Below are 132009 nucleotides of genomic sequence, written 5' to 3' on the forward strand. Positions count from 1 at the left end.
TCTTACGTTGAAATTCAGTTCAGTTCAGTTCAGTTCAGCTCAGTTCAGTTCAGCTCTTAATTTCCTTCTCTTATAAAATATTCAGTTCAGTTCAGATCAGTTCAGTTCAACTCAGTTCAGTTCAGTTCAGTTCAGCTGAGTTCAGTCAATGAGAACATGCCCTATCTACTGAAGGCTCTAAGGCTAATGTGACGATTAAATTAAGTTGAATAAAGCACTAACGCAAAAATTATACCAACTTTAACTATGATTAATATGATATTTGTATGTGAAAAAAAAGGTAATTACATAATTATATGCCACGTGTAAGTCACGAGGAGGTTACTCAATCATGAATTATGACTTTTATGATTAACAAATCATAATGGCACAAAACAAAAGAGGTGAAGTATCCAATGAGGCCGGCCAACTAATTGGCAAAAAGGCAACAAATTTACCATTCCCTAGGCCAACTTAAAAATAAAAATATTAAATATTTAAAAAAAAAAAAAAAAAAACTTGGTATTAATTAGTACAATTAAAAATGCATTAGTACTAATTAAATAAGTAGTTTAATACTTTAATGTGTAAGATTTCCCTCTTTATTATTGATACAATTTTAGTTAAATAGAGTTTGTTTAGGGTTGTATAGAAATGCTATATACCTTGATTAGCTATCTAGTTGGACCATGTTCATGTGTCTCAAACTTCAATGAAGTAAGTCAATAAATTTGTTATCCAATATTACTATATACATGCATGTTGGAGTAACACTAAGCATCGGTTCATGCAAATTAATCTGTTGTTTTGACTACAATGGTTTAAAATTGTTTTCCCAATGGTGCATATAGTAAGTTTTGAATTTGTTACTGTAGTCACGGAACGGATACCATACGTTTATGTTTTATTTGATGGTTATATAGTCGAGTCTTAAGTTTGTACTTTTAAGTGATTATTAATAATTCGACTAGTTTGAGCAGGTGATAAATAATCCAACTTATTAGGGCCTGTTTACATTTACTGAACTGAACTGAACTGATTGTAGCTGAACTAAACTGCACTGAATTGATTGGAGCTTAACTGAACTGAATTGAATTGAAATGAATATTTTATGAGAGAGGGAAATTAGGAATTGAATTGATTGGAGCTGAACTGAACTGAAATTAAGTAAAAGTGAACAAACCCTTAGCAATCTCTGCATTGAATTTTTCTACAATTATGTTTATACTTTATATGTTTCTTTTTGTTGTTTTTATTTGTAATTTTTAAAGGTATTGATGTAAATCAAATCTAATAATTTATTGACAAACCAAACCTTAATAAATAATGTGGAATAATCTGTAGATTCCACATATTAATTTTTTGAATGTTTAGTTATTCATATCTAAAGATGACATTAGTTTAAATACGTGCATTGAAAGCTATGCAAAAAGTGAAACAAACACAACGAAAAGAAATTGATGGAATTATAAGAATGATGTTTCAAAGTTTAAGTTCAGATTATTAGCTAGATTAAGAGTCTGTTCACTTCATCTTAATTTCAGTTTAGTTCACTTTTAGTTCAGCTCTAATTAGTTCAATTTACTTCAGTTTAGTTCAGCTTGTAATTTCCTTCTCTCATAAAATATTCATTTCAGTTCAGCTCCAATCAGTTCAATTCAGCTCCACTTCAATCAGTTCAGTTCAGTTAATGTGAACAGGCCCTAATTTAGTCATTGTCAAATACTTCCTCTGCTCCTAAATAATTGACACATTTAACCTTTTTTTTTCACCATTCTTATACAGAGTATTAACTTTGACCATCATGTTTTAGTAACGTAACAAAAAAAACCAATTTTAACAAGAAATTTATTGTTAAATAGGTATTAATATAAAGTTTTATTAATTTTTACATATTTTTTACTAACAATTAACCACATATTGCATCTATTTAAGGTCAAACTTATGCATTGATAAGTGTGTCAAATTTAACTGTGTCAATTACTTAGAAACTGGGTAAGTAAAAGAGTACTCCGAAACAGATGTATTTTGTAGTATATCATAAAAGGTCATAGTATACTATGGTAGAAAATTTAAAATAAAATACAAATTCAAACTGGAATTCATTTTATCAAAATATTAATTGCATGAAGAACAATTTGCAGAAACACCAATGAATTTCTAAGTCCTACAAATTAAAGACACCTTTATATTAACAAATGAGGGTAAAAAATTCTCTTTTACAACTGTCATCATCTTTCCTTACTTCACCATTAAAAACTTCAAATTCTTCGTTTACACCCAATTATAAGTAGCCTCATAAATTGTATACTATTACTATGTCTACAAACTACAAAGTGCAGTAACTTTTTTTTGGTACCTTTTTTACTGTCACCAATTGGAACACATACATAGCTCCTTAAGGTAACCTGCCTTGAACACTATGACAATTAAATGGTTATTCTTTTTTCAATTTATGTTTGATCTCGTAAACATTAAGGTTTGACATAATAAATTATTGAACCACGAAAGTGGCCAATACAATGCATGGTACAAATCAGAGCAAAGATAGATTTCACCCTTTCACATTTAATTACAAGAAAACCATAAATTTATGGCCTACCTCTTTTGAAAATAAAAAGAAGGAAAAAAATATACTTACAAAGTATGTAACTATTGATTAAAGCTAATCATCCTCGGACCAACCTAATTTTGCACTAAGGAGCAAGGATAAAAATATAGGTATTAACTATCGATTAAAGCTAACTAGGTTGGACCGGCCGAATAATTTGCATTAGGGATGAGTTTAGATAGAACTATTTGACACAGTTTTTGAGTTGGTTTGACCTGGTCATGATAATCTGTTAATGTGACTTTATCAGTCACATAAAAATATGATTCGACAAGTTTTTACGGTTAATGAATTTAGTGATCATTAAAGTATCTATCAATCGTACATATGATCTGTACTCTAACCCTACATCTCATCTCCATGACCTCAAATCTAAATAAATGATCTACCAAAATTTGAAGTTATTAGAACGAAGGAGCTACTAGCCTAAATTTTACATCGAAGATGCCAAACTACATCATAGAAGGATAGAACGATAAAGCCTTACATTATTGATTATTTACTCGTTTAATCATTTAACAAGACAATACTATGGTCTATGAATATAAAGGTCATCACTCTTGTGACCCCCCCAAATAAAATTAAAAAAAAGACTGCTCATCAATCATTTTCCTAAGAACATCACCTCCACTAAAACGTTGAATCCGGCTACCACATGCAACAATCTCTTGTCGCATATATATAAACATATACTAATGCAATTTAAGGAAGCATCAATTAAAAATGCATTATTTGCTCAAAGTTTTAGAACACAACTTGAAGATTGGTTTTATTCTTTATTGGAAAAAATATAAATCAAGAGAAAAAGAACCTAACATTCTAGTTACCATGTAAAGTATAAAGCCATGAAGGTGAATGTGGCCTTAATTTGAGAACCTTAATGCTAAAATTGTCATATATAACATATAATACATTGTACTAAAATACATCACTTATGTGCCCTATTTTCTTCACCTTTTATAAATAATATTAGGTAAAAATAATTTCAGTTCAATAAAATTAATTTTATTTAAGCAAAAATAAAGTTTAATAAATTTTCGTAAAAATAAGATGAAGAGAACAAATGTTATCCACCTTTTTGCCTACATTGCTTTCTTTAAAATATTTTATTACGCTGACACATTTTCACTTGGTTTTAATTACAAACTTGCCATCCCGATTTACTAGATTTGTTTATCTACTAGATAAAAGATAAATGGGGATTGAAGAGTACCTTTTAGGGCCTGTTCACATATACTGAATTGAGCTGAAGTGAACTGAATTGATTGGAGCTTAACTGAACTGAAATGATTGGAGCTGAACTGAACTGGGCTGAAATAAATCTTTTATGAGAGAAGAAAATTAGAAGCTGAACTGAACTGAAATTAAGCTGAAGTGAACAGGTCCTTAATTAACTATTCAAAAATGTATATGTCCTTATTTATAATTTAATAAATTCCTTCATTCCCCGTTTGAGAATAGCTTGTATCGTCCACTCTTGTTAATTTCTAACTTGAAAAAATAGTTAGGTAGATAAAACATTCTATATCCCACACTAACGAAATATATGCATCCACTTTAATCACTTCGTATTTGACGGAGATATTTTACTTCTACAAGTTAAAACCCTTTTTATGCAAAAATTTAATCCTAACTAATTTTTTTTCCTTGTTTAATATAGAATTGATAGACCATATTGATGAGTGATTTGTCTGTACAACATCATACAACGTGATACCACTGATTTACGTTGAGTAAAGACAGCTACTGTCCCACTATAATTCTCTAAGTAGTAAACTACTAAAAATGTTTCGAGTCTCAATTATATCTTTAGCATATTTTAAAAAGAAAAAGTTAAATTTGAATGATTTTTAGTACAGAGAGAATGTGTTTTATACTACTCTCTTATTTTATATTAGTTGACGTGTTTTGACTTAGACACTATTCATATATGTCACTTTAAATTCGTTTACAATTACATAACTTATGAAAAAAGTCTATGTCTATTTTCTAATTTTTTTATTATTGATATTGAAGAGATTAATATTTAAAACGGATCATGTATTTGGCAAATGAGCATAATAACATGTGTCATTTTAAAATGAAATGAGAGAATTACAGTTTCATTTGAAAGTATATTTTAAAATAAGGAAGTATTTAATTATAATTAAAATTGACTAAACAAATAGGTTTATACTTCATTTGCCCTTAAGTTTACTCCATATGTCTTTTTGAGAGTATGAGTTTAAAAACTTTGGCCACATGATGTCCCATTAATTTATAAGAGAAAAACTATTTCGATGGATTTTGTTAAATTTATTTGTTTTAGCATAATGTAGTTTTATAATTCATCTAACTTTCTTTTAAATAAATTTTAATAACTTTTAGTTTAAGTTTTAAAGCTCAAACGTGTTATTTAACGACCGTGAAAAAGTAAATGAGTCAAACAATTTGGGTTAAAAAGAAGAGACAATCAAAAGTCTTAAATGAACAATGAGGAAACAATTATGAAGGAATGAATTGAAGTACGTTTAAGATAAGATTAATTCAAATCACAATATTACCCATTACTTTACTAACTAATTAGATAGAGAAAGACTACTAACAAGAGTATGACAAAACTTGTCCGCTCTAAATATATATTCTAGACTTAAACTAACCCTAATTGAAATATGATCAACAACCAAATTTTAATAGAATAAGAAATTTGATCCGACTTAGGGCCTGTTCTCTTCAGCTTAATTTCAGTTCAGTTCCTCTCATAAAATATTCAGTTCAGTTCAGTCAATCAGAACATGCCCTTATTCCTATACACTAATTTGCAATAAATATAGTGATATACTCGAATTAGATCTAATCCAAAATTATTGACTTGACCCAATCAAATTGAATCTATCACGCTAATACGATCCTAACCAATGTTAGCCAACTCTTAATAATACTTAAAACATATTTACAATTTCAATCAAAAAAATAAGTATATATAGTCTACTAATTAATTATTAATACTAGTAATTATACTACTCTCCTATGTAATTAGAAAGTCCCAAAATTGTCGGCATGAGCAAAGAGTAGATACTAATTAAGTGGCAACATTAAATTAAATAAAGAGTGAAAAGAAAACACAGCTAGTAGCGACGTGCTAACTGTAGATTTATAAAACAACAACGAATTGAAGAACCAAGAAAGAAAGAAAGGCATCTATCTAATGTAATGGTCTAATCAATCGACCCACTTGCTCTTATAATATTGTTCGCATGTGATTTTGATGCATCCACCCCACTGCCTTTGCTTACCATTTTTTAGCTGTCATTTTATTTATGTTATATATTTCCAATCCCCCTTTGCATTTTATTTTCCACTATATTTGGTCAACATGTTTTTGCTATCATTTTTTATTTTACACGGTATGATTAACTTGGGCCCCAACCGGAAGCTCCTATCACAGAAAACCTAACTGACAATGCCCGAATGGAGTAGGAGGATGGAATTTATGCCTGATGAGAATTGAACCTCACATCTTAAGCATGCGAGACGACCTCTAAGCCACTGCTCCAAGAGGTCTTTTTTTTTTTTTTTTTTTTTTTTTTTTTTTGGCTATCATATTGTGTGTGGTTAAAGAGAAATTTTCATTTGGCATGCATGCCAGGCTTTCGGATAATTTTCGTCTTCCTATTTTGACTTTTTTATCCCTCGCAAAGATTTTAAATAGGATATAAAAGAAGGATATATGTAAAGATTTGTGTAGATAGAGCAACTAATTTTTGAGTTGTAACTTAAGTTCTTTACCTTTTCATGTTTACCTAATTAAAATTTTGCACATTAATTAATAACTCTAGTTATTTATTTGCTAAATTTTTTAAAAAATTAGTATTTCAAAAATATATCACGAGACAAATTTAATCAGAGCCCACATGAACATATTTCTCTTAGATCTAATTATCAAATAATAGTCGTATTGGAGTCTGTATATATTAATAAAACAAAAGAAGTAACTTTGAACTCTGAACTAATTTTTTTTATAAGGCAATGTTGAATTTATAACAATAATAATTTGTATTATCATAATAACTAATTAAAAATTCTATATTTTGATCTCCGTAGGGTTTGTCATTGTTACTATGTGCTTAAATTAATATTAAAATAAATTACGAGTTATTTCAGGTCCACCTCATACAAAATTTCACTGAATTCATTAACAAGAAGCTACACATCCATCTATGTTGCTATCACTCTCTATAAAGTAGGTACCAATGATATATATGCACCACATAGCCAAAAGGAGGGGTTGGTACTTTGCCTCTGTCGGTGCTCTATAGTCTCCAAAAAATAAACTCAACATGTCTATTTCAATTATTTAATTCTCACAATGATTTTTCTACTCAAATTCCTCTTTATTAAATTGGATTTTAGTTATAAAATAGTTGAAGACCTCACTTCTTTAGTGTCTACCGACGATAATTAGTTAATCAATCTATTAATGCATGCATCATTATTAATTATTGAATAAAGAAAGCAGTCAAATCCTTAAAGATATCATAATAGAAAGAAATTAAGCCCTCAATTATTTTTATTTATTATTATATATTAGTGGGGAATCATATAAGTTATGCAAATCGATCTCATGGGTTAGAATATATATATAATGTTGGTAGGTTTTTAACAAAATTATCTAGGAATAATTATTAAATAGTCATTTTGGGATATTCTTCTTGGGTGGCAAAATAATAAATGTTGGTTCGATGTTAAACTTTGTGCCTCTAACTTCTTGTTGTCATAAGTTAATAAATATGTACATTTATATCTCATTATGGTTTGGATGGCTTTGTAATATAGAGGACAATGACTATCGATCATTTATTCACTCTATTCTAAATTTGAGTTGAAATTTACATTTTGCATAGACTAAGGACGGGAAAGAGGTATAGAGAAAAGAGTAAAAAGATGGATAGTGACTATGGTGCGTGCAGTCGTCCTACACGCCTCATTGCCTCAAATAAATTTAACATCGTAGAGAAGATAGAGGGAGGAAAACTTAATACTAAGTATTGTGAATATGAAAATTTTATTACTCGTAATACTTTTATAATCAATTAAATAAATAATTTATAATCTAGAAAATTAAGATAAGGTGATGTGATTTAAAATAAATAAGGTGAAAGAGTAAGGCCGAATTTACGAGTAGTTTTTTTTTTAATTTTTTTTAACGGTACGAATAGTTTGTTTAAACCAAAGAAAAATCATAAGGGAAGAGAGAGAACTTTACTAAATAACATAAATAGTGAGAACAATTGACTAGTTTTTTTTTTTTTTTAAATGCAGACATGAACCTTCAATTTTAAAAGGTTGAATCAATTATTTAGAAAATTATGACTAAACTTATAAATTTTGGAAAAATACATCATTCACATCAGGGACGATTAATTAGCGAGCTACATCTTGAAAATTTACCTTCAATTCAAACAAAATTGAATGAACATATAACTATAATCAAATGAACTATTGGTTCAAATTTAAAAAGCTAAGGCTAACATGAATTATTAATACTCCATATATAATTCATAACAATTGAACTTGTAGCTCAAACTTCAATCCTTGATTTAGCCCATACATATTTTAAGCTGATGTTCACTTTTTTCAAAATAAATGATACCTATCAATGGATCAAAACTCAAAATTATAAAAATCAAAAATTATATGTATAGTAATGTATGTATATTAAATTATGAATTTATACTACCAAATCAATCAATTATTATAAATCTTTATGTGTCCACCTTTAAAAGATAATTTGTTTCAAATAAGAGTCAATAAGTCCAAATTATTGTAGATTATTTTCATCAAAGACTACTCATTTCGTCATGTTCACCTCATCACAAGAGAAAATTTTTATAATTAGTTTGATGAGCTAAGTTTAATTTTATTTTATTTTACTATAAATAAGTAATGAATTAATGATAGGCTAAACAAGCCATACTATAAGTAAGTGAATGTCAAGTAACAAAGACATGGTTTATTGTAAACTTCATATATACAAATTTTTCTTTAACTTTCAAGGTTTGATATTCTATAATAACGATTCGGTCGAACAATAAATTAGTCCGTCTAAAAGTATGTTTTGTGATATTGACACACTTCATTTTTTTTTTTTTAAAAAAAAGATAAATATAGTTATTAAACTCAAGAGTGTTTTGGAGAAAACGGTTTAGCCTTTGCATTGATAATAATCACATATATATATATATATATATATATACACAATACAATACTTGCCTAAAACTCCTAACAAGATAAACTTAACATATATACAGTATTAACATAATTAACCCAACCAAACTCTAATACTCCCCCTCAAGTTGGAGCATGTAAATCACGAATGCCCAACTTGCGTAAGAAAAAAAACCAAACTGTTGACGTCTAAAAGCCTTGGTGAGAATATCTGCCAACTGATGACCTGTCGAAACATATGAGGTAGAAATATTACCGTTTATCAACTCATCACGAACAAAATGACAGTCTACCTCTATATGTTTCGTACGTTTGTGGAACACCAGATTCTTAGCTTTATGCAAAGCCGACTAATTATCATAAAACAACTGCATAGGTTTTGAATACTTAATACCAAGAACAAACAACAACATTTTCAACCATTTCAACTCACGAGAAGTGAGAGCCACAGACCTGTATTCGGCTTCAGATGAGGATGTGGCTACAGTAGGCTGTTTCTTAATCTTCTAAGAAACAGGGGAACGACCTAAGAAAACAAAATAGCCTGACAAGGAACGCCGACTCAACGGACACGCCGCCCAATCACTATCACAAAACGCCGTCAAGCGTAAATCCGTCGTAGGTCGCAACAAAATACCTTGTCCCGGATTACCCTTAAGATAGCGCAACACACAAATGGCCGCATCCCAATGAGAAACATGTGGAACACTCAAAAACTGTGCCAAAACATGCACTGAATAACTCAACTCCGGTCGAGTGACCGACAAGTCACATCTGTTACAACTGTCCACTTTATACGACCAATGAGGTTCCACCTCAAAACCATGTGGCAATGAGGGGAGTAGCCCCTTTGCCTTATAAAGTGGACACAACTTTCTTATTTCTTCAATGTGGGAACACATCCCAATGCAATACAAACTCAAACTTATAAACTCAACCAATGTGGGACAACATATCACTCACATGTGGATTTACTCATGGGCTCAACACTCCCCCTCACATGTGAGTTGTCCATAATATTGGCCCACATCACAACACAACTTAAACCTGGCTCTGATACCATGTTAAACTCAAGAATATTGTGGAGAAAACGGCTTAGTCTTTGCATTGATAATAATCACATATATATACACAATACAATACTTGCCTAAAACTCCTAACAAGATAAACTTAACATAAATACAATATTAACATAATTAACCCAACCAAACTCTAATAATAGTTGTATATATTTGCCATAACATGCATGACAAAATCGTGTTTGAATTTACAAATAAATTTAACATTAATTGCATGCTCCTTTGGCTTTACCATATGTAGGGGGTGAGACAGTGAGTACTTGCTTTCGTATGTGCGATGATGATTGTAAGATTTGTGGGATTTCCAAAACCCACAAACGACCAACAAATGCCTATCATATGTCCAATTTAGATAACGCACAATATTTCTTAGTCACAAAAAAATAAATACATAAATAAAAAATGAAGTTTAATGTTTTTTTAAAAAAAAAGGTATTTCTTCGAAAATCAAGAACCAAATTGTGGAGGCTGCCAGCTTGCGCATACTTGTACTTTGGCCCATACGGCCATACTCGTATTCAAGTTGCCCCTTTTATTACTCTTCATTCATAATATTCCGTATTTTGTAAGTTTTTTTTTTTTTTTTTTTTTTTTTTTTTTTGGTTATGTACATAATTAATAACAACAATACAAAGTAATAACGTTAAAAACAATTAGCTCTGATCTTTTAAACTTTAAATTGTTTATTAATGTTCGGTGAGAATTTGATGCTATCATACGAAGTATTTTGTATTTGGTAACAAGGAGCTTAGTGAATCAATTAAATCTCTCACAAGTGAGGCATCTCAAGTTAACATTTAATGAGACTTGACGAAAAATAAGAGAATCCTCTAATCCTAAGCATATGTAAATTGTAGGGCTCGAACTTGTGACTTCATAGTCCACAAAGTGAGTTATTCTCCACTGTCTTAATCAAGTTAAGCATTTTTGGCTAATCATTTAAACATTTTCAACCCTAAATGACGCTTTTTTCATTAACTAATATGCTAATTGGCGATGAGTTGAAATGATAGAACTCATAGAGTGTGAGGATGAGCTAATGTTTGATCATAAGAACTTTGAGGTTCTAGTGTTTAAATAACTTTAGTGGACCAATCCAATAATACATTAGTAAGACACAACTTGAAGGCTTGGATGCTTAGAAATAAATATCGTTACAAGTACTTATGACCTCTTTAGGTAAATGTACGAGTAACTACTGGCAAAATACAAAAACAAAAAAGAAGTACCATGACTTTAAAAACTTAAAATGAAAGACAAAATGGGCAGAAGAATTATGAAAGACGTTCGTACATACTATTGGCTATTTGGCTAATATAATACCTACACTTTTTTCATTGGAGTTTTAGCTAGGGTGTTTTTGTAATGATGTTGCATGAAGATTTATTTATAGTATGGTTTTGATTTTTAATTTTTATGCATGCTTGTGACTTGTGAGCACTTGACACTAGTGTTCCTTTTAATCAACTTAATGATTAAGTGTTAGTACATGTGTTTAGTGATTACGACCCAAAAATGATGACTCGAAAAGTTCAACCAACGCCCATGAATAAATAATCAAACAGTAATAACTTAGCATAAATCCATAAGATCTGATAATGACCTGACTTAAATTTCATTCGTGTTATATATAATGATTCAAACATTAATGACCGAGTTGCGTTGAACTTAACACTAATATAATATGACGATATACCTGTTTCAAAAAAAAAAGAAAAAAAAAGGGACATATACGCGAATCTATTGATCCAAAATTTGTTTTCTTTTTCTTAAGATCATATTATTTTCTTTAAATTTAACTTAAAGAAAATAATGTATTAATAGTTAAAGTAATAAAGTTTTAAGATCATATTATGTCTTTAAATTTAAATTAAAGAAAATAATGTATTAATGGTTAAAGTAATATAGTTAAACGGGTTTTATATACCTACTGTGATAATTAAAAAAATACTTCGATCCGTATATAAAACCAATATATTAATCTATATATCGATCCTTAGTCGTTAGTACGGAGTATTACTATTCGAAATTCCAAACTCATTTGTAGAAGACTCATGATTGTTCAGATTAAAGTTTGTGGAGATATAAAGATACCTAACTTACCAAATAGTGAGTGGAACCACATGGATCATCAACATAAAATAGTAAAATACTCAACTTTACCTTAGTCTTTTTTTTTTCCCCATTAAATATTTTAAAAGTCCGTATAAGGTAATCAATCAAATATACTCCGTATTAAAATATTTTTACTCCATTTTTTTTTTTTTTTGAATAGCATTTTTATATTATTTTTTTACTAGTTGATATATTGTAATTTTTTTATACTATTTTTTTTAAAAAAAATAAATTGTTTCATTAATAAATATTACTTGAATAGCGAGATTTAAATTTAATAAAACCATAACAATTGAATCAAACAAAAACATTATTTTAATAAAGTTACAATCGTTGTTGCAAATTGTATGTTTTCCATACCACCTTTTATATCGCTGTAATGATTTACAACCTTAGCTTATTCGGTGAGAGGGTCTATCGATATGTTGTAATTGTGAAAAAAAATTCTTGTCTGCTTCATTTGTTTTAATTTAATCGAAATACTAACTTCTATAATCTGTCCCACATGAATCTTTACTCATAAAATAGCTTATATTATATTAAACTCAAACAATTGAATTCGAATAAAACACACCATAGAGACACTTACTACGCTCAAACTAACAATGTATATTTATTATAAATAATACATACTAACAAAAACATGATGAAAATAAAGAGAAAAGGTCAAACATAGCCAAACTTTTTAATTTCTAAAGAAAGTTGGATGTTTTCAGCCCAGAAAACACTAATTTTGAAGAACTTTATTTAGAGAGAAAAGGGAGAGATGGAGTAGAAGGGGTGGCTAGGTTTGTTTTTGTGATTTTTGATACTATTTAGGGCCTGTTCTCATATGTTTATTTTCATTTTAGTTCAGTTCAGCTCTAATCAATTCAGTTCATCTCTAATCAGTTCAGTTTATGTCTAATGATATTGATAATGATTCAAAGCCAAGTTTCATTCTTTTAAGCTCTTATTACAACGACTACAACAACAATAATAATAATAATAATAACAACAACAACAACAATAATAATAATAATAATGATAAAGATAATAATCAATAAATAATAATAATAATAATAATAAAAATATTGATACAATTCATTGTTCAAATGGTTATATTTTTTTGATACACATTTCTACTGTTCAACTCATTGACAAAATGAGAGTACTACATATAAATATTATAGTTTTGGGGTTTCATGTTTTTAATATATTTTCCATAAATATTATAATTATATAGTATATTTTTCTTAAATATTTTAATATGTATATTTGTATATACACATATGTATAATAATAAATAATCAATAATCACTAATCCGTAATTAAAAGTCACTAATTAATAAGTTCAGTTCAGTTCATTTCAGCTCAATTTAGTTTAGTTCAGTTCAATTCAGTTCAGCTGAAGGGCCTGTTCACATTTACTTAATTTCAGTTCAGTTCAGCTCCAATCAGTTTAGTTCAATTCAGCTCCAATCAGTTCAGTTCATCTCTTAATTTTCCTCTCACATAAAATATTCATTTCAGCTCAATTTAGTTCAGTTCAGCTCCAATCAGTTCAGTTCAGTACAGTTCAGCTCCAATCAGTTCAGTTCAGTTTAGTTCAGTAAATGTGAACAGGCCCGAAGTCAGTCAATGAGAACAGGTCATTACAAAATCTATTTTGATCATCTTTCAAGTTTTGTTGAAAGCTTCTCAATGTATATTTCTAAATAATAATAATTTTGATTTGTTGTTAGTATTAATAATTATAAATATTAGAAATCATTAAAAATAAGCATGTCAATTACTCAAAGTACTGTATAAAAGAAAAGAGGAAGTAAAACATAAAGTTTTACAAAAAATGGAGTAAAAAATTTAGTTTAAAATTCTTGCACCTGTGTTTGCCAACTATTATTGTCAATATTTTAATTGGATGTGATGGATTTTCAATTGTTCATCTTGCTTAACTAAATAAATTAAAATTAATAAAAGTCATTTTCATTAAATTATTACCTCAAAATAAAATAAAAAGAAGAAAAAAACAAAGTCAATTAATTAGCTCAGCCGTCGGACGCATGTTGTTTACTTTACATGGCACCGACACTTTTGTATTCACCTGTCAATTTATTATTTTATCCAAACTACTGTATATTAATACGAGAATATGAGTACTTTTTTTTTTTTACAGTCAGTAAAAACTAATTTCTCTGGAAAATGAAGTAAATTCATACGGATATTCTGGTAATTTTCGACGCTTTTCCAAAATATCATGAGATTTTCACGTGGTTTTTTTGCTTTTGTTGTCCAACCGTAGTTATTTTTGTTTGATTATTCCTTTTAAATCCTTAAAACAATGATAGGAAATTAGGGATCATATGATATGTCTTCTTCGAAATTCCAATCACCTAATAAGGGGTAGACTGTAAGTTTGTAACAACATATCTTAGGTCCGGTTTTAATAATTTTAATAATATAATGTCAAGTATGAATTATTTCAATAAATATTTATTTAATTTCTTCTTTTAGTGATGATCAAGTAGGAGCTTTTTTTGACGTTTGATTGTCGCTTAGGGCCTGTTCACATTTACTGAAATGATTGAACTGAATTGGTTGGAGCTGAACTGAACTGAACTGATTGAAGGCTGAACTGAGCTGAAATGAATATTTTATGAGAGAAGGACATTAGGAACTAAACTGAAATTAAGCTGCAGTGAATAGACTCTTAATATCCTTAATTTCTTTTAATAAAAAAATACATAAAATAATACTAATATTTGAAAATACTACACATCTACTCCGTATAAGGATAAATTCAAGTCAAATTTATGAATCTGAAAATTCCAAATCAAATCAAAAGGTGATTCAATGTAAACGTACTTTAAAAAGATCGAGTTATATGTAATAATGTAATCATACGTTTTTCATTCGATAAAAAAAAATACTCACGTAATAGAAATCTAATTACTCCGTAATATTTCTCCAAAATTTCATACCTACTTGTAACTTTAGTTACATTTCATATATACAAAGTACGAAATATGTGTGTTTTTGAGCAATAAATTGATTAATTTAAAAAAAAAAAAAAAAAACTCATTAGTTGGTGGTGCTTTCTCTTCATCATCTAATCAAATTTAAATTTATGTAAACTTAGGGTTTGTTCATATTTACTTAATTTCAATTCAGTTTAGTTCAGTTCAGCTCCAATCAGTTCAGTTTAGTTCAGTTCAGCTCTAATCAGTTCAGTTCAGCTCCTAATTTCCTTCTCTCATAAAATGTTAGTTTCAGCTCAGTTCAGTTCAGTTCAGCTCCAATCAGTTCAGTTCTAATCAGTTCAGTTCTAATCAGTTCAGTTCAGTTCTAATCAGTTCAGTTCAGTTCAGTAAATGTGAACAGGCCCTTAATGGAACTTATGACTTAAATAAAACTTATTAGACCTAATTGAAATGCATTGATCTGATTGAAATAGAATAAACTCGTGTAAGTAAATTAATCAGAGCTTATTAGAACTTATATCATAATAAACTTATAATTAAGTCATACAAGTAACTTATTTTTCTAAAGGTGAAAACAATGCACCTTATTAACAAAATAGTGATTTTCTAAATTGTTACTCTGATTTTTAAAATGAAGCAAGTTTGTGAGTGCTAAATGGCTATAAGTATATTATTATTCCTTGTTACGTACTTTATTGCTATTTTTGGTGACATAGCGTATTTTGGGTAATGGATTAAAAGGCTGGATACTTGTCTTGATGGAAAGAGATAATTGTAGAAACATTACATGTATTCTTTCTTTATTTAAGCTGTTTTACCAATTTGTAATCTTATGTTTGTTTGTTTGTATCTGAGTTAAGACTAGAATTGTTCCACTGGGTTGGATAGAGTTGCTAGCTGTACCTTAAATGTATGTTATATTAATTAGCTGTTTGTTAGATAATTTTGATAATACTCCATCCATTTCTATTTTATGTTGGTACTTAGATTCTTACAATTTATTCACGATTAGAATTACCAGTTAAAATAATTTCAATTTATATACATAGGCTTATAGGAGTCTTGTTGATATCTCTTAACGAGTAATTTTTTTTCACACACATTTGAAACCTTCGTTTAAATTTATTTTTTTTAAAAAAAAAAATATGTGCAAGTAATTTTTCTTCTATGAGTCTTGAATTATTGTACAACAGTATAAGACATAAATACTTATATATTTTTTTATATATTAATTTGACTATACAATCTTTATTATCAATAAGTAAAATCAATAACCAGTTTTTTTTAAAGATACTACGTACTCTTATTTCAAAATAAATGTCCCAATTTAACCGATATATTATTTGTCAGCACAAAATTAAATTGCAATAATAAGTTGATATTAAAAAATTATACATTGAAATGATTCTATTAAGTAGCCACATATTAAGACTATATCATTTAATCTTATGTACAAAATACAAACGAAGATCAAGTCAACTCATGAGTGATGTAGTGCTCACCTATAATATATAATGTCATTGATTTTTTGTATTTTTTTTTTAATAAAAGCAGGGTGCATTTAGATCTAGTACTCCGTAATAAGTTGGTAGAAGGTGAAAAGAACATATAGTCAGTTGCATGTTGAATACATGCAAGACTTATTATGAGTCTTGTGGAATGTATGCATGTGTGAATGTGTGTGTGCAATGGTAGTGTGCATACTTGATCTAAAAGGCAGAAGTGCAGAACTAATGTGCATTTCGAAAACTATTTAATGATTACAAATGAATGTTTGCACACAATGGTAAGTATTTGCATAAGATTCGTGACAGTATATTTTTGTTACCAATGCATGTTTGTGTTGCAAGAAATAAACTCACTTCTGATCTTCTTCACATTACATGAAGACATTTTTAAAAGAAAAAAATTTAATATAATATTGACATCACAAAATTTAATTGAAAGAATAGGCAATGTGTTAGTTGTGTAGTTATGGCCTAGTGGGTGGTCAATGCCCACTTACTTCCGATCTAGTTCTCCATATCCTAGCACAAATTAATTCTCACTACACTTCAATTTGTCAAATTCTTAGGAATAAAACTTTCGAGATAAAATTCAATTTTCTATGTTTTTCATTCTAGCTTAATATCTATACATTTCTTAGTTTTATGAATTTATGCGTTTTACACTAAGAATGAAGCATATGCTACTAGCTTAGTACGAATTCCTACATATAGATCGAAACACAATCTTTATAGTTTCCTAAACTTATTGGTGTTGTTAGACATCTTGTATCAATGGGGGAGTGTGTGGGTATTTGAAATAAATATATGCATATGTATGTACTTCCTAAGTTTAAGCTGATGATTGAAACCCAATATTGATTTATATATACTCATGCCCCTCTCACATGAGAACCTATTGACTTGAAGTGTGTATGAAACATTGTCCTTATAATACCCAACACTTAATATACCACTTTGAAAGGAGGGGTAAATTAAAAGACCAATTTAACTAAAATCTTAGGGCCTGTTCTCTTACGTTGAAATTCAGTTCAGTTCAGTTCACTTGAGTTCAATCAATGAGAACAAACCCTTAAATAGAAGGTTAAAGTATACGATCAGTTTATATACTTTATCATTAACTTTAATTCCTTTATAAAAAAAATATAATAAAACGATATATTTGTAAATTACACATTAATATGAATCGAATAATACCATATTTGATTTTTTTTTCTTGTAGATTAAATCTAAGTCATTCAAATAAAATAAGCTGAGATTAGATTGTATAAGCAAAAATAAGGTGAGCTAATTTAAGACTTTGTTCTCTTTACCTTATTCAGATAATATTTAGCAAATTTAATTCCAGTTCAATAATAATAAGTTAATTTTAGCAAAAATAAGTTCAGTTGAGCAAAAAAAATATGTTTTACTCCGTAAAATAAAGTAATTTTAAAAGGCAAATATTATAGAGGACACAAACTATTGGATCAGTCAAGCCTGACCAAACATTTCATGCGGCGGAGGAGATGACGATGACGATAAAGACGACAATGACAACAATGGTGGATCTACTTCTCTCCTTATAGACGACGATGACGATGACAACAGGATAGAAGTGTGGTCCTTTATGGCGGAAGAGAGAGAAAGTCTAATTATCGCATTTTTCGAAAAATGCCCAAAAAATCGAATTGGGGCTTTTCTTATGTAATGTATAATTGTTGAAATTGTTTGTCCTATATGATTGTAAGTTTAATTGTGAGCATTTTGATGACAAATGCATGTATTTTGGTTGAGAAATGAGCAAGTTATGTTATACCCATGACCTTTAGTACGAGCTCTTTAATGGAGGTTCCGTTATTGTTATACATAAAATCAAACAAATTATACATATCCTATTATCCTCAAACAAGTTATACATATCCTCCATCAAGTAATTTATATCCTCCAATCATTTATACGTATCATCTACTGGATGGATGATATGCTCTATTGGCTAGATGATATCCTCTATTGCCTAGATGATATCATTTATGATTGTGTCTATGATATCCTTTATTAGCTGGATGATATTCTCTATTGGTTGGATGATATCCTATACTGGCTGGATGATATCCTCTATTGGCTATAAAATATCATGGCTGGATGATATTCTCTATTGACTATATGATATCATTTATGATTGTGTCTATGATATCTTTTATTGGCCTCAATTGGCTATATGATATCATGGCTGGATGATATCCTCTATTGGCAATATGATATTATCCAGCCATGACATCATATAGCCAATAGAGGATATCATCTAGCCAATAGAGTATATCATCAAGCCAATATAAGATATCAAAAATCCGCTGGATTGACAAAACATTTCATCAGTCCGGACTAACGCAATACCTTCTCTAACAATTTAAGTTGAATAAAATAAATTTTGTCATAAAGATGAGTATAAAACATTATATGAAGTGTATGACAAAGCAAAAATGCTAATTTTTGCAATAAAATGGACCAAAAATACGAAGTTGGGCTAACAAGTTTTTGCACGAGCAGGTAAAGTGAAGAGTTAAAACAATCTTAACCCTTACTACACTTCTTCTTCATCTTCATCTTCATCTTCAACTAAACTCTCTCTTTCACTTTCTAACTTTCTCTCTCCTTTGACAACACAACTTAACTTTCAGACAGTCAGACATAATCCGCTGGTCCCCACACTTACTACCGTGAATACAGCTGCCTTTTTTTAGTTTTAGAGAGAGAAACTAAATATTTTCAATTATATTCACTTTTTTTTGTTAAAATAAAATACCCACTTTTTTGTTTTAACCCATTTCCCTAACATGGGTCGGGTCCCATTTTACCAGGGTTTTAATGAGAAAAACATTGATGTAAATTACTATTTTACCCCTTGTTTATTTTTACTACCACCGACGCCTCCCTCCTTCTTCCGGTGGGGTATAAGTGGCCCCCACCATTTTCCTCCACCAACCTCCGCCTTTAGGTCCCACCCTAGTAAAAAATATTAATTTAACGCATATAATTTTATTGTTTTTTCATTTTTTCCATTTACCAACAAACTACTACTCCCTCCGTTCCACAATGATGTTCCTGTTTTGAATCTTTGACTTTTTTAAGAAAGAGAGAATCTTCTAAATTTCTCTTAATTTATAAGAGCAAATATAGTCATGTGGGATCTAGTTTGATTCATTTTGGTGAGTAGATTATTAATATCTAACTTTTATAATTTTTGCTAGTGTGAGATTAAAGATATTTGCGGTCAAAGATTGGTAAAATTTTGCATCGATTTGCGAAACAGGAACATCTTTATGAAACGGAGGGAGTAACTCCCTAGTATTTTATTTGGTCTTCCACGGTCAATATGTTACTTATTTTTGATTTTTTTTTTTTTGTTAATATATAATTTCAATTTCCTTGAGTTATTTTTCTTTTTTCGTAATTTTACACATTTTTTATTACTTTGTACAATTGTAACTTTTTCTAGATATTTTTTTAATGATGAATTAATAATTACGTGTATATATACTGTAACTGTTGAACAAGTTGGTTGGATCAAATTTGGCTCAGCCAACTTAAATTTTCAAGTTTTGACTTTTTTTTTAACTGTACGAGTACCAGTTTATGATGGATATTCAAATTTGAGGTTAAATTTATTCATTTGGCCTAAGAAGTGTTGATTTAAGTGATGAAATTGAGAACATTAGGATGATTTTATAATTGTATGACATCTCAAGTTTAGGTAATTCCAGCTTACATAATGAGTGTGAAATGTATTATCAATGCTGTCATAATCTTTCAAGATTTCAGTTCCTTCCAAATTGAGTAAGTTTTTAACCAACCTAATAAACACATATCAAAATTTGACTTAAAAAAATAAATAAAAAAACTCACATGGTTGTATAATATCTTAAGTTTAGGTAATTTCAGATTTCCAGCTTACATAAAGAGTCAGAAATGTATTATTAATATTGTCATAATCATTCATAAGATTTTATGGTTTTATTTCTAACCAGATCAAATAAGTTTTTAACCAGCTTAATAATTATATTTCTCAAAAATTAAATTTTATTTTATTTTTTAAAAAAATAAAATAAATCAAACTCACATGTTTCAACTTTTTACTTTTCATTTTTACCAAGAAAATTCATTTCACCAACAATCAATTTTTTCACACAACATTAAAAAAAAAACATTAAAAAAAAAAATAATATTCATCCTAGTTGAAAGTGGAATATAATGATTGACAAGTGAGTATAAAAATAAACCCAATAATAATAATATTGAATAATCAAACACAGTGATAGACAGTGTTAGATCTTACACAAGCCCACTTCACTTTCCTTTCACTTTCTCTCTCTAAAAAAATAATTAATTTTAATTTTAAATTATGTTGCACATGGAAATGAAAGAAGAAAAACAACCAAAACCCCAACTTTCTCTCTCCTTTAATCTGTCTGTCGGTCGCTCTTTCTCTCTCTAACTTCTGGCTTACGCGTTGAATTATCAAACCCTTTTCTTCTTCTTACATTTTCATTTTTATTTTTACCTTAATTCACTCACTTTCTCTCTCTAAACCCCTTCTTTTTCTCTCTCTAAAACCCCATTAATCCTCCTTTTTCCTTCATTTTTATTTTTACAGGTGGGTTAAATCAAATTAATTAAACCAAAAAATACCCACTTTTTTATTTTTGTTTTTTTAATTTGTTAGGTATAATTATTTATTTTTTTTGTTGATATTATATTGTGGGCATTTCTTGTTTTTCTGTATTATTTCTCCATCTCACATCTTTCACTCACTTTCTCTCTCCTCACTTTCTCTCTCTACACTCTTCTCTTCTTCTTCCCTTACTTTAATGTGGAGTTGTTGTTGTGTTGTTGCTTGTGAATAATTATTGAGAGATAGAAAAAAAAAGAAAGAGTGAGAAGAAGAGTAGTGTTGTGTTGTTTTGTTTGTGTGGTCGGTACACAAACGAAGAACAACAACAACAACAAACTCACAAACCGAATCTCGTATATATATATATAGTTTCACGTAATTTGTTAATTCGTCTCGTTAATTTTAATGGGGTTCGACTGAATCTGGGTTTTCATTGTTCTTGACCCCCTGATTGATTCATTTCTCGGATTTTCGGGGGTCTGAGACTTAAAATGGCTACCAATGGACGGCTGGTTGCTGGTTCTCACAATCGGAACGAGTTCGTTCTTATCAATGCCGATGATATTGGCAGAGTAAGTGGTTTTCTACAATTGTTTCGCAAATCCGATTTGATTTAGAATAATGGGTGTTGCTTGTAATAATGGAATAAGGTTTGTTTATATTTTTAATTCGGCTGCATTTGATGTTAATTGAGCTGGTTCTAGCTCATGACTGTAACTCTTGAGTGGTAATTTTGTGGGTTAGGTTAATTGGACACTATTGCAAGCTGTTTTTGGCTGTTTTTTTCTGAATTTTTTTTGCCATTTAGCTTGTAGATTTGTTATTTTTTGATAAAAAAGGATTGGTTATTGAGCTTGTAACAATTTTTGACCCAGAAATTGTGGGAAATTTAGCTTGGTTTTGCTGGATTTTGTTGGGTAACTAGATCTATGAGTTAATATTTGTTTGATTGAATTTTGGTCTGATTGTGTAAAAAAAACATGATTACAGGTGACTTCTGTGAAAGAATTGAGTGGGCAACTTTGTCAGATTTGTGGAGATGAGATAGAATGTGATGGAAATAGTGAACCATTTGTTGCTTGCAATGAGTGTGCTTTTCCAGTTTGTAGAGCTTGCTACGAGTATGAGCGAGGCGAAGGGAATCAATCTTGTCCTCAATGCAAAACCCGCTACAAGCGAATCAAAGGTAGCTAATTTCGCGTTTTGTTGTTGTTGTGATTCGTAATTCAGTTGATTGGATTCGATTTCGTGATGTCTTAAATGTCGGTTGTTAGATGTGCTGATGGAATTGTAAAATTTGTAATAGGGAGTGCACGAGTTGAGGGTGATGAAGATGAGGATGATCTTGATGATATTGAGAATGAACTTAGATACGCGCACAAGGACAACGACCCTCAGCACATTGCTGAAGCTATTTTTTCTTCCCGGCTTAATGTTGGCCGAGCTCCATCCAATGCTTCCGGGCTTTCAACTCCGGCGGAGTTGGATCCAGCTGCTCATTCTAATGAACAGCTTCTCTTAACTTTTGGGCAAGAGGTATAATTGATCTTACAATTCTGAATTTTCTTGCAATTAGATATGATCTGTGTGTAATTTAAGTTCAATTGCTATCGGTGTTGACTGTGATTTCTCTTTTGTAATGAAGGATCCTGGGATTTCGCCGGATAGGCATGCTTTGATTGTCCCACCGTTTATGAGCCGTGGGAAGAAGGTCCATCCTGTACCATTTCCTGATTCTGCAATGTCCTGTAAGTTCCTCCTGGTTTTGAAAAGTTGTGTATTACAATGTATTACTGAATCAAAATCTATATTGAATAATTTGCTGATCATCCGTTTTTTCCGATGAAATTCAGTACCGCCTAGACCAATGGACCCCAAGAAAGATCTAGCTGTTTATGGATATGGAAGTGTTGCTTGGAAAGATAGGATGGAAGAGTGGAAAAGAAGGCAGAATGACAAGCTTCAAATGGTTAAGCACCAAGGAGAGGATGGAAGCTATGATGGAGGGGAACCTGAGGACCCCGATTTGCCTAAGTAGGTTTTCGCCGCTTGATTTGAAACTTTAGTGGATTTAAGAAAGTGATTTTAAAAGTTGATCTAGAATTCAAAGCTTTTGAATTATGGCATTAACTGTCGGAAATTGCTTTGGTGTTTGCTTTGAACAATTACTAGTATCTGTTCCTGAAGTCCTGATTTTCATTTAGTATGCTGCATTCAGCTAGCTATAGGTGATCGTTTTCCTGCTTCCATTACTAACTTGAAAGAGCATTGTTTTTGATGAAAATATTTTTTAACGGTCATAAAAGCGTCACAAGTTAATTAATTTAATGCTTATAAACAGTGAAAGACTGAAGAGTACTTTTTTAGTGAGTTAGAAAATTCAGAACTTAACGGATCTAGGGTGTTAACATCTGTCCTATTCAGCAATGTGGGAGTGACCTCACTTTTTTTTCCCCCCCCTTTTGCAACAGAATTGATTTTGCATTTTTGCAAATTAATACAATATGATTAGTTTTTTTTTTTTAAATTGCTTTTCGTCTGTGAAATATTCACTAATGAAGAATGGATGATTTCGAGTCCATTGCCCAAATTTTTAATAAGTGTTTGTTGACTAGTGTGTCTTTGAGATGTACTTTTTTCCAAGTTGCCGTTTTTGTTTTAGTGGGATTTACGTGTGTAATTTGATCTCCTTCGTGTGCCATTCATATTTATAACATTGCCTGACCCAATTAGACATGCAAGATGTACTGCTAGCTTATTATACATGGAAGTTGGAAAGTGCATTATGCATGCATATGCAGATATTTCACATTAGCTCATGGCCTCTACAAGTTCTAACAATGGTCTTCTTTGTTTCTGTTTCTGAAGGATGGATGAAGGAAGGCAGCCACTGTCAAGAAAACTACCAATTTCATCAAGCAGGATCAATCCCTACAGGATAGTTATTGTTCTTCGTATGGTTGTTCTTGGGCTCTTCTTTCACTATAGAATTCTGCACCCTGTGCATGATGCATTTGCCCTGTGGCTGTTATCAGTCATTTGTGAGATTTGGTTTGCTGTGTCGTGGATTTTGGATCAGTTTCCGAAATGGCAGCCCATTGAACGAGAAACTTATCTTGACAGGCTTTCACTAAGGTAATCTTCTTTCCTTCATCCCGTCATTTCTCCTATTGTGCAACCAATTTTGTACTGAACTAAAAAATGAAAATGTAAATCAGGTATGAGAAGGAAGGCAAACCATCTGAGCTAGCTCCAGTTGATATATTTGTGTCAACTGTCGACCCTTTGAAGGAACCTCCGCTGATCACAGCAAACACTGTTCTTTCTATCCTTGCTGCCGATTACCCAGTGGACAAGGTTTCTTGCTATGTCTCTGATGATGGTGCAGCCATGCTTACCTTTGAAGCCCTTTCTGAGACCTCTGAGTTTGCAAGAAAATGGGTCCCCTTTTGCAAGAAGTACCAAATTGAACCTCGTGCTCCTGAATGGTATTTCTCTCAGAAGGTTGATTACCTGAAAGATAAAGTGCACCCTGCCTTTGTCAGGGAACGTCGTGCCATGAAGGTTGGTAGATTGAGGCATAGCGTGCTTAATATATGAGTGCATTACCATCTATTCTTATCTGTCAGTACGCATGAGATTTATTTTGTATGCTGAATTTTTTCAGAGAGACTATGAAGAGTTCAAAATCCGGATAAATGGGCTGGTTTCCATGGCACAGAAGGTTCCCGAGGAGGGTTGGACCATGCAAGATGGAACCCCATGGCCTGGAAACAATGTTAGGGATCATCCTGGAATGATACAGGTAATTGGACATGGTTGCTTGAAGTGTTCCTTTTTCCCCCTTTTGTTTTGCACTATTGAGCATCCTTTCTCATTCTTGACTTATCTTTTATGTCTATCAGGTGTTCCTTGGCCAAAACGGTGTCCGTGACTTGGATGGTAACGAGCTGCCTAAACTTGTTTATGTTTCTCGTGAGAAGAGGCCTGGATTTGATCATCACAAAAAAGCTGGTGCTATGAATTCTTTGGTGAGTCCCTCTCTCATTCTGAAATTGATTTGGTTCCAAAATTAGGATTATGTATTTTACCTAATCATCTACTATCTATTACAGATAAGAGTTTCAGCAGTTCTGTCAAATGCACCATACCTACTTAATGTCGATTGTGATCACTACATCAACAACAGTAAGGCTCTCCGTGAAGCCATGTGCTTCTTGATGGACCCCATATCAGGAAAGAAAATATGTTATGTCCAGTTTCCTCAGAGATTTGATGGTATTGATAGACACGATCGATACTCCAATCGTAATGTTGTCTTCTTTGATGTAAGTAACATCCTCACCTGAAAAAAATGGTTGCCAATCATGATTTTTGTTTTAAAGAAAATGATGACTGATCCCTTATTCTTATTTTTAACAGATCAATATGAAAGGTTTGGATGGTATTCAAGGACCAATTTACGTCGGAACAGGTTGTGTTTTCAGAAGGCAAGCACTTTATGGGTATGATGCCCCAAAACAAAAGAAGGCCCCAGGAAAGACCTGTAATTGTTGGCCAAAATGGTGCTTCTGCTGCTGCTGCTTTGGATCCCGAAAGAAGAACAGAAAATCAAAGAACAAGGGTAATGACAAGCAGAAGGACAGTAAAAAGAAGTCCAAGAACAAGGATTCATCCACACAAATACACGCTCTTGAAAACATCGAGGAGGGAATTGAAGGTATGCAAACATTTACCTTACTTCTGTATTATATGTTATTCATCTATGCACTTCTAAATATTTGCAAGGTTTCTGTTCAAAAAGCAAACTTCATATTGAAAAATTGTTTAATTTTCAATGAAAATTGATTGTAGTGATACTATAATTTATTCACTTCTTTTTGCTTAGTTTAGGATGGAGGAAGTATTTCACAAGCTTAAGCAATTAACTCTGATAAAATCTTCCGATACTTTGCAGTTACTTTTTTTTTTTTTTTTTCTTTCATTCTAGATCTCACTGTTCTGAGTCCGACTATGCATTTGCAGGAATCGATAATGAGAAGTCTGCTCTTATGCCCCAAGTAAAATTCGAGAAGAAGTTTGGTCAGTCACCAGTCTTTATAGCTTCAACACTCATGGAGGAAGGTGGAATGCCTCATGGTGTAAGTGAAGCGTCACTATTGAAGGAAGCTATCCATGTCATCAGCTGTGGGTACGAGGATAAAACCGAATGGGGAAAAGAGGTAAAACTGTATTTTAAATTTCTATTTCTCGGGAAATGTTTGCATAAGTTTGTCTCTGACCGCGCTTTCTTGAAATCAGGTTGGTTGGATTTATGGTTCAGTTACAGAAGATATCTTGACTGGATTTAAAATGCATTGCCATGGTTGGAGATCAGTTTACTGCATGCCGAAACGACCTGCATTCAAAGGGTCTGCTCCCATTAATCTTTCTGATCGTCTCCATCAAGTTCTTCGGTGGGCTTTGGGATCCGTTGAGATTTTGTTGAGTAGACATTGCCCCATTTGGTATGGTTATAACAGTGGACTGAAACCGTTGGAGCGATTTTCTTATATTGCCTCTGTTGTGTACCCATTGACATCAATCCCACTGCTTGTCTACTGTACTCTTCCTGCTGTCTGTCTGCTCACCGGAAAATTTATTGTCCCTGAGGTAATTTCTACGCTTGCTTTGGTTCGAGTAATTTGTATTTTGTGTCTCAAAAAGACTGGCATACCTCGTTATTTTGTGCTGGATCTTTGATTTTGCTAGTCTAATGTTTGATTGTTACTTTGTGATCTACAGATCAGCAGTTACGCCAGTATTCTGTTTATGGGGCTCTTTATTTCCATTGCGGTAACAAGTGTCCTCGAAATGCAATGGGGACACGTACAAATCGACGACTGGTGGAGGAATGAACAGTTTTGGGTTATTGGAGGTGTATCTTCCCATCTATTTGCCCTCTTCCAAGGTCTGCTAAAGGTTCTTGCTGGTGTGAACACCAACTTTACTGTCACGTCAAAAGCAGCAGATGATGGAGAATTCTCCGACCTTTACTTGTTCAAGTGGACTTCCCTCTTGATCCCACCCATGACTTTGCTCATCATTAACATCATCGGAGTTATAGTGGGGATTTCAGATGCCATTAACAACGGGTACGAGTCATGGGGTCCCCTATTCGGTAGGCTCTTCTTCGCAATGTGGGTGATCATGCATCTTTACCCCTTCCTCAAGGGTATGATGGGAAAACAAGACCGTCTCCCCACCATTATCATCGTCTGGTCCATTCTGCTCGCGTCCATTTTCTCCCTACTGTGGGTCAGAATAAACCCGTTCACAGCCAAAGGCGGTATTGTGCTCGAAGTCTGTGGGTTGGATTGTGATTAGTACAGCAAACATTTTTGATGGGTTTATGAAGAATTTTGTGTAGAAAACGAAACCAAGGTATTTAAGCCGTGAAATTTATCAAGCCAGAGCTTCTACAACTACGTTGAGGGCTCGAACGCGATCATCGGATAAAAATTATCACAGTTGGGTTTGTGTTGTGTAGATAAAGTTGGCTGCTGACACATTGAAAAAAATTTGTTGTCAGGAAAAAAATGTTTATTCATTCTTTTGATACACGTCGTTAATTGTGCGTCAATGCCGTCAAAGTTAGGGGATTATGGAATTCAGGGCATTTCTGTAAATCCCCATGAACATAAAGGAGTTGTTTTTTTTTTAAAAATTTTAAATTTTTTTTCTAAGTTGGTATTCATAATTTATAAGGGCCCCCCTTAGTAATAAGGGACTTCAAATGTTGTGTCACTCTGTAGTTTTGTGGTTACTTAAGGAACAATTTTTTTGGTTCTTTTAGACTGTGAAGTTGGAAAAGCATATTACTCTTATTCTTATTTTTGGATTAGTATATCAATAAAGTGGTTCTAGTGTTCTTACTTAATGTCTAAGCTACATTACTATTGCTATATTTCTTGTCTCTTTTATCGATACTCCTTCCGTTCCTTAAAGTTTGATTTTCAGTTGTTAGCGATCCTAGAATACGGTGAAAAATACAATGGATTGTACATTTTATAAGCCCTTCCGTTCCTTAAAGTTTGATTTTCAGGTGTTAGCGATCCTAGAATATGGTTAAAAATACAATGGATTGTACATTTTATAGGCCCTTTCTTTCTTATTCTATATATTCGGTTTTTATCAATTTTATAAGATGGCGAGTTATTAAGCGATCCTATGGATTGTGCATTTTCGAGTCATTCCCGAAAATACTTAAAATATCGCGCTCCCTCTATTAAGAATTTACAGTCACATACTCACATTAATGGTAATTAAAACGAGAAATGTGACTATTATATTCAGACGGAGGGAATATCCTTGACGAAGTGATGCTAAGTTGGGCAAAGAAATCAAGTAATGGTCCAGCCTCTTTAATCAAGTCTACTGTAAGCAAGCAAGAGTTGTACGTAACTTGTAAAGATGTTTTAATGCAAATACATTAAACGAAAACATGTGTTGCAATTGTAGACTATGCAATATGGTATAATTGATGATGGTTAATCCCGAAAATTGTAGCTATAAATGTAATTGATTATTTTTGCTCAATTCTATAAACAAAATCTTGGTACTATATTTAATCTCTCCATTTTATCCCCTTTCAATTATTAACCAACAATCTCAACTAATATTTTACTTGTTTATCTTAACTACAACATGCATTGATGTATACAAGAATATTTCTAAATTAAGGACCTTCAATCTTTATACTAATTGTCTTATGTTATTCTCTCTTGTTTAATTAAGAAATGGCACAATTTAGGACCTATGAATCTATTTTAACACATATTAAAATAGAGTAGTAGTTTATGTTAATTTAAGTTGGTCCACTTCGACTTGCATTTTCACCAACACATAATTTTGACCATTATTGTTTTATAGTTATCTCTGAATACACACATTGAGACAAACCCGATAGTAGATTTCAGTTAAATTATGTTTTAAATGAAATTTGTGATTAGTGTCAAAAGTCATAGTTATACGACTAATAAATTAACCCAAGGGAGTATATGGACGGAATCGATTACTTGATGCAATTTGGCGTGGCAACTACTGCTTTAAAACCTATCTTTACCAATTTAAGACATTGTCCAAGTCTAGTGTATAAAGTCAGCATTGAAGGACATATTGTTTTCTCAACTACCAAGAAACTGGTGCTATCAAATTTTTTGAATTTAATGAATTAAGATATGGTCAGTAATCTGTTTCAAAGGACAGATGGACAAGATATCAGATATTCAGCTTAACTTGCTGTGTTCTGTATCCTCATCATACATTTTGGTAATTAAACTTTTGCTATAGTGATTAATGCTTAGTGATTGATTAGTCATGCATTTAATAAATCAATGATGAATCTTCCTAACAAGAAATATAATCAACTGTCCAAGTATCAATTATCATGTGCTAATAGTATGCTTTGACGCGAAAATCACACATTTAATTAAGAAAACAACTGAAGTCACAAGTTCATCTTTGAAATTTGTTTATCTACAAGTTTGCAAACAAAAATTACAACCCAGAAACCACTATTCAGCAACAAGTTTTAGCATAGGATGATATGACAAGTATGTTCTTCATCCCATTCCAAACGATTACAAACCATAAATTGCATTCACGAGTAATGCTTCGTCAAATGACTAACTAAATAGCTTCAATTTACAAACTAGTAATATGCACGAGCGATGCAAAAGTACTATCCAAACAGGAGTATATGTTTACTTGCTAAGTTACCAATCCTCCACATGCCATACTCTAAAAACATTGATAGCATGCAGGAAATCTGAAGCTACTTGCTGACGTCTCCCAAGGCCTTCCTTCGAGGTTTAACAGCCGTTGCACCAACCATTTGAAGCCTTTTGGGAGCTGCTGCATTCTCCTTCATGTCATGTACAAAAGGGGGCGGCTTTTTGGGAGTTCCATGTATCAGTATGCTTCGGGTGTTCTTTCTCCTGATCATAGAATTCTCATTTTCCTGGGCATTTATGCAGTTCTGCTCATCACCAACTTGGTCAGCACGATCATCCCTTTCTTCTCTCTCGTTAACTTCCTGGAGTTTCTGTTCACCAGGATCACTGTCAACCCCAACAGCAGGCTGATCTTTTTCTACATTTGCAGCCTCGTACTCGTTCACAGAGAATGTGACATCTAAAACTTCTTCCTGAAGTTTCTGTTCAGCAGGATCACTGTCAACTCCTACAGCAGGCTGATATTTTTGAACATTTACAGCCTCATACTCGTTCACAGAGATTGTGACATCTGAAACTTCTGTTTGCAGCCTGCTGGCCTCTTCTTTTTCTATCTCATTCCAGAACATATCAATTTCTGTATCGGTGAACACAAATGATTCATTTCTGGACTTCATACTTTCAGTTTCTGCATTATCCAAAAGAACAAATTCAGATAAGTTAATCAAATGTATCCCACATTGGTATAATGCCTCTGCATCCACAACCTATGAGTGTTTGAGAGTCTTCGGATATTTCTTAGAAATGTGACTCATAATTGCGAATTTGCGAGTAATTTACATCTTTTTAATTTACCTTCTTCTAAATTTGGCTCAGAATATCCTCTGTCAAACCCTCTGTCCTTTTCTTGATTGAGCAGTGTAAATGTGTTCAGAACATCCTGCGCCATCTCATATAAATAATAATCATTGACAAACCTTTGGTTGCTGGTGCTTTCAAGGACTTCATGCCTAGCAATCAGAGACGCTGAATTTGTTGTGTTAATCAATGGTGGTGTATGACAAGTTATGTTAGCCTCCCTATCCACTAAGTAACCTGTTTCAATGTGCAAAACAGTAGACAGATAATTATAGATGAGAACTTATATTATCCATACAATTACGTTCATAAGTTGACATTTTAGCATCACATGCCTAAAGTGAAACTTTTCAAGGGACAAACCTCTATCATCTAGAACATCTCTAACTTCTGAAAATTTTGTGGAATCCAGTTCTTGAGCAGCATCATTGTAAGCTGCAAAAACAATCAAAATTAGAACTACTAAAAGTGTAAAATTTAAGTCTAGGCATTTTCTTAGTTTACAGTATTAAAGAGTTGAGGAAAGAGAATTGTTGAGACTTTTAAGGTCACCTGGACTAGTATTTTCTCTATGGACGTTGTGCTCTTGATCAGAATTTGTCACATAAATGCCACAAGGCGAGCTTTCTGAATTGGCCGACACTTCCAATTCTATATGATCCATATTAATCGTGCATGCCTCTCTATGTATGGAATCCATACCCACATGCTCTTGACTAATAACTTCCTGTCCAAACAAGCAATTTCCTGCACCATGAATACACTAACTATCATAAACAAGCAATTTCCTGCAAGAGAACACATTTTATTTGGTAGTACTTCATTTCGATTTCTCATCCCATCCCCCCTCGCTCCTTTCTTTTCTGTTGCTGCACTAAGCATTTTGATAGTAACTCATAAACATAATTTATCCATACAAAATTGACAACTGAAAATGGACAGCTGATCAAACCTTGCAACTCCCTTTCTGTTGTACTAGCATATTCAACCAGATCTTTTCCAGCTATGCTTTCTGGCCCATCATGCATCTCAGTAGTCAAAGCAAGTGATGATATTTTAGCAGGTGTTGCCAATTTGGATGGCAAGGCATCTGAATTCTCTACATCAGTCTCCATTTTGTCACTTGAATTTACTGTGTATGTCGAAGAACAGCATGAGACAAAAGACAAAAAGAGCTGAAAGATCGTTTATGTAAAGAAAAGCTGAATGCAACTGACCTGTATTATCGTGATCATCTTTACAAAGCATGGGTTCACTTGAATGCAATTCTTCCATATCGTTAACACAAGCTGCAATAAGAACAACTATTATTAAAAGAATGTCTAGAATATTCAAGACTGCTCAAAAGTTCAATATAAGATTGTTAGTTTGCCATGTGCCGTATTATTCTATAAGACGAGTTTGAGCAAAAGAAGAAGCTGCCTTCAAAGACTGACCATCTTGAAGAGAGTTGTTGCATTTGTTCTGTGATGATTGCAATAAATATGATGCAGTTTCACTTGTTGCTGCATAAGCATCAGAAGAATGACATGTACTCTTTTTGTTCAAAGGAGTGCAAGACACCATTGTTGTTCCTGCATCATTGTCCAACACTGAAGCTGCATCTGTCAATGAAAAAGTCTCAGGCTTTCTCTTTGGGCTACAACTTTTTTCAGCCATCTCAAGATATCCACTACAACTTCTGGCATCCTCCCCATTCCCAACATTGTGTACTGATGTTTTGCAAGACTTTTGTGTTTCTTCCTCAACCATTGAGCAAACCTCCATCATTTCTTCCCCAACATCACTTTTGACTTCCTCTGACATTTCCAAACTGTTTTGCATGGCAATTCCTCTTTCGACAGCTTCAACAAATTCAGTTTCATTGTTATTTTTCAAACATTCCTTTTCACTGATGTTTTCACATTCTTTTGCTGCTTCCTCAAAAGATCCTGATTCTTGAGAAAAATGCTCAAAATTCTTCTTGATTGAACCAACAGACATAGCTACATTGATTAAGGGAAAATTTCAGAATAAAAATAAGTTAGAGCCTTCTTAAATGAAGACAACAAGGTCAAAGGTTAAAGAAAATGTATGCTGCCAATTACTTTGTTGATCAAGAGCTTCATCAAGCTTTTCCCGAATAGTAGTTCCTGGAGTCTCAATTCCACTTCTGCTCAAACCTTCTGCTTCCTTAATACATCCTGTTTCATAAGCCATAGCCACCACTTCCTTTTCAACTGAACCTAAGGAATTGGCTGAAAAAAAAGGATCAATGATCACTCGTATATAATACAGCATTAAGTTCACAATGGAATAACACAGCAAACAGAAAAATTCATTCCACAGGTACTACAAATATACTATAGTGAAAATTATATTAATAGTAGATGCCTTGTAAATAGGTTGTGATACTCCAATGTTAATTCTGGAAGCTACCATAGTATTGGGAAAACAACTGATATACAAGTGGTAGAAGTCATAAAGCAAAATAAGAGAATGCAAGGAATATATTGTAATTCTAGTTTTCTCACATGTTTGAGCAGTAAACTCGTCAACATTGAATTTGAGGTTGGTTTTCTCTTGTGTGGCAAAATGGCTGGAATTTTGGGCAAGGTAAACTTCAGGTGTTTGAATTTCCATTGGCTTCACCGTATTACTGCAATGGTTACTTTTCAAATCAGCACTTGATACATTGTCTCTTACATGGAGCGCACTCACAAAATCAGCTCTCTCTTTAACCGGACTATTCTCAGAGATTTCATTGCTGATACTTTTCAAGTCACCACTAAATGTAGCAATTTCATTATTTGATGTCTCTGGAGGCTCACCATTGGTATCACCATAAAGATTAATATCATCACCTGTGTTTTCGGCATCCTTAGCAACCATAAGCTCTAAATCTTTGGTTGTGTCAGATACAGAATTTTCTACTGCACCGTTGTTCTCCCCATAGAGTGTAGCATCAACTTCATTTTTGTCTTCGGCACCCTCAACAGCAATAAGCTCCAAATCCTTGGTTGGGTCAGATACCAGTTCTTCTACTTCACCACCCAAAGCCAGCAAATTTTCTGTATTCCAAGCAGCACACTCAGACTCCCGGTCCTTGCTGTATGTATCCTTGGTAATAGTGTCTGAATCATGCCCAGAAAACAAGTGTTGTAGCTTAGGCTCATTAGAGAAGCTGGCCCCTTCTATTTGTTTAGCAGACGAGTACCTGTCGTATTCATTAACATCGATATTCCTATCAGTAGTAAAGCATGTTAAATCCCTGCTTGGTGTCTCTTCTACCTTTGAACCTGAAGGACTGGTGAGGTCGCCTGTGCAGAATGAAGACAGGCACTAGTAAGAAACTAATGATTATTCAACATACAAAATTGAACAAATGGAAAAAGTAGATACAAAAATCAAGAGTTCGAGAATTCTCACTTAATGGAAAAAAATAATTATCACATAGCTTTTCCAATCGGAATAGAATATCCTTCTGTGGGGTACTATTCAAAACAGCACTTTTATCATCATGTTTCAAGTGAAATTCATGCTCGTCAACAACGGCAATAGTTTCAACTTCTGAGTTGTGCTCACACTGCTCAGACACCTCAGTGCAGACACTTCCAGCATCAAAGCATGATAAAACATTTCTGGTACATGATGTCTCGGACAATTCTTGTTCTCTATCCTCTACAATCAAAGGATTTACACTGCTATTCTTGTTTTCCTCGTCACCAGTGTCTCTGTCTTCAGCAGCATCTGCAGAACTTTGTTTTAAGCACTTAGTTTTGCCAGATACTGATATGCATTCAGATGCATTATTACTGGTGCTGCCAAAAGCATCAGAGCATAAGTTTCCTTCATGTGCTACCTGAAACCACTTCCTCTCATGGGTAGAAACAGGAGTTTCTTCTTCATTGTACGAAAAAATAGTAGCCTGTTTTGTAGCACTAACAGCCTTCTCAGACTTCAGCTCCTTGCTATCATTGGGGTTGGTCATATTGTCATCCTTAACAGCTTCTAACCCAACATTCATCTCATCTACCTGTTCAACAATTACAGCCTTGTCTTCTTTAGCTAAGTTGTTTGCCTTGATGCTGCTTTCTAAACAACCAATATCGCCTCTTGATGTCTCATTGCAGCTCTCTTCTCCCTTTTTCATTGAGCTAGAAAAATGTCCGACATCACCTGTAAAGCATGAAACAGCTACCTTCAACACATATGATATAACACGTAAAAAGTGAAATTTAACTAAGAATCAGCATACCATCAGTCTGTGATTGCAAGAACAATGAAGAAATGTTTGTAGTTGAAGATGAATATGTCCTAGCCTCACTGTAATCTTTTAATACTGACTGATTCAGGGGTGAATCTTCAGCAGTACTGCTACTGCAATGTATCCCCCGCTTCCACAATGGTGTGACTGTTTTAGTACCTTCGCCTTCTTCCATAGCTTTGTTATGCATTGCAGCTGAAGCATTTGAAGAAAGTGCCAGCCCTTCCACACCATTGGGAGACTGGGCATTGGCTTCAATGCCGGCTTCTGGACCCAATATAACCTTTTCTTCTGAAACAAGATGGCTAGATTGCTGCTGGTCACCATAAACTTCAGGCATTGTCGGTTCAACCTCAGTTATCTCTTGCTCTGTAGGTTCAACATCTGACTCTTTCAGAATCACAGTGGCATAGTCAGCCACTTCATCTTCTACTGCATTTTCATTCTGAGATGGGGACTCTTCAAACTCGTGTTCCTGTTTCTTCAGTATCACTGCAGCATTGTTTACCACTTCATTTTCTACTGCATTTTCATTCTCAAATGGGAACTCTTCACACTCGTTTTCCTGTTCCTTCAGAATTATTGCAGCATGGTCAACAACTTCATCTTCTACTGCATTTTCATTCTCAGACAGAAATTCTTCACTGTGTTCACACTCATTTTCTTGTTCCTTCAGATTCATTGTGACACGGTCAACCATTTCATCTTCCACTGCATTTTCAATCTCAGATGGCAGCTCTTTAAACAAATGATCACTCCTATCTTGATTAAAACATTCAAGTCTGTCACAACTTTCAGAAAAGTTACTGTCCCTTCTAGCTATTAATTCACCAAAGGGGCTTGACTGTTGCTCTCCATCAGTATCACTGCCTCCACTACCACTTGGCAAATTAGACTCCACGGCACTGTAACAATCAGGTTCACCTACACAAGTACACCACATAAAACATTAACAACATGAAACCACATGTTATGGCAGTAGGAGCAGAGGAATATTTGATGTATAAGGCCTCAATTTCAAATAAGTCAAATGAAAGCATTAAGTATGCAAACAACGTACCACTAAACTGTCTTTTGAGATTGCTAGGTGTTGTAGATGAAGTTTCTTCATAAGAATACTTGTCAACAACAGAAATCATATTTAAAGAATTTTCCACCACTTTGTCAACTTGCATAGAACTTTTAATTCCACCTTCACCACTATCTTGCAAAATTAAATTTTCATTGTTTGCAGGAGTCTGATCTGATCCTACTGCATTTTCAAGGGCCTTGTCTATAATGTTGGTCTCTTCTGGGCAGTCATCTAACTTTGAACTTTCAGCTCCATCTTTGCCACTATTTTGCAACATTGGACTTTCATCATTTGCAGGAGTCTGATCAGCTGCTACTGCATTTTCAAGGGCCTTGTCTATGATGTATGTTTCTTCTGGGCAGTCCTCTAACTTTGGACTTTCAACTCCACCTTCACCACAGATTTGCAACATTGAACTTTCGTCGTTTGCAGGAATCTGATCAGCTGCTACTGAACTTTCAAGGGCCTTGTCTATGATGTATGTTTCTTCCGGGCAGTCTTCTAACTTTGGACTTTCAACGCCGCCTTTGACACTGTTTTGTAACATTGAACTTTCGTTGTTTACTACTACATCTTCATGGACCTTGTTTATGATGTCTGTGTCTTCTGGGCAGTCCTCTAACTGCATTAAATTATTTTCTACATACAGCTTTTCTGAGCCATTTGGAGAAAATCCAGTAGTTTCCTCGGAATTCTCCGCTTTCTTCTCCACAGAAGTAGTGTTTCCAGTTGCATGACGTAGCTCTAGAACAGCACATAAGATGTTAAGAAACAAACAAGAAATATATTGACAAGCAATACACTGTTCAGATTATCATAAGATTACAAGCATAATTTTCACTTTTTCATTTGTTATAGTTTCACATCCTGAATTATGGAAAATTTATACATATAAACATAACATTTACATTCTATTATGCTAATAGAGTAATAGATAAAAATGTCCATTTACATTCAATTACACTAAAATATTAAGTTCACTGAATAACTGATTAGATGAATTAGATGATGAATTGATGGGCAAATCTAAAACTATATCAAATGCTTTACTGTGATCAAGTCTCTGAATAAAATTCTACACGTGCTGCCATTGATGTTAACATAGTTTTACATTGCTTGAACAAAGATGAAAGAATTTCACAAGCAAAATAAAAGTAAGCATGATGTTCAATGTGCCAAAGCTTTTTTATAGCATCATAAATTACAATCTCATTGACATTAATTAAAAGATGATGAAGGCCAGAATTACCATCTATTTTGTGCTCCCTATTTTCTGAAAGGCTTTGTACAGGAGCTAAATTCCCTGGTATAGTCTCCTCTTTTTGGACATATTCAGTCCCATCAGTAGCAGGCGCGCTGCAGCCTGTTGCTTCAGATTGATTTGTATACTGAGCTTCGATTTCATTCACTTTTTCATCTTCTAGCACTAGGCCACTAGCTGAAGCATCAACCTTGGGCATTCCGGCTTGACTACTTGATCTCCTCACTACTTTTATTTCTTTAGAACCAACATCCTTATCAACAGTATCGTTTTTTCTTCTCAAACCTTTCCGCTTCAAACCTCTAATTTCTGAATTCTTATCATTCTCAACATTTTCTTTGATTGTATCCTCAACTAGTCCTTCTCTGCCACCCTTTGGCTTTACAGTTGCAGTTGGCTTCTGTACCCTCTTGCCTTTCTTGACATCTGCCATCATCTCAGGAGACTTTTGTTGCACATTCTCCACAACAGCTTGATCCATTACTTCAGCATTCTTCTGCTCCTTCAAAGCTGTTTTCTGACCTTTAGTCTCAACCTTCTGCACTTGTCTCACTGACCTCCTTACCTGACCTCTCTCAACCAAATTGTTCCCATCAACTACTGCAACAGGCTTCACCGCAACAGACTTTCTCCTCGAAATCCTTTCAGCAGGTTTGCCAACATTATCATCAACAATTCTAGTGTCTAAAACCACATCAGGTTTCACCACAACAGACTTTCTCCTCGAAATCCTTGTAACAGGTTTTCCAACATTATCATCAACAGTTTCAGTGTCTAAAACCACATCAGGTTTCACCACAACAGACTTTCTACTCGAAACCCTTCTACCCGGTTTCTCCTCACTATCATCAACAGTTCCAGTGTCTAAAACCACATCAGGTTTCACCACAACAGACTTTCTTCTTGAAACCCTTCCAACCGGTTTCTCCACATTATTATCAATAGTTTCACTGTCTAAAATCACATCAGGTTTCACCACAACAGACCTCCTCGAAACCCTTCCAACAGGTTTCTCCACATTATCAGTCACAACTCCAGGGTCTAACACCGAGTCAGGCTTCACCATAACAGACATTCTCCTCGATACCCTTCCAACCGGTTTCACCACATTATCATCAACTCCGGCGCCTGACACCGAGTCAGGCTTCACCACAACAGACCTCCTCCTCAAAACCCTTCCAACAGGTTTCTCCACAACTTCAGGTTCTAAAACTGCATCAGACTCGCCCACAACAGACCTCCTCCTCAAATTCCTTCCAACAAATTTCTCCCCATCATCAACATTTTCCCATTCACTCACATTCCCAGCTATTGAACTAGGATTTTCCTCGATTTCGGGTTTTTGAAAAACCCTCCTCTTCCTAGCCATTAACCTCAATTCTCTAGGATCAGTTTTCTCAAAAACAAATGTTTCATTCTGAGGACTAAATTTTACCCTCTTTGGTTCTTTACTATCAGCCAATTCCTCATCACCTTCATCAATTACACTTAAATTCTTTAAGCAAGACCTCCCCCTTTTTGTGGGTTTTTCCTCCTGCACTCAAAAACCCCACCAAAATCATTCAAATTTCAGTTCAATACACAAAATTACAACCCCAAAAAAAAACCCAAAAATCACATGAACAGTGGAAAAAAATCATAAACATAACCAAAATTCAGTAAATTAACATATTACACATACAAAAAAAAATCAAGAAATTAAATTTCAAAAAAGTGATGAAATTTACCTTAAGAAGTGCAGAAAGACGGTCAGCCATTTCAACATTCTTCAAATTTGCTGGAATCCCATGTTGCTTGCACAATGATTGAAGTTCTTTCCTCTTCAACCCATGAAAATCCATATCTTTTTCCATAAATTTGACTAAAAAAAAAGAAAATCTTGAAATTTAAAGAAGAAATTCGAAGTGGGTATCAACAATCATTGTAAATTTGAGGAAGAAAAACTGCGAATTCTGGTTTTAAATTTGTAAAAGTTTGAATCTTGAATTTGAAGGGTTTTTATAAAAAGAAAAGGGAGAAGTAAAAAGGATATGAATTTGAAAATTTTTGAACAGAGAAATGAGTTATATTCTCCCGCTATTTTCTTTTTTTTTAAAAAAAAATTATTTGATGTAGAAGATGATCTGACGGTTGAGATACTCTGGATTGAAGGTGGAGGTTGTCAGATTTGACCACGTGGATAGTGTATAACTGCTTTGGTCATTTTCCTGGGTTTTGATTGGTCTTCACATTTCACGAGTCAATTTTTGTACTTTTACGAGAGCGGACAGCGGAAGGCCAGAGGGGATGATCAACTTTCTTCCTCGTTTCAAAATAAAAATAAATGTAAAATATTACTCCCTCCGTCCCTGAAAAAACGACCCATTTGGCCTAATTTTAGTCCTGACTCATTTATTTTTCTCAACATCTATTTAAATCACAAAATTACCAATATATCCTCAAATATTTGTCATGTAGCTCCTCCCTATTTTACCCTGTATTTTTTCGGATCTTTGTGCCATCTCTTCTCTAAATTTCTAAACTTTTTTTCTCTCTCCTACCACCGTTAATTTTTCTTGTCTTTTCTTATACATTTGTACTTGCAAATTATTGTTGACTTGTGTTTTCCCATACACTTATATCTATCTATATCTATACTAATTTATTAAAAGACGTTACTAAAAACATCTATGCGCCACGTAGACTCCCTTATTTCGCCACGTCACTTACTCAATTTCTTAGTATGTCACACCATAGTCGCCATCCACTCAACACCTTAAATCCTTAATATGCCACGTCATCCACTCAACACCTTAAATCCTTAATACTCCATGTTGTTTCAACTATATTGAAAAAAATATATATATGAGAAGGTTTGAACACATGACCTCTTAAAAAAAAAGGTTATTGTTCAACCATCTAAACTAATTGTCAATTATGTTTTAACCTTGCACAATAAATAATATTTTACTATAAAGTATTGAAGACACATAAACACTATTAGATGCTCTTAAAATTAACAGTTGCACAACTATAAAAGTAGTAACCCGGGGCAACGCCCGAGCTACTCACTAGTTTGCTTCTTAATACCCGCGAAATCAACCCAAATGGATCGTTCTTTCGAAGACGGAAGTACATGATTTACAATTTTGCTTTTACATTTTTATTGTACTCCTTTCATTTCAAACTACTTCGTAATTCTTATCAATATTTATATTACTGTAATGTACTCGTACAAATTTGACCATTAATATATCTAACTATATTTTGTTCACTCTTAGGGCCTGTTCACATTTACTGAACTGAGCTGAACTGAACTGAGATGAGCTTAAATGAATAATTTATGAGAGAGGGAAATTAGGAGCTGAAGTGAAATGAACTGAATTGATTGGAGCTGAACTTAACTGAACTGAATTGATTAGAGCTGAACTGAAATTAAGTAAATGTGAACAGACCCTTAAAAAGGGTTACTTTTGTCATTTTAGGTGTTCTATTTTAATGTTTACGTTCAGAGGCGGACCTAGGAAGGCACAAGGGGTAGCACATGCTACTTCTAGAGGAGGAGAAAAAAAAAGATTTTTTTTTTGAATGAGTAACTTATTATTCTTAAAAACTCCTCTATCTGATGAAATTCTTCCCATTTTATTACACGTTCTTTTATTCAATACATATGTGTAAGTAATTTATTTACTATTTAGTTATATTGTTTCAAAAAAAAAAAAAATTACTATATATATATATATATATATATATATATATATATATATATATATATATATATATATATATATAAGGCTCATGTAAGAACCCTCCTCTATATAAGAACCCAATTTTATATAAGAATCAATCTCAGCCCTTTATTAATTTTGATCTAACCATCTAAAATGATCCTTTAGTAATGGCATTTCTGTAATTTTGAGAATTTCGTATTTAGAACATATTAAAAATATTTAGAACATGGAAAAAAAAATTTAGAACATAGGTAAAATTTTAGAACATAAGCTGAAAAAATTTAGAACATAAGCAGAAAATTTTAGAGCATAAGAAAAATAATTTCGAAGCAAAATTTAGAACATAAGCAACAAAAAATGTTGGAACATAAGAAAAATTTAGAACATAGGTAAAATTTTAAAACATAAGCTGAAAAAATTTACAACATAAGAAACATAATTTCGAAGATAGCAAAATTTAGAACATAAGCAACCAAAAATGTTAGAACATAAGTTGAAAAAACGATTTATAGCATAGGTAATAATTTATAACATAGCTGAAAAATAATTTAGAACATAAGCTGAAAAATTATTTTAGAACATAGGAACAAATTTAGAGCATAATCTAAAAAACAATTTAGAACACTGAAAATAATTTGGAACATAAGTAGAAATTTTTTTGAACATAAGCTGAAAAAAATAATTTAGAACAGAACATTGGAAAAAAATTTGGAACATATATAGAAAACTTTTAGAATATATGAAAAAAATTTAGAACATAAGCAGAAAAAAATTTTGAACATAAGAAATAGTTTAGAATATAAGATGTTCTTACATAAGAAAGGGTTCTTATATAAGGAGGGGGTCTTACCGGATCCCTCCTATATATATATATATATATATATATATATATATATAGGAGTAAAGCAATTAAGAAACTTTATAGTATATACTAGTACAAATTACCATATACATACAAATTAAAGTATAACTAGAATATAAATTATGTCAAAAAGGAAAAAAAGAATTTAAATTATTTCATATTTGTAAAATATAAATTTATCTACCAAAATAAATGTTTAATATATAAAGGCTAATTAACGATAATATATATAATAACTCATGCTAACCCTTTTTCTCATATTATTCAATGGCTCAACGCTACCCCTAGTTAGAAATCCTGGATCCGCCATTGTTTACGTGTCAATTGTTTTTAAGATAATAGTAACTAGTTTAAGTCTCGTCCAACGCACGGTTTTTACTTAATTGAATTACAATATTAATTTAACAATAATTTTTATAAAAAAAAAGATCAAAATTTTTATTTGAAACAAATACTTGATTTTCTTTTCACAAAAAAAAAATTAACTTCAATTTTATAATACAGTATATTGATATCAAAAGTTATTGATTATCAAAATTTAAAAAAAAATAAAATAAAATAAATGAATATAAAGTTGAGAATGAAATTTATGTTAATTATGATCCTTACAATGTAATTATGTACCCCCATATGTCCCTATCTTGTTGGCATATTTTGACTGGCACAATATTTTTATAGCATACTATAACTGGCGCATTGTTTCATATAAATATAATTGACTTATTGTGTATAACAATTTAATAATCAATGTTTTTTCTTGTTTTATATTTATATTTATAGTTATTGAATTGTAGTGTTATTATTATAAATAAAACAATAAATCCCTACCTCCCTACCTTATCCCTACCTTATAAAAAGTAGAAACATTCTCTTAGGAATAGTGTACTACCAATCATACCCTCAAAACTATGTACAAAGTTATGTACAAAATGTGTATTTACTTTAATACCCTCATTAATATGTTTACTATCATTAATATATTTAATGTTTTTTTTATCATTAAATTATCATCAATTAATTTTGTTTTTGTTAACAAATAATTTGTAATGATTTTTTTTAAAATAAATTTTTTTTAATGCTTTACACTTATATGATATTATTATTATTATTATTATTTAAAAAGAAAAAATTTGTATGTACAATGAAACGGTTTATTATCAAGTGACTGTTTATTTTTACTTTTTCATAGTTGTTCTTCTTATTTCCGCAAATCTCTTGACTCTTGCGAACTTTGATTTGGAATAAAATCCTACTAACTTATTATCCCCCGCCCCTCCCCCCCCCAAAAAAAAAAAAAAAAAAAAATCTTGTCGTTTTTTAATTACAACTATTGTTAAGGTTTATTAGCTTTGTTTTGGTGTTTAGAGAGCCACAAAGGCGAATGATGAGAATCGATCCAAAGATCTCTTGGACCGGGAGGGGAGCTCTAACCACTTGAGTTATCCCTCACTATGTGGTTTATTAGCTTTTTAAGTCTACATATAAACAACATCCATCATAGAATTTGAATGGGATTCATATATTAAATAGTTTGGTGATATTTGAGCAGGCGTATGTTATCAAGAGGTATAAAGAACTAAATATCCTAAAATCAAGGGAAATCGGTGGTAGAAAAAAATGGTATTAATTATGAAGAGAATTTAAGATGAAAAATATAACTAATTGGCTATTGCGTTAGTATTGATATAGATATTAGATGGTCGTCGTAGAACATTAAAAAACTTGTTTACATATTATTACTCCACATGACCAAAGCTCACAAAAAAATTCATTTGAAGAAAAACACGATAGAAATATTATACTAAGTACTATTGAAACGTGCACAACAATTAAGAGTTCTAAACTAACAATGGCCGCTTAAAATATGAAAGGATGGAAAACAATCAAATATTATATAATAATAATAATTTTGATATAACACTATCAAACTTTTGAGGATTTAAAAAATAATTGTCTTAAAAGATTTTGGTGGCTTTCTTATAATTCTACAAATTCACCACATATGCACATAAATCAAATAGTCAGTATTAAAATTACTAGGTCTACCACCCTAACCAAAGGTGTAAATACACGCCAATACAACTTCTCCGCAAGAGCTAGCCCCTCTGCTCGCATCGCGCGCGTAGGATACCCTAGTATATAATAAAAGCTAAATTGTCAATTCTGGTTGGAGCAAAAAACTTTCAAAGAAAAATTACAATGTAGAATGATACAGAGTACAGAACTTGTACATTATTCTAATACATTACCTTACATGTTTGTTTATTATTTAAAAGTACTTATTATAAAATATATGAAAGATTTGTAAAATATTTCATTGAATGCATATAGAATATATTTCGTATATAGTTGCCAAATTGAAAGTTAAATGTAATAGTGTATATAAAAATTATTTTTAATGAAGATTTAGTACAAAAAATAACAATACTTGTGATCACTTATAAAACAACAAAGTAACCCGTAAAATACTGATTGAGTAACCCCTATTATACTGACTGAATAACCCCTATAACACTAACCGAGTAACCCTATAACACCGACGAAGTAACACCTTTAACACTAATCAAGTAACCCCTATTACACTACGAAGTAACTTTGCCACACGGTATGGCTAGCCACATATAAGACTTTGTGAAAAAAGGGAAAAGAAAAATTAAAGCGCGCGGGAAGTTTTTTAATCAGAACATGATCTGACAAGTGTCATGTCAGATTCGCTTTTAGTATTATGTAATTGATTACTAATTACATGTTTTTTTTACACATTTCTCTCCTACGAAGTACTTACATGTTTTCCATGCAATCATTCCTATTTACCAAGATACTTGCATAATTCCAAATTTTCAATGCACTTAGGGCATGTTCTTTTCAATTTAAGTTCAGTTCAATTCAGTTTAGTTCAGGTCAGCTCTAATCAGTTTAGTTTAGTTCTGTTCAGTTTATCTTTATGTCTAATGATATTGACAATGATAATTTAGCCACATTTTATACTGTTTAGCATATATTACAAATACGATAATAATAATAATAATTATTATTATTATTATTATTATTATTATTATTATTTCATACAACCTACAATAATTAGTGGGAAGCCGAGATACAATCCGGGGCTCCTCTAGCTATAGCAAAGCCTACCCTAGTAAATATATGAGCTGCAACACGTGCTCCAATGTCTTGCGTCGTCGAGGAGCTCTGAACTCACTTCAGCAACACAACAACCTCCTTCTCTAATTATTATTATCATTGTTATTAAAAAATTGTTTAGAAAACCCTTTTAGTTGAACATTTTGTTCAGAAAAACCTTTTAAAATTTTTTTTGGCTAGGAGAAACCTGTTTATAAAAATCTTTTGTTTGGGACAACCAAATGGGACTTTCCGACGTTGACTCGCGTTTTTTCAGCGTTGACCACCTTTTTTCCCACATGTGCATGTCATGTGCCTCTTATTTTTCTAATTACACCCCTTTTTCCTGATTCCACTCTATTTTCCCTCCAATTAAGCACCCTCTAGCTCTCCTTTCCTCTCTCTCATCTCTCTATGAACAAGCATTAAGGCAATTAATCTCTTCTCTGCCATGGCTGCAATATCATCAATGAAGATGTGAACCTAAATTCAATTTACAACCACCCAAAAACAGTAAGTTTAATTTAAAATCGATTCTTTCTTTTGTTTATTATGTAAACATAGCGTCGATAGTTCGATACTTTACTCTTCTGCTTTGTCATGGCTATGGATAGAGCGAAGCGGACTACGTCATCTTCAAGTAAGCGGAAGCCACAACCACACCTTAAATCACCTACCACATCGAGCCATAATTGTTGCAAAATTGATAACTTTTAAAAGGGGGAACCCTAATTTTTTTTATTAACTATCGAAAATATGAGAAATTGATAAATTAGGCACTTACCTTTGGTCGAAACTTGTTTGGATAGCCTTCAATTGCTTCAAATTGACTAAACTCCAACAATGGTTGGTTGACAAAGAGGAAAGACTGAAGAGAAAGAGACCAAGAGAGGAGAGGAAAAAGAGTGTTTAATTGGAGGAAAATAGAGTGGAATTAGGAAAAAGGGGGTGTGATTAGAAAAATAGGAGGCATATGACATGCACATGTGGGAAAAAGGAGGGTCAACGTCGGAATAAGGCTGGTCCATGACCTAAAGTGCCATTTGGTTGTCTTGAACAAAAAAAATAAAATTTATAAACAGGTTTCTCCTGGCCAAAATTTTTTTTTAAAGGTTTTGCTGAACAAAAAGTTCACTTTAAAAGGTTTTTCTCAACAAATTTTCCTTTTTTTTTTGGTGAAAGAATCTATCATTTTTCTTTTTTTTTTTTGTTGAAAGAATCTATCCTTTATTTTTTTTTTTGGTGAAAGAATCTATCTTTTTTTTTTCTTTTAACTTTTAATACATAGACCTAAAGACTATAATTAATTATCAATCTATCTATACTAATATATTAAAAGGCGTTTATAAGAACGTACACGTGTCACGTAGACTCCCCTTATTACGCCACGTCACCAACTCAACTAATCGTTACGCCATGTCATGCACAAGGTGTTCTTAAGAATGTCCATGTGTCACGTAAACTAATCATTATGCCACGTCATGCACTTATAATAAAAAATGCTCTCCACAAGATTTGAACATGCAACCTCAAAATCTAAAACTAAGTGTTTTACCACCAAACTAAGTTATTTTTTTTTATGTATCATACAAAATATTAATATATAACAAATGACAATTTAATATAAACAATAAATTTAATTACAAAAAAAATGAGTTATAAATTACAATCATCAATACTTATATACTAAAAGACACACCAACAATGGCACGTGTCATCTCCTGGTGTGTCCTTAGTTATTTTTTTCTTTTTACTAAAAAAATATTTCAATTAAGGAAACAAATCATTTACAAAAATCATATTATTATTATTATTGTTATTATTTTACATATTCCATATTAACATGTAGTAATTATTATATTTAAAATAATAGATTTATTCACAAATCTTTCTAAAAAAAATAATCAATTATATACCAAAAATCAAAATTTTAAAATAATCAAGATTTTTTGTCTACTTTTGTTTTAGTTGTGTATTGGACGAAGCTACAATTAAAATTGCAAATACCAAATTAACATATTTCATACTTTTATTATTTCTCGACTAATTCATGATTATACTGAGTACAGTAATACTTCTCAATCAATACTATATAACTATATATATAACTAAAGATCACCGTGCATGGCATGGGATCTAACCTAGTGTATATTAATGATCAACCCTATGTAATAACCCGGGGCATCGCCCGGGCTCAAAAACTAGTATATTTTATTATTATTAAAACTCAAATTCAAGGAGTTACAATCTGCCACGTGTCAATTTCCCCCCTAATTAAGCCAAGTCAGCAAAATTACTTATCATCTACTGTCACATCATCAAACCTTTTCACCTTATTCACCCTAGTAAATTAGCAATATTTATTCACCCTATTAAAATAGCAATATCTATGATTTTGAGAAGTATTCTAAGTGATATTTGGGTTTTAATTGTCTTGATTGTGAAATAAAATCTTTTAATTGCCTTGATGGTATAATCAATATTATTAAATCGAATAATTGAGATGATTATAAATGAGTTGGATAAGTAATCGTTATGAAGATTTGTGACTACAATATTATCAATTTTTTACTCACTAAAGTATTGAATCATTTAAAGAGTAATTAGAATTGCCGAAAAAAAAATTAAGACTAAGCTATTGAATTGCCTTATATTCTAACAATTAACAGATAAATTTTTTCTGGATAAATTTGTGGAATTACTGGCTGAATTAACATGTGTGACATTAGTACTACTACTCAACCTTTCACTATAAAACCGAGTGCATCTAGGCGCATAGCACCTATATGTTTAGCATGCATATAGGAGGGTAGTATGGGGTTTTTATTATATTTTTTCATTTGATATTTTTCTACAGTGGTACATTTTTGTGTATTATAATGTACCATTAAGGTATTAATTGTATTAATAGTACTTTTTCTGTACTATTATACATGTGGTGGTACTTTTTGTTATCTTATGTCGTTGATTATTTTCTCCTAAAATACCTACCACCTATCACTTATTAGGCTGTAGTGGTACATTTTGTCATCCTATATATTTCTAAAACATATAGGTGATATGCGCCAATACTTAACCCTATAAAACTAACCATATTATACTACAAAGTTGTCATGGAGTGATAAAAACGCGGGGCATCGCCCGGGTCACTAACTAGTTTCCTTTTTAAAAATCGGATGTACAATTATAATATCGGAACGATCCTTTACCTCAAGTCCTCAAGGATGGGAAAAGGGCCGGATCAAGCCACATTACTACATTAGTCAAGTGACACAATTACTAACCCGATAAGCCCTGGGATTCACCAGGCACATTTTATATACTCCAAACTCAACATTTCATCACACATTTTCACACACTCCCCAAATTCCACTTTCTTCTGTATTTTGTGGCTGAAAACTCGACCACATTCATACGACAGAGAACTTCACTCAAGCTTTACCAGTCACCAACAATGGCGGCTACAAGAGTCATCACTGCTGCAACCAATTCCACTTCTTCGTTACTCCTCAAACGCCCAATTTCTTCCCAATTTCTCAAGAAATCTCCTCATTTTCTCTCTCTTTCCTTCAATCCTACTCTCTCCAAACGCCTTTTCACTTGTCGCGCTATTTATCAACCTCAGGATGTTGTTTCTAAGGAACAAGGAGAGCCTGAAACCCTAGATTATCGTGTTTTCTTCCTCGATAATTCTGGAAAAAAGGTTGTTTCTCATTTTGTTTCTATATCAGTGATTTATTTTTTGAATTTGGATTATGAAATGCTGTTAATTAGTTTATCGCATTGTTCGTAATATTTTGTTTTGAATTGCTTTTTTTAGTTTTGTTTGTGTTGTGAATTGTTGAACTTTCATTGTGGTTTATGATTGAAATATTTGGATTATGTAATGTAATCAATTAGGTTTAATAATGTTCGGAATTTTGTCATTTTATTTTGTTAAATTTGCAAATGTTTTACGGAGAATGTAATTTATTATGTGTCTGGTTTTGGGGTTTTTTTTAAAAAATGATTGGTTGTGATTTTATTTTTTATATGATTAATCTTGTTGATTGTGTTGTGAATTGTTCAATGTTTACTGGATAAATCGAATTGATGTTTTGAAGCTATGATAGGAGGCATTTATGTCTGTTTTAGAGCTAACTTTGGTACATTGATTAGTACTTAAGCACCAGATTAAAATTGTTGAACTTGAATGATAAACAATATAAAGTGTGTTCTCGCATTGAGGAATTCAGAAATATCACATTGTAGAACAAGTAAAATGATTAGACATTCAGTTGGATAAGGAGATTCCTGTTGTTTACACAAACTCATATTTTGTTTATTACAATGCTCGAAAGATATGTTTTCGACATTTTTTATATGATATAGAACAAAATGTTTTTCTTGGGTGAGCACATAATCTAGGTCCATCCAAGTATATGTTAGAACTTCTACACTACTTGTTATACGATACAGGTCAAAATGTTTCCCTTGGGCGAGCTCCGAATCTAGGTCCATTTGAGTGATGTTAGAACATGTACAATTTAAGTTTTCCTCTGCTGCCTTGTATCTTCGCTTTTCTGAGTTCCATATGTTTATTGTCCCTTTTCAAATCTCTATCCTTCGTTATTATTCCTTCCCACTCAGTTCTTATCTGCATTTTACATCACTTAAAGATCCGATTTTCTTACCACAATTTGATTGTCTCATTGAACTTACTTATTGTGAGAACTTTTTTGACTCTTAGATATTTGTGTTGGAGGCTCTCCTTCATACATATGAAATACCAAAGAAGACAATCAATGTAATATAGATGAAGTATTCTTTATTCCATTTTCGTTTGTGTTTATTTCTTTTTGAGAAATGCTTATTTAACTTTCTTGTTATTTACGTTAATGAAAAAGTGTGTCGGGTTGCATGAGCTTATATGTTGGTATTGAGTTTTATGTGTACTTATTGCTGATTTTTAATGCTTATCTCCTCTATTTTTATTATTAATTATTAAAGTTTATGCTCTCTGCTTGAAGAAAATTACCTGTGTTTTTTTAATGACACATGTATTCATTGGCATGTTTTTCTTATTAATAGATTTCCCCTTGGCATGATATCCCCTTGCATTTGGGAGATGGAGCTTTTAATTTTGTGGTTGAAATACCAAAAGAATCAAGTGCTAAGATGGAGGTTGCCACTGATGAGCTTTACACTCCCATCAAACAGGATACCAAGAAGGGAAAACTTCGATATTACCCGTAAGATATCCCTTAGACTGTTGATTGTGAATCTTTGGAGCTATTATTAACTAATATGTTTATATTGGTGCTTGCCTCATGTTTCTCTCTTTTGTGTCTTTATCTTGCACACATATGATTATCTATGCTGTTTGTATGCCAATTTGAGTGGTGAATTTATTGTTGTTTCTCATGAAGAAATGAAAGGCTAGGATTGGTACAAACGAGGAAAGCAAAAATTGGTTAAGGTTTATTGTCTATTTGTGAAAAAGCCATGCTTGGTACCTTGCATTTCCATATCCAAAACCATTTGAAACCCATTAACTTCAGAATCTGATCAAATTATGGTCATCTATATTACAAACAGTTTCCAAAAGAGCACCCTGTGTTGAATATCATATTTTAGGTTTGGATATGTATACTTTGGAAATCTAAAATTCAAAATATGTGATAGTTAAATTTCTTGTAATTTCTTTGTATCCTGATCCCTAGGTTGAGCCCCTATGTTGGAAAGTTTTCTTCCATTTTGTTTTGTATTTTTTGGTTGTTATTTTTTAGGTTTTTAGCATTAAAAAAAAAGGTAGCTCACAACTCAGTGAACAAAAAACTAGTTTAATTTAGATAACAGCCTTATATATCCTCTTCTCTCCAATACTTCATTTGGCATTATCACATGTAGTCTTGCTGCAAGAGAGGTCCACCTCGATTCTTCTTTAACTCTTTATGCTCTCTCAATCTCTTTACTTTGATTTTTTCATATTTGAGGTTTGTGAAGCATGCAATCCAAATGTGCCAATCCAAAATCCCTTGTCATTTCTCTCCCACCAACTGTATTATCACTCTGTCTTCTAAAATGCAAGACTTGCTTTAACGCTGTTGCTTGTAGTGTTGTGTTATTTTAAAAGCACAAGGCCTTTCGAGGTGCAAAGGATAACCAAATCCTAGTCGCAAGGCCTATGCACACCTTTCCTAAGCGAGGCCCTCCTTAAGTGATGAAAACCTTAGAAATCATTTCTTATGCATTAAAGACTTAAGTCAATTAAAAAAGTAAATAGCTAAAGAAAAGAACAGTAGTTCTTCAACCTTGTTAGGTAGCCTCATAAGCACTAGATATCTATGTATCATCATACCCATCCTCATCTTCTAGATAGTCTTTATCTCCGTCTTTGCCAATGTCCTCTTCCATCTCATTGTCATCATCATTCCAGGATCCCCCTAAAACAGAATTGGAAAAAAAAAAGGTGAAGAAGACGAAAGAACTAAGAAGAAATGGAAATTATAAGGGAAAAGAGAGAAGACAGGGGAAGAAGAAAGAACTGAGAAAAAGGGCAAAGAAAAAAGATAGGATAAGAATAAAAAATTGAGATAAAGAACTGGAAATGAAGGGAAAAGCAAGAAGACATAAGAACTTTGGCGGCAACCAGCCTTGACTTTTGGGATTATTTTTTTCACTACGGGGAAGCCATCTCGCTCCACTCACTCCCTAAAGCAATTTTTAAATCTAGGGTGGCAGGGTCACACTTTGGATTATTATCCCAAAGTCTAAGAGTTGCTGCAGTCTTTGCTGGTGATCCGTTCTTTCACTTCAAATGCCATCAACATTTTGTACCCAGATATTGAAATTGCATCTTACTTTCTCAAGTCTCCGTTGAGCCCTTACGGCTCCATTTCTAATATCATCACGAAAAGTATTTAATGTATCAGAATGTCCTTGTTAATTAATGGCTAGAGAGAGGATTTTAATTCTTCTTCAGACATTAGGCTTAGTGTTCTGCTTTTAGGTGACCATTGAAATTGGAGAGTTAGGTTATGTTTCATTAACACTAGCTATAAAATGACCAACGTAACAAGTTTGTTTTAAAGGCCTCTGAAAAAGAAAAGCACTTAAAGCAAATTGGGCTAGATTGCTTATTAGTTTAGGAGGTTCCTGAACTTTCAGACACCCAAAAGTTTGGGTACCTGATTTATTTTGGATTGGTTACATATGGCAATTTTTTTTGGATTTTTATTATTTGACATTCAGATGGTGTACCCTACCTACCCTTGCACAACCCTTTAACTGACTCTGATAACAGTAATAGTGTAATACCACTATAACAATGAGTCTAATCTTGATTCTTCATTTGTGAGGTCGAATTGTCAAATCGATAATTTATTTAAATTTCTTGTTTTTTGAGAACTGCTTAGCTTTAAGCTTCCTAAACTTTTTGTGGGTACTTGTGTGTTGATTGAATTCTGTTTTTGTCCTTGCCTTCCCAGGTACAATATTAATTGGAATTATGGCCTATTGCCACAAACATGGGAAGACCCAACACTTGCTAACTCTGAAGTTGAAGGTGCTTTTGGAGACAATGATCCTGGTAAAGTCTCCTAGGCGCTTGAGTTCATCTAAGTACCTGCAGTTTACATTTATTAAATGAGAAATTTTGTAGTTTGTTTCCAATTTCATTTCTCTATATACTTTCAGTTGATGTCGTTGAAATCGGTGAAAAGCAGCGGAAGATCGGAGAGATTTTGAAAGTCAAACCTTTAGGTGCTTTGGCTATGATTGATGAGGGTGAACTTGACTGGAAAATCATTGCAATTGCGCTAGATGATCCCAAAGCTTCCCTCGTGAATGATGTTGAGGACGTGGAGAAACATTTTCCTGTATGTGATATTTTGTTTTTTTAGTTCTTTAAGTCCATCTTTTTGAATTTGATGTATTATTTAAGGAGCATATGTCCCCAACTAGGAAGACCTTTATCACCGTGCCCGCTTCTAGTAGCGACCGATTCACTCTGCGTAGATTGACTGAATGCAGAATTATTTTTCAACTTGTTTGATATAGCTGTAGATCATATTATGAACTTAATACTGAATTGGTGGTACTGTAGAAGTATGTTGTTTTCTTCATTCATTTTGTAGCCTAAATGAAATTTACTGTTTTTAATTTTTTTGTCCTCTGATTTATATCAGTAAACTTGCACAATATTTTATTAGTTTAAAGGTAATTTTAGATTGATGGAATTCTTTCATTAGATGTATTTTGCCAGTTCTTTTCAAGCCTTACAGCTGGTGAGATAAATCAAAGAGATCAGGAGCAGGAGGAATTTTTTTATTGGGCTTGTGGTGACTTTTTAATAGTAAAAAATTATATATCTATATAATTCAATGACAAAATTTGATGCAATATAGAACTGCATAAACTCAATGTTTTGATTAGGCTTGATGATTTTGACAAATTGTGCAATATGCTGTACTGAGTGATACTTATAGCTGGTACAGAACATTTATGGATTGGAAAAATTTATTTCTTGTGATCATTAATTTCTACATGCATATTATTTTGCCCAATTCGCCACAAGGTATACATATATATATATATATATCTGTAGTATATATATATATATATATATATATATATATATATATATATATATATATGTATATATATATATATATGTATATATATATATATATGTATATATATATGTATATATATATATATATATGTATATATATATATATATATATGTATGTATATATATATATATGAGCCAAACGTATTGCGAATTGCTAACCATGCTACCCATTGTAGTGGATATAGAACATATAGTCCTTGGGCTCTTAGCTAAGTGGTGATTGTAGGAAGTAAGTATTGCTTTGATGCTAGACAGCTAGAGATGAGTATATTTTAGGATATGGTTTGTGGTGCTTAACTAGATGACACTATCTTTTTAGGTGTAACAAACGATCTACCTAGTCCACTTAGTTTTCAAGTAATCCTTTCCCTATTATATGATTGTGTTGGAGATTTTGTTGTGTTGGCCTTGATGGCTTAGTTGATGGTCTTTTGGTATTACTGAGTTAATGAAACATCATATATTTCAAGTTTCCCAATTTTATCCTGCTTAAGATATCAGTGATGCAATTACTTATCCCGTAGTCCATGATTGAGTCTAATTCAAAGGTCTTCTACAGGGAACTCTAACGGCAATCAGGGACTGGTTTAGAGATTACAAGATCCCAGATGGAAAACCAGCTAACAAGTTTGGTCTTGGAAACAAGGCAGCTAACAAGGTACTTTCTTTTCCTATGTCTGCTAGACAGCTAGAAAAGAGGTTTATGTTAAATAATGTAAACAGAGGTTTATGTTAGAAAAGAGCTAGAAGTGAGGTTTATGTTAAATAATCAACTAGGACACAGATATATGAACAAGCGTTTCTATATCTGTGTCCTAGTTGATTAATAAACGAGTTTAAAGATTGTTTAACCTTGGTCGGTCTATTTGTGAAACTAATAGAATAATGAGTCTTAATTGAGCTCGAGTCCAGCTTTTGCATTGACGTTGAAGGGTATCATTTGCCTACACCCTAGTGGGAAAGAATATTCACCAACTTATAAGCTTGAGGAGTCAATCTTCCAATCGCCAAATGACCCCTCTTAGCCTCATAAGTGGTCCAAACTTCCTAGGGCCATAGGGGAATCTGTATCATTTTCAAGAGGATCTTAATTAATTTTATGATTGTTCTGAATTTATTGTGAGAACACATCATTATTATTTTCTGTTAGATGCAAGGTTCAATCTAAGTGTCCAGGTAACTGGAATTTAAGATAAAGTCTAAAAGGATTCTAGGGCAACCTACTAGTTTAAATTATCTTGGACATGTATCAGATATTGACTGTGTTGCTTAATATGCAGGATTATGCCCTCAAGGTCATCACTGAGACTAATGAATCTTGGGCTAAACTTGTCAAGCGTAATATTGCTGCTGGGGAGCTTTCCCTGGTTTGAGACAGTCATATTCGTGAAGTCGCATTTTTTGCTTGTACTCTATAGAGTGTTAAGCTCTGCCCGGGTCCTTGCTGCTATTAACTTTAAACATTATTTAGATTTTTGTGGGATTGAAGTTTTTATTTCCTTGTATGCTTCTCTCTCTATGAAATTAATATGTTCATGTATACTATCTTGAATAATTGAAAGCGGAATGGAAAGAAGATTTCACTTAATTAATCTTTTAGTGAAGTGCAGTTGTTCGCTTGAATTGTGATCATGCACTTGTAAATTTCATCAATTTTGTGGGAGGAGGGGTTTTTAACTTTCAATGTGCTTTTGGTAATCATTTTTACTCTTTGGTATGAATCAATTCATGCTTGCGATCGACCCTCCAGCTTACAAGCTATCTAGCTATGTACACTCCCAGCACTCCTATACTCCTACACAAGCGCTAGTTTGCTACACAACCAGCAAACATAACAGGCCACAAAACACTAAATAAAAACATTACTCCCCGTTTACAATCTGCCCTACTCCTTTCACGAAATATCATTTGCTGAGCTCAGCCACACATTTTCACTCTAATAGTGCGCACCAAAACAGCAGGACGAATAACAGCCTTCATTCAGAAAGCATGATTTCTGGCCATGCAAATGTGGTAAGTGATAGCAGCAAGGAAAGCTAATGCAAATCTCTGCTGCACCTTACTCTTCATGCATCGATCGTCTCCATCTTTTCCAGGCATCAGCAATACTGAACCGTTGACCATGAATCCCCAACCAGGCACCGATGTCCTGCACACATTGCTTGCTGTACTGCACTCGTAAAATAAATGCATATTCGATTCTTTCTCATCTTCACGTATTAGTTTCACAAACTCCATAACTGCACAATTTATCTCTAGTTTTCAACCTCTGATGCATAGCTAACAAGTGATCAGGGTTTAATTAGGCACAGTTTACTCATAGTTTTCCACATCAGAATTTTGGTATGTGAACTTTCTTTATCCTAGCAATGAAATAAAAAAAAAAAAATTTAGGGCTGATTGATGCCCTGAATTGCATAAATTCCATGATTGATATTCTTATTTATATATTTTTTGATATAATGATATGTAATATGGTGATAGCTTAGTGGCTAATACTTCAACTTTTAAACTGAATGTCTTGAGTTCAAATCTTGTACAATCTATATTTTTAAGCGCGTGCTCAGTTTAGTACTCAACATTTCTATCAAATTATGCAAGTAGTATAATTTAAAGGAAAAATTCACTTTAAAATTTGAATTTTGGGCTAAAACTCTAAATAATATCAACTTTAGTGTTTTTTTTTTTTTTTTTAATTTAATTTTTTTTTTTTAAAATAATACCACATTTAACATCAGTTTGTCTATTTTACATTGTATAATCATATCACAAGGCTGTCTTGTAAGTAAATAAAAACAGAGAGTATAAAATAGGTTAATTATCTGACTTATAGCCATTTGTTTTGAAATCTATTTAAGCATGTGCCTATTTTTAATATATATGTCAACCACACAAGCACATTATTTTTCCTTGTAGTTTAAAAATTTGACTAAGTCACAATTAAAAATTTAGGTATAATCACAAAACCATGTCTTTTGCTCGATGATTATTTTCTAGAGCTCTTGGAGTGGTCATTGATGAACGAAAACCCAAGTAGTTTAACCCGCTCTTCAGTTTACTTCAACACACACATTTGCTAAACTAGTAGAATCATCAATTACTACTCCGTACTATGAGTAAAAAGAATCTTCACGAATAAATGCACTAAGTATTTATAATTACCACATGTCAAGTCTATTTGGCCTCCAAATTTTGCTATATTTATTTACATTGGTATCTATTTCCGTAAAAGTTTTATAACACATTCCTATTTAATCTTTTTCATATACAATATGTCAATCATATAAGCACTTTTTTTTTTAGAATGTCTATTATACCGTGCTAATCACTATAGAATCGCGATCGACGTAGGTAGATAAGACCATACACAATCTACCGCACGGCCCAACTACACGGGCTACATCGTAAGCTCTTAAAGTAGTTTAGGGCAATCCTGTCTTCAATTCTCTCTCTCTCTCTCTCCCCCTTTCTTCTCCGACTTCTCTTTGATCTTTTCTTTCACTTCTCTGACACCTTAGTTTTCTGTAAGTATCGCTTTCGCTTCATTTTCAGTGCAGATTTTCTCTCTCTTTTATTTCCTTTAATTGCTAAAAATCTTGCAATTTTTTGGGTGATTTCCTGTTATTAAAGAAACTAACTTTGATTTCTAAGTTTTTGAGCTCTTTAGTTGTATTAATTGTTAAACTAATTTATGACATGGGTTTTAAATTTATGATCAATTGGGTCTGTTTTTCAGGGTATTTTTTTGTTGAAAAATGGCTGAACCATCCAAAGTTATCCATGTTCGTAATGTGGGTCATGAAATTTCTGAGGTACTGATTTTACCCTTTTACAGTTTTCGATTTTATTGCTGTTTTTTGATGCCCACAGTTCTTATTATCTTTAAATTTTGAGAATTATGATTTTTTTTTTTTTCAATTTTCTGTTTACTCTACTTTCATCTTCTCTTGTTGGGATAGACTTTAAACTTGCTTCTTATAGAACAATGGTATTGGACAATCCTTTTGATTCTTGAGTTGTTGTTGTTGTCTGTTTTCGTTTTCGCTTTCGAGGGAAGGTGAGGGATACCTCTTGTCTTTGATGGTATTGGACAGTGTGAATGCCAGTATGCAAATTCTTGTATCAAGTGATCAAGACATCAAGTGAATGTATTAAGTCATCCCTGAGTGATGGTTGATTTCTCACTTTCTTGTCAAATGCATGGCCAAGATAATCATTTTCTGAGAGTCTGAAAGACATTAACAATTATGAGGATTTGATTTGTCTTTTGTGTTTGGTACTGATAGACTAAGAATTAAAACATGCGTAAATCTATTGTGCTTGCGAAATAGTGAATATAATTGGCTCTAGCAGCTTCATGGTTTTTTTTTTTTTTTTTTTTTGGGAATGGTTAAATAGTTCATCTTTAGGTTCCAGTGGCTTTTCTTCATTCAATTGCATTTTGATTGGACAAAAGGCCATCTTTGTTGATCAATTTGTATTATAAGGAGGGAAAGTTGGGCACTTTTAGCTTAGCATAAACCAAGCTTAGGTTGCTTTTTATTCATTTTTTTAAATCGCACGTGTGTATTCATTCAGTTTGCCTGTAACAATATTGGATTCATTGAAGGTGTAGGAGCTGGGCCAAGTAGTAGCAATATTAAGTGGTGTTGTTAGTGTGCCCTGATATTAATAGCCCCATTAACTGAAATTCGACTAAAGCAATCCTAAATAGACCATTTCAACCTACAATGAGGAATGACTGTTTTGGAGGGATTTAGACATCTGCCTTAGTAAGAACCAGTTCAGTTAAAGAAGTGTGTGTGCAGTAGGCTGCGCAAGCTGATCATCAATTGTCTTAACGAAAAACCATGGGCTTCCTCTTTTACTTGCTTATGCAAATCCACCATAAGTTGCTCAAGAGTCTTTGACGAATATTTTTTTCCTTGGTTGTTTGTTCTTAGTTTCCTGCCCTTAGTTATTTTGTTGTATATTATCTTGAATATGGAAATCTCTAGTGATGTAAGCTAGTAGCTGATTATAACCCAAATCTTTGACGTTTGTCAATTTGTGAGATCCTGTTTATTTATTTATTTATGGGTGGGAATAGAGTTGCTAGTGATCTCTCTGTCTATAGTTTGGACTATGTAGTATAGCAGTGATCCTAGGCATTTTGTAAATTTTTGCATTTTGTTTGCTTTATTTTACCTTATCAGCTACTTTTTCTTGATCTTCCAGAATGATTTACTCCAGCTGTTCCAGCCATTTGGAGTTATCACAAAACTTGTAATGTTGCGAGCAAAGAATCAGGTTTGTTCAATGTGTATAATCTAGAGTGGGCAGTTGCCGCAGTTCTGAACTTCGACAAGTTCGCTTTTGATTAATTGTCTTTTGGAAAAACTTTCCAGGCTCTTGTTCAAATGCAAGATGTTCCCTCTGCCGTCAATGTTTTGCAGTACTACACAAACACACAGCCAACTATAAGGTGTGTTGATGAAGTAACAACTTTTGTCATAAGCTTTAATGCTTTATTATCGACGACTGATTCAAAAATAAATTTATAAGTGTGGACTCTTTTCTTGATAAGCTTTGGTCTATGAAATCATTGTCAAAAGAGAGTAGGACCTAGCTCATTTCCGTGTCCTCATAGGCCTCAAAGCTTAATTTTGATTACTAAATGAATTTCCTCAATTAGTTCTGCCACATTTGATGTGGGATTATATTTACTTAATTCTTTTCTGTTCCCTATTATGTGTTTTCAAGCATATGACAATTCTGTAATTGGGGTGAATAGTGTTCTACTGAAAGAAGTTAAAGCTGCTACGCTGGATGGTATTCAGTTATTTTAATTCCCCATGTTGTCTAGCTTAATATGTTCTTTTTGGCTTGGTCATTGCTACCATATGTATTCACATTGCATTCTGAGTTCTTCAAGGGTTTAATTCTTTTAGAATTGATAGATTGCTTGCTTCTGGCCTAGTTATGGAAACATAACATTTGGCAAGCTGGTGCAGGGATGCATAAATACCACTAAAACATTATCTTATTTGATATCCTTACATCATGCGGAGTACCTTTTAGAACATAAGTTGATCTTCACTTCATATCTGTTTGAAGATTGCTATCTTATAGTGCCGAAGTGTTTTGCTTGTTTATCCAGCCTCTACTGCTATACAATCCTAGTTATGACTCTTTGTTGTTGGTGGAATTATTTTGGATTTACTATTTAAAACTCATTATGACTTCATCATAGGGCAGCATATGTTATTTTGAGGATTGTTGGAGTACTAATTGGACCCTTAGGAAGCTTATGATTGAATAATTGCGGAAATGGATTGAGGGATAAATTAGAAGGCTTTTTGTCCTATGTAAGAGATTGATTTTTGTTTTTCTTGCTTAGGGCCTGAGTTGGTTATATTGCATTTGTGTCAACCAGTTTTACAAAAGCATTTGTGATATAGTTAATTTGTCAAAATAGAAATCTTGTAGTTAATCTATCAAAATGAAAATCTTATGTGACATAGGGCTGTGAGAAAATCATTCCTCTTAAGAATGTTGCTGAGTGTGGGCAATTGTTATTAGCTGAACACATTACCTTGAGCATCTTCAACCCTTTTGGGGGGGGGGGGGGGGGGGGCGTAGGCTTACAGCACAAGTATGGGGCGTTACTCCCGCGAAACATTCAGGCGCTCCTTCTAACTATGTTACTTGGACTTGGGTACCCATGTCCGACACGGGTACGTGTCCGACTCGGCTATTTTGTGAAAAAATTCTATAATTTTCAACTAAAATGAAGTGTCCATGTGTCATACCCATGTCCGAGGGTCGAGGGTCCGACACGGGTACTTGAGATAAAATGAAGAGTCCGAGTAACATAGCCTTCTAACTCCATGTTAAAAATCGTCCTCCTAGTCGTGAGAATCTGTTCTGCTCAGCAGACTCCTCCCTCGGTTCTCTGTCGAGAGTCTATCAACCCTACAATAATCTTGTGCTATTGGATTCCTTTTCTTAAAATTGGGAAAATACATATGCTTTTTCAGTCTTCATCTAGATAACCATGATGATATGATAGCCTAGCCTGGTGGTGAAGGTGTGTAGAAAAGGATCTTGGCTCACTTCAACAGATAGGAGTGAAGAGGATGCATGGTCCATGAATGTTATTGGATTGAAATTTGGGGAAGTATGTGCTGATGCAGTTTTCATGAAGTCATACACGCTGGTGGCCAAGCCTAGGCGTGAAATGTGGAGAAAAGGGATGTTGATTTGCTTTGATGGTTAGTAGGAGAGGGCTCATAGTTCTAGTACCCTTGGCATTTAGAGGAAATTTATTTGGCTGTGGAAGAACTTTGAATGAGGCTTTAATCATAACACTTTTATTAATATGCAGACAGTGACCTTGGCTGTCTTTGTTTCTTGTTAGTCTGGCTTTGGCAGTCCTCCCAAATGCGAATCTCACAATTAGAGTTAAACTACTTGCACATCACTAAGTCTCACACTTCACGAAGTCTGCACAAAAGTTTATAATGTTTAAGATTAAAAATTAGAGGGCAAGCTCTAGGAGGATAATGCAGTTAAAACTGGAGCTAGGTTGAGAATGCCTAAGATATGTACATATGAAGATGTCACTTTTTCAGTGGTGCTTACCCCAATGATAGGCATAATGATGTCCTTTGACTTACAAGGTATTCAGGAGATCGTTGAAGCACTAATAATGCGTATTGTTGTATGGATTGTTAATAAGGAGTGACTCTTGGAGTTCATGTAGCAGAGGGAAAGTTGTAGTGAGATTACCTGTATGCAGATTTTCCTGTTTCAGTATGGATGTTTTGCTCAATGAATTTCCTGGAAACTTGTGTCGTCATTCTTTCTACCTAAGTAGAGCTTCAATAGGTAGGTGGTTTAAAAAGGATGCACTAGTGCACTACTATAAGTCATTGTATCAAATTTTGACACACGGCTGTATCATCAAGTATCGCTCTATTTGTAACAAAATATAGGTTAAAGGTACCACCAAAAATCAATACCAATCTTGGTTTTAAAAAGCGCGTAGGCGCGCCTTGCTCCCGGGCTCTGGGAAATGGGCTTTAGCTAGGCAAGGCTCGGTCACCTACGAAAGGCGCGTGCCTCAAAGCGCCTTTGGTAAGGTGCGCCTTTGCGCCTCAAGGAAAATAACTAAGATTTAATTTATAAATTGAAGAATGGTGGACATTTTTTCAAATTCAGACTACCTTAGCTTTACATATATCATTATTTAATTTATTATAAATCTTTTAAATAGGTATTAAGTACAATCAAAGGAAAAAATAAATTGAAATAAATTTATAAATACATGCGCCTTGCATACAAAAGGCGCGCGCCTTCGCCTTGCGCCTCGCGCCTTCACCTTGCGCCTCGCGCCTAGGCTGCAAGGACCATTTGCGCCTTGGTGCGCCTTGCGCCTTTTAAAACTAGGATACCAATGCGATATACTGACATGAGGTGTTGAAATCTTGAAACTCTTGAAGTTACTGTATGTCGGACGAAACTTATCTAACTTTTCCAAATAGCAGCATAGAACTCCCTTACTGACTTAACTTACAGATTCCCTTGCCCCCACAACACGATAGGGAGAGAAACAGAAGGTTGTGGCCATATTCTCTGTGAGGCAGTGTGAGGCTGTGAGACAGTGTGAGGTCGGGTAGAGTAGGTCAGGTTGTTGTTTATTTTTTTGATTGATTCTCAGATTTTACAATTGGTGGAGCTTGGTCTTTGGCCAAAGGGTGGGGTTGGGTGGTTCAAATGAGTTTCTTATTACAGTGGTAGTCAGTTGGGTAGTGTAGTGCCATATTGGGTGTAGTTGAAATTGTTTTAATATATATGTATGAACTTTCTTTGTTTTAAGTTGCAATGTTTTGTCTTTTGCACTATTCATCTACCCTGATTATCTAGGTTAATTTATACTTACAATTATTTTAAACACATCTGCTCTGATTATTTGGACAAATTAAAACTAATCATTCAAGAAGGGCTAATTGGTTGAATGTCTTCTTACTTCCTCTCATTATATGTCTTTTTTGAGGGATATTTAGCATGCTTGCACTTATTTTTTTTGTCTCTTTGTTTAATGTGAAATTTCTGATTACTTACTAATCTATCGTCTCGTGGTGTAATTGATGAAAATTATGAAATGACTAGTTTGTTCTTTGACTGCTCACTCACAATCTTTGGTCATTGATTTATGGAGGATTGGGATTCTTCATTCCGAAAGTCTTGTCCTTCCTTCTTTTTCTCTTAAAATATCCTGTCAGAAGAAAGCATGTATTCTGACACTTTTTTGTGTTTTCTAGGATGAATGCTCCTTTCTATTTTGTATATAAATGGGACATAAAATGTTTATATGATGATAAAGTGTAGTTGGATGCAATAATATACTACCACGCTTGTATTTTTTAAATAATATAGCCTCAGTATGAACCTTGTTTGTTTGTATGCTATGGTCTTTATCATTGACTTCGTTTTGTGTTTGCTATGCTTTTATTTTTTTGGTAGGGGAAGAAATGTTTATATTCAATTCTCGTCACATCAAGAATTAACAACAATGGATCAGAACACTCATGGACGAGGAGATGAGGTTGGTATATGTACCATTTATAATTATAGGAAGTTTCCTATAAAGCCATTTATGTTCCCTCAAAAAAGAATAAAAAAAAAAAATCATGTTGTGTAATTGGATTGTTTAAAAGAAATGGAAACAGACTCATGAATTTCATTCACTATCACTTGATATACATGTGTATCTCTTCTCATATATGCTTTTGGCTGGACATAAATCATTTATGCTGAGTGTAGTTTGATTCAGATCTTATATGTGGGAGCATAAGAATCTGTATTGCATCTTTTACTGAGCTGATGTACTTGCAAAGCTGTCTGCCGGTGATGTTTTCTAAATTATCGTGTATTTCTGCAATTAATAACCAGAAGTAACAAAATGTTTGATTCCATGTATCATTCAATGCATTCATTTTGTTTGTATTCTTTACTCAGACATTAAAAAAAATAATTGTCCTACAAGTAGTCAGAAAGTTGAAAACTTTGACAGAGTTGCTTGTTCTGAAATATTCATAATGATGTGGCCTTATTCTGTAGTTTGGATTACTGTCTCAGCCAAAGCATGAAAGTATTAATTTTGAGTTCATATAATATGTTTTTGTAATGTATATGTATCACAGCTGGAACTGGGATGTGGAGGTGGTACATGAAAATTAGGACTTAGTGATTAGTTTTTTATGAGAGTAGATGCATTTAAGAGTATATAGGGTCTTTGGTATGCAGAAATATGCCAATAGTGTCCTAATATTTCTTCTGCAGGGAAAGGGCAATAAGTTTTACTGGTGAGTTCTGTGTCACATTTTGAAATTGGAAAATTTTGCATCTTTCTCTGTTGGCTCTAGTAAGAGTAGGGAATTGTTGTGTCTGACACTGCTCTTAGTTATATTTAAGTTATTAAAGTTGAATAAGCTGTTATAGCATATTCTATAAATAGCTAAACTTATTAACTGTGTCTGTCATGAGGCTAGCTTCGCATTAGGAGAGGAATGTAGAGTGCTTTATTGTCTTACTTGAGTAAATGCTTTTAAGATGCAATTAGGAACCTCAGGCCTATTTCCTGTCCAGTCTCCAATATGGTAAGACTGCTTCTAGTGGATTCTGATTTGATTGTACGCTAATCTTAGCACTTGTAAGGGGATTTACACAGTTCATGCAGTAAATTAGCTGCAGAGCTGTTTTAAGTAGCATGATTTATGATGTTCGTTTTTTTATTGGCCTTTTGCCTATGTGCTTTTAGTTCACTTCATGCTTTCTTTTTAAATTGTGGTGGTCTTATTTATTTATGTGATTTTTTTTCTATTACATGTATTGTTTCTTTAAGTTCTCTCTTCATCTCTCTATATATTCTTCTCTATTTATTCTCCTCTCTCTCCCCCTTTTCTGTCTCTATGCTGGTCTGCTGTGGGGCATCTCTGGGAACTCAGCCTAACCGAATTCTGTTAGTTACAATCCATCAAGCGGTCTATCCAATAACTGTGGACGTTCTGCATCAAGTTTTTTCTCCTCATGGATTTGTAGAGAAGATTGTTACGTTTCAGAAGACAGCTGGTCAGCTTATTCAAGTTTTTCTCTCATTTCTGTTTTCTTTTCTTTTCTCTCCGATTCTATTTCTGTCTAGAATTGTTTCTTGATATAAAGTTTTAATGTCACATATGCATATGTTAACATGTCATGTTTGTGATTGAATTTTTCCGGTTGGCAAACAGATTTTCTGAAACATGTATCTGATTTTTTTCTTCGAAAAGTACATTATACTTCAAAGACCAGTTTCTTCTGAGTACTTTTGTTTTGTAGGTTTTCAAGCTCTTATCCAGTATCAATCACGCCATAGTGCGGTCACTGCACGAACTTCACTTCAGGTTTGAGTACAATCAAATATATTCCTATTTGCTTCCGACAATTGCTTTGGGAATGACCTAATCTCATTTAATCTTCTTTAGGGGCGGAATATTTATGATGGTTGCTGCCAACTAGATATTCAGTATTCAAAGTATGTCTGAGCTCTGAATTACTGGCTTTGGTGACTTGCATTTTATTCTATGTGATCCATGTATTCATTTCGGTGATTATGTGCAATGTTCACTTATCTTTAGCAAATAGCCAACTGTGTAACATGCGAACATCTATTTTGTTAATTCGTTTTATTATCTTGATGCAGTCTTGAAGAACTGCAAGTCAATTATAATAATGAGCGGACAAGGTATGCTACATACTGCAAGCTTCCATTAATTTGTTTAAGAATGCGAAAGGATTCTTGTTGACGCGGCATTATTGAATCGATGCATAATAATAATTTTTTATGCAGGGATTTCACCAATCCATCCTTGCCGGCAGAACCGAAAGGCAGATCTTCTCAGGTATGCCAGAACACGACCTTGGAAATTGTTCACTTTTGTCAGCATAAAATTAACAGAGAGTTTTGTAACAGCTTGGCTATGCAGATGGTGGTGGTATGTACCCACTTCCAACAGGTGGAGCTCCAGGTAATCAGTTGTGTTTTAAATGTCCTAAATTTCTAGTATTTACATTCCAATATTAAGTGTCTAATTGACTCTTTTTGTTTTTTTCCCTTCATTTGGGGTGTTTCAGTTGCATTTCCACAGGTACTTTTCTCTAAGTGAAGTGATGAAGGTTCTTTTTGACTGGAGATGCTGATGCTTCCATCCGTTATTTTTTTCCCTCTTTTCTTTTCATGCTCTATAAATACCTGTCCTTTTTCAAGCAAGTACTTAGACATCATTTTTTGCATTTTACATTTTCGCTAAGAGAATCAATGGGCATGGTTTTTTAGATGGCGAACCATGCAGCTATCGCAGCTGCTTTTGGTGGTGTTTTTCCTCCTGGAATCACAGGAATGAATGACAGGTGCACAATACTTGTATCTAGCCTAAATCCTGATGTAAGTCTACCATCCTATTCTCTTCCTTTGTCTCTTATGCCACAATGTTGATACGTAATTAGAATGGACCTTGTTTCAATGTCCTGTGGTCATTTGTGCTTTTTGGCTTGTGTTACAGAGAATTGACGAGGACAAACTTTTCAATTTATTCTCTCTATATGGGAACATAGTGAGAATTAAACTTCTTCGTAATAAACCAGATCATGCCCTAGTACAGATGGGTGATGGCTTCCAAGCTGAATTGGCTGTTCATTTTCTGAAGGTGTGTTCTTGGAATGTCTCTGACTATTGTCTCTTTTAGTTTCTTGGGGATACATAAATGCAAAGTATATAAATAATTTTTTTTTTTTGAAAGCAAGTATATAAATAATTTAATTCTGTTTTAATTCAGTAGTAAGTAAACATCTTTATTGTGTGGGAAGCTGATCTTTTTAGGAACAGCTTTTGTGTTCTTGTAAAGCACACCACTCTTGTTGTATCATGTCTCTTTTCTTATCTGCTGAACAGCCACTAAGTGAGCTTTGTTATAGGAAGTTGTATATCATGTCTCATTCCTTCTAATTGGTGTTTATCGAGTTAAAGCTGAATTGCTGTTTATCATTTGAATTGCAGGGGATTACACTCTTTGGAAAGCGATTAGATGTTAACTTTTCCAGGTACCCTCAAATCACCTCAGGCACCGACACCCATGAATACCTCAACTCAAACCTTAACCGGTTCAACCGTAACGCGGCCAAAAATTACCGCTACTGCTGCTCTCCAACGAAAATGATTCACTTGTCCACCATCCCCCAGGATATTACTGAGGAAGAGATAGTGAGTCATCTGGAGGAGCATGGGACTATTATTAACACGAAAGTGTTCGAGACTAATGGCAAGAAGCAAGCCCTTGTTTTGTTTGAGAACGAAGAGCAGGCTACTGAAGCTCTTGTGTGCAAGAATGCAACCACCCTTGACGGCTGTGTCATTCGCATATCCTTCTCTCAGTCACAGGCCATATGATCAATTGGCGATCATTTGTTTATGATTAGAACCACAAACCATCCGTGCAACCTGACTACTGGTATGGTGTTGAGTGTGTTGGAATTATCTCTTTTTTCTTTCTATTTTGTTATTAACATACACTTGTTGCTCCTTCTGGGTTATGGCTCTTTCACTAGCTGTGCTCAGAAGGTAGCAGCCTTGAGCAATGTATCACTATTTCTTTATATTCGCTCACCATGTTTTTCTTGGCTGTATATTCGTGAGTCTGCTGCTCTTGTAGTTTTTTTTTCTAACTCTTTCTTCTATGTTGTATGTTAATGTATTGCTATGTTGCTTATATTTGTAATACTAGATTGCTTTTATGAATTATTTTATCTTCAGAGACTACCCTTTCATTCGTGCTTCGTACTTGACTATTGAAGTTGATTTTTGCATATGCCATATGTACCTGTGAATCAGGCATGAGGAGATCAATGTGAAAATGGTATTAACACTTTATATTAACATCTCCAGTCCTTTCTATTGATTCAAAATATCAATTGTTTTTAATCTTTTATAACCTGATGATGGCTTGTACGAATATAAAGAAACTGATTTAAAAAAAAAACCGACTGTTAAAAAGAAATCGTTTATAAATCTTTTATAACCGATACCAAAGCAAATTCTTGCGGGCTAGGTTCAAAGAGGAAGATACTCATTAGTGGGGTGTTTCTGAGTCCGTCTAAAGTTTTACATCATGTGGCAAATGCTTAGCTCCCCAATGAAGTCGTTAAAGACAGGTCTTCATCTCCGCTTGTAAGGCCGATTGAGCCCTTTCGTGATAATTTCATGAATACCAAATTCCATGACCTCCAAGCACTTGGTCAACATGTAAAATAGCTTGCATAAAGGGTGATCAAGCCTAGCTTTCGAAGGATGCAATCATGCAAACACCATTGTTCTCTGAGTTTGTTGTAAACAAACAGTGTTTGTCTTAACCCCTTTGAGATAATAGCCCACTATCGGGTATGGGCTCATAGTTGTCCATACCACAACATAATTTTTTTTTTTCTCCTTTCCTCTTCACCTTCTTCCTCCTTTAAACCTTTCCCCCACCTCCATGGATAGCTCCTATTGCCGGCTAAACCTTCGCTCACCACACCTCCACCTCCGACAGCAAGGAACCCACCCTACCAGCCACCGTAGAAATCACCGGAAACCACCCAAAAAACATAACCCAAAAATAGAAGAGTGAGCAATGCTATGGAGTATTTCCGGCTGAGTTTTCATGGTCTTCAAACATAGACAAGTTACTTGTTGACTTATGGCTCTAGCCATTTTAAACGGTGAAATCTATGCTGGTAATTGTCTGAGTTTAGTCGAAATTGACGACGATAATTGTTTGTCAGTGCTCAGCTATTATTAATTTGTACGAAGTATATTGTTATATTGGTTTGTATAAAGTTATTCTTAATTTGTACTCCGTATATTGTTATTACAGTGTTGAATATTATTATTAAGATGATGGAGACTACTTTTTACATCTTGGTAAATACTACATAAAATTACATTTTTGCCCTCAATATGTGCCCAATGAGCCCATACCCGCTAGTGATCTATTAATCCTAAAGTAACCTCAGCATGAATGCATGATCATCCATCCCTCGTTCATAAGTTCATAACAACCCGATGGACACAATTGCTACGAGAGTATCACTCTTCTCCTATCTCACTTCTTCACCTCTTTCTCTTCCCTCCAAATTTCCAAGAACCCCAAATTCAATTCCAATTCCACCAACTAACTCACCCAATCAAAGAAGAAACTACACATTTCCATCAATTTCAAAACTGGGTAATTCCCAGAAAAACAACACTGAAATCTTTGACGAGGCGGCATTCGAAGCAAATCGCCTCACCCTTGATGCTAAAGCTCGAGAATCAATGGCGGAAGCCTCTGAAATAGAGATGAATGAGAGTGAAGATGATGACCCAAAGGCTTGGAAATGGAGAATTAGGAAAAGGGTTTGGGATTTAATGGAAGCTCAGAATATTGCTCAATTTCCTCGACCTGTTCATCATCGTATTCCCAATTTTGTTGGTGCTCCACTTGCTGCTAACAAGGTATTCCATCAATTTTATACTTATAATGCTGTTATCTTATGTTATTTGTGATGAATTTTCATGGGGTTTGAATGAATTTTTATGGGGTTTGAATGAATTTTTGGCAGTTGGGTGAATTGGATGTGTTTCAGGAGGCGAATTGTGTGAAGGTTAACCCGGATTCTCCACAGAAACAAGTCAGATTCTTGACGCTTTCTGGTTGGTGGTTGTTTTTAATTCACTGTTTTGTTTGGTGTTCACTTGGTCTTGTATATAACGGGTGTATTGTATGCAACATAGGCAGTAAATAGTAACTGAAATCGCGTAAAATTCTATTCATTGTCAAAATGATTACTATGTGATTTGTGGTTTGCGGGGTGACTAAACTTGCTGTATAGAATATTAAATTACACCTGGTGTTACAGCTTTTGCTGTTGTTGGTTCACTGGTTGTTTTCATTTAGTTCCTCTTAATACTATGGTATTGAGCTGACCGTTGCATTAGCTCATTTTTAGTCGTTGCTTATGTTGATTTGTTGAGTGGTGAAGAATTTGAAAATTTGAGGGTATCATAGACTTGCTGTTTGAGATTTTGCTATGTTTTGTTGATAACTGCTTTACCTTCAAGGTTTTAGGCAAGAAATATTATGTAATCACACAAAGTAAAATTTGATGGAGATTTTGCTTAGTCCCCACACTGTGAAAAAAAAAAATCTTTGAATGATTATATGCTGTGAATTAATTGGTTAATCTTTGCTTTTCAGATAGAGTTCCAAAGGAGAGAGCTTCTGTGCAACTATAGTTTATGACTTTATGGGGGTTAGGTTTTGTATATCTGCCCCCTCTTGTTTTAATTTAGGGCTCTAGGCTTTTGAGCTGTTTAACCAAAAAGGGGAAGCTTAGAACTCTTATACTGAGTGGCGAATAGGTATATTTTCTTAATTGTGCGAATCTGTGAAATATATCTACATTTTAGTGAACAATAGATTTATTTTCTATAAAGTGGTTTGAATAATGAAGTTCTGAACCATATTGGAAGGCAAGTACAGCTCTTAAATTAGTTAATAATAGATGGCCATCCCCGAATTTTGTGTTTGCTGTAGACCAATGTTAAGTAATGTTTTAAATCTTGATAGAGTTGACTCTACAGAAGTAATATGGAAATCTGTGTTCAAAATTAAAATTGAGAACGTCTTGTTTTTATAGCAATTCATAAAGATCTTCACGTGCTTGTATGGTTAAGGGGAAGTTTTTCGTGTGTTTATGGATATACTATTTGCTGTTCACTCAATTTCTCAAGGCTGTTGTGTTGATGCAGAGGGGAAGAAACTGCTGACTCCCCAGCCACGTTTGAGAACCGGGTTCTTTTCTGTTCTCGAGTTTGGAATGCTGACTTTGAGCAATATAAACGAGGCATGCACCTCTGTAGGTGTAGCAAAATATGGAAGGCCAATTGGTCTTGATGAAAAGATCAAAGTAGACTTAATTGTCATTGGTTCAGTTGCTGTTGATCCGAACACTGGAGCCCGGCTTGGAAAGGGTGAGGTAGTTTTCCATTGCTATGATGTTTATTTTCTGTTTCCATATCATGTATGCTATATTTGGAAATTTTTTCTTAGCAATGGGTTGCTTCTATTTGTTGTTTTCTTTTATAGTGATTTAGAGGCCTTCTATGATCAATTCACCATTGCATGAGCGTAATAAGCGGCACATTCATATCAATCAGGATGAAAAATATGAAAGTCTTGATCAATGATTGTTTAGCTGCTATGAATTATTATCCTTTTTTGGCATTTTGCTGTTCCAGTTTCTGTCCCTTTAAAAAAGGCTTTAATAAATTAGGCTATCGATTGTAGCGGTCTTCTTTATTTTTAATGGTGTAACTGTGCTCCTAGTCTTGTCAGCTTTCCTATATTAGCTATTCCTGTGCAATGTAATTGAAGTAACTTTACTTATTTAACAAACAATTTGTAACCCATTATTTGTATTGCTGGAGCAATGTGTTTGTCTTGGTCTGTTAAAATGCAGCCATTTCAAAAAAAAAAAAAAAAAAAAAAAAAAAGAAAAAGAAAGAAAGAAAAAAAAAAAATTGGTTCTTAAATCTCAATTGTCTTTGAAGATGCCATAAATTAGTAATGATTTTGCTCCTTTTGGTTTGTATAGATTAGCTTATTTAATGTTCTCTGAATCTGGTAGGGTTATAGATAAACTTCATTTCTTGAGCCAGATTATTCTTCTAGTTGTTTTGACTTAATCAGAATTTTTTCTTTTTGTCATTTGGTAGTAAGAGAAAATTTTATTCAATCATAAACAAAAGTACATAAATGGACTGTAAGTAGAGACAACCCTTCTAAGGAGGCTCCCTTCCACTATTAATACCCAACCAAAATAGGCATCAGCTTTATAGAACCAATACCAATTACAAAGAGTATAACCTAAAATGCAAAGCAAGCTATAGAAGTATAGAACTTTAGTCACAAAAATTATTGGTCATCCAGCCAGATTCTATCAGCACTCAGCAGATGAAACATTTTCCCACATGATCCCTTTATTCTACTTAATAGTACTCTGAATTTCCATTGACCATTATTGCCGAGGCCGCAGTGGGTATCTTTCCTTTCCAAAGAGCTTCATTACTTGTTATGCACACTTTATGTACAATTCCTGCCACTGCTGCTGCTTCTACATTCATTCTGAACCTAGATATTTTAGCCCTCCTGCCAATCCACCCAAGTAGCAGATACAACTATACGTAGGCCAGTTTTTAGCTCTCCTTCCACTTCATCTGGTTTCTTCATATTTCTCAATCTGTGCTAGTTTTATCCGTCCAGGCTTTATTCTATTGTTATACTGCACGTGTAAAACATTATACCTTTTTTTATTTTTATTTTTATTTATTTTCTAATTTTTTAAAAATACCTTTAGATATATGAAGTACTATTTGAATACTGCATGTGCAATTACTCTTCACGCTATTTAATTACCTAACTAGTGAGTAGCCTGGGCGGTTGCCCCGGGTTGCTACTGTTGTAGACGTACAATCGATAATTTTATTTTGAGTCTTTTTAAAAATTGTAGTTCATGGTCAAATTAAAATTGAATATTTTTTTTTAGTATTTTTTTTAGTATTTTTTTTCTTAATTGAACCTTGTTGTTTGCACTTATATAATTTTTTTTACATATTAATTACATACTTGATAATTGGCTAAGATGGTGAAATGGCTATAGTTGTTATACGAGGTTGAGGGTTCGATCCTCCTTATCCTTATGTTTTTAAATTCAATAATGTTGGTTGCTTGGGTGATGTGTTGTTGTTTGAGTGATGATGTGACATCACAATATATTGAAAAGATGATGTGGCGCAACAAAAAAGGGACTACGTGGCACATCGACGATCTTAGGAAAGCCTTTTAATATATAGATAGATATGTAGTATAAACTTTATACTATAAAGCATAAAACCTTGAGAAAATCCCAATAACATTTTACATGATACTACTTATCATTTGTTTCTATAGTAGAAACTATTGGTCAAAGGCTATGTCTATATGGTAGAACAAAAAAAGAACAAATAACTAGAGGATGAGTAAAATCCCAATCACATTTTACATGATATCATTTAAATCAAAACTTTATAGTAATTCATCCTGAAGCCTTTGTAAAATCCATCTTTTTGGTTCCTCCAAATTTATATTCCCATTAATTCTCATCATCTTTCAATGTTTTTTTTTCCCTTCTTCTATGCTTTATAAAATTCGTTTTTATTCTATATTTAGAACTAGCCCGGATCCGGCCCATTGAACAGGTTTAGGCCTGTACCACATCTTTGGATAGATTCTATATCCCATCTTTCGTTTGAGATGCCCCTTCTAACGATCCTTATCCAACAATAAACTAAAATATCTTGACCGCTTGATTTTTAATGCCTTTCATTTGCTTCTAGCAGAAAAAAAGATAATCGTACATTTTGGTTATCATAAAGTGGTAGTTATACTTCCAGCAGCACATTACTCTGAGCCCTTTTAAAATTATGCGTATGATTGATCTAAAACAAAATGTACCTGGCATAAAAAGAGTGGCATATATTAATGCCATCCATATTTCTCTTACTGGTCTGATCTCTCTCTCTCTCTCTTTCTTTTTTTTCGTGTTGCTTTTATTTCATATCTTTGCAAGGTCTTTTGATGATTCAATGTTTGTGAAGGCTAGCTTTTAATGTCCAAAGTTAAACTGTAAATTCGTTGATAGGGATTTGCTGAACTTGAATATGGAATGCTGCGTTACATGGGGGCGATTGATGACTCTACCCCTGTCATTACTACAGGTATTTCTGATGTTCTTTGGTTTCTTATTACAAATGCCCCATTTTGGTTGTACGGAGTATAGTTTTTCTACAAGGACTGATAATGTCTTGACAGTTTAGATCTTTAAACCTCACTCATATTGATAAGTATGGAAAAGTTTGTCAAGATATGTATTGGGTTATGACATGAAAATATCATCATTAGATTTACCTTTAGATACCTTTTATCATTAATATAGTTAATAGTGACATAAATCAGCGCATGATAGAGTGGCATGATCGATCAAAGTTGACAGTTATGCCACAAACTTCTAATTTTGCCTATTAGAATACTGTATTTGACAGCTCTTTAAATTGTAGTTGTCGCTGATGATTCCTTGTTGAAGAATTCCTTTAAAATTTGGCTTTTATATACTTCCCCAGTTTTCAATATAGGTGTTTCTTTCTTTTAGTTTTGAATAAATCTATCATGTATGGGACCTTCAGATCTGTTGTTGAGTATTATATGACGAGATGCCAAAGATTATATGTGCCATATCATGTAAATTTCTCTCTTTCACCAGTGATATGGGAATTGAATCTGTTATTTCATTTCAGTAATTCAGTAATTATTACAGTGCTGTTATTGTTTAGCTGAAGTAGTTAATAATGTTGCAGTGCATGATCCACAACTGGTAGATGATATCCCGGCTGAAAAGTTATTAATCCATGATGTACCTGTCGACATCATTTGCACCCCAACACAGGTCATATTTACCAATACGAATATACCTAAACCACAAGGTTAGTGATGAATTAATTTATCTTCCTAAAACCTTGCATTACTTCCAGTTGCATTATTTAAACTACAAGGTTGTTGATTCTTCTGCAGGGATTTACTGGGAGAAACTGTCTCCTGAGAAATTGGGACAAATACGAGTTCTGCGAGAGCTCAAGAAGAGGATTGAGCAAGAAACTGGGCAAAAGCTTCCAAGTGGTCCATCTGAGAAGCTGCCCCCCACTGCACAGCGAAAGCGCCAATGATTTTCTTTCCTTTTCTAGTCCTTTGTACATTTTTGTTACATATGTAATTACTGTGAACTCTTGCACAAGCGCTTATGGTTCCAACAAGACCATAAATTATAAATATAGTAAACGTAATTAATCTTATATGAGATGATTTTATTACTTGTTATTTTTTCAAAAAAAAGCTGTAAACAAGTTATTTTGATGGCCTTATCATAGGAAAGGAAAAGAAAAGACTATCCATCCAGTACTTGTTTTTGACAGTAAATTTAAAAGTTATGAAAACACCCACAAAAGTTAATTGAACACTCTCAATTTCTCACCCCACTTTGTATTAAAGAATACTTTGTCATTTCACTTAACCTAGAAAAAGGTTTAGGTGTTTGGATTAATATAATATTATTCAAGTTGGTTTGGTTTCAAGTTTAAATTGATCAAGTACGGTTAATTTATAGGTGGAATCGTCGAATGTGTTGATTTACATTTAAAAGTTACAGAGTATTATATAAAGTGTTGTTGCTAATGAGAACTTTTAATTCTTTAAAAATGGTTATGGACCTGTCAAAAAAAAAAAAAAAAAAAAGATTTTGCAAATTTAAAACGAGCGATTTCTATGAATTATGTGAGAAAAGAACAAAAATTCAATAAATACACTACATTTTAATAAAATTCCCGGCATACTATACACGTTAGCAAGTTTACTTATTAATTTTTTCTTTCTTTCTCTCTCTCTCTTTTTTTTTTTGGCAAAATTTAAAAGAAAACTGCTAATTGAGGGATTGTTTGGCATTTTCAATTTCCTGTTTCTTAAACTAAAAATCAAAAACAGGAAACAAGAAAAAGGTGTTTTCACTTTTCTGCTGTTAGTTTTCAAATTATCATGATTTTAATTAGTCTAAATATTTTTTAATGCATTATTTGATATATATAATATACTTTTAAAAAACAAAAAACCAAACAACAGAAAACGACAATGATGCCAAACGAACCCTGAATTAGCGGTTTCATATAATCTATGTACTATAATATTGATTGGCTTGCTCGATTAAGTGGGTGAAAAAATAAACCGCTAAAATATAGCGGTTTAGTTTAATAAACTGTTTAGCGGTTTCAAGCTTTTTATTTTTATTTTTAAAAAAATCAGATTTACAAAAGATGATGTGGACAGTACGCCAGGAATTTAATTACAATGCAGCGTATTTATGATATATTGTTCACTTTTAACATTATATTTGGAAAACATCCAATTAAAACTAGTCAATTTAAAATATTATTTTTATAAACTTATCATACGAAATAATCTCTGAATAATTAAATTAGTCATCTCGAAGGAATATTTGCTTTACTAAATAATAAAATTATCATACAATAAATAAAATAAAAGCTGGAATAGCTCAGCTGGTTAGAGCGTGTGGCTGTTAACCACAAGGTCGGAGGTTCGAACCCTCCTTCTAGCGCTTTTTTTTTTCTTTTTTTTAAAAAAAAAAAAAAAAAAAAGTTACAACTGAGGTCCAAATGAGACTTATTTGCAAACAAACGTTGTGAGTGGAGGAGCCGAGGAGGGCTTAGAGGCTTACACCACTATATCAGCCACCTCTACCATTTCCTTGAAGCAATACAACCTTCCTCTCCTACTGTCTTCGGCTCGGTCTTTCGTAGTTCCCTCCATGGCGCCATCCACATTTTCATCATACTTTCCTAATCTTAAGCCATGAAGACACTATTGACACCTTGAAGTGAAACTGACATATATGATCGACATAACCATGAAATAATTAATGTATGTGCTTGATATTGGTGATAAATGTGCCGTGATATTGGTGATAAAAGTTGATTGATTGATAATAACCTATATTTCCAACTTATATGTTTTGAAGTCAAACTAAATGAGTCATCAAGACTCCTACTTAGATTATGAAAATGCAGTGATAATTATGAGCCTACAATTCTAAGCTTTAACTCATAACAGTGTGTTATGTACGGCACACTCTACCATGTGAGACTGTGAGTATCTGACTGTTTGTAAAATAACAAAGTAATAACTTCTATTATAAGATCAATTATCCGCTATAAGATTGAAAGTGTAGTCAAGGCACATGTAAGAATTTATAATCTTATGTAATATGAAAATTAATGCTATATATATATATATATTTAAAATAGTTCTTCCTTGCATCTAGAAAAGAGAATAGGGTTCCGATAAGAAAATATTATAGAGGTAAAAAAGGATTTTAGCAAAAACCTATGACATAAACTCGAGTATAGATATTTTTTAATAATAAACCGAGCAGTTTATTTTCATAATATAACAAATATTAACGAATAGTACAAAATTAAAACATAAGATTTTTGTTCAACACCAATCAAATAAAAACATATAAAACGAAATAGTCACAAGTTCACAACTAACATTAAATTACAACAAGAAACTACTCAGTAGGAGATTCATATTTTTCATACTATTATTTATAATATATGTTCAACTAGTCCGAATTTAAGAAGGTTCCCTAATTTACTTCTTTTTGCCTTTATGCTTGTTGTTCCCCTTATTGAGGAGATTCTGATATGCTTCATACATAAATGCCTCCACGCTTTCCTTAAGAGTGATCTCTGTCGTCTCTGGGATCTCTATCGTCTTCCTTCTCTTACGACGGTGTTTGTTTTCAAGATCACTTGTCTTTCCTCTACTTGAGAACAATATTTCTTCATTCACCCTAAAGCCTCGCGACTAATAAAAAAAACTAGTATAAAAATTAATAATATATGAAGTATTTACATTATTGTGCATTCAATTTATTGATGTTAAGTAATTATGCAACACCGATATTATACAAAGTATAAAACTTACACTTTTTGGATGTTCGTTGAAACCGGGTTCAAGGAAATGGATATCATAGACAATGATTTCACCATTTGAACTTTTTCCTTTGAACCTAAATTCCCAGTTCAACTTCCTTCTAGTTGAGCGTTTTTCCCTTGAAGTGCCCGCTTCTACAGACTACATAACAAGATACAAAAATTACATAACAAGATACAAAAATTGTGAACAATAATACAAATCACAAGATAAAACTAAGTACAAACTTAATCACTCATTGCTAGATTCATCACTTTTAGAATTGCGGACTTCCTTAGTAATTTTGGAAGTTGGGATAGATAGAAAGAAAAACACTAATAAGAGGGTCATGTAATAGGAGAGTAATAGAAAAATATTATTTAATAAGGAAAAGTGATGCATCTAAATTGAAACTTCAATTTCTAAAAAATGACACATCTACTAAAAAACAGAGGAATTAATTTATTATTATTTATTTTTTATTTATTGACAAAGAGAAAGTTTGTAATACTTAGAAATGACCATATTAAAACAAGCTTACATTATCGACTGGATTTGCACCTTTCTCTATCCTTTTCGGATGGTAGCCGAGGCGAATGAAGTCATCGACTTCATTAAGAGACCTAAGTTGTAGGTTGGACAATAGATGTATATAAAACTACAAAGGAAGTTAAAATTAATTAGTAATATAAACTGGCTAGGGTTTAATATGTAGAATGTAGATATTTTAAAAACAAAGTAATTTTGTTTTTTCATACCTTATCAATCCTTTTGTTGTTGTTTCGAACCGACATTGTTATCATCCAATCTTGCAAGCGTTCATCAAGTGAAAAGCTCGACATTATTCTACCCTTCTTAATGTCACAAACCATCAAACTTTGCAAATGTTCATTTGTTTGAAAAATAGATTGGAACGAAAAAAAAAACAAGGAGAATTAATAAAATAAGACATAATAAGCATTCTTAATAGCATTAAACATCAATGCACAATTGCACATAGTATATCCCTCAGAATATTAAACAATTTGAGAAAAAAAAAAAAAAAGAAGAGTGCATGATTTTTTAAGAAATAACAAATACACTTGAATCTAACAATAACTTTTTTTTTTATTTTTTTTTATTTTTATTAATTCAAAAAAAAAAAAAAAAATTTAAATGCTTGCCATAAAATACTAAATTAAGTGTAATTCTACATGAATTTAATTGAAATTTAATCTACATCAAAAATTAAAATTTAAAAAAAGTCCTATCAGTGGTACTAGTACATATTCGCCCTATCTAATACGAAGTATCAAAAAGAAGAGAAGTAGATTGTGAGATACGTGTGTAAATATATATTTTTTTTCCTCAAGTGATGAAGATCGATTTTTGTCTCTCATACTATCTAAAGACATTTAATTTAAAAATTATAATTGAATTTTATTATACAAAATTAAGCTTAATGATTCTAATCGTAATATAGATGTATGAATATTTCCCCAGTTCCAAGTTACTAACATTATTATACCCTACATAGTAACATAATTTTTACGGCGTGAATTATTTTAATTTGGTGAAAGTAGGGTATTATAATATGTAATAATAGCAAATAAACAATTATATATCTATCACTAAAAAACAAATGAAACATAACACATACCTTTATAAATGATTCGAAAATGTAAATTATTAAGACTTGCGCAAGGGCCAACAAATCACGTGGTGTCCTTAAGACAATTTTACTCCTCTTTGATACTCAAGGTTATTGAGTAATATAATTGTCTTCCAAGATATATAGAACGGGTTTCTTTCTTATGAAATGGTAGTGTAATTATAAGAAACCAGCGAAGAAATTAAACTAGATTAAAATAACTGATACTATATGCATGTATTTTATAGAGAGTAATAAAAACAAATATCGAGTACCTATAAATCAAAACAACCAGCAACAATTTATAGAAACAGAAACTTAGATGAAAAGGTGCAAGTAATGAAATAAACCATTACTTTATAACTAATGAAAAGTAATGAAATAACTCAACTGTTCACATTAGAATTATCATTGAAAAGGCACAATTATCCAAATACATAATCCAAATAGTCATACAAATATTCATACACAATATTCTACATTATTATTGTATATTTGTATAGATTTATATATACAAAAATAAATATCCAACATTATACTCGTCCATCCACTTTATTTTATGTAAGATATTTCGACAATTTGATGAATTGCAAATGATCGAACAAGACATATATGAATAATAATTATTGCATATATGTATCGATCATACATATTGCATTTTACCTCATTATTATCCGTTATGGTGGAGTTTTGAGCAGCAGTAGCCAACATTTCCAATGCTTTGGACTCTTCAACACGATTTTGCAAATAATTATTAACTTCAGCTAATCCATATGTCATATCCTGTAATACAAAACATTGCTCGAAATTACCTAAACTCACATATACTTCATACTAATTATTACCTCTATTTCTTATTATGTACAATAAAAAAGTATTATTTGTGAAATTGTGAGATAGAATATTCATTTGGTGCACATAATAAGAGACAGAGGTTGTAATTGAAGTTAGGCTTGTGATATAAAGATATAAGTATATATTACCACTTTGGTTGTTGCGGCATTAGCAGTAGCTTCTCCGGTTGCAATAGGTGGTACATCATCCTCCTTTGTTGTCGTCCCAATCGTCACAAACACCATAGTTAGAGCTTCAACATCTATTATTATTACATGATATATATATATACTACCTTTATTATTTTTTAGCTGTAATAAACGGGTATTATTTGTGAGACTTAACATCCTCCATCATATTATATACATATTTAATGCAAATGCATGCATGAGCAGATACAAATACACAACAAATTTTATTTTGAAACAAATTAGAGATACTTTGGTGACAACCTTGGTAACAAAAATAATTAAATCACACATTAAAGATTCATCTACTAATAATGTCAATTATAAAGAACGTTACTCCCTCCGTCCCTAAATTACATTCCTACTTTTAGCATTTAAGGACGGAGGGAGTAATAATTGATCATTAATTTATATACTCGATAAATATATAGATGAATGTAACGACAATAATTTAGATTAATTATATTTATGTAAGATTAATAAATCAATTTTGGTGTGCCAAAATTATTTCTCGGAAATTCAAGTGTAATTTAGAAAGTACAATAAATAAAGTTAAAAAAAATGAGGGTATAATGGTCACATACAATCCATATATAGAAACAGGAACAACATTTTAAATCTCCAAAATAGAAAAATAGAAACTATAATATGAGTGGAGGGAGTACATGTTTTATGAATTGTGACGGTTAGTCTTTATTCTTAAGTCTTAACATATTCGCTTTAATTAATTGATAGTGGGTAGGGCTATTCAGAGTGCGGTATGGAAACGCCGCAAACCAAACCGTAATTTTACGGTTTGGTGTGGTTTGAAAATTGCAGTGCAGTTTTCGAAAATGACCAAACCGCCCTTAAAATCGTACTTTGATGCGGTTTAGATTGTAAAATTGCAAACCATTATACCAAATTTATACTAATTCTATTTAAAAATATATAAAATAGCTTAATAATATGATGTAATTTTTTACTCTTAGCTAATTAAAAGTTAAAAAAAGAGTTTAATATTTAAATTATAAATTTATAATCACAAAGTAAAATAAAAATGTCTTTTTTTTAAAAAAAAAAATAGTTTGTTTCTCATCAAAAAACATGTGGCTAAAACGCACCGCACCAAATCGCATTTTACGGTATAGTTTGAAAAAAAATGCAAACCGCACCACGAACACCCCTAATTATGGGTGTCTAAAGTGGTGCAATTGAAAAGAAAAGCTTTTGTGTCTGTTTGGGGGCCTTTGGACCATGTTTAAGGGAACTATCTGGTGCAATAAAACCAAGTACTAATTATCAAAAAGTGTGGACCCTTATCAATATTATAATACATTTTGTAATTTATTTAAGTTTTAATTTTAATTTTTTTCTAAAAAAACTTAAAATATGATTTGGTGGGCCATAACTTAAAAGTGACATTAGTATATTGTATAAAGTCTCACTATTGGGAAATTAGACTTCATATGAGTTGTTAAATTGAGAAATGGGTTGGGTATCACCATTGGAGGTAAAAAACAACTCATTTTGTATTTCAATACTCAAAGTTGAGTCTCATCATTGGAGATGGTCTAATAGCAAGAGTTTGTTTATTTGTTTTTGTGTTGGGAAATTATTTCGTGTACCCATATACCCCTGAAATTTATTAAATACATCGTATACTCTTAAGGTTTGTAAAAACTTGCACCAAATATCCTGACTGTCTAACAAATGCACATTGACTTATCAAAATAAAATCATGGCCATACACTGACTCACTTTTAGTACTTTATATTTATACAAGTAAAACCACCTAAAAGCATAAATTACATCAAAATTTGAACTCCATCGATCATTCTAAATTCTAAACTTATGGGTGTTAGAATTTGATTTATTAATTAAGTTTAGGAAAATTTCACATTTACTACCAGGGAAAGTACCATGTTTCACATTTGCTACCCCTCTAAAATTTTATTTTATTTTACTACCACCGAAACACACTAACTTTCATAATCACTACCACTTAACGGAATCCGTTAGGATTTCCATTAAGTTTATTAAAAAAAATAAAAAAAAATAAAAAAAAATAAAAACCACCCACCCAAAAAACCATAACCCTCCCCGTCAACCACCCTCCCCCCTCCCCCTACCGGCGGCCAGCGCCCAAGCTGCAGCCGACGCCGGCGGAATTGAAACCCTTCCCCTCCCCACCCAAAACTAACAACCCCAACCCTAAACCCCCTGCCCGAAACCACCCTAAACAAGTTTTAGGGTTTCGTTTAGGGTGGTTTTGGTGGTAGGGAATTCCGATTGTGGCTGATAAGGGAACGGGGGATGAGGAAGGGGAGGGGGGTCGATTCGGTGGAGGGAGGGAACGGGGTTGGGGGCTGATTCCGGGGGTGGTTTTGGTTTCGGTTTGGGGTGGTTGGTCGGGGCAGCGAGAACGGGAAAAGGGGAGGGGGTTCGCGTTGGCTGCGTAGGGGTGGGGGAAAGGGAGGGGGTGGTACGCGCCGGCGCCGGCTGAAGTTCTGGGCGCCGGATGCCGGCAGGGGGGAGGGCAGGGGGTGGCAGGGGAGGGGGCAGGGGGTGGCAGGGGAGGGGGAGGGTGGTTTGTTTTTTTTATTTTAATTATTTTTTAATTAACTTAACGGAAATCGTAACGGATCCGTTAAGTGGTAGTGATTATGAAAGTTAGTGTGTTTCGGTGGTAGTAAAATAAAATAAAATTTTAGAGGGGTAGCAAATGTGAAACATGGTGCTTTCCCTGGTAGCAAATGTGAAATTTTCCTTAAGTTTACTTGATAATTAAATTTGTTCAGCATTATAGTAGCATTACATCTATATTATAATTTAAGAGTCATTTTCCCAACTTTTAACCACATCACTCCAAATTCCAATCTCTCAGTTCTCATTCACTCCCTTTTGTTTTTTTTTTCCCTTTTTTTTGGTCCTATAAATAACTTCCACCTATCTTTTTTTTAAAAAAAAATAAAACAAAAACCCTCCCAAAAAAACTTCCACTATACATGATGTTTTTAATGCTACAACACGTTTTCTTTTTCTCTAGCCTTTTTTTTTTTTTTTTTTTTTTTTTTTTTTTTTGCGACAAGCAATGTGACTAGAGTAACCCCTATAATATTGATGGAGTGACTCCTATAACACAAAACGCATAACCCTTATAACACTAGCGAGATAACATGTGCAATTATTGTAATATTGGTGTTTCTAAAAAAAATTGGACAATGTAGTGTAGTTTTTTGGGGTAGTGTGTGTTATTAGGAAAAATAATAGTGGAAGTTTTTTTGGAGGGTTTTTATTTTTTTGCTCTTTTATGTGGCTAGATACACCATGTAGCTAGCTATTATGGAAGTTATTTTGTCAATGTTATAGGGAGTATTTAGTCAATATTTTAGGGATTACTCGTTCAGCGTTATAGTTGTTATCCCGCTAGTGTTATAAGGGTTATGCGTTTTGTGAATAGTGGAACTTATGGTGGCGTTATTATTAAAAAATGCACATAATTTTGGAAAAATTATGCAATTATTGTAATATTTTTTGTCCGGGATATATATTCATAGAAAGATATTACAAAGATCTACTAACAAAAATATATTTTAAATGCGAGAAGTTGTTTGTGATATAGTACCTTGCTTACATTGTCATAATTTAAGAGAATTTGATGATTAGGGGGTCTCAACAAAACTAGCATTTGTTACGAGTCTAGGGGTATTTGGTGTAAATTTATATAAACCTTAAGGGTGCACGAAACATTTAAAAGTTTTTAGAGGTATACAGTGTATTTTATAAAATCTTAGGGGTTTTTCTTATTTTAAACTTTTTTTTTGGGAAATTCTCAATGGTACTCATGTACTTCTTTTTTTTCTCAATGGTAAACACTAACTTTTCTAATTATCTATGGTAATCAATAATTAACTAAACTAATTCAATGGTAACTTTTTGACAGTAATCCTTTAATATTACCCTAACTGTAGTTAACTTAAGTCAAAAAGTCTAATCTACCCTTAAAAATCAGTTTTCCCTCCAAATCAGATTGCCCTTTTCCTTCCTAATCCAAAATCCCCAATTTTTTTTCTTTATAAACCCTAGAAACGGAAATCCCCAATTCATATTTCCCCTGTATTTCAATTATTTGCAATTAAGCTAAATTTCTCAATGAAATTCTCTCGTTCTTCTTCTGTTAGGGGTATCACAATTGACGAGAAGCTTGATTGGGTGAAGCATGTCTATTGCTACTGCAAACCACCCCAGGCTGCTGCTGTCATGGTTTCGGAAACGGCAAAAAACCCACGAAGGTTGTTTTACAAGTGCAAGTCTTGCGATTTTTTTGCGTGGCTGAAGGAGGAAGATGTTATTAGGTCCGGGGAGGAATTAGAGGTTGAACAGAGTCCCATTGTTGCTTTGAATGAAAAGGTGGATGGATTAGTGAAGTACATTAAGGAAATTGTTAAAATTGGTCTGATTATGTGCTTTATTATGCTAGTTATTATTGCAAATCGAAATTAAGAAGATGTAGTTAGGGAGAATTGTGGTAGCCTTAGTTTCAGTTATGTAGGTGTTTATGTATTCCCTAATTATGTACTATTTTCTAATTGAATAAAAGTAGATGAATTTCCCTTATTTTGCATTCTATTTGTTCTGTATCAACAACATTGAAATTACAGATATTGCATGCATGTAACAACATATAACACATTAAAATTACACATTCAAAGTGACATAGATAAACCAAAATCAGCATATTAACTAATGTTATTCAAAAACATCAACTGTCATACAACAATTGCATCATTAACTAATGTTGTCCAAAAAACAAGTCAGCATACATAAGCTGATATCATTAACTAAATGTTTCCAAAACAAAACCATCAAGTAAAATGGGTGTGCATGCTTAAACTAAGGAACAGGCTGGGATGCAAACAGACTAGTCCTAACCTTCTTTGCTCTTGGGGATCTTCTTACTGGTTGAGAAAAAGATGCAGGGGCTGGATCTGGTTGGCTAAGAGAAACACCTTGAGTCTTTGCTCTAGGAGATTTCCTTAATGGTTGAGAAGTGGATGCTGGAGCTTTCTTTTTCTGTGATTCTGCTGCTTTTGCTTGCAAACTAGCCTTTTCTTTCCCTGTCATTCCACCTTGACAGGTCTGTGCATTGTGGCCAAAGGTTTGGCATTTGCTGCACCTGACTGTTTTAGATCTTTTTCCCTTGGCTTGGTCCCCCTCTTCTCTCCTTCTGTTTCTTGCTGGTCTGCCTATTCCTCTCTTCATCTTGGGTGGGAGAATCTCAGGATACTGACTTTGTGGCCATTGCTCTACATCAGGAATTGCCTTGATGGTGTTGCCATAAGTCAGCTTGTACTTGGTGATTGAGTACCAGTCACTGACATACTTATGAGGGTCATCATTTGAGTGTAAGATGGCCCTCATGGTATGCTTGCATGGCAAGCCAGTCAACTGCCATGCATTACAAACACATGTGCTTGTTCTCAAATTAACTGGTAGCACTGATCTCCCATCCAACACTTCATATTCACCTTCTCCACTTACCAAACACTTGCATGATCTTGATTCTTAGCCATTTTTCACTTGGAGTCTTCTGACTATGTTTGGACATATATCACCTATCCATTTTTCACATGCCTCTCTTCTAGTAGCCATCCTCACCATGGTCAGTCTCCTCACACCTGTAAAATCAAGAACATGGGATGTCATTGTTCCACTTAATGCATACAAGGAAAATCTATAAATCAAAGCAAGTAAGCAGGTACTACCTTCTAGCAATGTCATAACAGGATTACACCTATCTAGGCCTAAAGTTGAGTTGAAACTCTCAACAAATTTTGATTTGTTCACATCTGACTTTATGGCTAGATTAAATGCATGTTTAGACCAGACTGACTGTGGTCTAAGTTTAGCAAACCACTCCAAAGCCAATGGGTTAGCCTTTTTTATCTTCTCCATAGCCTTTCTAAAAGTGAAAGGGTTAAATGCCCCACAAGCCAATAATAGACACACACCATTACCTTCTGTCTGTATGAGATTATACACCACTCATCTCCTCTTCCACTGTCTTGTAGAGCATTCTTCAAATGCCATAAAAAGAACTTCCATGTTTTAGCATCCTCTCCTCCCACAATTGCCCAAGCAATTGGGAAGATCTCATTGTTACCATCCAGCGCAACAGCAGAAAGCAACACTCCATCATAGTGCCGTTTAAGATGAGCTCCATCCACCCCTATAAGACTTCTGCAGCCAGCTTTAAGCCCATCTAATGAGGCTTTGAATGCAATGAAAATGCTACTAAAAGCCAAAGGTTTTCAGGATGGTTTGCATCATTCCATGCACAAAATGCCAAAGACCCTTGGTTTAACTCCTTGATCACATCACAATACATAGGCAGATGTTTGTATGACACATCATGTCTGCCATGGATCTCCTCAAGTGCTTGTGTTCTTACTCTGTACAAACTGGACTGAGCCATATTCACCCCATACCTCTGGAACAAGATCTCATCCAATGACTTTGCAGGGATGTCACTGTTTGCTCTGATGTCAGCTAATAAGACTCTTTTAGCCCATTTGCAATTCACCATTGAATTTCTGAGCTCAACTCCCTGACAAATGTGCTCTGAATTATCTATGGACTTAATAGCCCATGTTGTACCATCTAGGAGGAGGGATGCATGTAATCTCTAATTACAGCTCTCATCCGAGCATGAAACTGAATACCTAAAGTTGCTTGCATAATCAACAATCACAGCAAATCCACATTATATACAGTAGTCCCTTACAACATCTCTCAAATGCTGCTTATCTGTGAACAACTGTCATGGCTTCAAAACAATTTTACCAAAGCCCTCATCCTGATATAATTCCCCATTATTGTATAACTTTGCAAAATAGTTGCCCATGTCATTTTCACACTCAAAAACAGGTTCCTTAAATGGATCAAAGCCATCCTCAATCAAAGGACCATAATCATCTCCCTCATTATCTTCTTCAGTATCCACACTCTCATCAGTGTCTTCATCTTCAACCTCAGTTGGGTTGTACCCTTCATCTTCTACTTCATCATCTTGCAAACTCAAAGCCTGGTCATCATCATCCCTAAGGCTAACAGTCAAACTCCTTCTAGTGCTCACAACCCCAGAAGATGCATTTTGCTCACTGCCACTTGCACTGCTACTACTAACAACTCCATGTCTCTTAGCAGTAGTTATAGGATTTCTCCTCTTATAGAAAACTGATACTATGGAAGATTCAGCAGACTCTCTTTCACTCAAAGTTTTACTACTCCTAGCAAAATGTCCTATGCTTTGAATAGGTTAAAGATTGGGTTGATGGGTGAGGTGGTTGTGTTTGTTGTGTAAACAACTGAGATGGTATTTGTGACGCAGGTTGCTCAATGGGTTGGTTTGGATCTCATGGAGTGGGAGAAATGTTAAACCAGTAGTCTACTGTGTTAACCCCAGCTCTCCCTTTCCCTCTTGCTCTTCCTCTCCCTCTCCCTCTCCCATTTCCTCTACCTGTCTCAGTCACAACTCCTCTGCCTCTGCCTCTAGCATTGCCCCTCCCTTTCCCTCTCCCAGCTCCCCTATCTCTCCCAGCTCCTCTCACACTTGCAGTCACTATTTAAGTATCAAGTTCCCTATCAGTATCGCTCTCTCTATGTGGTGAATCCATATAGTCAGTCAATTTTTCATCTATGCATTGATTAATAGCATGGTCAGTTTGCTCCAACTCATAGTCATCCATTGGACGTTTACCTATAGCAATCATATGGCTCTCAAAGTCTTTTTTAGAAACAACCTCAGCCTCCACTAACTCAGTTACACTAGCCTTTCCTTTCCTAGGTGTTAGTTTACATTTCCTAACAGCCACTTCAGCTTCAACAACTACAGCACTTTGTGTCTTCCCTGACATCAGTGACCTAGCAGCTTGGACCACCTTACTATCCTTACCTACTGTTCCTACCCATATGTATACCTCCTTCTTCTCAGGCAAATTACTAAACATTTTCATTAAGTCAGCATCACTTAAAAGACTAACATGCTTCATTTTAAACACATAGTTAAATGTAGGGTGTTCTGGAGTTTCTATATTGTCCCTAGCTGCTTTCTCCCAGTACTCTATAATTAGATCAATCAAATTAGCCTTATCAATGTCCTCAACAACAACAGTCACATCTTTACCATTGTATTGAAATTGTAACTTTATATTATCACCCATTCTGCAGCAAATATAAGTAACATGTATAAGCATATAACCTACAACATCAAGTTCAATATTCAAGTAATTCTAACAATAAAACCCCAATCATTTACTCCATACACAACATAACATTAATTTTGCAAAAATAATTAACAAAAAACCAACAGCAGTAGTAGTAATACACTAATACCCTACAAATTTACAAAAACAGAGCATGCACCAAATTATAGCGAAAAAAATACATACCTGACTTAGGATCGCACCTCAAATGGTATAATTCGCACAAAGATCGAGCCTTTCTGACAATCGCAACCTCTTTGCTACAAATTCGCCTCCAAATTCACCCAAATTATGCGTCAATTGCACAACCCGGATACCCCTCAATAATTCACAAACCTTCCGAAAAACCCTAATTTAATTGCTACTAAATTATCCTAGACAATAAACTAAAATTTTAGAGAGATTTTGGAGCATGAAATTTTAGGCAGATTCGATTTTCAGAGTAAGCAATGAAGAACTCGAATGAAGATGATGAAGTTCAAAGGTTTTAATCAGACCCTTTGACAAGACACAATTGGTTGTCTAAAATAAATGGGGGTATTTTAGTCAATTCATCTTTTTCCTCCCATTTAAACATAAACCATGGTTAATCTTACTTAAAATGCTTAACTCAAGCTACCATTGAATTAGTTTAGTTAATTATTGATTACCATAGATAATTAGAAAAGTTAGTGTTTACCATTGAGAAAAAAATAAAGTACATGAGTACCATTGAGGTACAAAACCAAAGAAAAGAAAAAACAAAAATAAACAAATAGCAATCTATTAAGGAGGAACAAGGCGTGGGAAAGCTACACCTTGAACGTCCTCGCTTAAGATCCTACGAAGCTCCGTGGGAGCACTACCTAAAATAAGAAGATTGTCTGATTGAGCCACACCCCTACTAGCAAGCCAGTCAGCCGCACGATTGCCTTCACGGAAAACATGGACTACCAGGACCTCCCAATCATCCTTACGAAGTAGATTGCGGCAGAAATTAATTAGGTGAGCACACTCACCGCTTCCTTGAGCTTCTGAATTCATCGCTTGAACACACGCTAGATTATCAAGTTGGATCTGCAGCTTGCTTATCTGAAAATTCCTAGCAAGTTCTAAGCACGAGCCAAAGCTCTTACCTCAGCTCTGAAAGCAGAGCAACGCCCATAATTCGCTGAAAAACCAGAGATGAACTGTCCATCTTGATTGCGAATAATAGCACCACCCCCTGCATCACCAGGGGACCCTTTGGCAGCTCCATCCGTATTCAACGCATACCAACCATCAGGGGGTTTGAGCCAAGAAATATGTTTCTCAATTTTGGCAGACTTAAGCTCTTGATTGTTGAATGAAGAAATATCATGGATACTCCTCTAGGTTTCATTGAATCTAATCTTCAAAAAGGCACCTACATCAACAGGGATGTCTTTACCATTCTCAAACACTCTAGTGTTCCTCCATCTCCAAAGCCACCACAACGTGATGCCAAAATAAGTCTGCCAACCTTCTTCCTCATCCCTCTCATCAAACTCCAAATTAGAGGACAACCAATTTTTTAATTCGCCTTGATAAAAAGAGGGAAAGTTGCTGCGACCACCAAGTCTTCTCCAAACTGATTTAGCTGCAGGACAGTCTCAAAGGATATGAATTGAAGATTCATTAGCTTGTCCACATATAAAGCACGAAGGATTAAAACCTTAGGAGAAACAATTTCATTTTTATTTATTTATTTTTTATTTTACTGTTACGAAAAAATTAGGATACAAGAACCAACGAGCACAAAAAATTTGCATATAAAGTTTCCAACTGTAGCGCACTTCACGTTCTCCATTGAGGTGCCTTTAAATATTTTTATCCTCCATTGAAGCAGCTTCCGAGGTAAGTGGTTTCTTTTTGTAATAATCGAATTTTAATTTCAGGGTTTATAGTTGATCTAATTTAATTTGTCAGTATAATAAATTTGGCTTTCGTTTTAAATTATTGATTCTAATTTCTAAGGCTATGAAAGATCATAACTTGCAATTATTTTGCTAGAGAAGAAAATTATGAGCCTAATTTGATGACTGAATCAAATTTAGTTGCTAATTTGTTGCAAAACCCTTGAATTATGCGCCTTAAAAGTCTAATTTGCTAATTTGTTATTGATCCCTAGATCCGGATTAGCCCAGAGGGTGAACCGAAAAATAAAATAAAATAAACACTTAGGAATCTAGCACGATTCTACCAAGTGTGAAATTTATATTCTAAAGGTGTTATTAATAAGTTTGACTTTCTCATAACTATGACTTAACTCTTTTGACTAAACATATATTTATAGAAGCTTATCCAAATCGATGAATTAATATTTTCCTTAAAAGATTATTTAAAAGTGTAGTGTGTTTGAGGATGATTGATATTAGACAATTGGGGAACAAAAAAAAGGAAATTTAGTTTTTATAAAAACATCAATATGTTGTAACCCACTATTAATACCTAAGAAAAAGCTAAAGTGAAATTGAAGATATGATTTCCGCAAAAAAAAAAAAAAAAAAAAAAAAAAAAAAAAAAAAAAGGTTTGAGTTGTTGACTGTTCTAATAACATTTTCTTTTGAATTCAATTTGAATCCAAAATTCAGTTCAAGATGGGACGGTTGTTTGCAAAAAAATGAACTGTAGCATACTAGACAATAACTGCACTTGTTACAAAATCTGTATTGTATAAGTATGAAAGCTTTGCAATTGAGTGAAGTCTTCAATCTGTATACATGTGAGTAGATGGCATGAAAAGATAAGCAATCTAGCTGCAAACTTATTTATGACAACACTCCAAGGCATGAAACATTTCTGATGCACTCAAAGCTGTAGTCAACTCCTCCATCAGTTTGATCCACAATCACTTGTTGTATAGGTTTGTCATAATCCTTTGGATTCACAAACTCTGTAACTCCGAAATTCTTAGCAGCAACATTGATTATCTTCAATCCAAACACGCAAACTATCAAAACTTTTACCAAGATGAGCTAAAGAACGTGCCACCTTGTTGCCATTTCTTCCCACATGACTACATGAGAGTACTTAACAGCAATACACTCTTTTAGCAAGCTCAAAGATGTCGTTAATGATAAGCCCAAAGCTGGAAGACTCTCTTATGTTGTTCCTTAGATGTCTGAGCACCTTCATGTTGTCTGTTTCAAGCACCACCTTAGTGGGACCAGCCTCAAGAGCAATTTGTAAAGCCTGTTTTGCTGCCAAAGCTTCTGTTACCTCAACATTATCCCCACCCTTCACACAGAGAGTGTTTGCTGCCATTATATTCCCCACACTGTCACGCATCACACCCCCTAATCCAATACAACCATTCTTAAAAAAACGCAGTTGATTTTGTACCGGCCAGCTTCAGGTTTAACCCACGCTTGCACAATAGGGGCAGCAGCCTGCAAGACGGTTGAGGAATGCTCATTGGCCTTCTCATATTCACCTATAATGCTCATTACTCTCTGTTGAAGCTTTTCAGTTTCAACCATCTTTTTTTCAAAAACCCAAGCGTTTCTCCTCAGCCAAATTCCCCATAACAGACTCCAAAAAACACTCCACCAATCACCATCAGTATGCGTTTTCTCCCACTCCACACACCAGTCAAAAACAGAAACAGCCTTTACAGAGCTAGTGTCAAGCCGCAAGGGAGAGGTGTACCAAATAAAAGCCACACTACTACAGAAAGCAAGAGTATGCATAGTAGTTTCACTCATTTCACCACACAAAGGGCACACAGCATCCACATTCATACCACGCACAGCAAGATTCTGTCTAGTAGCTAATTAGCTATTCCCTCATTCAACACTCTCCACCCAAAATGTTTAATTTTCGGGGGAATCGAAGCATTTCAGATTTTACTCCAAATAGTCGACCCTTTGTGAGTTGAGGAAGTAGCAGGTTGTCTCTTGTGCAGGTTGTCTCTTGAACTTGAGCTCCACATAATACGCACTACGCACGCTGTACTCCCCATTTTTTGTATGCTTCCACGACCAGAAATCACAAGTAGCAGATCTGGCAACTGGTAAAGCAAGAATAGCATCACATTCCCAGCAAGAGAACATAGCATTTAGCAGCTCCATGTTCCATCCATCCTCCTGTAAAAGTTCATTCACATAAGTAAGCTCATTCCCATTGCCAGTGGCTCTTGGCAGAGGTCTAAAATTGGGTAAGGAAGGGATCCAGGGATTATTCCATATGTGAATAGAATGACCACCCTTCCCCACCATTTTAAACGCTCCCCTGCTAAGAACCTCTCTCGCTGAACATTTTAATCTCCAAGTGAAGCTAGCATTGGAGTTAACTTAGGCTTCCATGAAAGAAGTATTTAGCTTTGAGCACCCTGACCATCAGAGAATTGGTATTTGACAAGATTCTCCACGCTTGTTTCGCCAAAAGAACCTTGTTGAAGGTGTGTAACATTGAATTTGGGGTAAAATAGAAAAAGATTTTGAGTTACTGTTATTTATAAAATGAGCTCCATAATTCTTGACCCCGAGTACAGAGGTTGCGAAATAAATCTGCACAAGGAAATTTTAAATGACATGTAAAAAGTTCAAGTTTGGTACCACGGGTCTGTGCAAAAAGGTCAATGTACATAAATAAGAATGCAAAAAGCTATCCATCCAAGGAAATAAGAAATTTAAGAACATTGCAGATTTGCAGATGCTGCTAAAATTTTTCTGCAAATATAAATTAGCACAATTTCATTAACAAGCAAAAATTACAAAGAAAGCAAATTACAGGAAAAAAAAAATAAATAAATCAATAAAATACCTGCTAAGTATACCTTAAGTGTTAAGGCTAAATCCCACACTCACAATCAAACAATAGAATGCCAAATTAGCATCAGAACAACAAATTCCAAGAGAAGCAAAATTATTATGTAAATTAGCTATTTACAACATAATCCAAAAGTTCAAATACCGTACCCACATTTGCTTAAGTGTAGTAGAGAAGGGAATTACAAAGACAGAAGAACCAGCAAAATTTTCTATAAGAATTAGGATACTTCTTCATGAAACAGACATCAAGTACCAGGCTACCAGCCGACAGACAAATAGAACTCAGATCAGAAGTTCAGTGACATGCATCATGAAATAATTGAAAGATTGAAACTATTGGAATGGAATTATATAACATTTGACATTCCTCAATGGAATGGAATTTAGAAGGCTATAATGGGACAAGTGACACATCCCTGATTTGTGCAGAAGAAAACCTAGGAATGTAGACAACACAATGGCAGCAATCAAATGATAGTGAAGCACCTGCAGCCTTAGCACCCTCTGCAACTTGTAGATGCAATATCCAGTTAGAATATGAATTCATCAGAAGAGAGCAAAACACACTTGAATTAACATAAAGAGGTTCACTGGAAACTTACAGCAGGGGCCTACAGTTCTAAGACCAAAAATAGCAACATTGGAGGCTGGCTCTACCATTTCAGTGTTCTCGAAACAATATTAGAGCATCTTTGTATTCTCGTTCCTATTAAAATCAAATGAGCATGTAACGGAGGTAGTATTATAAATACAGGCATCAGCAATTTTGAGACTGCCGACATTGGTCCCCCCTCAGATTACATGCTCCAAGCATTGAATTCAATCACATATTGAGTTTTTTTTCCCTGAAACATGTAGCAATATTACACAAAGAAATGACATTCAAACAATTTTCTTTTGAAAGATGCATAAACACGAAGATGGAAGAGAGGATACTTATCATCGGCCTGACGAGGTTTACCACTTGCTGAATCGTGGTAACTGATACCCTCCTCAGCAGTTAGAGGAGGGGCATCCTGGACTTGATCAAGAGGATCCATGTTGCCAATGCCTGGTGAAAACATATTACTACCATCAGGAAAAGATAGTTCATGCAGTTCCTTCTTTCATAAGAATAAAAGTGGTTGTGAATGAATTACCTGTTGCAACCTCAGAAACCTTGCCCTATCTGTATGGACTTAAGAGCCCCACTGCCAGTGACACATAGTAGTGTTTAAAGCACATAATATCAATAATAGCATCCAGCCTTCCAGCAGCATGAAGGTATTCAAGACTTATAAAAAAATCCTATGCATGCATTTCTCATGAAAATGGACCGTTATAATCAAACAACAGGTAAAAAGTATTCCCAGCTAATAAATAATCTAATAATCAAACACTATAGTTTTATTTTATCAAACAAACGATAGATTTCAAGATTTTCCTTAACCAAGATTAACTATTAAACAGGTGAAATGTATCAAATATTGGGGAATGGGGCCGGATTTTGGTCTCCAATACAAAGGACAAATTAAACATCAAATTTTCCCAGAATTCAAACAACCCAAATAAAAAACATAGATACTAAACTCATATGCTCAAAAACTTAGTAAACCATACTAAAAACTCAAGGGCACCAGATTAAATTAAAGGCGTAAAAATAAATAAGTCTACCTCATTATCAAAAAGGTTTATCTTCTTCCGAGCAGGAATTGCAAGATGAAGCTCTCACGCCATATGAAGAAGTTTGTAATTTTGTATATATATTAGTTTTAACATGTAGATGTCGCATCATGAGAATTCCTATTTCAGTTAGACTGTATTCTGCCATCGGGGTTTTTAATCACATGAAAAATTAAGGGGAAACAGATGGGATTTTCTAGTTCTCTAATCACATGACATTCATTTCGGTTAGACTTCACATAGGAATCCTCAGTGAAAAGATTCAATTGATCAAGAGACGCGAATTACGTGATGGACTGCGCCTTTCAACAAGGAACACCTAAAGAGCCCTATTATTATTAAGAATTGAGTTTAAAATCCCTTGTGGTCGTGGTTTTTCTTCTTGATTAGGGCCAAGAAGTTTTCCACGTAAAATCTCTCTTGCACTTTAAAGTTTTTGTTTAAATTTCTTTTAGAACCACGCAAAAATTACCCCAGTTCCTCCACAATACAATTCACCCCCCCCTCTTGTATTGTTCATTCGAGTCAACAATTGGTATCAGAGCTGGTTCCTCGAAGAAATCAGGAAACCCTGACGAGTTAAGTTCCTGGAATCAAGATGAACAATCACGAGAAACTGGAAGAAGGTTACTCTACGCAGCGTCCTTCTATGTTCAATGGGAAATTCTACACCTATTGGAAGAACAGGATGGAAATCTTTATCAAAGCTGACAACTACCAAGTTTGGAGAGTTATCGAAGTTGGTGATTTTGAAATTACCAAAACCAACAGTGAAAATGAGGTAGTACCTAAACCTATGTCTGAGTTTGATAAGGAAGATTTTGAGAAAATGGAAATTAATGCACTTGCTGTTAAATTACTTCATTGTGGTCTTGGACCCCATGAACACAATCGTGTTATGGGCTGTAAAAATGCTAAAGAAATTTGGGATTTACTTCAAGTAACTCATGAAGGAACTAACGAAGTGAAACGCTCTAAAATTGACTTGCTCATGTCAAAATATGAACGGTTTGAAATGCAACCAAAAGAATCAATTCAGGAAATGTTAACTAGATTCACTAACATTATTAATGAGCTTGTTTATCTTGGAAAGCAAATCCCTATTGATGAGCAGGTCAGAAAAGTTCTAAGAAGCCTCCCTCAAGATGAGAGATGGAGAGCCAAGGTAACAGCCTTACAAGAAACAAAGGACTTCACAAAGTTCAACATTGAGCAACTTGCTGGTTCCCTCATGACTCATGAGTTGCACCTGGGAACAAGCAACAGTGAAGGAAACCGAGGAAAAGGCTTGGCTCTCAAAGCTGGAGATCAAGAAGAATCTGAAGTAGATGAAGAAGAGGCAGCTATGCTGGTGAGAAGGTTCAAAAGAATGTTCAACAGAAACAACAGGTCAAGGAACTTCACCAAGAAACACTCTACTTCAAAGGCTGACTCTGGTTGTCACAAATGTGGATCACTGGAACACTTCATTCGTGAGTGTCCACTTTGGGAAACAGAGAAAGGTAAAGGGAAGGCAAAGGAACAAGTTAAGAGCAACCACAACAAAACTCCTTTCAACAAAACAGACATAAGGAAGGCTATGATAGCTGCATGGGGAGATTCTGAAAGTGAGGATGAAGAGGAACAACCTGAAGAAGAATTAGCTCATCTGTGTTTGATGGCCAAACGTGATGACAGGGCTTACAATGATGAGCTTGCTAAAGAGGTATTCCTTGATCCTAATGTACTTAAAACTTATACTAAAGATGCTCTCATTGATTTAGTGTTTGAAATGGAAGATGAATGGACTCACACTAGTATTCGTCTAGGTGAGTGTCAAAGAGCTCTCAAAGTCTGCAAGGAACACAGTACGTGGATTGAAAATCAACGAACTGATGTGCAAAGCAGATTTTTTGAACTTTTTGACAAAAATCTTCTCTTAAAAGAAATGAATGAGAAACTCAAGTTTGAAAATATTATGGTTAATGTTGAATTGACTCAATATAAACTAGCTAATGCTGAAATATCTCCAAGTTCCTCCTCAGAATCTTTGCCTAAATTTAATGAGGATTTTGAAAAATTAAAAATTGATCTTGATGAGTTAAGAATTGAAAAGGCAAAATTGGAGAAGGAACTTGAGCTTCGAAAAGAAAGATGCATTAGTCATGTTGGAATTCCTAAGTGGATTGAAAATGCTCAAACCAAAAGAACTGAAGGTCTAGGATTTATACGTTCTAAGCATAAGGGCAAGAAAAAATATGTAGACCTGCCTAGTCATAAAGTTTGTACCTTCTGTGGTAAAACTGGCCATCTTGTTGCCACTTGCAACAAGAAGGAACAGTCTGTGAACGAAAATGTTAGGCAAGTTTGGGTAAAGAAATCTGATATTGCTTCAACGTCCAAGGAACCCAAGGAAACCTGGGTTCCTGAAACTAACCAATAAGTTCTTTTGCAGGTCCTAGTGAGGGGGAACAACACATGGTACCTCGACAGTGGTTGTTCAAAGCATATGACAGGAGATAAATCAAAGTTTCTCTCACTAGAGGCCTATCCAGGAGGAACTGTGACCTTTGGAGATAACAAGAAGGGTGAAGTAATTGCTAAAGGAAGAGTAGGAAGGTCCAGTTCTCATTCTATAGAAAATGTACTTTTGGTCGAGGGTTTAATGCACAATCTGCTGAGCATATCACAATTTTGTGATAAAGGAAACTCTGTAAGTTTTACATCTGATTCATGTAACATCATTAATGATAAAACAGGAAGGGTTGTTCTTGAAGGAACTAGAAAAGGGAACACATATATTGTGGATCTGAATTCTGTTCCAAGGAACAACCTTACCTGCCTGAGTGCCATTAATGATGATCCCTTATTATGGCATAGACGCTTTGGACATGCTAGCTTCTCACTCATGGATAAACTTAGAGCAAGGAACTTGGTTATAGGGCTTCCCTCAGTCAAGTTCCTCATACAACATATCTGTGATGCATGTGTAAGAGGCAAGCAAGTCAGGTCTTCTTTCAAAAGCAAAAACATGGTAAGCACCACAAAGCCATTGGAACTAATCCATATGGATTTGTGTGGCCCCATGCGTGTTCAAAGTAGAAGTGGAAAGAAATATGTCTTAGTTATAATTGATGATTTTTCTAGATTTACTTGGGTGATTTTTCTGTCTAGCAAGGATGAAACTTTTGATGAATTTGTATCATTTGCCAAAAGAGTTCAAAAGACAAGTGGAAATCAAATTGTCCATATTCGTTCAGATCATGGAACAGAGTTTGAAAATTCAAGATTTGATGACTTTTGCAAAGAAAATGGCATGGATCATAACTTTTCAGCCCCTAGAACTCCTCAACAGAATGGAGTTGTTGAAAGGAAGAACAGGACATTAGAAGACATGGCAAGAACTATGCTCATAGCAAGTGGTCTTCCAAGGAACTTCTGGGCTGAAGCTATAAACACTGCTTGTTATATTATTAATAGAGTTATGATGAGACCAATCATCAATAAGACTCCTTATGAACTGTTTAAGGGCAGAAAACCCAATATTTCTCACTTTCGAGCTTTTGGATGCAGGTGTTTTGTCCATAATAATGGAAAAAGGAACATAGGAAAATTTGATGAAAGAAGTGATGAAGCTGTGTTCCTTGGCTATGCATCAAATAGCAAAGCTTACAGAGTTTACAATAAAAATACAATGTGTGTAGAAGAAAGCATTCATGTGATATTTGATGAATCTAACATGTTTATGAATGTACAGGAACAAGACAATAATGATTATGAAATTGGAATGATTAGAGACAGGGAAGAAGAAGAAGAATCATCCAAGCAAACCAAGGAAGCTAGAGAGGAACCTGAGCAAGAACATCAAGAAAATGCAGAAATTCCTGATCAAGAAACCACGGAGGAACAAGATCATGAAGAGACAGGCAACGAGGAAAATGCAGAAGAAACTGAAGAAGAAGTGCCTCAAATTGGAGTTCCTGCCAGAGAGTTTCATCCAAAGCCATTCAAATATCAAGGCTCTCATCCAACAGATCTTATTATAAGTGATATTGGTAGAGGAACTCAGACCAGATCACAGATGAGGAACTTCTGTGCCTTCCAAGCCTTTTTATCCATAATTGAGCCAAGGAATCATGAAGAAGCTCTGAAGGATGCTGACTGGATAATTGCCATGCAAGATGAACTCAATGAGTTTGAAAGGAACAAGGTCTGGCATCTTGAAGAGAAACCAGAACACAAAAAGGTGATAGGGCTCAAGTGGGTATTCAGGAACAAGCTGGATGAATACGGAACAATCGTAAGAAACAAAGCCAGACTTGTTGTGAAAGGATACAATCAGCAAGAAGGTATTGATTTCGAAGAAACTTTTGCTCCTGTTGCTAGATTAGAAGCTATTAGAATATTAATTGCATTTGCTTCTTTTATGGGTTTCAAACTGTATCAAATGGATGTTAAATGTGCTTTTCTAAATGGTTTTCTTGAAGAGGAAGTGTATGTAGAACAACCTCCTGGTTTTGAAAATCCCCAATTTCCTAATCATGTCTTTAAGCTTGATAAAGCTCTTTATGGGCTGAAACAAGCACCTAGAGCTTGGTATGAAAGGCTCTCTAAGTTCCTTCTTCAAAATGATTTTAAAAGAGGAAAAGTAGATAAAACTTTGTTTTTAAAATCTGAAGGAACTGATTTACTAGTTGTTCAAATATATGTTGATGATATTATTTTTGGAGCAACTAACGAAAACTTGTGCAAGTACTTTGCTGAACTAATGAGTGGTGAATTCGAGATGAGCATGATGGGGGAACTCAACTTCTTCCTTGGACTACAAATCAAACAAACAGAAAAAGGTATTGCAATTCACCAACAAAAGTATGTCAAGGAACTACTGAAGAAATATAATCTTGACCAAGCAAAGACCTACCATACACCTATGGGAACAGGCACAAGGTTAGATGAAGATCTACAAGGAACTAGTGTAGATCAAACTGGATACAGAGGTATGATTGGATCTCTTTTATACTTAACTGCTAGTAGACCTGATATAGCATTTAGTGTTGGCTTATGTGCAAGGTTTCAATCTATTCCTAAAGAATCACATCTTATAGCAGTAAAAAGGATCCTACGGTACCTCAAAGGAACTGACAATCTTTGTCTATTCTATCCTAGAAGTGATACTTTTGAGTTAAAAGGTTTTGCAGATGCTGACTATGCAGGGGATCTGGTGAACAGAAAAAGTACTTCAGGGATGATTCAGTTTCTTGGGCCATGTCTAGTTTCTTGGGGATCCAAGAAACAGAACACAGTGGCCTTGTCAACTGCTGAAGCTGAATATGTGGCAGCTGCTGCCTGTTGTTCTCAAGTACTCTGGATAAAACAACAACTAAGAGACTATGGTATGAAGTATAATTGCATTCCTATTTATTGTGATAATACTAGTGCCATATGCATTTCAAAAGATCCAGTTCATCATTCTCGTGTAAAGCATATTCATATAAGGCATCATTTCCTTAAGGATAATGTGGAAAAAGGCTTAATTGAATTAGATTTTTGTGAGACTGAAAATCAAATTGCTGACATTCTTACTAAGCCTTTGAGCAGGGACAAATTTGAAAAGATGCGCATGGAACTTGGTATGATACAATTGAGTTAGAAGACCTCAAGTTTCCCCAAGGTATAAGTCAATCATGCATGCATTATATGTGTCTTACACAATCTGTATATGTGAAAACATAGTCCTGAGCATTAGAATGTATGGCAATACATATGGGATTGTGGCTGTATGTGAAGAAATCAAATTGCACTTGCTTATCTATATTACTAACAAGCTATGTTGACTTGTTCCAAGTTCCTCCTAATATTTTCATAAGATTTCGTTCTATCACTTCTTAAATTAATTAGCTAGTCAGTTAATTAATTTTTATCTACTGGAAAAATCTTATCCTTTTATTCTTGAATTAATCTCTCAAGTTTATCTCTTTAAATTTAAATTCATCCTAAATTAAATACCCTAGTCTTTTCGAATTCAATTCAAGTTTCTGATCAAAAATTTCTCTATTTAATCAAGACTCTTGATGTCAAATCATATTAAATGAATCTTCCATCTTTAATCTGACCAAGTGAAAGTAATTTCTCAAATCCTTCCTCAAACGACACATACCCCATTCAATTAACCTTCCACACTCTTCCACCGTCTCACATTTTCCTAGAAATTACCTCCACTATAAAATGAAGCCATACTCACCAAACCCTAATCACTATTCTTCACCTCCTCAATCCGTAAAATACATACTGCATTTCAACGATTCATCTTACTCACCCATGGATATTTCACCTAAAACACAATTTACCTCACAAAAGGACTCACCCATGGATATTGAGCAAGAAACTCAACCCAAAGCAACCCCTGAAAAGCCAAAGAACTTGCCTGGAGATAGAAGTGAAACAAAGAAACGCAAGCTGGAGGAAGAGGAACCAGAGGAACAAGGATGGGAAGAGATGGGAGAACGGATTCAACTGGAGAAACCACCCACTGTCAAGAGAATCGAAGCAAGTTCTGATCGCTTCATTCATGGTTTTTGCATCAATTTAAATTGGTGTGAAGTCTGTAAGTATACTGAACTACTTGAGATTTTAGAAGCTCAAAATTGGATTCAACTGTTTAGTGAAAGCTATAATAATGTGCTTGCTCATGCTCCCTTAAAAGAATTCTGTGCAAATTTCAAGAATGTTGATGGTGTGTGTGTTTCTAGAGTCAAAAACAAGAAAATTAGTTTTGATGCTGATTATTTGACTGCTATATTTGGTACTCCGAATGAGGGGTTTAATGAATACTTTAAAGGAGCCACTGAAATTGGTGTAGGTGATGTGTCTATAAAAGAAATTGTGGAATCAATTGGTGGGAAAGTGTCCAAAGTCCAAACCAATCATAATCTATTTTCTCCCCTTCAGAAAGTCCTGTTTGTCTTTGTCCATCAAGCCATTGTCCCTAGAACCCAGCATAGGCATGAAGCAAATCACCTAGATGCTGTGCTTATGTATTGTCTAGAAAACAAAATTCAGATAAATTTTCCATCCATCATGATTAAACACCTCACTCATTGCATCACAAATCACCTGAAAGTTGGCTATGCAAACCTGATCATCACTCTCATAGAAAGTTTTGGGATTTCTGTAGAGAACTGTGAGAGCCTCAAACTCCAAACAAATCACTTTGTCCAACCTAGAACCCTTGAAAGCAGAAACCTACATGTGGTTGATGGTGTTACTCAGTTCATCCCAAAACAATCTAAAGCCAAGGAAGAGGTGAAGGTCATGACTGAAGATGAGGAGTTGGATAAGTGGCTGGAAGGAGAGAACAGTGAGGAAGAGGGAGAGAAGAAAGGAAAAATGAAAGATAAGGAAGAAGGTTCGGGCTCTGAGAAGAAGAAAAGTAGTGCTCCTACTACAGGGAAAAGAAAGAGCACAAGACTGGCTGTTAAGCCAAAAATGAAAGTTGGAGCTCCTACTTTTGTTGATTTAAGTGAGGAGAAAGTACTAGTTCAGGGGGAACAGGGGACTTTTGTGCAGGAAACAGGAGAAAGTCAGTCAGTTCCTGCAAGAGAAAGTGTAGGCTTTGCAGGGTTCAGTTCTGTCAGTGCTGCTTTAGAAATGAAAAATCTCAAGGGAACAGTGCAAAAGCTGGTGGATGCACAGGCTGCTATGGTTCAAAAAATTGAGACTCTGGGGAAGATGGTGTCTGATCTGACAAAAGCTTCTACAGAGCTATCTACAACAGTTCAGCAGCGCACTGATACCATTTCCCAAGGGCAGACTGATATTCTGAAGAAGCTGGAAGACTTGGTGCTGGAAGAGGTGCCTATTGAAGATGCAGGAGAAGAGCACCAATCCACTGCCCCTGAAGCCTAATATTATTTTTCTTCTGTTCTGTTTCCAAATTTGGTTGACTTTTGAACTTGGTCTTGTTTGAACTTTGTTTAATTCTGCTTCTTTTGGTCTGTAAACACTTAAAACAGGGTATTTTGTTTGCTTTTGGATGTTCTGGAGGAACATCAGTTTGTTTATATGGATTTTGCATGCTTGCTTTATGACTATTTGCATACTATTTCTGCTTATATGTGCTTTGTTCTATGCTTTGGACACAAACCATTATCATGGTGCTGTGTTTAGATATATATATTTGTGTGCATTAATTTTGATGAACGCCAAAAGGGGGAAAAGAAGGCAAACTCAATTGTTGACAAGCTCTCCATCCATCTAAAACTAGAAGGTATAATTTTCAGTTCCTTGTTACATGTCAATTTTTAAAGCTAGTTCATTTTTATTTTAAAGTAGTTTTTTTCTTTTCTGATTGTCTTTCAATTTTATTCATGAGTTTGCTTAGGTTTGTCATTCATCAAAAAGGGGGAATATTGTTGATCTTAAGTTTTGATGATGACTCAAGGAACCTAAGCAAACCCATAAGGGCTTTAACATTTGTCTATTAGCTTTGATGTGTTGACAGGTTTTAAATGCTACGAAGTTCTAGAGTCAGAATGGAGCTTGGAACAAGGTCAAAAGAAGAGCTTTGGACAAGGATAGAAGACAATCAGAAGCTAAGTTCCTTGAGTGAGGAACTGAAGCTCCAGAGTCGAAGCTTCACTAGGTTCCAAGGAGTCTATTGTATCTTTAATATTTATTTTAGGCTTCTTGTATATTTGTTAAGTACGTTGATTATTGATAGGATGATAAGTGGATTTAATTTCAGTTTATAAAGATTTTATTTTCCTTGTTTAAAAAGATTTTATTTTATTTTCGGAAAATTATCTTTTATTCTATTTATTTTAAAAGATTTTCTGTTTTAACCTTATCCTATTGTTTTGGAAAATCTGACTTGATAAAATCTTCTTTGAAACTCTTTTTAACGGTTCTTTTACTTGGTCAAGGAAGTTGAGAAATTCAAGGAAGCAGTAAACCACTTCCTCAAGAATACCTCAGCTTGCTGCCCAAGCCTCCACGAACTGCACTTCCTAGTTTCATGGAAGTTGTGGTGAAGTGGAAGTCAAGGCAGACGTGGGAGTCTTTCAACTGATTTCTTCTAGTATAAATAGAATTGGTTTTCCATTTTGAAGAGTACACTTGAGCATTACAATCTTCTAAGCTTTTCGAAAAGAGTCAAAATCCACTTAAGTCCTTGAGTGTCTTTGTACTTAGCATCTTAGAGTTTTAATTCGAGTTGTATTGGGGAAGAGTTTGGGTAAACTCTAGAGTGTGTAGATTGCTTTGAGTGAAGCAAGGAGAAAGAGAGAGATTTGAGAGCTCAACTGATTGAGGGATCAGTTGAGGGGGAACTTAAGTTCATAGAGGAACTAGAGTTTAGAGTCTTAATTTGTAATAGGTTGTTTGCCCTATTATTATTAAGAATTGAGTTTAAAATCCCTTGTGGTCGTGGTTTTTCTTCTTGATTAGGGCCAAGAAGTTTTCCACGTAAAATCTCTCTTGCACTTTAAAGTTTTTGTTTAAGTTTCTTTTAGAACCACGCAAAAATTACCCCAGTTCCTCCACAATACAATTCACCCCCCCCCCCCTCTTGTATTGTTCATTCGAGTCAACAGACTTGATAAGAAAAAGAGTTGAGTTTGAAGCCTTGATAATATATGGTGATAGTGACCTAACATTCTGAACATCTTATTTTATAAATTAAAGCCTCGTAAGCTCTTGAAATCTCATGCTACTACAAAACCCAACCACTGCAATAATCTAGATACAACATGAACATAATCGGGTTCCAAGCCACAAAAAATATCACAAGCTAAATAATCCATAGCATGCATTAAGAAACATGAAATTCGCATATTATGAATCAATTCACACCCACACTAAAGTTATGAAACGATTATTTGGAAACTGGTCAATCAATTCACAGCAATCTAAGGAACAATAATTTCGGCAAATTAAGAGTCAATCTTCATATCTAAGAAACAATGATTTCAGCAAATTATCGATCAATTTCCAACAACTCCATACAATATGTACACCTATAAAACAATATTCGAGAAATCGACTTTATGCACGATTATATACATTTCATAAGATTATAAGAGCAAACAAAAGAACAGGTGAATTATCAGAGCACAGAAGCCAATCTCAAGGGAACCTTCTATTTCTTTGGTAATCAAACGAACAAGGTTTTGAGCACAAAATGCAAGCAATCTGAAAATCAGGTCTAACACAATAGAGAGAAGTAAAAGTATATCCCAATCTGACCAAATATGCAATCAAGCACATATACAACTAAGTCCAGAAATACTCTATTAAATCCACAGCATAGTAGATATAACAACATTAATAACAATTAAGAACAAAACCAAAGGAGATGAGGGTGAATATGTACCTTCAGAGAGGCTATGAAGCTGAGGCAAATCAGCAGGAATACTTATCAGGGCCATCAATCTCATCAGAAATCGAAGTAACATTAGGCAAAGACCCGAAGCACAGCGATAAGTACAGACTTCTGACAGCTTCTGATAATAAGAAAACCCACAGAATCAAACATAAATTTTGATAAAGAAAATGCACACAAGACTTCTTTAATTTAAACAAAGCTAAAAAGCCAAAAACATTTCATCTTCAATTTTAAGAACAGTTGGGTAGCAGCTTTAGATTGGTTCTTGAATAGAGATTCAATCATTGGGCTGCCAAGCATGTTGATGTGTTTAATGAGGCAGACACGCACGTGATGGATCCGGCAAGATCATGCAGCAGATTTAGTAGGCATTTTGAGCTAGGTTTCCACAGAAAATTTCAGATAATAATTGCAGACTTTGCTCTGTTATTTTTGGAAGTTAGAAAACAAAATCAGATCAATTATTCAGTTAGGAGTCTAAGGACCGATTGTAGGAAAAGAAATTTAAACAAATGTAGATGGTTTCCTATCTCAATTAGGCATCTTATATTATAAATACACTACAGCAAGAATTACAACTTTTACCAGGCATCCAGCATTTTGTTTCTATCTTAATTAGTAGTCAACCAAAACGCTCCACTGAAGTAACATCCAGTTGGGGGAAAAGAATAAAATTAGGACAAAGAGTTAGAAACACATTACCAGCCACTCTGCAATAAAATTCAGTTCGCTTGCCCTTGTTATATGATGAAGCTTATGGGAGCAATTGCCAATGTGACAGCATCAATTTGGTTATCACAGGAAGCAGAAGCACCATGAGAACAGGTTGGAATACTTAGAGCCTTTTTAGAAGAATGATAACAAAAAGAACGGACAATAGCTTCGTTTCCGTCAGCAGTGCCAACAATTGGACTGACACAGGTAGTGTTTACTTGATCTAGGTATAATTGGAACTGATCAACTTCAGCACTCAAATCTTGCACACGCTTCTTTAGTAGCCTTGTGATTTCAACATTCAGTGGAAACATTAAAAAACATAATTGGCCAACAAAGGAAGTGAAAAGAATGATCATAAATGTATCAGTTTATCTTTCTATCCAAATATAAGCATTATGCCAAAGGTCTCACAGTAGACTTATTGAAATGCCATAAAACTATAAGCAAGAACAACATCAGCCAAAGGCGTAAAATCATTTATTCCAACTCAATTCACAGAGCAAAGCTCTGGACAGCTCAGGTAGACTGTAAAACTAGACAATTCCAGGTAATACTCAAATCAAGTTCGAGCATCTACAACTATAAACAAGAATCTACAAAGAAGAAAAAACAATTGAAATCTTAGCAAACCCTAATCTGTTACAAATTTATACTGTAGTAATTGATTCAAAACTCAAGAAATTAGACTAGTGGAATAGTGAGATTTCATACACTAGAACCTAATCTTCAACAGAATCATCCGAATACCCGTATCCGTGAGAGGAGCCGGAGGAAACATCCACAATAGAGCCGGATTCCGAAGAGTAATCTGGGTTCTTGGAGTTAAAGAGCTCATCCCTGTCGCCGGCCATCTCTTCAGCACTAAGCTCGGAAGCGAACAAAACCCGATAAGTCCTTCCCGTGTCATCTTGGCGGCGATGGATACACGCCACCGACCTCGGCGAGGTATCCTCATGTACCCATACTTTGGTGTCCCTTGCAATTTCAGCATCTTCACAAAGAACGTTGAATTCTGAATAGTTAGTGACAGTCACAGTAGGGTGAACCATGATTCTTTGCGCCAGCCTCGAACGATCCTCGTACTCGGCATGAAGTCGGTGGAGTAATTGGTAGTTTTTCGGGTGTGCCTGAATTGCAGCTGCGAGGTTGTCAATACGAATGAGGCAGCCGACGTATTCACGAAGTATTTCAGTAGATGGGTGAGGGGCCGGGAGGGAGTTTACCGTCAGCTCTGGATACTCAGGAGGTAAGTCCTCCGGCAGAGGATCAACTGGTGGCGGCAAAACCTCCGGCAGAGTAGCAGCTGGTGGCGGCAAAATCTCCGGCAGAGGAGAATCTGGTGGCGGCAAAATCTCCGGCAGAGTAGCAGCTGGTGGCGGCAAAATCTCCGGCAGAGGAGCAGCTGGTGGCGGAAAAACCTCCGGCAGAGAACAAACTGATGGTTGACCGTGTGGTGGTGATGGTGGAGCAGCCATTGTTAGAGGGAAAGAGGTTTTGGGGGGAAAACAAAGAAAATAAGAAACTCGTGAGGAGAGAGAAAATTCAACTTTTTGTGTTTTTTAATTAAGATGAGAGAGAAACATTAAATACTGTATAAACATTGTTACGCAGAAATCAAAATCGGTAATCCGTGATCCGTGTGCTCATATTTAATCCACCGTTCATTACTACACTAATCATTCCATTTTAGTATTTTACTCACGATCCGACGGCCTAGATTTACCCACAACTTTGCCCAAAATAGTGGTTTTTTTTTTTTTTTGGTTTTTGACAGAAACCCAAAATTGTGTTTGATGCAATGAAGTTGTGGGTAATCAATAATCATGGATAAATGGATAATTTAAGTGGAACCAATGTTTTGTTTAAAAAAAAAAAAAAATGGAACCGGTATTTAGGATTAATTTTTTTTTTTTTACTGTAATAATCAAAATGTCTTTTCTCTTTATATAATACTATATATACCATAATTGATTTATTTTTTTTTATCTCTATAAAATAAATAAAAGATATTATATAAGTATATCATTAGCTTATTCATAATGTCTAGTTTCATAATATAATTTTGTTATACTAGTACAATTTTTACCAACAGACAATTAAAGATATTAATGGTCAAAGTTGCGTCTCAGCAAATATGTCAATCAAACTAATGAAATAAAAAAATAAATAAATAAGGTAGCCTAATGGCTAATTGGCTATATATAAGCAATACAAATACTCTTGAAAATTGTATAAAATTAGTAATTCATGACAAAAACTCGAGTAGATCAGTGTAATTAGTGTGTTTTTATCATGATTTTCTAAATTTAAACAATTTTCAAAGGTGTTTTAAATGCTTATATGTACTCCTAAGGACTATTGCTATGTTCACTTTACCTTAAAAAAATACTCCTTAATAAAAATAATTTCGGTTCTGTAAAAATAAGTTCAGTTCAGTAAAAATAATTTCAGTTCAACAAAAATAATTTTAATTCAGTAAAATTAATTTAAGTTTATTAAAAATCAGTAAACTTAAAGAAAAAATATAAAGGCAAATCTGTAAAATTAATTTCAATTCAGTAAAAATAATTTAAGTTTAGCAAAAATAATTTCGGTTGAACAAAAATAAGGTGAAGTGAACAGAGCTTATATACGGAGTAACATTCCCCCCCCCCCCCCCCCACAAAAAAAAAAAAAAAAAAAAAAAAAAAAAAAAAAAAAATAGGATTTGGAACGGAACGAGTACGGAAAATTGTTGCCATCCTGTGATTGCTCCGTATGTAGTTATGGACAAGTTGTCAATTACGGAGTAATATTTAATAAAGTACGTACTCCGTATCCTTTAACCATTAAAGTTTTGTAGAGTTTCGAGGTGGCAAATTCATATTGTAAATGTACTACTCCCTCTGTCCCAAAAAGAACGACCCATTTGGCCAAAATTTTGTCCCAAAAACATTAACCAATTTGCTTTAAAACACCCACCAATTTGCTACAATATTTGTGCAAAATTAGCTTCCCCATATAAAAAATTGATTTTCTATGTTATTTTACTACCTCCATCCCCTTTTGATAGTCCATTATAAGCATTTTTCACGGAAATTAATAAACACAAATAAGAATAGTTAAAGTACATTGAAAAAATAAATTGACATTGGATATACAAAAAAGTAGAGAGAGAAAGTAATAAAAGTACATGGGAAAACAAAATTTACATAGAAAATATAAATTTACATAAGTATTTTTGCAAATTGAAGGGAAGTTTGGTAAAAAAAATTAATACTTATGGTTGTTGAAAAAAAACAAATGGGGTGAACATTTTGGGACTAAAATTTGCCCATAAGGGACTATCAAGAGGGGACGGAGGGAGTATTACTTTCTCTCTCTATTTTTTTTTTACAAACCCCATATAAATTTATCTTTCCAATATATTTTTACTTCTTTTTACTTAACTTCCTTAATACCCGCGTAATCAACCCAAATGGGTCACGGAGGGAGTACGTCCTAGTGGAGCCTAATTAGGCGTAATTGCGTAAAAAAAAAATGTTGAAACTAATTATTGTTATTCATTTTTTAAAAGTTTTACAGGCATGAAGAATGACCCTATTAAACTACTCCCTCACGAGTCATCCTAGCTTGAAATTAAACTACTCCCTCCAAACCCTATTTTAGCACTTGCTTCAATTTTCTTTATCCACAATATTTTATTAGATCCATTTCCTTTTTAATTATCTATAAACAGAGTAATGTTAGAGTTTACTAAAAAAGTAATACGCTGTAATAAAATTGATATTAAAGAACTTACTTTAAAACATCACTTTGATTTATTAGATACACTTTTTTTAACACAAAAATTAGAGTTACCGTGCATGGCACGGGGCCTAAGCTAGTATTTTACTAATTATCTAACTTTATTCTTCCACAAACCCCACTTTCTTCCTATTTTATTACTTTATAACATTCATTCTATAACTTCGTGCATTGAAAAATAAAGTAAGTAATAATCCATATGGTTAGGCGATGTTCACTTCACCTTAAAAAAAAACTAATTTTCGTAAAAATAATTTCAGTTCAGTAAAATTAATTTTACTTCAATTAAAATAAGTTCAATCGAGCAAAATTAATTTCAGTTCAATAAAAATAATTTCAGTTCAGTAAAAATTAGTAAACATAAAGAAGAAATATAATAGAAAATCAGGTTAAAAAATAATAATTTCAGTCCTGCAAAAATAATTTCAGTTCAGTAAAATTAATTTTAGTTCAACAAAAATAATTGCAGTTCAGTAAAAAATAATTTTAGTTCAGCAAAAATAAGATGAAGTGAACGAGATCTAATTCACGGTGATTGAATTGTTGATCAAGGTGAGGAAAATGTTGCGTCTACAATGTGCCCCCAAACATGTTGATAGGACCTTAATTATAGTAATTGGGCCACGATTCCTCAAAGTTTTGATTAGAAAAGTCCATCAAAAGGAGCATTCCTCCCATGATAGAGGGTAATTAGAGTAACTTCAATGGTAAGCTAATTGTTAAATTTAGCTAGTCATGCCACATATGATTTCAAGCTAATTCTTTTTGTAGCTATTTTGTGCCCAATGGTTAGCTATTAGCTTGCTAATTAAACATGCTTAACTTTCTCAATTAGCTTATAAATTTAATTATTTCAATATATTAATCTCTAAAAATTTTGGAAACTTTTTTCTGTAGCAAATTAGCTTGGGCAAGCTAATTAGCTTGGGCAAGCTAATTAGCTTGGCCAAACTAATTGTATTTTTTAGCTCCAATGGTCAAGCTAGTAGCTTGAAACTTTTGACAATTGCAAGCAAGTCCCTAGCTACAATCATTGGAGTTGCTCTAAGTGCAGCTAGGATAGCTGCAACACGCCATATAATATGAACATTTAGTAAAAAGATATGAGCACGTAAAAAATGAACATTCACTAATAAAAAAAATGAGTATGTAAAATAAAAACGAACAGTTAGTATTAAAAAGTGAACAAGTTAAAAAAATGATTATTTAGTACATTAAAAGTGAACATAATTACGATAAAATTGATGGGCCATGGTCTTATAAATGAACATTTAGGAAAAAAAAAAAAGGTGAACACGTAAAAATAAATGATCATTTAGTAATAAAAAAATAAACACGTAAAAAATGAAAAGTTAGTATTAAAAAATGAACATGTCAAAAAAAATATGAACATTTAGTATAGTAAAAATGAACATTATAAAATAGCTAATAAAATGATCATTTCATAAAAATATATGCATACATTATATAAAAAGAACATTTAATACCCAAAAAAAAAAAAAAAAAAAAGTAAACAAATGAACTCATTTTAAAAAAATTATGAATATAATTAGTACATTAAAAATGAACATGAGTTTCATCTATTCATATGGGTTTAAAATAAAGATAAAATACATCGTTAAATTATGCTCATTTTTTATATATTAATGTTCATTTTTTATACACTAATGTTCATTTGTAGCGTACAAAATGTTCAATTTTTAAGCACTGTATGTTCGTATTTTTTTAATTTATAGAACACAAATTCAATTGTAATTATTTTAACTCTAAAATTTTGAATATCCGCCTTAATTCTAATCTTAGTTCATCATAGAGACAATAATTATCGATTTATAATATAATAGATTAGGAATCACAAATGCAAAATTGATAAAAATAAACTATTTTACAACATTCTGCTAGGAATTAACCAGACCTGTAAGCAAACTCAGAGACTAATAGCAGAATTAAGAGGAAGAAGAAGGATATATTGTATTGAAGAGTAGCAAATTCAGTCAATACACCTTTCTTTCGAGAGGAAAGGAGCTCTCCAAAACTAAGCAAAGCTTAACTATAATTTTAGCATGATTATTACAATAGATTTTTCCCCCTTAAATAAACTTAGCCAGCTAATCCCTTGCTTAAAGATTCTTAGCTTCTCTCTCTATAGCTTACTTTCTCTAACATAATTATGAAAGCTCTTGACTATTCATCCCTTGCATTGTTAATCGGATTTACTTTCCTTGCCCTGCTTTTTCCTTGTGTAAGTAAACACCACTGGAAGTCAAGGTGGAACTTAGGAAACCTGGCATCAATGCCATCAAAAGGCTCCCAAGTTGCTTCTAACTCAGAGAGGTGCTGCCACTTGATGAGGACTTCAACAAAAGTAAGGTTGCCATGCTGACTATTCCTGACCCAAGAACACTTTTAGGCTGCACTTCAAGCACCATATCAGAGGATAACTGGCAGGCAATGGAGAAGGGGTATGACCCTGACCAATTGATCTTTTCAGCTGGGAGCAATGGAATACAGGGTGAATTCTAGATCCGTTAGGCAACAACAACTTATAGGCCACCTCCCCAACTCTCTGGAGTACAGGACATGGTCCATAATATCTCGGAGACAGCTTCTCATTGGACCTCTTTCCCCATAGACTGCTGGTGATATGGTTGGAGTTTCAAGAACACTAAATCTCCTACTTTAAAGTGTCTTGCTCTACTGCTCTTGTTCTCATAGTTGCGCAGGTATTCGTGGGCCCTTACAAGATGAAAATTTAAGTCATCCAACACAGCATCGCGCTCCAATAACTGATCTTCCACCAAAGCAACTGAAGTGCTACCATGAGAGTAACGATTAGGTGATAAGTCGTACTCCTAGCCAACTGTGTTCCTTGAAGCCGAAAGAGTTCATTCCAAAAAATGCTTAGGAACACCTTATCCCTATTAGAGACAATGGTAGAAGGAACACCGGGTGCAATCGCACCACCTCTCGAACAAAGACTTGGCCCACCATTGGAGCGGTAAAAGGATGTTTGAGGAGTAGTATGAAGTCCCCGTACTTCAAAAGCTTGTCAACGACCACTAAGATGGTGTCCCAACCAGCTGACTCAGGAAGGCCTTCGATGAAATCCATCGAAATGTCTTCCCAAACCTTGTCAGGAATGGGAAGGGGCTGTAAAAGACCCATAGGACTGATTGTAGAAGTCTTATTTTGCAGAAGTCTTATTTTGCTGGCAGACCAAGCAAGCTTGAACATACCTATTGACATCCTTGCGCATACCCACCCAATACCATTCTGCTGACAACCGCTGGTATGTCTTAAAGTCCCCCACATGACCCAAAAGAGGTGAGTCATGATACTCTCGGAGTAAGGCAGAAGTGACAGCAGAAACTTTGGAAATGACCACCCTCCCTTTGTACTTAAGGACCTCATTCTCCAGAGTGAACCATTTGGGAACCTTTTCTCCTTCATTAATGTTGCCGGTCAGCTTGCAAATCAGAGGATCTTGCTGAATATGAAGCTAAAACGTAGCCCAAGACACCCCACAAGATGAAACCACATTGGCATAGGTAATATTCGGAAGTAACTCCCGAGATAAGGCGTCAACTACTATGTTGCTAGAACCGGGTTTGTACTGAATTTCGAAGGTGTAACCCAAAAACTTCCCCACCCACTTTTGATAGGTTTGACCTACTTAACATTGCTCCAACAGAAACTTCAGACTTTTCTAGTTGGTACGCTGTAATACCCCGTATTTTTATGTATTTTTATAAAGTATTTAAGTATTAATAAAATGTATTAAAAAGGGCTCAAGTATTTTAATTAAATATTATAAAGGGTTAAAATATTTTAAATATAAGATTTTATAAAAGTAAAATATATTTTGGGCCAAACATTTATTAATTATTAGACAATGTAAATTATTCCTACATACTCTTATTGGAATAACCCATTCCAAAACCCATAACTTAAGCCCTATCCCATAACTAAAGCCCACATTTTTATAAGCCCAAAGTTTTATAAGCACAAATTTAACTCTACACTCTCTACTCTATAAATACCCCATGAATCCCCAAAATTTCCCACACAAAAAGGTTAGTCTTATTTTCTTTCTCCTTTGTTTTATTAATTTGTATAATTATAATTACTGATTATTTATGGGTTTTGATTCTATTGTTTGAAATTAATTTAATTAGTATCTGTAGGCGTCGCTCGAAGTGCGCCTACATTTAAGCATAGTGGTGAATATGCTTGGCACTCATAGGAAGTGGGAATTGACATAACGATTAGGGACAAGGAAAGTAGGGAGACGCCAACAAGTTTTTAAGGAACTTGTAAACCGTTCACGGATCATAAAAGGCAACCACGATTAAGGGACAACGATAGGCAACAACGATTGACCCGTGAAGGTTACACCCCATTCATAATCCATGAGATTACTAACTCCATATGGTTCGAAACCACGAAAGGAGGATCGGGGATGATGGTACGAAGTGAGTCATGGAGTCACATTCGCCCGTATTGGCCTCTACTCGATTCTTATTATGAAAAGTATTCCTGTGATCTCAAAGGCATGCAAACAAAATATTCAATTAGCTCCAAACTATTATTATGCTAAGGTGGTTGAATATTAATGCAACATATAATTCTAAAATATTAGTGATCACTTGATTAAACAACAAGATTAAAAAGGAACCTAAACCGGTTATCCAAATTATCTTATTAGTCGTGATTTTCAATTACATATTCCCTTTAAACATGCAATATGGTGATCATAATAATAATAGAACAAACATTAATATTGGAAGCAATCTAATAATAATAGCCTTAATCAAATCAAATAATAATCCTCATCATGATATTAGCAATAAGAAATAATAATGAGAGTAATTAAGTGATTAATTACTCACTTTCCGCGATTTTTTGAAATTGCTACATCATGAATAAACTGTTAGTAACTTCAATAAAAATAAATCAAATGGAAATTAAATTAAATTAACGTAGAGTTGATTTGGTCCAAACCCTCAGTTAATTCTACCTTTCACGCCTTGGTTTAAGTATAGAACTTCGGGTATTGTATGGACTCCTTGGAGTGCTTAAGGGATATAAAATGAGAGAATATAGTGGTTAGGGTTTAAGCTAGAGCAAGAGAGAGAGGAGAGAATATTTTTGGTGTAGGGAGAGAGAATGATTTTTGGTGTAGAAGAGAGGAAGAGAGAATGATTTGGTGATCAAGCTTGTTGATCATTGAAAAAGGGGAGATATGACCTCTATTTATAGGGAAAAAAGAGGGGTCGAATCAAGAAAAGATAAGAATTCGAATCGGATAAAACTCTTGCGATAGACAGCAGTTTTTGCGGTTTTTGTTTTTATCATATCTTTTGATCCAGAAGTCGGAATAAGATGAATAAGATATCGTTGGAAAGCTCTTGAAGTCTACTTTCTAAAGATATAGCCGAAATAGTGGGACGGTGTTAGTTTTGGATAGAGTTTCGTATTTCTTTTATATCTTTTTCGTTATAGCTCGGAATTAATATTATAATATATCATTGGAAAGATAATTTCAAGAGCTATCCAACCATTTAAGAATCAGATAAAAACTATGAAGCACGAAAATAATATCTGTCAATCTTTGAACGTCTTTCAATTCGAATTAAATTACTAGAGGAGTTTTATTCTATTTCAAACTCTTTAATCTTATCTTTTCAAAAAGGATAATTAAGATCTTTTAGAAACTTATAGAAGCTTCCAATTAATCCTAATTGGATTAGGAGTGGGATTAAATCCTTTAGACCCTCCACATGATCATTGGGTCGTAGGTAAGGTGGGCTTAGGTTTGGTTTGGACTCAGTTTAGTATTTTTGCCATAACTTATTCGTTATAACTCGGATTTGGACTTATAATATATCGTTGGAAAGCTCTTTTAAAGCCCTATCCAACCATTTAACAATTGGACCAAGATTATGGACCAAAATAAACTGGATTAAACGTTTTTATAAAAAGAACACGAAATGAATGATTTTAAAGGACACGAAATGAATTATTTTGGGTTTAAAGGCACGAAAAAGAGGAACATAAGTTATGGTTTGGTGAAATGGGCTAGGAATTGGGTTGGGTTATGAAATGTATCGGGATGAACATGGATTTAAGCACTCTAAAGATTACATACTCAACCCGACCAATAATGGCGGTGAAAAGTTGTTCATCATCGGGTTTGGTTTTGGGGAGACATTTTTAGGTGTCTACAGTATCAAATTGTATTTTTGATGATTAAACTTTATAATTTCAGATTTAATAAATGTCGTAATTTTTGGATTTTGTAAATTTTATAACCTAGGGTTTTTAATTATTGAAAATCATGATTTTAGGGTTTTTATGAACAATTAATTTAGGGCTTTTATAGTAATGATGTTTTGAAATTTTGGTGATTATAACTACCGATTAGTTTAACTTAATTCCAGATTATTTTGAACATGTAAATTCGTGTTTTAATTTTTAGATTTCGTTCGTTAATATTAATCCCGTTTTAATCCCGATTAGGTTCTGAACTCATCCGATTTTGATTAAAAAAAAGTAGTGTTTTCCATGTGGAAACAACGTTTTAAGAAAGACTCACTATCTTTAGTAGTGAGCACTACCGTCTCGTGGCCAAATTCAGCCTCTAAATATGATTTTCGGGCAGTTTTTGATTTTTAACGAAGTTTTTTTTTATGCTTTAATTTTATCCTTGAGTTTAAAGGGTAAGAGATAATTTAATGTTTCTATAGATAATTTAAATATAAAGATGTATTTTGATGAAGTTTTAAAGGGTTTTTGATTAGTTTAAAAATGCTGGAATTTTATTTAAAGTAGTATACTTGTGATTAGAGGTGGTTGTTTCGGGGTTTTTTGTGATTCCCTAGGATACTGGTCGCGCTCTGCTGATAACGAGACTCGGACACCTGCAAAATAACGAATATTCCGGTGATCGGAATATTCGCCTCCGACGCTCAAGTTAGTGAACGGAAACGGAAAAGGCTAGAGAGAGAAAGTAGAGAGAAGTTGGAGCGTTTTAGTGCTCTTGTATTAATGTCACATCAAAATCCACCCTTCCCATCATAAATGATTGGGGTATATATAGGGGTGGGAGCATGTGCCCCCTAGGGTTTATGCCCTAAAATCTCGTGACATGATTGGCTGCGCAATCAGAGGTCGCCACGTGTCGCGGGGGGCGCCGTTTTACGGCTTTCAAGGTTTTCTCGGGATTTGGGCCTGAGGTCATCAGGGCCCTTTTCTCTTTCTGATTGTAGCATTGGGGCATTTAGAGATGGCTGACAGGTGTCACCATGACAGGTGGACACGTGTCTCACTCTCATAGGGCCACGTGTCGCCTGTTTATTGGGCCACGTGTCACTATGAGATTGGGCCACGTACCTGGGGTATTTTTACCCTAAACATTTGCCCCTCAGAGGGGGTGGCTCGTACACTTACTGGCCGCCTCCTCTGATCTTGCATTCTGGACGTCCTGGTACTCTGGGTTGGGTTTGCTTCCCATCTGCCTTGGACGTCCATATACTTTTGATTCAAGGCTCTTTTTGCTACGTGGACGTCCATATATTTTCCCCTGGACGTTCTCGTAGTCTGGAATGAGCTTGGCTTTTTGCTTATCTGGACGTCCATACTTTGTACTGGACGCTCTCGTACTCTGAGAGAGGCTTAACCTCTGAATTCATGTGGTTGTCCACTTATTTCAGGCTGGACGTCCTCATACTCTGGGAGGAGTTGATCTCCTAACTACCCAGAACGGCCACAGTAATGAGACTGGACGTTCTGATAGTCTGGGAGGAGCTTATCTCCTAACCACCCAGAACGGCCACAGCAATAAACTGGACGTTCTGATACTCTGGGAGGAGCTTATCTCCTAACCACCCAGAAAGGCCACAGCAATGAGACTGGACGTTCTGATACTCTGGGAGGAGCTTATCTCCTAACCACCCAGAACGGCCACATATTTTCTTTGGGGTAATCTGGGCTTCCATGATTTCAGACGTACTTCCTGGCTTTCTAATCATGCTTCGTACGTCTGAATTCCTTTTTTAGACTAAACGTCTGAGAACTGGGCGGACATTTTTTCCTCTTAGATATTCTCAAGTTTTGGAGACTAAGTGTTGAAGGTGTAAAACTCTTGAATTTACCACTTAACTCATTTCAATTCACTTTAACGTGCCGTTAATTGTCCGTCTGGTCTTTTTCACAAGTTAACAGAACCCTAACGTCGTCCTGGCCCTTTCTTCGAGTAATTTCTCAAGAAATTACCGTTTGAATGTTTAGGCGGGAAAAATGATTTTACCATTTTGCCCCCATGAATTCATTCTATAAATATGGGAAGTGAATTCTCATTTTCACACTTTACCCAATTGTGAATTCTAGAGAGAAGGCAGAGCATTCTAGTGAGAGAAAGTGATTTTTCCCCTAATCTTCAAGAGCGCCGCCGTGAGTTTGAGTTTCCTTTGAGTTTTCCGGGCATATTTGAGTTTTCCGGTCAACCTTCAAGAGCTTCACCACCACCTTCAAAGTTTTCAGAACGTACAAAGGTAGGCCGTCTACTTTTCCTCTTTTATTTTTTCCTTGTTTTATTTTTCCTTTACTTCAATTCTGGATCCATACTCGGCTTCGTCCGACTCTTCTCATGAGGCCGGCCATTCGCCTGGGACTGAGGAATCTAGAGTGGACGGAGAAGAGTTGTCTCCTCCTTGGAGTGAGTCCATGTCTGATGTGTACATACTCACCCCCACTTATTCTTCTCTGTCCCAACAGGCAATGGCAAGAACCATGCGAACGCGTGAGCGTCATGCGGCCAGGAACCCAGACGGCAGTCTGGTTCATCCTAGGGTCCCCTATGACCCTATTAACCCAAGTACTATGGTGGAGACTAACTCCACCACTCAACTACGACCGCCTCCACTGGCTCTCATCACTTGGCCGTGGAGGTCAGCTCTTCTTTCGAGGAACGCCTTCAAGCTGAAGGCGCCTCGTCCGCTCCTGCTCCGGAACTTAGGTTCCCTCATTTCGCCAGCTCGGTCATGGATGGGGCCGAGCTGGTAGCTTGCAAAGACAACCCTTCCGATCCTGGGGCGGACGCTTCTGGTTCGTCCGTCCCCACTTCTTCTCAACCTCGGCCTCAACTGGGTGGGGCGGACAGACCCTTAACAGGAATCTCAATCCGAGAACCGTCCGTCCTGCCTATTCGCAACGCCCCTCCTTCGGGAAATGAGGCAGACGCTGCCAAGGATAAAGGCAAGTGTCCGATGGTCGAGGAGGACGTTCCTTCTTCAATGGGCGTTCCAAGCTCAAGGGGCTGAAGCAGCAGATTTGGACAGAGTGCTATCTTCGGAATTTGGGAGTGCCCCTTCTCACCAAGTGGAAGAAGAAGAAGTTGAGAAAGAGGCCGTGGGTGAGACGGCCGAAGGCGAGGCGGCGGCCGAAGAAACTGTCGCCAACATAGATAACTTCAGGGACCCGTACGCCTGTACAGTTGGGGAGACAGCCCTGAAGTTTTTAAGGAAGGATTTTGAGAAGTACAAGGAGTCCCTCCATTTGGGGGAGGGATTCGAAATACAAGTGCCCAGGAAGGCCATTGCTGTGGCTACCTGGGATGAGGAGAAGCCGCGCAAACGGGCGTTTTGCGTTTACAGGGCCGCCTTGGACGTGGGGCTCCGCTTCCCTCTTCACCCATTCGTCCGGACTGTCCTGGACGAGTATGACATCGGCCTTTTCCAACTGACGCCAAACAGTTGGTTAAACATTTTTGGGTATTTAGTGACGTGCATCGCTAAGAAATTTACGCCAGACTTTGCGGTCTTTTGTGAGATGCACTCACTCACTCGGCTGGAAAAGGATGTGGATAGTTGGCTCATCTTGAGTGCAACTAGGGATTACATGGTCGTGGTCGACCGCGTCAGTAAGTGGAGGGACTGGAAGCACCGCTTTTACCGTGTCAAAACTCAGGACGCGGAGTTCAACCTCCGCATGAACAAGTGTCGTCCAGAGCCTATTCAACTTGGACGCGGAGACCACAAGCCTGACAAGCCGCCCATCCACCCAAGCCACGAACACCAGCTCGAGTACTTCAAAGTAAATCGGGTCAAGCGGGGCAACAAAACTGAACGGGTCCCTAGCCATTGGGTTCCTCTTGCCAATTGGCTTAGGGACCCTATCTTCATGTCTGCGTACGGCCTGTACCAGAACATGCCCCAAGGTGGACACTTAGATATATAAACTTTTTTGTACGCACACAGAGTTTTTTAGAAAAATATTCTAACACTTTTGCTTTTTGTTTTTGCAGCGGAGGCGTACGCTATGCTTGACTCGGCCCAGAAAGCAGAGGTTGAGATGTCCGAGGTGGACTTGGCCAGATATAACGCAGTCTATGCTACAACGCAGTCTAAAGGAGAATAACGTAGTCTACTTAAGGGATGGAATACTTGGCCAGCTATGCTACAACGCAGTCTAAAGGAGAACAACCCCGGCTGACACAAAGCGGGGCCTCCAAGCCCATGGAACCTGTTGCTGATCAGGTCCATGATGAGTCCGTCCCTTCGGACGGTGGGGATAAGTCAACCCCAGAAAAAATGACCGGTCGCTGGATCGGGACGATGCTGGTCAACCAGCCGGCCAGCGATGCGGATGAGGGTCGTCCGGAAAATGAGGGGGAGGCTCCTTTGCCGCCTCCTCCCACCAATCTTTCTCCTCCAAGCTTCTCCACTGGTTAGCCTTCTTCTTTCTTACTTTTTGTATATCTTTATTTACTTGTGAATTTTAGCTAACTCTTCTTACACGGCCGTCCGCAGATATATCAGAGGAGATGCAGTTGAGGGTACCCGGCCAGTCACTGACTGGCGCAGACAAGAAGGCCATGCGCGAGGCCATGGTACGCGCGGTCCCCCAGGCGCAGCTTGACAAGCTGCGGGGGATCAATGAGGGCTTCCTCGGCCCTATGCTAAATTGTAGCGCCGAGGTATAAATCTGTCTCCTTATGCTTTTTCTTTCCAACACTTAGCAAATTTTTCTATATTTGACTAAGTTACTTTTTCTGTCCGCAGCTCTTCCTCCGTCTGAACGCCTTCCTAGATTGGAAGGACAAGGAAAATGAACGGTTGAAGAATGCTTGGCAAGAGATCAGAAAGGTCGAGGATGCTGTAACTGGGACGACCGTCGTCCAAAGGGTGCACTTTGAGACCCAAATAACCGCGCTGTCCGACAAAGCGGCGCGGCAAACAGAGGACCTGGTCAAACTGGGCAAGGCACTCGAACAGGAGTCCTTGGCCAGGGAGGCCATGAGGGTTGAAAGGGACGAGGCCGTCCTGGAAAAGGAGAAGTGGAAGTTGGGCTTCGAGGCGTCGAAGCCTTGAAAAGTGAGCTGAAGTTGGCCCAAGCCAACCTTAAGTCTGCTCTAGATGAAGCGGACGCGCTGAAGGTCGAGGTGGAGACCTTAAAGAAGTCCATTGCGGACTATGAGGAGAAACTTAAAACTCCTCGGCCGATCAGCGTTGAAGAAGTCATCCGCATTGAGCAAAATGCTGAAGACAGGCTTAAGGCATACTTCTTTGATGCCTTCGACTTGATGGTGGACGAAGGTGAAGCCGCCTATTACGAGGAACGCTTCAAGAAGCGGCTTCAGTACGTCTGCCTTAGAGAAGAGGCAAGGAAGGCCGGCATGCCTCCTCCAGAACTGGTAGTTACTTCCCCCGAGTTTGGAGAGGACGGGGATGAGGAGGAGGAGGCGGACGACAAGGCTGCCCCGGCCAAGGACGCCAAGAAAGCGGATGAGCCTGCCAAAGATAACACGGCTAAGTAGAGCTCAGGTCCTCTAGCAACCGTCTGCTCAGCTTCCCAGCTTCTTTCCATATGCAGCTTTTTTATTTACTTAGCCCATTTTGTACTTTTCTTGTTTTGTTCTTATTTTGAGGCCGCCTGTTTGAGCGGTTTTGTAAACATTTCGGCCGCCTTTGCGCGGTCTAGTCAATGAAAAATTTGTCCGCCTTTTGAGCGGTTTTTTACTTCTGTTTCATACTTAGCAATTTTGTCCACCTTTTGAGCGGTTTTTTTCTTTTGTTTCATACTTAGCAATTTTTTGCAATTTTCTGCTTTTTGCAAGTTTTTCGTACGTCTCAATATTATGCCTTTTCGTACGTTCCTAGGGGTATGCCCCTTTATTCGGTGTTCGCCTAGTCCATTTTCTAAGTGGTTTGATTAACTTGGTAGTTTTTATGCCTTAAAAGGGTATGACGATTAGCAAGTTAATCAAATCATAATAATGATAGCCCTTGGACTAGGTGAAGCACCGAATCAATTTAATTGGTCGTTCGGCTATCATTGTACGAGTAGTCCGTTGAATCTATCGCTCGGACGCACCCTAGAAATCCTAAGTATTATCTCAACTTAGAGATTCCTTGATCGGCCGGGCCAAACGCCTAGGTATGCCCTTGCCCTATTTGTAAAGGACACTTGCTTTCTACACAAGTTTGGAATACCTTGCCTTAATCGTCCGCCTAGAATTGGGCGGACGCATTGTTCTCTGAATTTTATCAGATTTTTTTTTTTTTTTTTTTTTGCATGGCCGAATTGCTATATTGGAAGCAACTTAGTAAATCATTTCATTCGGCCTTTAATCATAAATAATAACAAGCAAATAAATACAAGTAAAACAACAAATAGTTCAACAATGCCTGACTTTTCATAATTTTTGTCAAAAGTACATTGTTGTGGCCGTATGGCTTTAATTACAAGGCTCGGTCAGTAGACCTAGCTGTATAAACAGCTTTTTGGCTAAGTACTTAAAGAAACAAAACTCAGACATGATACTTCTTCAAGTTATCAGTGTTCCATGTCCGTAGGATCTGACGGCCATCAATTGCCTCAAGGCGATATGTGCCGTCTCGGACTTCTTCCCTGATTCTGTACGGTCCCTCCCAGTTTGGGGTCAACTTTCCATCCTCATTGGCACCGCCAACAGCTTCCATTTTTCTCAACACTAGATCCCCCATTTTGAGCGGCCGCTTGGACACTCGGCGGTTATATGCCCTTGTCATCCTTAAGCGATAAATTTCATGCCTAAGCGCCGCATTGCCCCTAGCTTCTGGGAGGAAATCTAGGGCGGTCTTCATGGCCTCCCAATTGGTCGATTCATCATAAAGCATTACCCACAAAGTGGGCTCATACATTTCAATCGGGAGTACAGCCTCAGCTCCATAGACCAAAAAGAATGGAGTCTCCCCTGTAGAACTCTTTGCTGTTGTCCGTATGGACCATAGCACATTGACCAACTCGTCTGCCCATAGGCCGCCTGCTTTTTCAAGCTTGCGCTTGATCCCATTTGAAATCAACTTGTTATAGGCCTCAACTTGACCATTGGCTTGTGGTCGGCCGACTGAGGCAAAGCAATGAGTAATGCCTTGGTCTCCCAACCATTCTTTGAGTTGACGCGTCTCAAACTGAGGTCCATTGTCGAACACCATTGACTGAGGTACCCCATACCGAGTGATTATGCTTTTCCAAATGAAGGCTGACACACCCGTCCATTTAATGCCCCGGACGGCCTCAGCTTCAACCCATTTAGTGAAGTAGTCTACTGCCACTAGTACATATCGTCTCTGGCCGGATGTAAGAGTATACGGCCCCAAAATGTCCATGCCCCATTTGGCAAAGGGAAGCGGACTACTGATGGCTGATAGACTATTTGCTGGACGATGAATAAGGGTTGAAAATCTCTGGCACTTGTCACATTTTTTCACCATTTTCATGGCGTCCGAATTCAGGCTCGGCCAGTAATATCCCAAATGTGTCGCCTTTTCAGCTAAGGCTCATCCTCCAATATGCGAACCACAATGCCCCTGATGAAGGTCGTCCAACACATCATGCCCTCTTTCAGGAGTTATACACTTAAGGTAAGGCTTCACAAAGGCTCTTTTGAATAGTTCCCCATCCTTCATCTCGAACCAGGCCGCCTTCCTCTTCAATAGCCAACTCTCTTTCGGATCGTCCGGAAGTATTCCATCCCTTAAGTAGGAAATAATTCCGTCCATCCATGTTGAACTTCTATCTATTATCTGAACGGGCTCGGCATCAATGCTCCTTTTTTCCTTTACTTCCCAAAACACTGATCTTGGAGTATCACATGATGCCGAGGAAGCCAATTTGGAGAGGGCGTCCGCTTGATGATTCTCTGAACGGGGAACTTGCTTGAGAGAAAAAAGCTATAGGCCTTCGGCCTCATTCTTAACTAGCTGCATGTACTTCATCATGGCCGGCTCCCTGGCCTCGAAGCCACCATTGACTTGGTGGACTATTAGCCGGGAGTCCGAGCATACTTCAATTTTGGTTGCCCTGGCCGCTTTACACATCCTTAGGCCGGCCAACAATGCTTTGTACTCAGCTTCATTGTTTGACGCTTGGAACTGAAACCTCAACGCGTACTCATACTTGTCTCCCTCAGGAGATTCACATATAATACCAGCGCCACACCGGTCGCTGTTGCACTACCATCCACAAACACTTTCCAGACTTGGTCCTCGGCCGGCTGAAGATCAGGCCGTGTCATTTCAGCCAAAAAATCCGCAAAGGCTTGCCCCTTGATTGCCTTCCTTAGTTCAAACACAAGATCAAAACCTCTGAGCTCTAAGGCCCACTTGAGCATGCGGCCCCTTGCCTCTAATGTTGAGAACGGCTTCTTCAAGGGTTGGTCTGTATAGACCACAATTGAATGTGCTAAAAAGTATGGCCACAGCTTCTTTGATGCCATGTACAAGGCCATGCCAAATTTTTCAATTGGGGGGTACTTAAGCTCAGCATTGTGAAGTACATGACTGATAAAATACACCGGGACCTGATGGCCGTCCCTTTCAGCAAGAAGGACGACACTTAGGGAATGTTCGGAGATGGCAAGATAGATATATAGCTTCTCATTCTTGAGCGGACTGACGAGGCGAGGCAATGTATGCAAGTGATTTTTCAACTGTACGAATGCTTCCTCGGCCTCCTCTATCCACTCAAACATGGCCTTCTTCTTGATAGTTTGAAAAAAGTAACGACACTTATCCCCTGATCTTGACAAAAATCTTCCAAGGGCTGCTAAACAGCCGGTCAGTCTTTGCACCTCCTTGATTGTTCTTGGAGACTTCATATCAAGGACGGCTTGAATTTTTTCAGGGTTGGCCTCAATTCCACGTTGATCAATCAAAAATCCGAGAAACTTGCCGGACTCAACAACAAATACACACTTCTTTGGATTTAACATCATCTTATGCCGCCTGAGTTCGGTGAACGTTTCTCGTAGATCCTTGAGATGGTCGGCCGGCTCTTTTGACTTGACAATCATGTCATCAATATATGCCTCCATGTTCCGGCCGAGCTGATCTCTAAAGACCGTATTAACAAGCCTCTGTAATGTAGCAGGGGCATTCTTGAAGCCGAATGGCATAACCTTGTAACAATACAACCCCTGCTCGGTCACGAACGCTGTTTTCTCTTGATCTTCTTCCCACAAAGGAATTTGATAGAATCCGGAGTATGCGTCCATGAAACTCATAAGGGCGTGTCCGGCCGTAGAATCAACCAAACGGTCAATCTTAGGCAAGGGGAAGCTATCCTTAGGACACGCTTTGTTCAAGTCCGTGTAATCCACGCACATCCTCCAAGTCCCATTCGGCTTTTTCACAAGAACTACATTGGCCACCCAATCTAGGTAAAAGCATTGCCGAATGAAACCGGCGTCCAGCAGCATTTTTACCTCTGCTGCGGCCGCCTGATTCCTCTTCTTCTGGCGAACATGCTTTATCATAGGATTCACGGCCAACTTGTGCACGGCCAGGTCAGGACTTATTCCTGGCATTTCACCAACTTCAAATGCAAACACATCTTTGAATTCCCTTAACAGCTGAACCAACTCATCCCCAAGCAATTCCAAGGCTATAGTGCCGACACTAACTGTCCGTTCTGGGTGGTTGGAGTCAAGCACTATATCCTGGTGGCTGCCGGCCGGCTGGGGCCTCAACTCATCTGGCCGGCCGACAGTCAGTAGTTGCTAGGCTTCTTCAGCCCTGGTCGCCTTATGCTTCTGGCCGACCTGGTATGCTGGGAGTGAGGTTCCTTCTTCCTTAATCTCGGACAATTTTGGGCCACGTGCTGTTGGCTTCACGGCCAGCTGATTACATTCCTTAGCCATTTTCTGACTTCCTTGAATTGTTCCAATTTTTCCGTCCGACCTTTCAAACTTCAGCAACATCAAATGGGGCACTATGACCGCCTTGGCTGCATTGAGAGTAGGGCGGCCAAGGATTACATTGTACCCAGTCAACTCTTTTACCACAAGGAAACGGACGACCATGTCTCTTCCTTCACCCTTCTGCCCAAAACGGACGGGAAGGTCAATCCGTCCAACTGGATGAATGATATTCCCCCCAAATCCTACTAAGGGGTGAGTTATATCTTGGAGAGCATCTTCTGGGAAGCTTAAATTCCTCAAGGCAGAGAGACTTATGATATCGGCCGAACTGCCCGTATCAATCAATATCCGTCCCACCTTCAAATTTGCTATTTTCATTACAAAGACCATGGGATCATTGTGCAAAGCTCTGACCTCTCCACGGTCAGCCTCACTTATGATCACTTCAGGAAATGGCTCGGCCTTAACAACGTCCGTCTGCATCACGTTTGACAAATTTCGAGCGTCCTGTTTGATTCCTTTCATGGTAGGGCCGCCTGAAGCAAAGCCTCCTGATATCACGTCCACAAAACCTGAATCAGTGCTATTCCCATCATCTTCCTTGTCATTCTTCTTTTCACTTTGTTGCCTTTTCTCGGACGTGTTGTCTGTCCGCTTGAAGGTGAATTTGGACTTGGTCACATAGGGTTTCAGCAGACCCTTGTCGGCCAACTTATCCAACAGTCTCTTCAAGTTGATACACTCATTCGTGTCATGACCCACATCCTTGTGGTAATGACAATACTTGTTCTTGTTTCTGTACTGGGCCGAGCCTCTCAAAGGCTGAGGCTTCTCAAACTCAAACTTGTCTTCTATCTCCATCAAAATGGAGTAACCATCCTTGTTGAACTCATACTGAGGCTCGTACGTCTTGCTTTTCTTTGACTTGGGCTGCTTGTCATCAGCTACCCAGATTTCTTTTCTTTTGTTTCCTTCTTTCTTTCGACCGGCCGAGTCTTGCTGAGAAGATTGCTTCTTCTCAGCCCCCTTGGCCGGCTGTTCTGATTTGGTGAGCGAACAAAAGTCCGCGGCCTCAATATAGGCTTCGGCTTCCCGCAATACACCTGCGTATGACCGAATCTTTTTTCTTACCAAATCAAACTTAAAACCATTATGCCTTAATCCCCGGAGAAATTCTGAGTAAGCCATTTCGTCCGGAAGATTATGAATTTGGGCTTTTTCTTGGTTAAACCTTTGGACGTACGAGCGTAGTCCTTCATTCTTTCCTTGTACAATTGTAGCCAAGTTGAGACTTGTCTTTCTTGGTGGGATGTTGTATGAGAAGTTTCCCACAAACAACAAACTGAGGGTGGTAAAGCAATTGATGCATCCGGCTGGAAGGCTGTTAAACCAATCCTGGGCCACCCCTTTGAGAGTGGCCGGGAAGCATCTGCACCATGTAGCATCATCTACACTTTGCAAGTACATCAAATTCCTGTACGAGGTAACATGCTCCTCCGGGTTGCCCGTACCATCATAGGCACCCACTAGTACACTCTTCGCTTTTGCTGGTTGAGGGGACGCTAGTATGTCTTGCGAAAACGGAGGCGGAATCTCCCAAATTCAACAGATGTATTTGCCAATCAATAGGCTGAGGCTGAGCGGACGTTACAGCCAGGTAGGGAGTCTGGCCGAACATCTGACCATACGGCCCATACTGCCCAAAGACTTGGGGAGTTGGTTGTATTAGCCCATTGAGTACTTGAGGGGGCTGATATTGCAATGGCTCTTGCTAGAAGCAGCCGTGTTGGTGTATTGGGAGAAAGATTGGTTGAAGGCCTCATTCGGCATGGTTGGGGTAGAGGCCGTGTCAGAGTATGCGGCCCTCTCCCTTTGCTTGTGCCGAATGTAGTCCCTTGCGTCCTTGAAACGTTGTGATGACTCAGTCTCAACTCTTTTTGGCCGTCTGCCCCTCCCCCCAGCCGACTGTGTTTTCACCAGCAGGCTAGAGAAGTTGGTCCGTGGGACTCGGGGAGACCTTCCGTGCGGACGACGGAATAGGGTGTTACCAGCATCAGTTGCATTGGTCTTGTTGTTGGCTTTCTTAGAGGTGCCTCCTCCCCCCTTTTGCTGGGTAGCCGCCAACTCCTTGCGGAGCTTAGTCAGCTCGGCCATTAAAGCAGCTCGGGTAACAGGAGGTTGTTCGGCCTCTTCAAATGAGGTAGTCAAAGGATTGCTTGAGTGTATGGTAGTACGTATGTCTTCTACATATCCATCCTCGCCTGGACGAGGTCCAGAATTAGGTGTCTGACCATCTATTGCCATAACGGACGAGTATCCCCACAGACGGCGCCAAATGTTTCTGGGTTTTTTGTGATTCCCTGGGATACTGGTCGCGCTCTGCTGACAATGAGACTCGGACACCTGCAAAATAACGAATATTCCGGTGATCGAAATATTCGCCTTCGACGCTCAAGTTAGTGAACGGAAACGGAAAAGGCTAGAGAGAGAAAGTAGAGAAAAGTTGGAGCGTTTTAGTGCTCTTATATTAATGTCACATCAAAATCCACCCCTCCCATCATAAATGATTGGGGTATGTATAGGGGTGGGAGCATGTGCCCCCTAGGGTTTATGCCCTAAAATCTCGTGACATGATTGGATGCGCAATCAGAGGTCGCCACGTGTCGCGGGGGGCGCCGTTTTACGGCTTTCAAGGTTTTCTCGGGATTTGGGCCTGAGGTCATCAGGGCCCTTTTCTCTTTCTGATTGTAGCATTGGGGCATTTAGAGATGGCTGACAGGTGTCGCCATGACAGGTGAACACGTGTCTCACTCTCATAGGGCCACGTGTCGCCTGTTTATTGGGCCACGTGTCACTATGAGATTGGGCCACGTACCTGGGGTATTTTTACCCTAAACAGTGGTTATTGGACAGGGTAGCCCAATGATAACAGGGTCAGGGCCAAGCTTATAGGGCTTTTAATGGACAGGGCTATTAATGGACAGGGTCCTTATTGGGTAGGGTCAATATAGGGCCAACATGTTTTTCCAATTTAATTGATAAAGAAAATACATAATGTAAAAATAATTATATAGATTAATTTGTATTCGTATTTAATAATGGCTTTGTCCAATATTTATTTTAATTGATATTTTGTAGGCCCGCCCATTATCGACCCGCGGCCCGCATTGGCCCGACCCTATATTGACCCTATAAAATGTGACCCTCTTTGACCCTGACCCGCAACCGACCCGCACCGACCCTGACCCGACCTGCCCAATAACCAGGTCTACTTGTGATTTTAATAAAAGGGTGTGAGTACCCATTAAAAAGGAGTTTGATTAGGGGTTTTTAAATAATTTTCAGATTATTTTAAGTAGTTTAAAATGAGTAAAAATTGCTGGAAATTGTGTACACAAGGGTAATTAATTTAGTATTGTTGTCCCTTTATGTAGGAGACTTGGTTCGGGAATTGTTGTAGAGCACTCGGTTATTTTAATGGCTTAATTGAGGTACGTTCGCGTACTTAGCATAATTATGTTGATGTAGCACGACTAGAAATAGGCTAAATTCCGACGGAAAAATTCCGTCGGAAACACCCTGAAATTCGTCGGAAATAGGGTTTACGACGGAATTCCGTCGGAAGCGGTTGTCGGAAAAGCATTCATAGGAAAAATGAACTTTTCCGACGAAAATTCCGTCGGGAACACTATTCCGACGGAATTTTCCGCCGGAAAATTCTGTTCAGGTACAGCAACAATCCGTCGGAAAATTCCGACGGATTCAATTCCGTCGAAAATTTCCGACGGAATTTCCGTCGGAAATTGCTTTTCTGAATTTAAAAAACAATACGCCGCGCCACCACCGGCACGGCGTATCACCACCTCCAACCACCAAAAAACCCAACATCAGACACCGCCACAACCACCAACCCCTAACTTGTATCAGCAGTCCAGAACCACCCCACCACCCACAACCACCAGATCTACCACCAAACCCGAAAAAATTAACAAAAAACAAACAAAAAAAATTAAAATGAAAACTTAAAACCCAAAAAATTCTTTGAAAACTGAACAAAAAAAAAAGAAAAATAATAAATAAAAAATGAAAACAGACCTACCGCCACCACCCACCTAAAACCACCGTGGAAACCCACCTAAACCACCGCCGAAACCCACCTAAAACTACCGCCGAAACCCGAAAAAATTAACAAAAAAAAGAAGAAAAAAAAATTAAAATCCCAACACCCTAAACCCGAACTTCAACAGCCAAGCCCTAACCCAAACCCATACCCAGATCCAAGCACCTAAAACACCCAAACCCTAACCTAGATCTACACCACCGCCACCGACAAGTCCACCACCACCACCGCAATTCAACCACAATTCACTATAAAATTTTAAAAAAAATCTCAAAAAACAAAAATAAGTAAGAAAAAAGGTACATACCTTGAATTTCACCAAAAAAACCCCAAAATTGGCTCGAATTTGGGTTTTAAAGGTCAAATTCGAACCTGAAAACTCTAGATCTAAAGTTTTCAGGGTCGAATTTGACATGAAAAACCATTTATTTCTAAAAATTGGCGAGAAATCGACTTGAACACCACCAACCAAACTCGTCGGCATCATGAACACCACCTACCAAGAACAAAAGAAAGTAAGAGAAGAGGAGAGGCCGGCAATGGAGAAAAAGAGAACAGAAAGGAGAGAGAAGAAGAGGAGAAAGGAAAACGAGAAGGAGAGGAAGTAGAGAGAGAATAAGAGGAGAGAAGAAGAGGAGAGCAGCGCATCAGGGAGAAGGAGGAAGGAGAGAGAATGAGGAGAAAAGGATAGGAGGAAAGAGTCTTATATTAGGTTTTCTCTAAAGGGGTTTATAAAAGGTTTTTTTTTTAAAATTAATTTCCGACGGAATTTCCGTCGGAAATTTCCGACGGAATTAAATTCCGTCGGAAATAGAACTGTACGACGGAAAATTCCGTCGCTAAAGTCGAAATTTACGACGGATTTAAATTCCGTCGGAAATTTCTGACGGATTTCCGACGAACTTATAGAATTCGTCGGAAATATCCGACGGAATAAAAATCCGTTGTAAATTTCGACTTTTGCGACGGAATTTTATGTCCGTCGGAACGATTCCGTCGCTATTTGTCTGTTTTCTTGTAGTGTAGACATGTAGTAGTGTAGGGAATATTTCAAGCATTATGATCCCAAACTTGAACCCCACTGTGATCATACCACTTAAGTATGGTGGCGTTCCAAAGGGAAGGAAAAGAGAGCAAAAGAGTCGCCAACAAGTTTTAGGAACTTGTAAACCCAAAAGACAATCCAAAAGGACCATCAACTCCATAAGGTCTTGAACCAAACAGGGTTCGGGGATGAGGATACGAATCCAATCTACAAAAGAAAGGACCCGCCCTATAAAATAGGCCTCTACTTTGTTTAGCTCGTATTCATGTGCGCTTTTCGAATAACATACAAACATTAGGTTTAATCCTACTCTGTTTATCTATGTTGGTTGAATATTAATGCACAAATAAAACTATTATTGGCGATCACTTGAATTAAAATCACATTAGCCTAAACCAAATTATTAATTATCTTATTAAGCGTGATTTCAAGTACAAATTCCCTTTAGCAAGCATAAAAGGTGTGATCAAGCAATAACAATAATAAATCAAGCAACATAAAACATAATCATAAATAATAACAATAATATCATGATAAGGCATAATAAAGCTTAAATATAATAGCAAGATCCTAGGCATGATACTAACAAGATTAATAACAAATCCTAGAATGTCACTAAACAATAAAGATCAAAACTTTCAACCTAACATGGTACTAACATGATATTAGAAAGAGTAAAAGCACCCTAAACATGATACTAGAAAGCATTAAAAGCATCCTAACATGATACTAGAAATCATAAAACAATAATAAACATGCTTTCTACATTGTTAATAAAATAGGGAGTAAGCTAATCTACTTACTTTGAAGCCCCGTACCTCTTTCTAATAACAAAATACACAAGTTAGTAAACTTCAATGAAATTAATAAATCAAAGAATTAAATTATTGAAAGAAAGAGTTAAAAAGTTTAGACTGGATTTGGGACCAAACCCTCAGAAAATATTAAACCTTTCACGTCTAGGGCGAAGACAACTTCGAACTTGGCTAGGTGTTTCAAGATCTTGTGTATGCGGAATATTGTATTTGTAAAAGGTTGGTTTAGAAAAAGAGAGGGAGAAAGAAAGAATTAAGTAATTCTTGAGAGAGGATAGAGAGAATTGATAGAGAGTTGATAATTGTGGATGATGAGAGTTGATGAATAGAAATAGAGGTTCGGGACCCTATTTATAAGAAAATAGTCCGGAAAATCATAGAATTTGATAAGGAATAAAACTCCACTCTGTCGCCA

The 132009-nt window shown here is 35.3% G+C and overlaps 6 protein-coding genes and 1 non-coding gene across 7 annotated transcripts; 5 read left to right on the forward strand and 2 right to left on the reverse strand.

The window, feature by feature from the left end:
* The first annotated feature begins 21020 nt into the window (after positions 1-21020).
* On the forward strand, positions 21021-28021 carry LOC145613172 (cellulose synthase A catalytic subunit 6 [UDP-forming]-like). Its single transcript, XM_081668235.1, has 14 exons — positions 21021-21679; positions 22098-22293; positions 22414-22643; positions 22753-22855; positions 22961-23141; positions 23976-24242; positions 24326-24671; positions 24775-24912; positions 25013-25138; positions 25223-25435; positions 25530-25827; positions 26133-26329; positions 26409-26759; positions 26892-28021. Exons 1-14 carry the CDS (start codon positions 21599-21601, stop codon positions 27471-27473), a joined length of 3309 nt encoding a protein of 1102 aa, XP_081524361.1. The 5' UTR covers positions 21021-21598; the 3' UTR covers positions 27474-28021.
* Positions 28022-29564: 1543 nt separating this feature from the next.
* LOC145615417 (uncharacterized) lies at positions 29565-39196 on the reverse strand. Its single transcript, XM_081670490.1, has 14 exons — positions 38986-39196; positions 37247-38792; positions 35986-36741; positions 34917-35849; positions 34088-34837; positions 33193-33978; positions 32767-32916; positions 32116-32664; positions 31897-31968; positions 31632-31811; positions 31232-31426; positions 31043-31114; positions 30677-30916; positions 29565-30509 (listed from the first exon to the last, which is right to left on the reverse strand). Exons 1-14 carry the CDS (start codon positions 39109-39111, stop codon positions 29923-29925), a joined length of 6942 nt encoding a protein of 2313 aa, XP_081526616.1. The 5' UTR covers positions 39112-39196; the 3' UTR covers positions 29565-29922.
* Positions 39197-48276: 9080 nt separating this feature from the next.
* LOC145614202 (soluble inorganic pyrophosphatase 6, chloroplastic-like) lies at positions 48277-55155 on the forward strand. Its single transcript, XM_081669218.1, has 6 exons — positions 48277-48656; positions 50024-50184; positions 52423-52523; positions 52631-52812; positions 54127-54225; positions 54848-55155. Exons 1-6 carry the CDS (start codon positions 48408-48410, stop codon positions 54938-54940), a joined length of 885 nt encoding a protein of 294 aa, XP_081525344.1. The 5' UTR covers positions 48277-48407; the 3' UTR covers positions 54941-55155.
* Positions 55156-56918: 1763 nt separating this feature from the next.
* LOC145614298 (polypyrimidine tract-binding protein homolog 3-like) lies at positions 56919-67397 on the forward strand. The gene is made up of 15 exons (XM_081669329.1): positions 56919-57091; positions 57304-57379; positions 58785-58856; positions 58955-59031; positions 63075-63156; positions 64559-64682; positions 64929-64993; positions 65075-65124; positions 65293-65334; positions 65440-65491; positions 65563-65617; positions 65724-65737; positions 65926-66033; positions 66152-66295; positions 66646-67397. The coding sequence occupies exons 2-15, from the start codon at positions 57323-57325 to the stop codon at positions 67033-67035; spliced, it is 1332 nt and encodes a 443-aa protein (XP_081525455.1). The 5' UTR covers positions 56919-57091; positions 57304-57322; the 3' UTR covers positions 67036-67397.
* Positions 67398-68664: 1267 nt separating this feature from the next.
* On the forward strand, positions 68665-74608 carry LOC145615071 (5-formyltetrahydrofolate cyclo-ligase-like protein COG0212). Its single transcript, XM_081670146.1, has 6 exons — positions 68665-69117; positions 69225-69315; positions 70414-70640; positions 73344-73419; positions 74056-74181; positions 74270-74608. The coding sequence occupies exons 1-6, from the start codon at positions 68686-68688 to the stop codon at positions 74419-74421; spliced, it is 1104 nt and encodes a 367-aa protein (XP_081526272.1). The 5' UTR covers positions 68665-68685; the 3' UTR covers positions 74422-74608.
* A 1178-nt stretch (positions 74609-75786) lies between these two features.
* TRNAN-GUU (transfer RNA asparagine (anticodon GUU)) lies at positions 75787-75860 on the forward strand. Its single transcript has one exon. It is a non-coding gene; the product is annotated as a tRNA-Asn (tRNA).
* Positions 75861-84766: 8906 nt separating this feature from the next.
* On the reverse strand, positions 84767-86459 carry LOC145613737 (uncharacterized). Its single transcript, XM_081668804.1, has 5 exons — positions 86227-86459; positions 85891-86167; positions 85639-85831; positions 85454-85551; positions 84767-85321 (listed from the first exon to the last, which is right to left on the reverse strand). Exons 1-5 carry the CDS (start codon positions 86457-86459, stop codon positions 84767-84769), a joined length of 1356 nt encoding a protein of 451 aa, XP_081524930.1.
* Positions 86460-132009: the final 45550 nt, after the last annotated feature.

Source organism: Chenopodium album, chromosome 25 (genome assembly GCF_948465745.1).
Source record: "Chenopodium album chromosome 25, dcCheAlbu1.1, whole genome shotgun sequence".
In the NCBI taxonomy this organism is placed as follows: domain Eukaryota; kingdom Viridiplantae; phylum Streptophyta; class Magnoliopsida; order Caryophyllales; family Amaranthaceae; genus Chenopodium; species Chenopodium album.

Bases quoted from the DNA above. Each gene is read 5' to 3' on its own strand.
- LOC145613172 (XM_081668235.1), top strand. From the start codon at position 21,599: ATGGCTACCAATGGACGGCTGGTTGCTGGTTCTCACAATCGGAACGAG. The intron at 24,243-24,325 runs GTAATCTTCTTT...AATGTAAATCAG, and splicing joins CTTGACAGGCTTTCACTAAG to GTATGAGAAGGAAGGCAAAC. The intron at 26,760-26,891 runs GTAATTTCTACG...TGTGATCTACAG, and splicing joins GAAAATTTATTGTCCCTGAG to ATCAGCAGTTACGCCAGTAT.
- LOC145615417 (XM_081670490.1), bottom strand. From the start codon at position 39,111: ATGGAAAAAGATATGGATTTTCATGGGTTGAAGAGGAAAGAACTTCAA. The intron at 31,427-31,631 runs GTTTGATCAGCT...TTCATGGTGCAG, and splicing joins AACAGAAAGGGAGTTGCAAG to GAAATTGCTTGTTTGGACAG. The intron at 31,115-31,231 runs GTGACCTTAAAA...TTGTTTTTGCAG, and splicing joins TAGAGAAAATACTAGTCCAG to CTTACAATGATGCTGCTCAA.
- LOC145614202 (XM_081669218.1), top strand. From the start codon at position 48,408: ATGGCGGCTACAAGAGTCATCACTGCTGCAACCAATTCCACTTCTTCG. The intron at 52,524-52,630 runs GTAAAGTCTCCT...ATATACTTTCAG, and splicing joins TTTTGGAGACAATGATCCTG to TTGATGTCGTTGAAATCGGT. The intron at 52,813-54,126 runs GTATGTGATATT...GGTCTTCTACAG, and splicing joins ACGTGGAGAAACATTTTCCT to GGAACTCTAACGGCAATCAG.
- LOC145614298 (XM_081669329.1), top strand. From the start codon at position 57,323: ATGGCTGAACCATCCAAAGTTATCCATGTTCGTAATGTGGGTCATGAA. The intron at 64,683-64,928 runs GTCAGCTTATTC...TTTGTTTTGTAG, and splicing joins TACGTTTCAGAAGACAGCTG to GTTTTCAAGCTCTTATCCAG. The intron at 66,034-66,151 runs GTAAGTCTACCA...CTTGTGTTACAG, and splicing joins TATCTAGCCTAAATCCTGAT to AGAATTGACGAGGACAAACT.
- LOC145615071 (XM_081670146.1), top strand. From the start codon at position 68,686: ATGGACACAATTGCTACGAGAGTATCACTCTTCTCCTATCTCACTTCT. The intron at 69,118-69,224 runs GTATTCCATCAA...AATTTTTGGCAG, and splicing joins CTCCACTTGCTGCTAACAAG to TTGGGTGAATTGGATGTGTT. The intron at 74,182-74,269 runs GTTAGTGATGAA...ATTCTTCTGCAG, and splicing joins GAATATACCTAAACCACAAG to GGATTTACTGGGAGAAACTG.
- LOC145613737 (XM_081668804.1), bottom strand. From the start codon at position 86,459: ATGGTGAATTGCAAATGGGCTAAAAGAGTCTTATTAGCTGACATCAGA. The intron at 85,832-85,890 runs GTAATGGTGTGT...ACTTTTAGAAAG, and splicing joins TAATCTCATACAGACAGAAG to GCTATGGAGAAGATAAAAAA. The intron at 85,552-85,638 runs GTAGTACCTGCT...TTGATTTTACAG, and splicing joins TGTTATGACATTGCTAGAAG to GTGTGAGGAGACTGACCATG.